Raw genomic sequence first — 127,023 nt, forward strand, 5'->3', positions numbered from 1 at the left:
CAGACCAAGGGGGGCTAATTCAAGAGAAAACCAAACTTTCTCAGAGCAACGATCTGCATTTGTGGAAGCAGAAGCCACAGTCAGTAGACATCAAACCGTCCATATCCCAACAGGAAGTACAGTTTTATTTGCAGATTTATATTTCCACATCCATATTTTGGCAATATATCCCCTCGTGTCAAAACTGATGTGCAGACCCCTTCGGGAATGGGGTGTATTCAACCCTCAATGAGCCCTACTTACATAAGTTACCTGCTTAAACAAACGGACTCTGGAGGAGAAATTGCAAACTCAACGCAGTGCCCAAGTAAATGTTTGCATGTGGTTCAGAGCCAAAGATTTTGAGCCACAAAACCAGTCCACACATCGCTCCACTGGGCTTGACACAGAGCCTGTGTTCAGTTTTAAATGCATACTGAACCATTCATCTATTCTTTCCCCACAGGTTTTATTATGGGGTATTGTGCAAAAAGCATATCAGGCAACAGTTTAGCCCCTTTTCTCCTGAATATAGTTTTGTAGATAAATCCAACAATACAGAGTGTTATTTTCCTGTTAAAGTTCAACAGGACAGCAAAACAAAAGCTCTGTAAGAGGAAGCGCTATTTAAATATATATATGAAGCAGCAACTTCTGCTAATGCCTTGTAGGGCAGAAAACTGTTTTGGTGCAGGGGGAAGAGTTAGTGAGAAACACAGAACACTCTTTGTACCTGTGGTAACTGCATAAACTGTGTGCTTCACTGAGGGGTTTCACAAACTTTTGACTAAACAAACAAATCACAAAGCTCTACCATGAATCTCTAGGATGGGGTCACACTTTTCCAGGTCTTACTTCACGTGCAAAGCCTAATATCCATATTATTCAAATTATTCTTACTTAATAACTCAAAGAAATGTAGACTTTCTAGGGTAACATGAAAAGTTGTGAAAGACTAACAAGTGTGCCCATATCTAAAAACTGATATTACTCCTAAGAGATTCAAGCACTTACAAGAAGGTGGTGTGGACATGCTGTGAGCAGGCAGTGGTTTGTATGGTTTTGTTACTGGACCTATGCCATATTCACCTGTAAGCCAGCTTGATGTTTCTTTCAATGGGTTGTTCTATATCTGAGAATATGCCGAAAGGGAAAAGAGAAATATTTTAAAATGTTCCATTCAATCATCTATTTTTGCATTCAGATTTGATATGATATTAAGTCACAGGTCCTAAAAAGGGCTACATTTAAACAAAGCTCTTCAAGATAACTTTCTCACCAATTTGCTCTTGACAACTGGAGGCCATGTTGGCCAAAATCTTTAAATAGCTATGCACAAAAAGGAAGTATAGATTTTGTTATACTGCTGTGAGGACATAGACCAACAAATGACAGGCAAGCCATTTACCTCCATACTGTGTGGAGCCTTCATACAAGCAGTCCCTGTGCCCCTTGTGTAGTGACATGGAGAGAGAAAGTGTGTAGACCTTTTTAGGCAGATCCTGTATTGGGTCTCTTGACCTGGTGTATGTCCTCTGTCAAGAGAGGCTTTGTTGCACTCAGACAGCTCATATACACACACCTCCATAATAGTATCTGTGTCTGTGATTTTCCGTTTGGAAAATGTTGAGCTTTTAACCTCACATTCAGGCTCTGCTCGACACACAGAGGGAGAGGGAGAGGGAGAGGGAGAGTAATGATCATAAGCCTAATGATACAGTGGTCCACTGTGGCTGCACTGGGATTGCCAAGCTTCACACACACACACACACACACACACACACACACACACACACACACACACACACACACACACACACACACACACACACACTTTTGCTGATCTTGAGGTCTCCCTCTGACATACTAACACCTGAGCATTGTACACTGACTGTACAGTAAGTGTCACATCTCAGGATGTTTGTCAGAACAGGGCATTAATGTCTCAACAACTATGAACTCATTGCAAGATCCTGCCTTCAGAAACGTGTCTTATGTATTTTGTTGACTGTCAGTTGTGTTGTCCTTAGCACCTGACTGCAGGTTCCTCCTTGGTCTTTGACCTGCTAGTTTAGCAGCAGCGTAATCTTAGCAGCAGCTGTCCTCCACACTGACAGCACAGACGTGCCGCACTCTTTCAGCCAGACAGTCTAATCTCCTCACTTTCTCTGTAAGAGGATGGCCTTCTTACAACCATAGGTGTGATGATCAATTGTTTGTTCAAGGTATACTTCAAAACATCCCTTCACCAACTCTCACTCTAATTTTTTCCAGTCATATGCTCACCAAAACATTTAATTTTTTTATTTTAAAAAGACATCTGCATAAACACTCTCATGCTTGCACAGGGTTAGACTTGTTTAAGAAAGCGATATTTTAGTGGAAATGTGTGGTGGTGGTGAGCATACGACCAGATAAAGGACATTTCAATTGAACTGCAGAGACAGTTTTAAAAAGATCTTTCGAAATAGTTTAGCTGTTGTTTGTCTTGGCCCTCTCATACTTAAATTCCTCCGGGCTTTTCTTGTCCCATACAGTAGAGGCATGCAAGAATAATTCAAAGACACACAACCGTGTGTAATTGATATTTAAATGATCATCTTTGGGTCAAGTATGCCCTTAACAATGGTCCTTCCTTAAACAACAAAACGTGTTATGCAGTTAAGACTAGCACTAGAATATCTGGCTGTGAGTGACTACGTTGTGCTGTGAGGTTTCTGAACTATGCCTATACCGCAGCCATTATCACATCCACTTTAACAAGAAGACTCACACCACAGAGGCATCAGAAAACCTCGCTCTCTCTGGGCTGCAAACACAGGGATCACTGCAGAGCTGAAGCTATGTTGTGGGGCGTCTTTAGGTGGAGGTGGGGCCGAGCAATGACTGTGTTCAGTGTTTGCTGCTGGACGGGTGACAGTTGGGGTCGGAGGTTTACTTTCCCTCAGCTCCGTCACTCTCCCCGGACTGGCTTTCGAAAGGCTCAAAGAAGAGGTTTGATGAGGAGGACTCGGAAGCACCGAGGCATCTGGCAGCAGCGGAGGCCCTTCCCTCCACATCCTGAGGGCCAGCAGAGCTGCTCTGTGGCGACTAGAGGAGGAAAACAAGGTGCACACTGTGATCTAAACACAGGCCGAGGGGGGGCGGTTTAGGTTACCCCTTCGCTAGGTGTGTTGCCACAGAGCAGCTCACTGTGAAGAGCAGCAAGGTGGAGGAGGGGAGATGTGGTGCAATTGTAAGTTTATACATAACAAAGGGTTTTAATCAATAAAATAGGAACATGTGTTAGTGAAATCCCCAAACTGTCCTAATAAATATTTGTTCTGATGGTTGTACTGAAAGTGGGTTCTAGATGCTCTCACACTAACATCAGAGCTCAGGGAATTTGTCAGGGCCCACATTAGCTCACACTGACTTCATTACTCGTAGGATTCTTCTGGCCTCAGTGTTCATTAAGATAAATGTGCTTTACATTATAGTTAAGCAAAGTCTCGCTGGCAGAACAAAAGTCATCGTCTGTATGACCCTTTTCTTAATGGCGGTGATTAGTGAAAACTAGAACATGTCTCTGGAGAGGAGGTGTCAGTTAGTAATCATTGACACAACTCATTTTCAAAGAACAAAGGGATTTCTCTGAATGGGTAAGATGCTGTTAATTGTTGCCAGACTACATAGCTTGTAAAACATTGCTCTTACACACTAGCTCCAGACAATATGAAGTGACAAGATGTTTCCCCATGTTGTTCCGTAGGGCCCTATTTGAACAAACAATATTGGCAAAGTTTGGAATAGACATTTTGGGAAATACGCTTATTGGCTTTCTTGCAAATAGTTAAAATATCTGTACAGTAATTATGAAGCTGTTTTCTAGCTAAGCTAAACAAATGGGCTGTTGGCAATGGCTTTATATTTTCATATCCTTTCAAATAATTTGAGGAACCAAAGCATATCAATACAAAAGAAAACAGGCACTCAAATAAACACAGAGTATAAATGCTTCATGTAGTTATAGCCAAACACCACCTCAATCTCAAGGTTGAAAGGAATTCCACCATTATCACCATGTGTTCAAAGGCACTCCACTTACAATATTTTATGGATATTTTCTAGCGCTAAGCGCATTACGTCATACACACACTACAACTTCTAACTAAACAGGAGAGGGCTCGTCCGGGATTTGAACCCGGGACCGCTCGCACCCTAAGCGAGAATCATACCCCTAGACCACAGGCCCACATATTATAGATATGCTGTACAGTCAGATATTTTCTTTTGGCAGTTGTGAGCAGTCGCGAGGTGGTTTCCAAAGTGAAAAAGAATGCTCATACCCAGACTGTTATCCGGATCTACTCCAAAATGTATTGGATTCTTTTTTGGCCCATGCTTTACCTTTCCACCAAGTTTCATGAAAACCTACCCAGTATTTTTCCCGTAATTATTCTGTTAGACAGACAAACAAACCAGCGAAACCAAACCTAAACATAAAACTGTTGGCTGAGATAATTAGTGCTGAATAAGCTGAGCTAAACTAAAATGAGAATATATGCTACAAATGATGTAATGATTCACTGTGAGTTGTTTAGTTAGAAATACAGATTAGAATACAAAAGTTTAGTTTTCTCCATTTTCTCCATTTACTTAAAGATCCTCAGAATGAAAATTTGTTTTAGCAATGGCAAAGGAAGCCATTTGAATTTAGAAAAATAGTTCAGCATTAGTAGGTAGGTGTAGCCTCCACTGATGGCCTTTAAGCAATTTCCATTAGTAGAACAGCTGACCAGACATTTCCCTGTTGGCTTGGATTTTCATCCAAAATCTCTAATAAATAGAGAGGATTACAGGTGCAATCGTTTGGACAGTGAGTGGTGAGGTATTAGCGACCGGGATAAGCTGGATTTAAAATGAAATAACCGGGCAGGCCTACTGTAACACAGTTGTATCTACTGAGAGCAGAGGGGAGCAGAGATACTGGAGAGGACAGCAAGGATTCATGCCTTGCCATCAAAACAGAGGCCATGGAAATTACATTGAAGGGTTTTCCTATGAAGGTGGTAAATATTCCTTGGAGGAATAATAACCTCAGTACTGTGAATACAGAGCCTCCCCTGTCCGAACAAGGAGAAACTATCATTGGAATATATCTGTTAGTGTTGGGTAAGTCAAACACCATACACTGAATTTAATGTGACTTGAAATGTCTTTTTTTGCATACTCATTAACATTTAAATAAAAAACATTGCAAGCACCCTAGATGAATGTCTATGAAGCTGATATGTGAAGTAATGACACACTTCTTGAAATATATCCTCTTAGTTTCAAATTGTTCTGGCTTCCATAGCTCTGTACAAGAAAAACCCCAAAATAGTTGTGTCCTTTTAACCCCTCAGGACAAACACTAGCAAGAAAGAGTAACACAAGTGTCCAAACAAAAACAACTGTTGTTCCTCATGTTTCCAAGAGTCCCGCTGTCACAGACAGTCTGGCACTGTCCACGTCCACTAATGCAGGCCAGGGATTTTGTGTTATTTAGACTGAGCTATAAAAAGAAATACAATTATCTTTGGTTCTTGCCACTTTTACTAAAATACAGAATAGTCATGCTTTCTGGATCTCTGTTCTCCTCTCTACTGCATTGTGTACTGCTCTATTGAGTTATATAATGCCACGCTGTACTGCATTGCCCTCCACTAAGTTAGACTTTTTGGACTGTACTTCAGAATCATCTTTAATGGTCAGGTATGTGTATATGCAAGAACTTTTTTTATTCAACGTACTTTCACAGAAATAGACATAAAGCTAGGTCAAGGAGAACAAAGCTGGGCACTTTCTTATACTATTCACTGTTATCTACTCTAGACTCCATTGTTACCATACTCTCCAGCATTATGCTAGTCCATAATATACAGTACCATAACATACAATAATACTATAATATTACATTACATTACATTGCATTTAGCTGACGCTTTTATCCAAAGCGACTTACAATAAGTACATTCGACCAGGAAGACACAACCTTGAAGAAAACAGAATCATATAAGTACATCAGGTTTCATAGAGCCAAACATTTCAAGTGCTACTCAACTGGCTTTAGATAAGCCAGTCCTTTATTAGTATATAAGTGCTTTGTTAATAGTTCTATCGCTCGAAGTGGAAGATGTGCAAGCTATCTGCTGTCCTGATGTCAATGGGGAGCTCATTCCACCATCTTGGAGCCAGGATAGCAAACCCACGTGTTTTTGCTGATGGGAACTTGGGTCCCCCTCGCAGCGAGGGCGCAGCGAGTCGTTTGGCTGATGCAGAGCGTAGTGCACGCGCTGGGGTGTACGGTTTAACCATGTCCTGGATGTACGAAGGGCCAGATCCATTCGCAGCATGGTACGCAAGTACCAGTGTCTTGAAGTGGATTCTAGCAGTTACCGGAAGCCAGTGAAGGGAGCGGAGGAGCGGAGTGGTGTGGGAAAATTTAGGAAGGTTGAAGACCAGACGAGCCGCTGCATTCTGGATGAGCTGCAGAGGTCGGATGGCACATGCAGGTAGACCAGCCAGGAGGGAGTTGCAGTAGTCTAGGCGTGAAATAATATAAAACAACACACTATACAACACTTTAACATAATATACTCTACCACATTGCATGATTAAATTGAATTGTATTATTGTGTCGTGCATATAACTAGGTTGTGCTGATCCTGACACCCAGCCCATGCCTGCCTGAATTGCCAGAATGGGAGCAAATCTTTGATGCATCAAACATCGTGTAGCTCTTTTCTGTATGCTGTCTACAATTTTACTTTCTTTCAAGCACCATATCACTGCAGCATTGGTTACTCACTACACCCTAAGGCACTGTACACCCTCTACTTTGTTCTACTTTACCTAAGTATACAATGAAATGATGTGGTCTTTTACTAAACTACACTATACTATAATGTACTGCACACTACTATTCTATCCTATACTACACTGTAACATACTATACTATACAATACTATACTATACTTTATAAGAATAAACTATAAAGGACTGCACTATACCACAATATACTATACTATAATGTACCATACTATACTATACAGGACTATACTATATAGGACTATACTATTCTATACTATAAAATAAAAAATTTCTATCATAAACTAGTATCTCATGATCTTTAAAAAAAATGTTTACTATTCCAAGTACTAAAATGTACTATACTATACTAGACAGTTTAGTGATGTTTGTACACTCCAATACATTTCACAAATATATTACTTTAAAGTAGTATTATAGTAACTGTACCAAACAATATGTGTGCCAAAATATTCACTGACATGCTGTTTGTTTGTCTGTCTGTAGGATGGCTGTCCTGGTTTGGAAACAGTTTAGTGATGTTTGTCCTGTACAGGCAGCGGGCCTCACTACAGTCCACCGACTTCCTCACCTTAAATCTTGCCATCTCTGATGCCAGCATCTCCATATTCGGCTACTCCAGAGGGATCCTGCAAATATTCAATGTATTTAGGGACGATGGGTATTTGATCACCTGGATCTGGACGTGCCAGGTAAAAGCAACACCAACACAACACTTAATTTAAACGGGTTACATTGAAAATAATCACTTCATATTTATATGCTATAAATATCTTCCACCAAATCTTTAATCATAATGCAATTTGCAGCATTAACACCAATCAGAAACCTTTATTTGAAATGACTTGAAAGTAATGACTATGCAGAGTTCTAAAAAACAAATGCATCTGCTTTCTTGGGCAAATCCCAATTAATAAAGTTCATTAAAATAATCAGTGCTAGTCTTACAGTAAAGTGAGTATGCATGTGAGAGTATGTGTGTTTGTGTGTCTGTGAGTGCAAAGGATTATGCTAGTAGCCATGTGGGCTGGAGGTTAAATCTGTAATAAGATTACCGCTACAGGGGCCTTTAAATGGGGAAACTCTTCAAGCAGCATGGCACCTGTCAACAACCAAACAGGAAATAAATAAGAGACATGATTGCTGGGTTAAATTAAATGTTCTTACATTGCTGGATTTTGACATATCATTTGTATTAAATTAATGAAAGAGTTGTCCTCAAATTCTAAGAATTTCTATGTTCCTTCCACCCCCAGCCTCAGCTTGAAATTAAATAGTTGTCATACTTTAGCCTGGAATTCATTCCAGGGTATTTTTCTTGCTCAACGCTGGCTGTGGAAACGTTGATATCCGTGAGTGAACGAAAACAAGCTGCTGAAACCAAAACACTTTGAGTCCCAGGAGTGTAAACCCCCGAAATCTGATAGAGAGACATATTTTTTAATTGTGGTCTGCTGCTCTTATGAGCTTCAGTAGAGCCATTGAGATGATCTCATCTCTCAGGCATCCAATATCAGGTTTTCAGGTGGAAAATAAATATTGGCATAGCAGCGGCAGTACGCCCCTCTTATTTCACCTACCCCTGGGAGAGGTGGGCTAAGAGAGAGCGAGAGTCAGAAGTAAATAGGTAAGAGGGGACAGAAATAGAGGAGGGTAGGAACAGAAAAGTGAAGGAGACAGGCATGTGAGAAGCATCAGCAGATTACTACATGGAGCATGATGGGACATGAACGGTTGCAAGCTAGGCCAGATCCCTATGGGACAGAACATTATTGAATATGATAGAGCCTTATAGGATGCTTTGAAGTTTGAAGGGAAAGGATTGTCGAAAATAATTTACAAGGTGAAAAATACTTTGAATTTAAGTCATTACTTTTCTTATGTTTGTTTCAAATTAACATATTTTCTCATGAGCCAGGGCAGAAACACTATACTGTGAGTTTATCAGAGAAGATCAAATCACATAAGTTCGAGAAGCCACCGTCCTTATGTCCCATGTCCTTCATTATTGTAAAAATAGGGAAGGTGCTGAATGACAAACATGCCCAGACTAGACGTTGGCAGTCTAGTAATCTGGCGAATGCGAGGGGTGAACAAACGTGATGACTGACAGTAATAGGATTAGCACTAAGGAAGATCAAGAGAGTAATCAGAGACCTTAACAGATCCATGTCACCTGAAAATTGCACAATAGGGAGCCGGTTGTTGCACAGTTGGAGCCAGACTGAAACAAAGTCGCATAATTCCCTTTAAGGAGAGCTGTGATTAAAAGATAATCATCCCTAACAATGGACTGATGCTTAGAAAAGCTTCATTGTTGAATGCATTATTAGGCAGTCATTGAAGTGACGGTCTGCAGCATATTTTTCAAAAGGCAGGAAGTGCCCTTGAGCTGCAGCGTCTCTATCTGATTAAGTCGAAAGCTAAATAAACTCAACAGACAAAGATGTGAAACAATTAGGCATGCAATGGATCCACACCCCGAGGCTTCGAGGAGCAGTCAAAGACATTTCAGAGATGTCATGTCATGATTCACTCCTCGCTGTGTCTCCTCCAGGTAGATGGCTTCTTTACCCTACTCTTCGGCCTTGCAAGCATCAATACCTTGACCGTTATCAGCGTCACCAGATACATCAAGGGATGCCACCCAAACAAAGGTCAGATTTACCCTCCTTGAATTTAAGCGAGAGTATATAAACAAAGCTTAAGGCCGGAGTCTCTGCCCACTTCACATTCCTGCAGTTCTTATCTGACAGAAAAGTGTGTTTTTTGCTGCTAATGAAGCCTCATTACCGACTTCAGCTGTGGAAATTACTACCACTTGTCTCAAGCAATTTCATTTACATTTTGCAAACGTATCATTAAGTTATCTTGAGGTGACATTTTCTATTTTCGGGTGTAACTGATGCTGAAGAATGTCTTAATTATATGGAAATTAGGTTTAGCAACTGCCTCTGTTGTGAGAAAATGAGTTTTTACTGTGTGACTGTGACTGTTCGTAAAACACAACAATATAAAACCTTTGTATATTGGTATCACATTACATGTTTTATATGGTAGAGAACAACTGCATCTTCTTGGTGTAGAGGGGTGTGGCGCAGTGGGTTGAGCCTTGGTGTTGGGACCATGGGGTCACAGGTTCAAACCCCACTGCAGTCAGCATGTCGTTGTGTCCCTGGGCAAGACACTTCACCCCAAATAGCTCCTGTGGGGATTGCCCACAGTATTGAGTATGTAAGTCGCTTTGGATAAAAGCGTCTAACAAGTAACGTAATCTACTGCAAACAGCAACAGATAAGGATAAAAATCTGAAAATCACATAAAAAAACAACCTAATTTTAGGTCGAAATGAAAGGAGACCAGGTAAGGATCTTAGATCTTAGAAACAACATGAGGTAATTCAGCCTAACAAAGATGAGTAACCCATGGCAACAAATCCTAAAGATTATATCCCTGGCCAATCCCTTCAGAAACTGTACTGCACTTCTCATGTGTTATATTGACATTAGATATGGGAACGCTGCACAGAAATGTATTTTCTTTCTTCTCCTGAACACAACGCTTTGTGTACACTTTGTCAACAGAGGTTCTTTTCAGTCGCAGATGTTTGCAAAGGCTGTTAATATAAGAAAAGGCAGCATTGTTCAAAAAATGTCACACTCTTCACATTCATAACAAGTCAAGAATGCTGCATCTTGAAGTGCCTCTCACTCTGTCCTGTTTTCTAACCTTTTCCAACTCCTACAATCTGTTCCATAACGTGGGAATATTATATTGTAATGTTCCTGTTGTATTTTTGGCAGCTTACTGTATCAGCGTGAACACCATTGCTGTATCGCTGATCTGCATTTGGACCGGAGCGATGTTTTGGTCTGCTGCTCCACTGCTAGGCTGGGGCAGCTACACAGGTCTGTTCTCACACACTATCACAATGGAAGAAATGAAAATTCAACTTTTGAAAGCTTGGATGTGACCTTAGTGTCTTGTTCTTCTTAGATCGAGGATACGGTACCTGTGAAGTGGACTGGACCAAAGCCAATTACTCCACCATCCACAAATCCTACATCATCTCCATCCTCATCTTCTGCTTTTTCATCCCTGTGATGATAATGCTCTTCTGCTACACCTCCATTATCAACACAGTGAAAAACACCAACGCCATGACCGCAGATGGTTTCCTTACATCCCGCCAAAGGAAGGTGGAGAGAGATGTCACAAGGGTAAGGGGAACAAAGTTGATATCTGTATTTTATTGGAGGGAATTGATTCGAAAAGTAAAATAAGACTCTTTAAAAGGGCCCTTTCTGTACAGCTCCTCTAAATTACTCATGTTCCTCTCCAGATTTCCATTGTAATCTGCACAGCTTTCATCATGGCCTGGTCCCCATATGCAGTCGTGTCTATGTGGTCAGCCTGGGGCTTCCATGTGCCAAGCACAACCAGCATCATGACACGTCTCTTTGCCAAGTCTGCCAGCTTCTACAACCCGCTCATCTACTTTGGCATGAGCTCCAAGTTTCGCAATGACATCTCTGTGCTGCTGCCCTGCACACGGGAACACAGGGAGGTGGTGCGTCTGCAGCATTTTAAAAACTTCAAACCTAAGGCTGAGGCCCTGCCCCCAGCTTCATTACTTCCTGTCCAGAATCCGGAGGCAAAATACACCACAGCCATTCCTGAAAGTGACTCAGGGGTCAACAGCCCTCCCCACACGCCTCCATTTGTCATCACCAATGACCTGCCCTCACACATCGAAACATCAGAGTACTGGTGTGACAGGCTCTGAAGACATTTCACCAAATGCTTGGGGAGATTAAGAGTACTTTTATATATTTGTTTCTTACCCGTGTTAACAGAATGTACTTGTAATCTGTGTTAATAAATTATTTTCTGAATCTCAAGTGGGATTTCACACTTGTTGAAGCAAGGGTTTTAATTTCCAGCTCTTACAATGGCTTTATTTTGCCAAAGCATCAAGGTAAGATTAAAGACTTATACAATACAACAATAGTAATATTAGCAATAACACAACATACTGCAGATAAAATACAACAAAATGAAGACGGTCCAAATATGTGTGTGTATGTTTTTGACATACTGTCCGGTTGCAGTGCAGCTAAATATACTAAATGTCCATCTCCTTATACGATCTTTTGTTTCTGTTTGAAATGAACATGACATTTCTTTAAGGTTTTCCATTCTGATATTATTATATTTGTCACATTTCCACCTGTTTTACAGTGACCACAGAGTCCTCCCTCTGCCGGTAGCCAGGCCTTCTTGCGATTGTTGTTTTATTCAATCCACATTGGTAACACAGCTATGTATAAATCGGACATAAAACTGATTTACCTGAACGAAGTACTCCACCCCACAAAAAGTGCAGCCAGTAATGTAGTGAAACAGATGTAGGATAACATCTGGAAACATTGAACTGTACTCAATGTTGTAGCTTCAGAATCATTCCCTGATTGATGCCATAGGCTATATACACTTTGTCACCTGTAGAAATGTAATTTAACATTTCCATTCACTGAATCATCATATCAAAGGGATGCAGTGTCTAAAAACAAAAAACCTCAAACTCTACTTTTCTATGGGTGTGGTGAATTTTATAAAAATGTTCTGCCTTCAAGCTTTCAATACCCTGTTTAAACAAAACTGAGTTACCCTGAAATAGCAGCAGTTTTTTTTTCAATCAACATCAACCGGCAATTATCTACTTGAGCCATGAAGATTTAATCTTTAAAAAGTTCCTGAGGTGGTTTCTGTGAATACCATAATCACACGCACAATGAGCTCTTTTACAACAGCTCTTAAGACCTTTAAATCAAAATGCCAATCAGCTTCTGCATAACCATATAATGCATAACTGCTGCAGCCTTAGTGCAAATCTGCATAAAGCAACAGGCTTCCCTGCATAGACCACAGCAGCAGAAAAAAGCCCAAACCCCAGAGTAAAGTGATTTAAAGAGTCTGTTTCTCAAACAGGTGTTAATTAGCTGCTTGCTGGAGGAGGGGTGATGACTCTGATCAGAGTTTACCCCCTGCTTTTACTTTATTTGTTTCTCAGTCAGAAGATTTTTGCAGAACAGTAAATCAAAAGCTCATTCTTCCCCCCTTGCATAAGAGTCACTATGCAGCTTACAGCCGAATTAAGCAAATGATTTCCTTGGGCATGCTAAAACTTTGTATTTAGCCGTAGATTCTCCTGTTTAAACACCATGTCAACCGAACAAAAGGATGCTGGCACCGCTGTGCCGCGGAGTGCCAAGTCTCTGCATCCTCTCCTGATGGCCCCGGGACACTGATCTACTTCTGCCTGGGCGAAGAGCTGGGTGCCTGAAGTGGGACGGGCAAAGAGGGGAAGCTCTGGCCCCGTCCCGTCCTCCACTTTTAATGAGCTCTCCGATCATGCAGGAGTAAAAGTCCAGGTGGAACAGTTCAGCGCTCGCTCACACGCCTGCTGGTCCTAATTTGCTTTTTCAATGAACGCGTAAAAGGAAAAGTGCGCAGGGAATTACTTTACGCCTTCAGGATTATTTTATCTTCCCAGGTAAGTTAACGTTTATTGCTTTATGGAGATGAGGACTTTTAACAGAAAGATACAATTATTTTCCATATGAACAGGGGAGTTTGTGTTTGCTGCGTGGCGTGAATTAATTATCCATTTCAAAATGGAATCGCGCGTAATTGATATGCATTGCGTCTAATTAAATCTTATGTTTTGATAATCAAGTCTGTAAGGAATGTTAAACAACACCACACGGATTACTTGCGTATTTAGTTCATACTTTTTTTGAAAAACAATTTATGACTGTTCAGCCGGGCTTGTGGGGTTTGACAGGCTGCCCAAGCGTGCTTAAAGTCAGTGCTTGTTACTCTCTGTTTATTTGTCTTAACTTTTTTTTAGTAAACACCCCTTCCTCTTTACTCAAGTGGGGTTTTTAGCTGAATTAATTCAGCCATTTAATCGTCATTCATACTGTAGCTTATACTATAAAATATGTGTAAAATGATCCAGCTATTATGTATTTACATTTCTATCCGGCTGGATCAAGCCTTTATTTTGAAATGACTCATTTTGCAAGTATTATAATCGACAAACCCCAAGAGTGCGCTCTTCAGATTTTATTTTTATTTCTTGCACATTATGTTTGACATTTCTCTTTGTATTCCTTCTGACATGTCTGATTAAGCACAGGTGGTCTTTATAAAACATATCCAGCAGCAGACAGGCTGTGGCTTGCACTCAAGCCTGTGCCAAGAATTAAAGTAATTCAGCCTGTTCTGTGCTTAATAAACAAATACTGTCCCAGCAGCAGCACAAAAGTCCACAGAGATGACTTTGTAGAGACATGTTGGCTTTCCCCTGTGTTTGATCTCTCATATGGTTAGTTGGCTTGTTGCTACAACACTTGGCACACCTAATATGCTTACAGTACACTTTTGCCACCTGTGAATGCTGGGATTTAACACTCCCTGGCACTAGGTGTGTGTAAATACTGTCTCATGCCATCACTCAGAAACACTGTGAAACCAAGTTGTTGGCGGGTCATGATACTCAAATAAGCCCCAGTCCCCTTGTTGCCTTCAGACTGGCCAACACATGCTGGGAGTGCTGCTAAAACAGGAACAGATTTAAATACAGTCCATGTGTTTGGCATGGAGCTGTGTGGCCCTAAAGTTCACTATAAAGGTGCATTATCAGGGGTTATCAAAAACACTTTTAAGACATGTGTGTGGTCTGCCCAAGCTTTGAGAACCCATTGTGAGCTGGCGTTTTTAATGGCTACCGTACATCCTGTTTGCATTAAAGCCATTGTATACCTGTTATACAGCTGCCAGGTGTGATTTTCATCCTGCATCATTATTTGCCCGCAGGAGCTGAAAATGCAATTTTCACTGCAACGGCTTGGCCTTGTAATCTGCATGTAATCCACATTGTAGAATGTTATTTTGCAGTGAATTGCGCTTTAATTCCTCAAAATATGTGACCCGTCTGAGCTCCTGGGTTTGAAAGGGACTGAGGCCCCTAGACAGAAGCTTTCATCTCTTGCAGTGGCTTGGAAAATTACTTTGCTTACTTTTTGGATGGCTTCTCATAGTTTGTTTGATTTGTGTCCCCGCCTAGCACAAAGGAGATCTGCAGTAGATCTGTTTGGTGAAAGGCCAGCAGAAGCTGTGCTCAACCAACGCCTTATCTGAAGTTCAGGACAGGTGTATGGAAGCTATACAACCCGACACAATATGTAACCCACCCTGTTAGTGATTTATGGGGGTGGTAAGCGGTGGTCTGAAAGCCCTCACATGCAGTCTCCAAAGCTTTCTGAGCATGTGATAAGTTATCCCAGATCTCGTCCTTTATTAGTTGTTTATATCCTTTAGTTGAACTTGTGTTAGTGCGTGTGTGTGTGTGTGTGTGTGTGTGTGTGTGTGTGTGTGTGTGTGTGTGTGTGTGTGTGTGTGTGTGTGTGTGTGAGTGTGTGTGTGTGTGTGTGTGTGTGTGTGTGTGTGTGTGTGTGTGTGTGTGTGTGTGTGTGTGTGTGTGTGTGTGTGTGTGTGTGTGTGTGCGTGCGTGCGTGTGTGTGTGCGTGTGTGCGTGGGTGTGTGTGTGTGTGTGTGTGTGTGTGTGTGTGTGTGTGTGTGTGTGTGTGTGTGTGTGTGTGTGTGTGTGTGTGTGTGTGTGTGTGTGTGTGTGTGTGTGTGTGTGTGGATATAATTTGCCCCACGTTTCACTGTTTGGAGAAGGAGGCATTTAGAGGCTCACACTGAGAACACACATTAAGAGGTCTCAAATCATTGTAATTTTTTCATTTTGTCCTACAATGATGTCATCAAAGGACTTTTCAAAGGAACAAGTCACTGAACAGAAGTCTTCTTTAGGAGCAGCTCTACATTGGGGAAGAGGTGTTGACGGTCTAGGTTTCGGCGCAGGTGTATGACAGACCAGTTTTGTATTTTTCATTTTCCAGTGAAGCGCGCTGACTCACCTCTAACATGCTGCAGGTCTGTCTCCTTAACTGTAGATGAAGCATATCTGTCCCAGCTTGTTCCCGGCCTCAGCTATCTTTCCCCGCAAGGACAAATTGTAGTCCTGACTGTGCAGCAAGGTTCCATCTGCCTGTCAAAGCACAACACTATGGAAAAATCATGTCAGTGCTCATGAATGTCAGATAAAAATGTAGAGCTGCATTAGGGAAATTCCTATCACTGCCAACCGCAGCTGGATTCATTTTAACTTAACATGATTATGTTATGTTACCTCATTACACTGCTCACTCATGTTGACTTCAAACCAATGAAATGAAAATCCAGCACTAAATGCGTTTGGGCGACAGTTGGTGATTCACGCTCGAGTTTTGAATGTATTTTTGAGTATTTATGGAAATGCACTTATTCACTTTCTTGCAGAGAGTAAGATAAAGAGATTAATATTAAGCTGAGTTACAGCTACAGTTACAATAGTAAAAGCAGCCAACAGCTAACCTGGCTGCGTCTAAAGGTTATAAATCATAAAGGTTAATACATTTAAAAGAAACGTGTTTTAATTAGTATACAAAGTGTAAACTCAACATGTTGTAGTATGAGGGTTACATCGCAGAATTTCTTGGCTAGAAATTGTGAATTCCTAAGGTCCTGTAGTTTGCAGTAAGTCAAAGGTAAACTCGTCCCTCTCATCTTTATCTCTTTATCCTTGGCCTATGTTAAAATAAAACCGGTCTACATTTGTTGGCACATGGCTAATTAACATGCAGAATGATGTCACTTGACCTGCCTAATGCTTTTTATGGCAAAAGCATGAACCAAACTCTGCCTCTGATTGGCTACTACTTCTTGGTTTAGTTATTTGTGTTAGTTACATTTGGGTATGAGGACTAAGATTAGTTAGGATTAGAGTCAAAATATCAGAATGCCAATTTAAAGCAGAGGTGTGGAATTACCTATGCCATATGTCAAAACATTTGCTAGCAAGATCCGATATGGTGGTTAGCCATGCGGTAATGTTTGTTGCTGTGGGACTTAGTGTTTCCGGAGAACATAGACGTAGGTCATGACTCAGGCCAGGCCAAGTGACAGCTCAGCACTTTAAATGTACTATTATACATCTCAGAACTATTAAAATTAGATATAACGTTTTTTTTGTTAGAATAAGAGAAGCAGTTCCCAGTCTTGCTAGCTAGGCTAATTGGTTGCTTGCTTTAGCTTTATTTTTAGCATTCAGACAGTGTTTTGCAGAATTGAATATTGAACAATTATAAAATGTTTCTGTCAAAGCCTACTTTGTGCTCTAATGAGTGATTGACTGATATTATTTGATGAATTACGGGAATACTATGTACAACTCTGAACTCGAGTAGATACAATCATCATGGATACAAAAAATCAATAAAGCCAATGACTTTTTGCCTTAAAAAAAATAAAAATCGTACTTATCTAGGCATAACTTTGCTAGAGTGACATGTGAATCTTAACACTGCATTTTACGCAGTAATACTTTGTTTTGCTAACAGTTTGAACTGCATCACACCTGACCCTGCTTCAGAGGTCGCTGTATGATTACATGTTCACCACTTGATCAGATTTAACCTGCCGGTGTGTGGCGGCAGTCACAGACGGGACGCTGCCCTCATGGGAAGTTCAGCATTCCTCTTGTACCACCGAGCGTCAGTCATCACTTCCCCAAGGGGAGCTCCATCCCATCACTGTGGTGCGGAGCATGAACTGGCGTTCTAATGATAGTTAATCTGCCAGCCAGTGTAAGGCTTTCTCTGACCCTCTGTCTTTGTTCAGACTATCTGTTGTGTCACTATTATTACTACAACATTCCAACTCCTGTTTTTGCCTTCTAATTTCATCATACCTTTTGATTTGGAATGACAGACCTTTTCTGTGTCTGCTCTAAACATACTGTAGTTCAGACTGGGACCCAGCTTCATGTGGTTGTTAGAGCCAAACAAAGAAGCCATCTGATTGAACACAGCTCTCCATTCCTTATACATTAAATTGTGTCTGTGTGTGCTCTCTAATTGAGTCTGACTCCATAGATAGAGATCTTGCTTTCTGCTTTGTCTCAGCCCAGATGTTCGCTGTGAAGCTTCTGACTGGCAAATGCTTTCAGCCTTTTGTAACCCAGATAATTAGAACAAGAGGTTTTGCTGAAATATAATCCATATTTGATTTATTTGAGTTACAATAAATGTTTTCAAAATTCTTTACGGATGCTGGATGACTCATTCAGCTCTGTGTGTAGTTACAGTCTGAAGTCTGTCTGCTATATATCAACACATCTCTGGAAAGTATACCACAGTGGCACAAGTTGACTCTGTCTAGTTTCCAGCTGACACTACAACGCTTTCACATTCAGACATGTTGAGCAAAGTTACTTTTAGTGAGAAAGCAGGAAATGAGTTTGAGGGGTGAACAGTGAAATTCTGCTGCTTCTCCTCTCTCTCCAAGGTTGGGAGGTTAGAAGAGGACATCTGGTAGACCTGCTGAACCGGCACACCACCCATCATGATCAGAGCATCCCTCACTGCCATCTGCCTGGGTGAGAAACCTGGCTCTCTCTCTGCAGGAGTACAGCTGGTTTTGAATGTATCATCCTCCATTATAATGTTTAATATTTCCCAAAAAACTCCCTTATCTTTCCGCACATTCACATCATCAAACAGCACCACCCTCTGAGAGGTCTTGTGTGTACAGTAAACACACAGATAATTATGATACTTTGTCTGCTATTATGTGAAACTCCCTCTGCCTCACCCGCAGCGCTCCTGCTGTCCTGTGCTTGCTGGGCCAAGCCTAAAGGATCAAAGAACAAGAAGCCAAAGCAAGGTAGACATGATCAACAAGTATTCCTGTAATCTCCGTCATTCCCAGTGTTATTGTCTCCACTGCTGTCTCTTTATATTCGCTTAAAAAGTAGTATATCATTACAATTCTCTCTAATATATCAAGTGATGTTTTCAAATGTGCTTGTTTTTCTCCCAACTAATTCTTCAAATAACAACTTCAATGTATTATAGACATATCCCATAATTCAAATAAATTATGAACAAAGTGTTACAAATTTAAATCTCCAAATGTCTGACTTAAAAATCTCAGAGAATATTCTATTTTTCTTGTTGATTAACCGCTCTACACTTTTCCTAAACTTACAAATCAACTAAATTTATTATCCTGAATATTACTTTCCTCACTATTTGTTTCCTACAATGGCCCAATAGACCTTCATATGGTTCATATTTTAGCTTGAAGAATTATTTGATTACCAACACAGTGTCAGATATGTTTCCGGCAATTCAATAATCAATGAATTGACCAATTATTTTAGATCTAATTACATTTTGGTCAAAACAATCGTATATATGTTACCTCAACAATTATGACCCATCTTATAGTTTGTCCTCAACCATCTTCTTCTTCTTCCTCCACAGTTGTTCCAGACATAGAGTGCGATGTCAGAGCGGGAAAGATCAATCTCCCAGAGTTCATAGCCAAATGTCCTGCTCACTGTAAGGAGACAAAGCAGCAAGTCTATGGGACCGGCGTGTTCGCCTCCATCTCCAGCATCTGCAATGCAGCCATCCACAGGTTAGAAGCAGATTTATAATAGTGAAGCAATAAAGATACCTTTATGTTTAACTATCTGATAGCTAGTTGTGTGTCTACAGTGGCGTCATCACTAACACAGGAGGGAAGGTGATAGTGAGGAAGATGGCCGGGCAGAACCTCTACAAAGGCAGCAACTCCAATGGGGTTCGCTCTCTGTCTCTACCTAAGTGGAGGGAGTCGTTCGTGGTCTCAGGTATTATTGGCGAAGCAAACAATGTCAAACACATTTCTTTTTCACTCAAACCCACAGCTGATTTGATTGTGTTTCAGTGGGGAAACCCAAGAAAGGAGTGATCTACCCATCTACTCTGGACTACGTGCCCTCAAGACCGACCTACGTGAAAACAAGTGAGAGAAGGGTTATTTTTACACATGCAACAAGATTCTCTTACAAGAATAGGTGCAAAACATTTAGCTTGTTGTTGAGTGGATTCGTTGTTCGCTGGTGTTTTACAATGACATTTTTAATAGGACAAAGTTAATCTCTTAAGGTAACTTGACAAGATTTCTGTATCGGCAGAGTTTGAAGTATGAGTTGTACTGACCAATAAAATATGAGCAGGCTTTGGTTGCATGCATGTGAACAGTCTGTGTGTAGTCAAAAAGGGCACAATGCATAGGCAGAAATGCAATTTGGAAACCTATCTGTCATGCAATGATTTAGCTTCACGTAATATGTCTAGACATGTTTGTTAAAACTAAGAGAAATATAGATAAAATGTTTGAGGGTTTCTAGATTAGATTTAGATGACATATAACCGCTATGAAGTGTCAAATGACATTTAAAATAGTTCACTTTTCAAACAGTTTTTGCCCAGTTTTGAACACGATTATGTCTTAGATTTCAAATAAGTGCGTTCCGGAGAGCAACGTTTATGACGCAGACATCCCTGCTTTCGAGTCTGACATGTTGAACTTTGCTCTTGTTGAATGACGAGTTGGAGTCCATTGAAACATGTCAAGAATGCTTTACGACAAAGTTGTGACTGACCTCCTCCCTATCCATCCGTCTTGTACATGACCGCCTTCATAATCTATAGTCTCCTTTCAGGTCAAAAGGAGGCCAAATCGCCTGCGGTCACCACAGTGCTTCCTACAACAACAACACCTGAACCCACCACAACTACAACACCTGAACCCACCACCACCACCACTCTGCCTCCCACCACCACCACAACTGTGCCTCCACCACCACCCACTACTTCCAAGCCTCGGGCTGCTGTCCATAAAGTCAGGGATGCAGGTGATTTAACTGCACTTACATCATTGTTTTAACGCTTTTTATTGCATGTACAAAAAGTGAATTCATTCACCTAAATCAATGGATCTATGTATGCTATGTGCAGGATTGTGTATTTACTTGGATGCAGGATGCTGTTAATAATCCAATAATACCGGTCCGCACAGACGATCCACTGCAGTAGCGCCCCGCCTAGCTGACGTCTCCCTAACATTAGCTGCTTGTAGCTAGAAATGCTTGTTTGCAAGAACAAGCTTTCATTTGTGTGAAAGTGAATGATGAAGACAAATGATTGCAGCCGGTAATTACAAGTCACAACTGCAATCATGACAAATTGCAGCTGGTCTGTAAATGTAGCACGCTGCAGCTCTGTTGCTTGACTGACTTCACTGTACACTTGATCATTGGAGCCTTCATCGCTCTTATTATATTAAAACATTATCAGAGAGTAATCACTGCGAGTCATCCGCCCTGTTTTGGATAGAAATGCGGCTAAAGAGAGCAGACAATACTGCAATATCTTAAGGTATGTGTGTAAATTAGATGGGCGGTGTGCCAGACAACCTCCCGATCGTCTCTTTCTCCTTCATTTTCTGTAACATTATCTCTCTGCTCTCCATTATTGGGACCCCATTTGTCTTTGTTCTATCCAGGCAGCAGTCACCCATACCTTGCCTCTGTGGCAACCGCAGGTTCAAGTAAGTGGAGCAAAGCACAGAAGGGTGGCATGAGGTGTTGTAAGGGTTGTTTATTTACACTGGGATGTATGCCGAAACATGTGTTATCTCATGAAGCATGCAGTCATCGGGGAATAGTGTGTATTGGTGTGGGACGATATGCACATTTCAAATATCCAAGCCAACATAGTTGTGATTCACGATAATCATCTAAAAATTGTAGAAAATCTTAAAAGTGCACTTACACTTTAGCTAAATCACCTTTTTTAGTGATCATCTTTTTCAGGGGAAAACTAAATGTCTTATATAAGCTAATAATGAGGATATTAATTATCATCCCGATAATGGAAAATTACCACGATCAACTGAGTGCAACCTTTTTTTATTTTGATCCGCAATTTATCCAATATCGTCCCATCCCTATTGTGTACTAAGGGTATCAGTGGTCTTGCTTTCAAAACAAGTTTGTCATTATCTAAGGCCCAACTTGTGTATTTAAAATTGGAAATCGGTTCAGTTTACTTTCAAGCCATAAAAGTGTAAACAGGCCCGGGTGATAAAGTTATGCTTAATCCTAAACTGTGTTGTATTTACATTACAATTGTGTTGTCTAAATTCGCCCATGCTCATCACTGGGATAGGACAGTCACAGAATGCTCAAGGAAAGATTCCCAGCCAAGGTATGTTGATACTCACTTCTCTTGGAAAGTCCTTTACACCACCTATAATACTTTAACTAAACCGTGGCATTTCTCCAAAGTATTCAGAGGAGCTGCCTATCCCAATAGATTCCCACAACGTACCAGTGCAGGTAAACACAACTTTAATCATCATGATGTGTCTTTTTTCATTCTACCAAGGATTGTCTTCACTCCACTCCTCCAGTGGCTCTTTGCTCTATCTTTTCTTTGTGCTGATATCTGTAAACCCTGCATGGCATCTCTGTTCTGTATGTTAACAGATGCTTTTAAATACTTGTACTAGTCTTTTAACCCTGGGCTGGACCAGATGTTCAGAAGAAGCCCAACTTCCATTCTAATTATATTAAGGTTCATGTAATAACAGCTCTCAAGAGTCTTTATAAGATGCTAAGTAACATTATTATCTTTTGATAATGTTAAAAAGCATTAAAAACGTATTATAACTGTTTATTGTTCAATTATAAATCATTGATAAGCACTTAAAGACTGCTTAAGAACATTAATACAATGAAATACAAGTTTCCTATAATAGTTAATAATAGCAATACAAACATATGTATTACCTTATGTGATTATTACACTTTTACTTGTTTATTTTTTAATTATGCATTTATTAGCAGTTAACCATGCACTTATTCAAGTGTGCTTTTTGCAACTGCCCAACTAAAACACTAGATGTGGTAAGGTAGATAAATGTGAATATAAATATTACATATAAATACAATAGTTTTGCTATGAAGCACGATGTTCGCTATAGTCAATACATGTGTTTGTAATGCTTTGTAATGCATAACAATGTTACAAGGCATAATTACCTTATTACAAGGAACCTTATGTAAAGCATTACCCTGTTCTGTTGTCTTTCAAAGTCGAGATGTTTAACCGTTACCATGTTCAATAGCAATGCGCATAGAAAAGTAAGAATGTGTTTTCATGTTGTCTCGTAACACAGTTGTCTCACCCTCTCGGCCCCAGGTCTGCGCAGACCAGACGCAGGTTCAGCTATCAGGAGACAACCCTCCTCTCCAGTTGGCCCAGGTCTGCCTCTTCATTAACACACACACACACACACACACACACACACACACACACACACACACACACACACACACACACACACACACACACACACACACATTCAAATAAACAAGACATGGTAGGACTGACAGGGAATGTGGGCCAAGGGCAGCACAGGGGACAGATGTCTTTTTGCGAACAAGAATCCAGGAGACGTGGGCCGCTGTAAGTCTGACCCTCATATCCACACCCAAAAGCCCCTGTGATCTTCACCCCAGGGTCAACACTAATCCACTCCATCAGGCATCCCAGCTAACATTCCTTCCCCGATAACTGCTGTTCTCTGTCATCGGGTACATCCTCTTATACGTGTTTTCATTTTCCAAGATGAAAAGAGGCAAATGAAGGCCTGTAAATGCACCCAGCATATATCCTTTCGTTTTTGATATCATGCTGCGAGAAAATGCTTTCACTTGAAGAGAAACAGCTGTGCTGCATTTGTGGATGGAGCCACCCGAACTGAAGCTTTCTTCTGCCCCCCCCTCTCCCTCCTTTATTCTATCTGCCTGTTTTTCATTGCTACAAACAGCTTTTAACAGGGTTCAGCCGGCTCCACCCGAGCGGACTCCAACCATGAGCCAGTCAAACCCCGGTAAGTCTCTCCAGACGCTGAGCGGGAGTTCGTGCAATGCACCATCAGACACACTCACTGATATAGAGAATCAAGAGGTTGGATCAAACAGGGAAACACCTAGAACAACAAAACCTCAGACAAAATATTGCATAAAGCAGCACTAATGTTTTCCCTCTGCGATGCTGTGGCTCAATGGGCGGCCCTTGGACGGATTTATGAGTGGTACTACCAAGGGCAGGTCCTGTGGGCCGCCTTGCAAAGTATCACTGAAAGAGAAAGAGACATGCACAAAACAGGAAGTTACTAAAAATGACCACAAAGAGACACAAGTCAGATGGTATGTCACACAACTCAGAAAAGTTTGAGGTTGTTTTATCACTGTCCTGATTTCATCCTGTGTCGAATCTCCACTGTCCTGAGCAAACGCTTCAATAAAACAACAATGAGAATGGTGATCTGTCCGTACAGTAATAACATCTTATGACAGATCCCATCTGGAATGGTCTTTTCCCTTAGCTTTTTAAAGCCTGCAGAGAGGAAGAGAGAGATGAAAGCAGCAGCATCCAGTGGCCCGGTGCTTCTCCCAGAGAGACACATGAACCCATCCACAGCGCTGCAGGATCTGGATCCTCTCTCCAGCCTGTCAGGAATAGAAAGCTCTAGACGGTCAAACCAGCCTGGGTTTGGCTCCCTGAAGAATGCTCTTCTGTTTTGGCTTCTGTGGAATGCAAAACCATAGATCCCTAAAATTAGATGGAGCCATATCCGTTTAAATTGTGCTTGATTGTATGATATGATTCCTAAAATGCAGTGTGAGCTGTTTTAAGCTGGGCATCATTGTCTGTTTATGCTGAGAGAGAGTGTCTGACCGGTGCACAGAGCAGCTATTCAGATAGGTAGCTTGTGGATAACTAGTGATACTTTATTTAACACCTTAGGGAAATTCTTTAAGATCGAGGTCAGAAGTCAGAGGTAAGGATCAGCTACACAGCGCCCCTGGAGCAGGATTCAGACTCTTTCTCAAGGACACTCCAGCAGGGTGGATGTTTGCCGGCTTTGGAGTTTACGAGTTGAACGGTGTACTCCTGAGTCGATTTGCCAACCGGCTGCCCTAAACAGATGTTTGCATTTATTGCTTAGCATTCAGGATACATTACGACGCAGTTAAGACTCACACTTGTAATGAGATATGCCCACTTGACAGCCAAAATAATTCATGAAAAAACCTCTGTCACACATCTCAAGACTCTGGTTGTTGGTGTTAAAATGCAACACTTTCTATGACCCCGTGTTTATAACATTTTATAAAAATGCACTGTATAATTATAGTAAAAAGCATTAAAAAAGAAAAGAAAATGCTTTATAACAAAATGATTACAAATGATGACACATTTTATTATTACTTATAATGTTAAGTATTACGGCTGTTACCTCATTGTCATTGTTATGCCTCCACACAGCGATGGCCATGGTGGGGGAATTATGTTTTTGGGTTGTCCCTACGTCACATTACAATAATTGCGGCCTTTACATTTTGGCAAAAACAATACAAAAGACAAAGGTGAGAAGTTAAGATCACAGCAACCTCACAAAACACATTTTTGTTTAAATTTCACATACACTAGGACCATTTCACACTAATGTCTAACAAGATAAAACGTTTTGGACAGACATGGTTGTAAAGTGCAACCTCGCTGGTTGTTTGAGGCCTACAGCCTCACAATAGTAATCCTAGTTTTTTCGACACTCGCGACACAGAGGGCCTCATCATATAACTTTGCGTGGGGCCACAAATTGGCCAGGGGCGGCCCTGCCCGATCCTCCTCTGAACTTCTGACCGCAGTGACCACTGAAGTGGCCATGATCAGAAGAGATTTAAACTCAATCCTTTTAAAGCACCTGCTTCATTAGAAAAAACAACACCACTGTCTGCTGTAGAGCGCTCAGCCTTTGACCAGCCACAGATTAGGCTAATCTCTGCGTCCCCTCTATCTACACTGTCCCTAGTTTGACACCAACTTTAGAATAATACTCCCACGCTTCGCTGGGCTCTTTCTAGCTGCTATTGGATGGGAACCTCAGAACCAAGGCCGTGTGTTTGTGTAAGTTACCCATCCACCGCAGGGAGGGGTTTACTGAAGTGTGTGTCATGGCTCGGCCAGTTTAGATAGATGCATGCAGTGTTTTTGTTTTGCTCAGCTGTTAGGGCTTCTAGTGTTCAATCATATTTGATTAATCTCAGGCCATGCAAGAGTCAGGCCAAGTATACTCCCTGATGCTTTTGCCATGTAACAATTGTGTCTGTCGACCAATTGTCATGCCAAAAGCAGCAGGTACAAAACTGAAAAATTAGAAATACATGACGCTTCCTGTGTCTTTCAGGAAGAGTATGTCTTCACTTCCTTTAGCCGCTCAGCCACTGTCTGTCTAAGGGACTAATGTATGATTAGTGCCTGACTCAAGGCTGAACATCTTGTGCTTACCCCACTAATAACGTTCTAGGTTTAGTGGAGGTCACAAGTATCCGTGCTGCTTGTCCTACAGTTTTCTAATCTTCCTCTGCACAGTTTCTCCCAGAAGGGATTGGGCACCTCCCTCCTTTCCTCGTCCTGATTGGTTCCCTGCAGCTCGACGACCAGCAGGTACCAAATACAAAGTAGATCATCCTTCTTTGAACATGTCATTTGTTTATTCTTATACAAATGTAAACGTTTTAATTTTTTAAAACTGAGTAATGGTATGGCTGCAATCTTTAAGATTAATTTAGGTTTTAATGTATTAATCTGGTGCTAACTATGTGGCCTTTGGAAATTGATTGATAAAGCTCCCAATAAAGTCAAGAACAATTTTGGAAGAATTTGTATTGTCTCACAGCCTACTTACTCTATGGTGATCAATACAAATAAACTGGAATCGAGCTACTTTAAAGTCCATTGTATTCAGACAATAGCCAATGGGTACTAATCATTTTGGCCAATGTGTTTAGCCTCTTTTGCTCTCCACATGGACTGTTTCAATGTATGCAACCCAAAGCCTACTAAAATGTTATAGGGTTATACTACTCAGACTACAGAGGGCAACCAGAACGACCAACGCTACCAACATATTGTCCTTTGTACATGCTAGCAACTCTTTCTAAATGCTAACATGTTCACAACATGAATGTATTAAGAAAAAGAGAAGATGTTCTCATTGTAATACATCCATCTTTTACAAGGACATTGCTAACATGTAGGTAAAATGTTAACCATGTTCACCATACCAGTTTACCATGCTAACATTAGCTAAAACGCACTAAATACAATGCAGCAGAGGCTAATTGGTGTATCATTAGTGTTACCATTGTAGTTGCTGATACCAGCACCTTCTCTGCTGTACATTCAGATGTTAGTTATGCAGCTCCAGACTCAGGATACACATGGAGTGAGACGGATACACCTGAGATTACAGGTAAGACCAAGTCTAACATGACGGTTTGATGTGTACTGCCCCCCTTCATAGTGGCAGGCCACTACACCTTGTAACCGTTTATGTTGCATGTGCAAACATGGCATGCTAGTGTGACTGATAGAGGGAGGTATCTGCTGACCATGTATGTGTTGAATTGGCTCCAGCTGTAAGTACATGCAATGTCTCTCTCAGGACATTGTGTTTGCCATCTGCCTGCCATATGAGAGATTCCTGTGAAGTGTGGAAAATAAGATCATAGGGCAGGTTTATTCTTAGTGCATGTGAGAATGAGACGCTGTGAGTGATAATTCTGCACAAAGCCGATGTTTTCAATGGTATGGGATTGGTTGGGGGAAATATGACCAATCTCAACCATGGAAATGTGTGCTTTTCCCTCTGAAGTTTTTTGTGGGAATACTAACGGGTTTCACAACATCCTCCTCTAGCTCGAGATCACAGGCCTGATATCTCAGAATATGAACGCTGGTTTTATAACTTTGGACCGTACCGTAAGTGTTTTTCTATTCTAATTTGGAACTAACAATTCTTTGGGTTCAGGTTTTTACATTGTTATATGTTTGGATGGTGTTTTTCTAAGTCTCTTTCATCATGTTCCATTTTATTTGTCTCAGTACTTCCACATAGGCCTAAGCCATGTGATAAAAACACAAATTCTGGGGATCCATTTTTATCAGTCAGATCTAAATGGTTTTCTCTGCTGTTTATGACTTAAAAACAGGTGAAAAAAAGGTTTTGTCATAATAATCGTTGTAGTTTCCATAATTTATCTTCCATCTCAAAATAAGTAGGGGGTAAAACCAGATGATCTTGATCATTTTTTGTTGTTGTAATACTTATTTTGGCCACAAGGGGCTAAAGTGAGCAATGTGCGTATACGTGTATGAACAATTGTGTGCTAACCTGGCAACACTCCCACCCCCACCTGTTTCACAGATTATATATTTTTTACCCATTCTTAAGTCATAACCACAGGTGAAAATTATTTACATCAGACTTGGAAAATGGATCACCAGATTGTTTTTCTCTCACTTGCTTCTCATTACTTCGATATATTTCTTTGTTGTTCCATTTAGTGTTTATATAAAATGTCTTCTGTTATTGCCTTTTCTACTCATCTAACTGTCACAGGAGCAAGAAAGTGAATTATGTAATGCAAAAACTATTCCTTTAAGTTCTTAGAAAGGTAAGCACATTTGATTTGTTTTTAGTCACACCGTTTTCGTTACTGTTTAGTGTCATATAGACCGTTCGGCCACACGAGGACGACCGAATATGGCACTAAACGACAGCGGAAACGATAACGGGTCCCAAGGTGGAGAGAACGGCATACGCAACGCTCTGGGGGGTCCAACGGCTCCGTGTGTACGCCTTATACGATCATTTTCTGATAATGATGAGGCAATAGCACCGCCTCTCCCCACCTCTGCTGCTCACCCCTGCGTCAAAGTAAACTGCACACTGAATTCAGATTATTTATCTTTCTCTCGATATGGACATAAACGCGAGTGAAGTCTAATCTGACAGGACGGAGACACCTCTCAAACTACCTAGTTATAAATATGTTTATTTTTACTGTCGGCCGGGTCACTCATTACTGGATCAGCTGCTGCATGAGACAGACACTGACGCTGTCCAAAGAGAGGGAGGAAAAAGAGAGGCTCCGTGTATTTTATTATTATATTATATAGATTCGTTATTCATTTGTTTTAAAGCTCAATAAATAACAAAGAAAACCTTTGACCGGCACTTTTATAATTTTGTCGGAAGATTTAAACATTAATACACGTTGACTGGCGAGAAACTCTGCCCGGTTCCCTCGGCCCCCACCGCGGAGAATAAACAGAAGGGCAACCATGACAACCATCCTTCTTTGCTGCTTTTGTGGAGGAAGTTACAGCGCCACGTACAGGCTCCTGCATATGTACTGCAGCTTCTCCAGCGGTTGGCGCTAAACGGAGCTGTCTCGTGTGGACAGACACTATCCGGATGACTATTGCGTGTGGACGTAAGCTTTTTTGCGATTGCGTTTGCATTAATCCTATGCGTTTAGCCGTTTTCGTCCTCGTGTGGCCGGGGCAACACAGTCTTAACACTACAAAACGTGAAACCACTTACAATATGGCACATTCACAAGACACAAGAAAGCATGCAGAAAGCCCTCACTTTCAGATTATAGGCCATGGTTCCATCTGTTTGTTGATACAGCAGAGGTCCCAATCTAAATAAGTAGAAGGGACATGGTTTTGGAAAACTGAGTGGCAACACAATCCAACCAAATGAAACCTGGAGCTGATAGGCGCAGGCTGTAACACTTTGGTGTGTTTACATGTGTTTGTTTCACAGTCTGTCAGCACTAACATAACATGTCTTTACTTTTAGTGCCTCGCACCCCAGAATCAGATGGCAACCGTAGAGTGCCATTGGATACAACCCATACTAGAGGTGAGCATTGGTTAATGTGGCGTCAAAACAGCTGTTTGTATCCAGGAAAAATGGTATAACCCATGTTATATCTATAAAGCAATACTAATTCCTAACTGCTGCTGCTATAGCCTTCTAATAATGAGTAGAGCTTTTTTTTTAAATGCAATATTTTCCATTTCATGGGAAATAAATCAACCTTTTTCTGTAGCTATCATGGTGAGTGTTTTTGTGGTAGAGTGCTAATGCTGAGCTTCTATGATATCATCTGTGCAGTGGAGCCAGTGGATGCCTGGAAGCCTGATGCTAATCCTTATGAATCAGGTGAGATAGCTTGCACTTTTCACCCAAAAGAGTAATCTTGCCAGTAAATACTCAGTTTGGACTGTAAGTACAAACCAAACCGAGGCTATCCAAGGAAATAGAGGTTTCTGCACAGCCTGTAATTGAAAGGTTTTGGATTTGGAGTCAATGGCACGGTTGCGGATAAAACCAGTTCCTGTTTGGCATAACTCTTGCCACCGCAAATACTGGATAACGTTTGGGTTCTCTCAAAAGAGAATGGCTGCAATTTTGCCACATTCAATGAAAATGCAACAAACAAACCTTCATGCTAATTCTGCAAAAGCTTTGTATTATGGTAAATGGTAAATGGACTGTACTTATACAGCGCGTTATCCAGTCTTTAAGGCCGCTCAAAGTGCTTTACATACTACATGTCGTTTACCCATTCACACCCATTCATACAGAGCAGTGTATGTTACTCTAACATTCACACACATTCACACACTGTTGGCCATGCCATCGGGAGCAACTCAGGGTTAAGTATCTTGCCCAAGGATACATCGACATGTTGACTCCATGGGCTGGGATCGAACCCACAACCTTCTGGTTGAAAGACGACCGCACTTCCTCGCAGCCACAGTTGAAAATAACTGGTTTTTTTTACAAAAGAAAATATCAAAAAGTAGATCACTGCTTTTAAAATGTGTGTTTCTTGGATTTGCAGGCTTTAACGTGAGGGAACAGGAACCTGTACCTAGAGCACCTGAGCCTGTGCCTGTGTCACAAGGAGATCCAGGTATGTACCTCAAATTATTATTCTGCCACCAGTGGTCAAAAATGTCACAAGGTGCCTCGAATGTCTGTCACATTGACTGTTTTGCTAGCATTGCTTTAGCGTCCAAAGTATTACCAAACACAATATTGTGTTTATTGTTGTAACCCTGAGATGTGTCCTCTTTTCGTAGGTTGTAAAGTGGACCTGGTCTTCCTGATGGATGGAAGCTGGAGTATTGGGAAGAGGCGCTTTAAGATCCAGAAGGACTTCCTGTCTGAGGTGGCTCAGACCATCAACGTGGGTGTGGCCGGACCCATGATGGGCCTCATCCAATACGGGTAACCTCACTGTTCCTGTTGTGACGCTATCGGCCATTTTTTCGTTAAGAAAACATTATGCTAATGATTTTTCTTTGTCTAAAGGGATGACCCTGTGACAGAGATCAGTCTGAAGTCTTACTCCAACTCCAGAGAGGTGAAGTCTGCTATAGAAAAGATTGGGCAGAAGGGAGGCCTCTCCAATGTAGGTGAGCGACCCGCTGCTGGCTGCCAGATACATTAAATGCCTATAAACTAAAGTGTGAAAGTGAAAAGAGGCTCAATTATCGCATGGTTAACAAGCGAGGTACACTTTCACATGCAAGGATAGAATTAAATCTAAATCTGCTGCAAGAAACTGCTGGGTAAATTATAGTCCTTCTTCCTGTAAGTCGTGTTTTCCCCCCCGCTCTGACAGCAGTTGGTTTTACCAGCCCATAGGGGTCAGCTTTAAGAGGAAACGTGCTGTTTTTCTGCCTGGTCAGTGCGTCAGCATGCATCTAATACCACATGTGTCTTTATGACTTGCTAAATGTTGCATTGACGTACAATAGTGTTGTTTGTGTTTGCCCAAAAGTGCTCTCTAATCATACAACAGTGTGAGTGGTTGTAAAAGCTTCTCCCCAACAGTGCCTCTCCTGTTTTGCCATCGTTTAGACCACCAAGACTAAATGATAGGATATCACTATTTTTGTGACGGTATACCGTTAAAGCTATGCAATTGTACCTAATCTACTTTGTAAAGTCTTTATGTGGCATGCAGCAGATTCTGCCCATATTGGTTAGGAGAGAACTAGATCTTCCAAAAATCTCAGTCCACTAAATCTATATAATAAGCACTTTGAAAGGTCTATATTTATTTTTCAAAATGTGTCAATTTTATTTACTTTCATACTCTGTAATCTATATGTTTTTAGTTTTTGTTACCTCTTTAGCTTGTCTTCTCCCAAATACATTTCTTTATTTTAAACTCTATAGACAGTTTCATGATATAACGTGTCCATGCTGCCCCCTGGTGCACCGACAGGAAAGGCCCTCTCCTACATCAACAAGCACTTCTTCAGTGATGCCAACGGAAACCGTGGAGGGGCTCCTAACGTGGCTGTGGTGCTGGTGGATGGCTGGCCCACAGACAAGGTGGAGGAGGCGTCTCGGCTCGCTCGGGAGTCTGGCATCAACATATTTTTTGTCACCATCGAGGGGGCGGATGATAATGAGAAACAAAACCTGGTTGAGACCAACTTTGTTGACAAGGTGAAGTATTTTCATACAGGTATGTCAGTGCTTTATAGGGGACATATCCTGAAAACTCACTTTTCCAGTGCTTGTACACGTAAAGTTGGTTTTATAGAGTGCCTACCGACCCACAATGTGCGAAAACGAGGGTTTAAACAAGCCAATCAGATTTGGCTCAACTTGTCTATACCCAAACTTGAGAACTACCTTTGTAAAGTTCTGGGATATTTTTGTTTTCGGGACGCAAGCTTAAAGGGACAGGTGCTAAAACAGAGCGTTTCAGACAGAGGATGAATACAGGTATATTCAGACAGCCACTATTAGAAAAATAATGTTTTTTTAAACAGTTAGGAATGTAAACATGTTCTAGTAGAAACCCATAATACAAGTATGAACCTGACAATGACCATAATATGTCCTCTTTAATAACAAAGTGTGGCCTTCATCCAACAGGCTGTGTGTCGGACAAACGGCTTCTACTCCCTGCCTGTGTCCAGCTGGTTTGCTCTGAGGAAGGCCGTGCAGCCCCTGGTGAAGAGAGTGTGTGACACCGACCGCCTGCTGTGCAGTAAAACTTGCCTCAATGCCAATGATATTGCCTTTGTGATCGACGGCTCCAGCAGCGTGGGAACCGGCAACTTCCGCACAGTGCTTCAGTTTGTGGCCAACATCACACGGGAGTTTGAGATCTCTGACACCGACACGCGGGTCGGGGCTGTGCAGTACACGTACGAGCAGAGGCTGGAGTTTGGCTTCGGCCAGTACAACAACAAGGCCGAGCTACTGAACGCCATCAAACGCGTCGACTACTGGAGCGGCGGGACCAGCACCGGCGCTGCCATCACCTTCGCCGCAGATCAGCTTTTCAGCAAATCCAAACCCAACAAACGCAAGATCATGATTGTCATTACAGATGGGCGCTCCTACGATGACGTCAGGGCGCCTTCACTGGCTGTCCATAGCCAAGGTGAGAGGTCAACCAAAATACAATCTGAAAAAGAAGGAGATTTAGGGAAATAAGGTCAGGTCACGAAGTGTTTAGGTCCTTCCATCTATGAAACATTTTTTAAGTGCACTGAACAAAAATGTAAAAGCATGATAAGGCAAGGCAAGGCAAGTTTATTTATATAGCACTTTTCATCACAAGGCAATTCAAAGTGCTTTACAAAAAACGAAAGACATTAAGAAAATGGCATTTAAAATCAGTCATTAAAAAGAAAAGATAATAAAATAAACATTAAAAGAAAAAATACATGGATAAAAGTTACAGTGCAGTTTAAGATGTGAATAGTTCAATTAAAAGCAGCGGCAAAAAGAAAAGTCTTTAGTCTGGATTTAAAAGTAGTCAGAGTTGCAGCGGACCTGCAGTTTTCTGGGAGTTTGTTCCAGATATTTGGAGCATAATAACTGAACACTGCTTTACCATGTTTAGTTCTGACTCTGGGGCAGAAAGCTGACCAGTCCCTGAAGACCTGAGAGATCTGGATGGTTCATAATTTAGCAGTAGGTCAGAAATGTATTTTGGGCCTAAACCAGCTTGGCTTTATAAACCAGCAGCAGTATTTTGAAATCTATTCTTTGACACACAGGAAGCCAGTGTAAAGACTTCAGAACAGGAGTGATGTGATCCACTTTCTTAGTGTTAGTGAGGACTCGAGCAGCAGCGTGCTGAATCAGCTGCAGATTTTTTAGTGAGACCTGTAAAGACACCATTGCAGTAGTCGAGTCTACTGAACATAAAAGCATGGACAAGTTTTTCCAAATCCTGCTGTGACATAAGTCTTTTAATCCTAGATATATTCTTTAGGTGATAGTAGGCTGATTTAGTAACTGTTTTAATGTGACTGTTGAAACTCAGGTCAGAGTCCATGACTACACCTAGATTTCTGGCTTTATCTGTTGTTTTGAACATTGCAGACTGAAGCTCAGCGCTAACTTTTATACGTTCTGCCTTGGCTCCAAAAACCATTACCTCAGTTTTATCTTTGTTTAATTGGAGAAAGTTCTGACACATCCAGTCATTGATTTGTTCAATTGACTTACTCAGTGTTTGAATTGGAGCATAGTCTCCTGGTGAAATTGTTACGTAAATGTGTGTCATCTGCATAGCTATGGTAACTTATTTTGTTGTTTTTCATTATCTGAGCCAGTGGTAGCATGTAGATGTTAAAGAGAAGAGGCCCCAAGATGGAGCCTTGAGGTACCCCACATGTCATATTTGTCAACTCAGATGTGTATTTACCTATAGAAACAACGTTTTTTCTGTCCTTTAAGTAGGATTCAAACCAATTTGGAACTGTTTCCGAAAGTCCCACCCAGTTTTCTAGTCGGTCGAGTAATATGTTGTGGTCAACAGTGTCAAACGCAGCACTGAGATCTAATAATACTAACACTGAAGTTCTGCCACTGTCTCTGTTTAAGTGGATGTCATTGAAGACCTTTACAAGAGCAGTCTCAGTGCTGTGGTTTGGACGAAAGCCTGACTGGAACACATCGAAACAACTATTTAAATGCAAGAAATTACTCAACTGTTGAAAAATAACTTTTTCAATGATTTTACCGAAATGGGAGGTTTGATATGGGCCTGTAATTGTTCATTACTGAGGCATCTAGATTATTCTTTTTTAAGAGCGGTTTAATGACTGCAGTTTTCAGGGCCTGTGGAAAAATACCTGAGTGAAGAGATTTGTTTACTCTATGAAGTAGATCTGAGGCCATGCAAAAGAATTATAAGAATAATTAAATCAGTTTTTTCCCAATTAAAGGGACATTAACCCCAAATACATTTTCCTCAAACTTCTGCTTCTATTTTTATGTCTACATTTGTTTTGCCAAGTTTGTGTTGTCAGGTGGTTGATGGCCATGTGGATATCTGCCTGGATATATTCTCTCAAATACAATGAGGAACTATTGTCTCTCTGTGAACAGGGATACAGTTTGCGGGATACACTTTGGAGGAAATAGGCTTCAACCCAGTATAAACAATATAATTATCCAAAACGTACTTTCCTCTGGTGTGTGTCAGTCCACAGTGAGGTGTCAAACAGTGTGTGTTTGATGTGACAAACACATGTGAGGCCTGTGTGTGTAACCTGCTGTCCCTCCCTGTGATCTATAGGTGTGATTGCATACTCCATCGGCATCGCCTGGGCAGCCCACGATGAGCTGGAGTACATCGCCACAGACCCCGACAAGGAGCACTCCTTCTTCGTGGACGAGTTCGACAACCTCTACAAATTTGTTCCCAAGATCATCAACAACATCTGCCAGGAGTTCAACTCCCAGCCTAGAAACTGAGGATGCACGGGTGGAGGGGAGGAGGAGTACAGACAGACATCTTGATCCTGGGCCGTCTTCACGGAACACTGATAGTAAATGTACTCACTCTGGTGCCCAGATGGCGGTGCTGGATTGGCTGCAGCGCCCCCATATTTAAACAGGGAGGTGATTCGAAATTTAGGCGAGGATTGTGGACAAAATAAATCTCAAAGTGAAATACTATCCGGTCCCAAATATACAGATGGTGCTAATGGTAAAGGGTTTACATTAACAGCGACATCTCATGCACACTGTGGTACCATTTGTTCTCTGTTGGTGTTGTAAAGAGACCAGAGTATTCCTATTCATTTTATCCACAAACTTAAAGAGTCATCCTTTATAAATGGTTTATAAGTTGTAGGGGTTTACCAAGAATGGCACTTGAAGATCGCCGACAAGGCCATTCTAACAAGTTTCATAAATATAGGGCAAGTCGTTTTTCCGTAATCCTACTAACTGTGTTGCTAAGATAAACTGAGCAACACACAAACAACCAAACCCTGACAGAGGTAGTAAATCATTGAATGCTTTATAGATCAATTAGAAGGCACTAATCAGAAACAATTTAGGGTTGTGAAATGTCCCCTTACAGCCACTGGTGTTTATCCTCCTCTGGCACGATTATGTATAGTTCTTGTGTACACCTCTCTAATGCATAGTTACACCTCAGATATACGGTGGCCGACAGGTCCCAACGGCCCAAAACATTTCCATTAGAAGAAACACGCTGCAGTTTCAAAAAACGATGCACTGTTACTGGAAACGTACTAAAATGCATCTTTTATTGTCTTATCTTAACAATGTAATTGCATGATTCCTTCCGATATTATTGCAGATCAGTTGCTAGCTAGCTAACTTAGCTAACCTAGTCATTTCAATAATAGTGGCAAAACACTTACAATTATGAAACAGACTAACTTTGCCAACAGTGACAGTCGGCCAACTTTATAATCCCCGAGCATCAACAAGCGTCACACGCTGTATGCTTCACTTTTTAGTGTCCCTGTTTCCGTTGTGTTTTGCATCGTTTTGCATTTGCAACATTTTGTTAAAGGTCACCTATTATGCGAAATCCACTTGTTCATGTCTTTTATACATACTCTGTATAAAGAGATTCTGAAAGTTTCAGGAAAAAAGATTTGCTCACTTTTTGTTCTGATCCATTGATATTAAAACTGAAAATGAGTTGATCAGATTTTGGCCACTTTATGATGTCATAACGATTTTTGGCTTGTAACCATTAGCCAATCACCAACCAAGGTAACACCCGCCCACCTTATCACCCGAATCTCTTCCTAGAGCACCATTGTGTTTTTTTTTTTAACCAAATATCTCGCAGAGAGGCGTGGGGAGTAGCTCCTTATTTTCATCTAAAGTAACAGACAGAGAATCAGCACTTTTGAAACAGGGCTGAAACAGAGGGTTTTATGGGATGCTACAATGATCTGTTTGGTATTTCAGACAAACACTTTAGAGACATGTTTTGTATATATCTGAGACGTATAATATATAGTTGAAAAACAGTATAATAGGGGACCTTTAATGCAGCACTCTTAGTAAACCCTGCGCATGTTTCGTCAATTTAGTGAATGTTTTTTGAATGCTGCGCACATGTCATATTGTAAAAGATGTTTCTTCCTTTGCATGTGTTTTGGCACATTTGTGTTTTTATATTTGCATCGTTTTTTTAAAGTGCAGTGTGTTTCTCCTTATGCAAGTGTTTGGCGCGTTTGCACCTGTTGGCCACCGTAGGCTACTGCTCTTCTGGAAAAGAGCTGCGGAGCATCAAGCATAACATTCATTTGTTAGCAACCAGTGTTTGTAACTACAAGCATTTTAAAGCATGTAGCATGCTAGGAGAACATACTGTATTTTGGTAACCCAAAATTGAAAGTCCTCCAGTACAACAGCACCTTTATAAGAAGGAGCCTTATTAGAAACTGGTACCACCACAATGATAAACAAACATTACGTTAACTTACTAGGACGTGGTGCTTACAGAGAAATATAGATTTAAAGCTTGCCTAGCACTTCCTCTTATGGCTTAACATTCTTCATAAACTTCATAATATGGTGCTTTTTAAACAATTCTCTGTTAAGAGGATCAACTTTCTTAGAATTTGTGCATTTTAATCTTCCTAATAGGAGAGATTTGATAATGGGGACATTGTTAAAGTTCCTCTCAAAGACTATGGTGCTGATATTGCTGTTGGTATGAGTGTCAGTTGAATTGAGGCTAATGTGAAAGGCAGAAAAATCAACAACACGGAACAAGGACTTGTGTGAGAAGTGAGGAACGAGGAGATTGTATATCTTTGTATAGGTGATCTCTGGAATGACCCATTCGTCTCCTCACTTCTGTTTTTTAACAGTGTGGTAGCTTCTAACTTTGCAGGCATTTCTCCGTTTTGTTGAAAGAGTATTTATGATTTTCTTCCCGTTATGTCCTGTTTGTACATATGCATATTAAAAGCCTTTCTCTAATAATGTTCATAATTGATCAATATTTTTTTGTGCAATTTTTAATAAAATTAATAAAATTAAGAGAATGTAAAGTGTGTTAAACTGTTTTTCATGTTTTTTCTTGGATGTTATTATCAAAATCGCACTTCTTTCGTATTTTTAACTAAATCAGAACACACAAGCAAAGTGATTAACACTTATCGTTATCTCTCATGTCAATGCGAAGATTTGTCCCCAATTCCACTTGGAAATCTTAGGGAAAAAGTCAACCGTTATAACTGAAGCAGTAGCCCTAGAGCAGGGGTGGGGAACCTGCGGCCCGCGAGACAATTTCGGTACGGCCCTCGAGGTAATTTATGTACACACACAAAAAAGAAAGAAATTAAAGAAATCTAGACCGCAACAAAATTAAACAAGCGAGTGCCTGTTTTTCCTGGACAAGGTCAGGGTCCTTGAATACAACACGAGCCTAACGTGTCATCACGTGGTATATGTCTCGTCTGACAGGGGTGTAGTGCTGACGGAGAGCACCAGAACGCGGCTCCGGCACTTCCAAAAATTGCAGTACCCATAAGGAGCCGTACACATGCCGCAATTTTTGCATGGCTGTGTCTTAGTTGTAAGCCCAGTGGCGATCTGTTCATCTGACATACAGTCAATAACTTTGTTGTTATTAGCATCAGGTTAGCTAGCTATGCTAACGAATATAAGAAGCTTTTTCTCCAACCAGTGAGGTAAAGGCACATCTTTATATGATCATTATAGTTATAAAAAAATAAGAGAATAAAGTAAACAGGTATAAAATACTATATGACAGTAAAAAAAGTTGTTATTAATAAACAAGAATACAGTTTGAAAGGAGAGTGATTTGTCAAATATCCATAAAGAAAAATAAATCTGCTTCCAGTTCTGTTTCATATGGGTGTTGAGAGATGTATCCATTGATCTCCTAATTTTGCTCTCAAAGTGCACCAGATTGATGCTTTTAACTTCAACATTTAAAAAATAATCTTCCCGGGGGAGCATGCCCCCGGACCGCCCTAGAGGAGGTTAGGCCCCCCTCACTTAAATCATGTCCACATGGATAGGAAACTAAATACATTTGCACACATCTTGTGTCCACATCTTTCTGTTTTGGTGGTCATGCCACAACCGTGCACGTGCATGCATACGCGAGTTATGGTGAGATATCTGGATTAAGAGGTTGCTTTTTCTTTGCACAGCATGAAAGAAAGGCGAAATGAATGGGCTGTGATTTTAGTTTTTTTAAGCAGAGGTCAGTAATTTGTACGGCCCTCGGAGGATGTTGGAAAAATGTAAATGGACCTTGAGAGGAAAAAGGTTCCCCACCCCTGCCCTAGAGTCACTGAGCTTCTAAGTTTTCTTATGTATCAGTAATCCAGTGTGTGTGTGTGTGTGTGTGTGTGTGTGTGTGTTTGTCCATAGATATACAGCAAGCAGAAGCTGCTAATGACTAATTCTGTGTAAGTTCAATTAGTCAAAATGTAGAAAAAATTAATCAAAAAACAGGATCAAGCTGTATCTCATGGCGAAACACACAGAATCCATTGAGCGTTTGCCAAATGACCAACATCAGAGCCCAGTAAACATTTTACAGCAGGTTTTATTTTGAACATACTTTCATATACAAACCAGTGACTGAGAAAATGGCTCATTTGAAGCTGCACTCTACACGTGCAACATCTTGATTGACTTGTCTTTTTTAAAACCCAGGATAGCTTTGTCCTCCAGTAAACTAGAGACATTTCTTTGTCTTCCCTCAGTGTTGGATGGTGAACTCATTATTTCCAAGTAGTCCCACAGTACTGCACTAATTTCTGCTAAACATTGGACTACTGTAAATATCCGGACATGATACATCACATTGTAGTCGAGCATATCCGCACAATTGGGGAAAACTACATACAGTACAAGCCATTCAATTCACACAAGAGCAAACTGGCCAAAATTAGTTAGTTATTCCTAAAATGGACATCTAGAAGTTTGAATTGTAATTATTTAACCAAGATGGTTTACTTTGGACACATACGCTTGCAATCTTACTTCTGAAGTGTACAGTTACTTGAATCTAACAAACAGGCATTATATTTAATGGTCTGTATCACTTTACCAGCTTTGAAATGCACAAAATTGATTCCCCAACCACACTTATCAAAAAGGAGCACTCAAACTCACGCTGCACAGTAAATTTTAAGACTGAATATATATTTTTGTTTATTATAAGCATTTGTAATTTTACATCCAATGTTAAAATCGACAACATTGTGACCATCCTGCTCTGTTTCTCCGCCGTCCCCTCCCTCTCTGTTCCCCAAAACAAGCTTGTTAAAATAACATTTTTCAAGACCTTTTTAAAGCAAAGGCACATTTGTCAATACGTGTTTTTAAAAAGGAAAAAATAAAGGCAGGCCAGCAAGCAGAGTCAGTCTGGGAAGCAGAGAAGAAGAAGAAGTGAGAGGCTGCCACGACAGCTCCAGTGAGCCTTCAGTACCCCATATTTCTGGAACCACACAACACAAAACCTGACTTGGAGTAAAAGAGCCCGGACCTGGTGTGTGAGAGGGTTGAGGGGTCAGGGGGATTTGGGATGAGCGTGAAGTCACGGGGCAGAAGACCGGCTTGAAACCTAATTTCTCCACTCCTCGCTCTAACACTTGTCCTGAGCCTGCTAGTTACAGAGGTGAGTCTGTCTGAGGAGGGGGGGTGCTGTGGCGGGTCACACCCAGGCCTGCCTGGATGGTAGATGGGGGGGGGTCAAGAGAGCAGATTTCCTCCTGACTGCCCTCCCTGCCGACCCTCGTCATGGAGAGTCACGGTCCGTTTTGAGGCTACATAGTCTGCCAGTGGGACAAGAAACCAGTGGGCTGTGAGAGGTGGGACTGGACCCCTGCCTGAAGGTCCTCCCCCCCCCTGTGTCTCTATTGGCCCCTGATCATGGGAGACTGAGTCCGAGAGCGGGGCTGCAGGGGGACACGCAGCTCCGCGTCATACGAACACTTTGGCGAGAGCGTCGGCCCCGGCGCTGGCGATGTAGCATTTAGTTGGATGGAACGCCACGTCGTGGATCGACTCGTCAAACTTCTTTCTGTGAGCCGTGAACTCCTGGATGCAGGTTTTACTATCCAGGTTCCACAGACGGATAGAGCAGTCATGACCTGCGAAACAACATGACCAGTTATATAAGTAACTATGAGCCTGTTGCTCCTTAAACTTGGAAACAAGACTTGCATTTGTAGTCCGTGCAGTTTGGTGTATGGGAAAACCCTATTTACCTTAAAATGACAATTGAGGGGTTATAGAATAGCTTTAATAGTATAATTGATAAGTTCAATAATGCAAAAGTGGAGCTAAAAATGAGTTAGGAACATTCATTTGTTTTCTCTATGGATGAGTGTTAAACTGATTACAAGAGATCAGACTGTAAAAGTATAGACATTTTTATAAAGGCACACTCCGGATCCACTTTACATTATAGTGACTGAATCATCTCTGTTTATTCAGCAGGTGCGTAAAAAATGACATACAAAGTGTAACATGTATATGTTCTGGTACTTACTGCCTGACATGAGGTACAGTCCGTTGGGGTCTACAGCTAAGCTTGTGACAGCGTCCAGGTGAGCCACCATGGAGTGAATCATTTTCCCGCTGTTGTTGTCAAAGAACTTGATGTGTCTGTCCTCCTCCGCGGTGATGGTGATGGGAAGAGTCGGGTGGCTGAGGACCTTATTGATCCGACAGGGAGTGCCTGGTGGAAACAGATAAGCACGTTAGACGTCACACAGCAGGAGAGGGAACTCAGGGGGGGGGGGGCAGTCCATCTGGATGAGATCAGTAGCTGAAACGGTCTGAAAGCATTATCTCCAAAGGCCATCCGATTTATATCTTTTTGCTGGTCAAATGTACATTATTCATATGACGCATACGCAGCATTGGTGTGTTCAAGTCAACGTTTTGAAGAACATGTATATAGTCAATGTTATCTCATGAAACATTAAAAGTCACAAAGATGTTTGGGTATTCTGTACATTTTCTTTCTTAAAGAAAAGTTATAATGGGCAGGTCAATAATGTTGGGAATCGCAATGCATTTCGAGTAAAGTGAGTAAAACTAGAAATACAATAAACATTGTTATATTATGCACAAATAGATCTTACTGTATTATCTTTTTTGGTCAAAACACAGAAACACATTTTAGGTCAGTAGATGTGTCTGCTTATGATTTCCTTTCCTATAGCTGCCACTAGATGTTGCTCAAGAGCCATATTTTCTGACTCTACTTCCTCTTCATTGCTGAATTCAACACACGGTATATAGTTTATAGTATAGGGTGTTTTTTATTATTATTGTAAGATTAGAAACCAATGTAAAATTGTACTGATCGAGGTCTAAATGCTGCAGCCTTTAACTTGGCAAACCTACCCGGCTCCAAGTTGGACTCGAGACTGAGGACCAGCTGGCGGGTCTCCATGTTGAAGAGTCCGATCTCTCCGTTAGTGAAGGATGAGACCAGGTGGGCCGGGTCACTGCATACCAGGTCTACTGAAGAGGGGATCCCCAGCTCTGGGACACAGAAAGACAGATACATTAATGATGACTATTCAACTTAAGCGAACATTAGGAAAAATAAGGTTATAATACACGTTTGAAGTACTTTTGTCTTCGTTGAATACTGCGAGGGCGGGGGAGGTGGTGTTGGCGTCCCACAGTCTCACAGTCCCATCTGCAGAGCAGGAGAGGAGGCGCTGGTGTGCGCTGCTGTACACCAGACCCCACACAGAGTCGGTGTGTCCGCACAGCGCCCCCCGCAGCATGGAGGGGTCTGAGGCAGAGAGACAGTCAGTGACAGTGATCAGATTGATCAATCCTCTGATTTAAACTAAACACACGGCGCTGTTACCGTAGGAGTCGTAGGGGTCGATGTTGGGGTTGGGGGTGTTCCAGCACTGAATAGTCCCGTCCACCCCTCCGCTGAAACACTGCTCCCCTGTGCTGCTCATCACCACACTCAGCACAGCCCCCCTGTGGTTTTAAATGATAATCAATTAGCAAAACGACTCTTCTAATGCTTTGATGGATAAACGTTTATTTTATATATGCGCACTTGCAGTGTTTTTACCTGTGAGCCCTGAAAGTGTAGATTGGTTCCACATCTAAAGATGCACTCCTGCGGACAAACAATGTGTTCATTAATGGAACAGAAAGAACATGAAAAACAACAATGCCAGCTTTAAAAGAATAATGTTTAACTTTGTTGCAGTAAAATGGATTTTTTTGAAAAGACTAGCTTTACGGCGTATCTTTTATTGAGTTGTGTTCTTAAATTACCCTTACATGTTTTCAAAAATGTTCAAACTCTGGGAAATTCTATTCAAGGTAATGGTCCATTTCAATTGGTCCCCTTACATGACGTCCTATCCCCCCTTTATGCATGCGACAGCAATGTGGTTGTCTTCCAGAAAGTGTCATAAATGTACTTCTTTATCGAATTGAAAACTACACTTTTAAAAAGGTACGATCTTGGTACATTTAAATAATAATAATTATAACTATATACGTATTTATATATAAAGCTAGGAGCCTATTCTAGCAGTCTCTGTCTGCCTAACAGTGTTGGATTTAGACTGATTTCTAACATGAAACTGCTTTATCTAGTATCTTTTACTAGTTTAATGCAAAGTGTCTTTGCTTTGGAGACCTCTGTGGAAATTCGGCTCCCGTCGAAAATCCTCTGAACAATTAAAAAAGAAGAAATCCTATGTGTCCTACAATGATGAGACCCCCTATTGGCAGAAAAAAAACATAGTGTGTGTGTATGTGTTGAAGATCAGATTCAAAATGAAAGTTGGTGAATTATTTCAAGACATTTGCTTGTTCAATTTCCTGCTATCATGCTGTTTCATTGAACTAATACCCCTGAAACAACATCAGACTGTGTGTGGGCAGCAGTGCTGTGACTTCATGTAATGAGTCTTGTGTCAGTTCTTTGTCACATGGGGACCGTTTCCTCCAGCTGAATGGTGTCATAGAGCAGATACAAAGACAAGCTTTCCTCCTTATGGGACTGTAAACCAACAACAGAGTTTCCCTCTAATGATGTTCTCTCTGCTGCTGCAGGTTTAAAGACACTGAATCAAAAGCACTGTTGCTGAGTACGCGTGTCTCTAACTGAGCTGATGAGGAAGGAATGGACAGATACTGTAGATTTAAAGCTGTGTGTTGTCTTTCGAATTCGACACCAACAGCAGGAATCACTAAATTCCTGTGTGCTTACTTTTTGGCAGGAGCGGTCTTTTGAAGGTTCCACATCTTGAGTGTGTGATCCTCGGAGGCGGTGACCAGGACGGGCTCCACCGGGTGAAAGGCCAGAGCGCGAATCCCGTCAAAATGGCTCCGCAGAGTGAATTTGGGGTTCCATGTTTTTCTCATGGCATCTTTATTGTTGCCAATCTGAGAGGGAGAGATCAAATCAGAAACCCAACAACAAATGATATGTGTTTTTATTTATAATGAGAACTCCTAAAATAATCCATAGCTGCACATTGTTGTCAATGTGATATAGCTTTTCAGCCTTTGGCCATATTATATAACACAAAGATTGAACATAACATTTTCTTTACAAATTTAGATGAAAGGAAGGCATTTCCCAAAAAGTAATTTCCTGAAGTCTTATGTAGAAGGTGATCTTTCGATTACAAAGATTTCATAAAAACAGACATTATCATGTGACAGCTTTTATAGCTACACTCAAACTACACTCAATATTCCAAATAAGTGTTTTGCTTAATGTTTTTGTGTATTGAATGTGTAAGCCTTAAAATGGACATTGCACTAATACTTGACTCAGTGTTTCTGCCAGACCAGGGCTGAGAGGGCGTCCACCCCGAGAGCAGGGGGGGGGGTTGACTTGAGCCGTCCCTTATAGATACTGTCTTTTTACGTTAGTGAGCCGGATCATTTGGCTCTCTTAAAGCGCCGGCTGTTTCGGCTCCCAAACGTCTCTTCATGTTACCACAGTTTACCACGGAGCCTCAGTTTCGCCGCTGCGAGGCTCCGGCGCTCGCAGTTCATGCGCGTGCTCCACTAAAACCCCCCCCGCTCATCGCGTCTAAATCGTTGTCCTGCGGCAGGCACCTTCGATGTCGGGGAAACGATCTTCAATACTTCGAAAAGAATCCCACCAGACTCCTTTTCCCCTCCAACAGCGGGATGTCCTTGTCCTTTTTCCTTTTCGTTATTTCAAGCGATAAAAACTCTCGATCTTCTCTCGAATTATTAATATTTGTGGACGCCCTCGGCCCGAGTTCAGGGCGTCCCGAGCTGAATAAGGGCGTCAAATGACGGCAAGACGCCCCCCTGGCGGAAACGCTGACTTGACTTCCCTGCCGCTGTCTATAAAAATAGCAGTTTGACACACAGATGGAACGTTTTCAGCATGTGATGTGACTTGGCACATTTCCCACAGGTCACAGGCAAGAGGTGGGACAGCTGTTTTACAGAAAACATGAACATAAATCGTTTTTCCCCAGATAAATTGTCTATTGGCTCTTAACTCCATTTTGCCTACTCACATCGTACGCCAGACTGTCGGCCTCGTTGGCCACGGTGAGTCCAGCCAGCTCCCCCAGGCCCAGCTCGCTCTCCATGGCTTCGTCTGCGCCCATAATGAAGGACTTCCCTGAGGTGGGCGGGAAGGTCAGCGCCTCAACTGGGGAAAGAACAAACGAATAAATACATAAACCATTGCTGATAAGACTGATGGAGGGGATTTAAGCACATCTTACAAAAACGTAACACTTAAATCACAAAACGTTCTTTCTGGAGTACCTTCATCCGGTCGGTTCCCCTCATGCTCGTTGAACCGGACCGCATTGGGTCGGGATTGGGGGCTGGATGGTGGGGGCTGCATGTGGGACAGGTCCTCTGCATCCCTCAGGTTAGCCAGCATGTCCTGCAGCTTGGACCGGTTTGGTCCTGTTTAACGAAGCAGGTCAACAGTGTTAGCAAACAGACACACAGTGATGGAGAGCGGAGAGAGAGCGGGAAAAAAAGTATGAAAACAATACAATATTTCATTACAAAGCTGTGAGTGCAAGCTGAAAAAGAGAATGAATATGGGAGGAAAGGAAGCACTGCAAGGGAAGAAAACAACTACATAAATTATAGTTTGTAAAAGAAGAGAAAATGAAGGAGTCAGCACCAGAGTTCTTATTAGATGAGTGGAAAAGGTAGAAAAAGTGTTGAGATATGTTGAGATATGTTTATCTTCCATAAGTCTTTCTGGGCCTTTAGAATCAAACCTGAGGCAATGAAATACAGTATATTAAATACAGTATACCAAAAGAACAACTGCTCAAAAAACTCACACTGACAACCTCTTCCACATGAAAGTGATAAAAGTACCAACACAGTGTGAAGATCAAAAATAGACTCCTGCCTACACCAGAGGAGGAGAAAGCCAGGTGTAAAAAGGTGGTGTTGAGATTAAATAGAAAAGTGAGATGAACCGAGGTATTGGATCTCATGATTCAATACCTCGGTTCATAAAAAGAAGAAAAAAACCGAAATGCAAAGCTTGGTGTGAAATCTAAGAGCTCTCTAACTGAATGAGGCTGAAGTGAGGCTTCATTCTGAGCGCAGTAGTATTCAGCGGAGTCACTTCACGGAGAAAACGCTTGTAATTGCCATCAAATTACAACAGCAGAAACATTACTGTAGTATCAACATGGCTGACAGATGAAGATGGTGTATTATTAGGATTTGAGGACATACTGATGTAGGAAACAGATGATTGTGGAGATTAGCTCTAGCCCAGATTAGGGCTGAACGATTAATCGATTTTAAATCGAAATCGCGATTTTAAATTAAAAATCGCAAAACCTGCGATTTTATTTTGTTCTTCTTGTGTGTCAGTCATCCACACCAATCAGAAGTGCTGTGCTCCACATGTACCAGCCATTGTTAACCAATCAGAAGTGGCCCATGATAGAAGGTGATTGATCCAATCACCTGCCAAGTATTTTTGAAAGTGCCTCCCTTTTCCAAATGGCTTCCAATGGATCTTTCCTAGATGGTTTGGTGAAACAAACCGTCTGAGTCAGGTTAGTAATGCTCCATCACATGCGTTTACATCTATTACAGGGTGAATCTTAAACTGAAGCTTGACTTTAAAGCAACCCAACGCAAGTTTCATGTAAGTTTAGTTCTTTCACTCGTAGCTCTGGCGTGCTAGAGACGGGAGCACGTTGATACGACCTTCCTAGCCGGAGATATGGCCGCATGTTACAATAAACTTCCATTGGGTCGCTTAAAAACTAAATCGCAAATCGAATCGCAATATCTGTCAGAAAAATCACAATTAGATTATTTCCCCAAATCGTGCAGCCCTAGCCCAGATAAGACAGGGATGGACATGTCAGCATGACTAACTCACATAAATGTCTGACATTTGACAGCGTGAAGAAGATGATGAATAGAAAACAAAACAATGAAACAGGACAGAAAATCATGCATCAGGCATTACATATAGGGGGTTTGGGTAGGGACATAAAGGGTGACAGATTGTGGACAGAAGACAGAGGGGACATTCAGTTTGAAATGATAGACAAAAGGACAGAGCAATGCTGAGTAGAAGGCATAATAAGGAGCAGCTCAAGAAGGAGATGAGAATAAAGCAGCCAAGATGTTTTTGTTTTTGATTCGAGGCTTTTTTGGCTGAGAGTCTACAGAGAGAGGAGGAGGAGGGAGGCAGCGACGCCCGACAGGACTTACTCTTCACCCCCTTTTTCCCCTTGCGCTCCTTTCTGTACTCCTCCTTGAGTTTGGTTATCATGCCCGGGTCCACGTCCCAGGCCTCAGAAATGGGACCTTGCTCGTCCTTCTCTACACAGGGGGAACAAAACCAGACCGAGAGGCTGTTGAGTTACTGCTCTGGTCGAGGCCCGAGTGGAGGGGCCGGGGGGGCGAGTTGCAGAGACCTTTTCTGTAAGCAGGCCACTACCACCTCAGTTATATCAGACTCATAACTATTTAGTGTAATCTTTTTACTTTTTTCTTTAGTGCTTGGAGGGAAGTGGATGTCATGTTTAGAATTCTTTCATTTGAACATGTCATGATATATCTAAGGAATTGTAGGGGAAACATACAATTATCTGTTATTTTTCTGCTTTAATTCCCCTTTTTTGGTCAAATACCAAAAAACTAAATATAGGGCTGATGGCATTTTCAATCCCAGTTGAAAACTAAACCGTTGGCATCACCCTTTAAAATATCATATCAGTTAAGTCCCAGATTCCCTACTCCTCTCCGTCAAGTCTCCATTGTAATCCCCAACTCCCCCATAGGTCATCACACCCAAATTGAGTAATGATGTCCAATCATAAAATCCTCAGTGTGAAATCTTTGTGAAACCAAATTGTTGTACACAACTGAAATGCTCAAACCTACGTTCAACTACAAAGAAACCTCTCTGCATGACATCAACCCCATTTTCTGGCTTTGGGTCTAAGGACCAATGAGACTCAAAGTGAGTCATGTTGATTTGCTGACAGGGGAGTGGAAGAGACATAGTGGTCACGGGCTGGCTATGGGAACACACAGTGGAAGAGATCACACACTATGGGTTAAACAGAGACACATCAAAACATCATGATTTATGACCACAGCGTGATATGTGAATGACAGGAACTCCATGAACAGTCACCAAACTATAAAAAGAAGATAATTAGCAAGGAATGTATAACTAGGAATAGGAACTATAACTAAACCTGTGATGGTGCTTTTCATAGGATCCCAACTCTCCTCTTTCATTGAAAGACTCCTGACTCACCCCAGTCTGTTCCGTCCCCGTTGCCTCTGGACTCCGGCGAGGTGTCCATCTCGTCAGGACTGGACAGGAAGTCAAAGCCCTTCATAGCCTCCTCTGTGTCAGGGTCCTCGCTCGTGTCCATACTGGCCGGCGTTATTGACGACGTGGGCTTCTTTCTCAGGATCTTGGGAAAATAATAATGCTTACCGTTATTAAAAGCATAGCAACAATTCCTGAGTGCACAAGTTGAGGGCAGACCGTTTCCTTACCGTCCTGGACTCCACATTAGGCCTGTCCCTCCCGTCGCTGTCCTCATCATCATCATCATCGCTGAACTCTGCTGCAGCATTCTCAATGAACTTGAAGGCCTCCAGGACAGCGCTGGTGTCAGAGAGCTCAGCTTTCCTGTGGAGGAACAATAATGCATACAATACAATCAGAATAATATGCTACAGTGATAATAAAAAGTAGTTTCATATGAACTGATTCACCCAATCAGTCCTAAGTGCAACACACATGTAGCAAACATTGGTATGTGGAACTTTATGGCCACTGTGCGACTTTGGGCTGTCCTTAGCAAAACTTCAAAATCAATCAAAAAATGTAGACTTCAAAAACTCATGTTCGATTTGAGGCTTCACAACCTCCAGTGACTCAGCATGATGATCAATGCTTGTTTAAAGTTTCACTACATTTAAGACATGAGCCACTCTATGTTGAATATAATGGACTTGTTGTAGTAGCCGAGTCTATAGATAGCTTTAGGGGAGCGTACTTACCCTCTGCCGCCCTTTGTTGATGCGTCTGTCCCGTTGACTAAAGGCTCAGTACTGGTCCGTTCCCCCGTCCTCCCGCCTCCGTCCCCGGCTAGTCCTAGCAGCGCTCGGACCCGCTGGGACTTCACATCTAAGATGGTGTCTGTGTAGCCCACCTCCTGCAGGTACCTGGAACAAGGTTAATGCACTTGGTTACCAATGCTATAGCCCATATTATTGTGAAATGAATACAAGCATATCTATGTAAAGTGTGGAGTAGAAGAAGTTTGGATGAGAAGATGCAAAAACATTGAAGTTAGTCTTTCATAATGCTGCAATAGCCAATAAATTAACAATTTGATAACAATAATGAATACTTGATTTGCCCCGAAGACAACAACATGGTCGGAGATGAGGAATAGTCGAGTACTTGTGACTGTCTAAAGTGTTATGTTCTCTGGCAGTAGTCTAGCTGATGGTATCAGCTTTTTTGAGGCCAGATGAGCTACTCATCAAGTATTACACTGATGTAATATGCAGAAGCTCTAAATTTGAGCGGGCATCTGACTGAAAGGGAACGGTGTCTCAGCACATAATTGATCTGTCCCTTGACACAGAGTCGAGAAGGAATTTGCTGCATCATCAGCCGGCATGTTAGGGCACATGATGTGTGAGGCTGCCCGATGGTGTCTGGTTTATTTACACACACTGACTGTTGGCTGACATGATAACTAAACTTCCCTTAGCCCGCTGGGAATACCAGAGAAAACAAAACAAAACACAGAGCATGTAATGACAGCTGCAGCCCATGTGGGGGAGCTCATACACATTCTTTTTGGGCCATAGCACTTCTGACCCAGTAGTATAATTAATGAAAGCCTAGTCCAACACAAATGAGAATACTTTTGCAGAGAAATGTATCTTGGGGTCTTGATACAGGTCATTTGCAGAGCAGGGATTACATTTTCTGGGTCGAGGACTGTTTCAGAAAGATCAAAGCATGTGCTCTTACTGTCTGAGGAGCTGACGGCCTTGTTTCCAGGACAGCTGATTGTTGAGCGATCCAGAAGACTCATTCTCGTTGGTTTCATCTGCAGATGAGAAGGACACAAATCAGGGCTCCACAAACAGCACGGCCTTTCACATCATTTCCACTCTGTAAACACGACCAAAACATTCCTGCCTCGCGGCATCCTTGCAACTAGCATGGGTGCTATTAACAAGTCAACAGTGGACTAGAATTAAGTGGAAGAGGATCTCGAGTCATTTTTGATGTGTCTCATGTGAATCAATACAAAAATAATGAAACATTTTCGAAACACTTGGGCAGTATAATGAGTATTTACATTGTTGCCCATTCACCTATTTTGTTCTTTATTGGATTTGGACCATAGTCACCATCAGTCAACATGTGCAAAATAAATAGCTATCCTTAATCCATGTATTTACATCCCAGTTGATAAATATTGCCGAGCTTAAGCTGTGTACACAGCACTGGCAGTAAAGACAGAGAAAAGTCTCATTAGCAACGGCTTTCTCTTACAAGATATTGGATATTTATTGATGCATTCTGACACCTTCAAAATGGCTGTTCCAACTACATCCCATGACATACTGCGAAGAGCAATGATGTGTGTGACCAGAACAACAACACAGTGTTTATGACCGACTACGGCCCTGACTAAGCAACGGTGGGATTCAAAGCTCTCTTTGATATTAAACAACATCAGCACTCTTTCTGCAAGTCTGCTGGGAATTTTGCAATGGGCAGAGAGACGTGTTAATAAGATTTAGAGAGAGAGTGTGTGTGTGTGTGTGTGTGTGTGTGTGTGTGTGTGTGTGTGTGTGTGTGTGTGTGTGTGTGTGTGTGTGTGTGTGTGTGTGTGTGTGTGTGTGTGTGTGTGTGTGTGTGTGTGTGTGTGTGTGTGTGTGTGTCGAGGATGTTGACTTGGCGGGGCAGAAACGAGGGTGACTCAAAAAGTGGGTCATGCCCAATTCAAATCAAGTTTGATTTATATAGCACATGTATAAATGATTTTTGGTCGAGCCAAAGTGCTGTACATATAATAAAATTAGCCTACAGTAGAGACACTTTACAGCAAATACAACAACACAGATTGTTCTGAATATCAGTATGAGAAAAACGACACCCTCTATCCTTAGACAGAGGGTGTCAATTCAGGAGGGCGAGGGCGAGGATCGGGCAGGTGCATCACCAACACCTCCCACCCCTCGTCTCACCCCTCTTCCCTCCCCTCCGCCTAACACCTCTCCCCTTCATCAACACTTCAAGGGCTTGTGTGCTTTGAACAGCCCTCCTCTCATGAATAGAGAAGAGGGGAGAGGAGAGGAAATGTCGCAATTCAACTTAATGATGGCACTTGAACATGCAAGACCAATTCAACTACGATAATATAACAAGGATCAGGTATCGCAGTGACACAGGGACAATACCGAGGCAAAACTGGGTACTGCAAAGGAAAGGGGGAACACTTAAAAGTGAGAGAAGCATTTCAGACATTCTAAGTCCTTTTTTAAAGTATTTCAACCTTGATTCATGTTATCTGCGTGCTTTCTTACTTGCATGAGGTGGTGAGGGTTTAGCTTTTGTTTTGTATACGTTTCTAAGATGATGAACAGGCATTAATATTTAAATTTGACTCAGTTTACAACAATCTCACCACAAGATCAATTTTGTAGCAGTCCAGAAGCCTTTTAATGGCTTTAGGATCAAGTTTCTAATATATCCAAGCACTTAAAGCTATCTAATTTGTGGTAATAATTCTTTCAGAATGCAGTCTTAAGAATTGTTAGGTGTGAAAATTGTCAAAGAAAGTTGGAAAATGCGATTACATTCATTTTGAGTTCCTTCAACAATTCAAAGAGGTTCAGTTTATCGACAATCTTATAATTTGATTAATTGTTACAGCTCTATTTACATTTAAAAAAACAATATATATCTCTCCAGTTATTTTGTATAATCCACATAACATACTGTTTGGTTGGAAAATAAAATGAATAATTGTAGGCAGCAGGATTATGTAAATTAGGAGAAACACTGTTTCTGGATACGTGCCGTTTTGTTTCCTTAAATGCAAATGTTTAATGTTTTGAGCGCCATATATTTGGGTGGATATAGAAATATCCAAAGTAGATATCCTCAAACCGAGGATAACATCCTAAATATTATCATGTCTGGAAATACTAGACAGAGATACCACGAGAGTAAAATAAATGTTTTAGTAGTTTGGGAAAACTAGCACAATATGACAGGTTTATAGTTTGTGTCTTTTTCAATTCTAAGTATGGTTGTTCTTTCATGTGAATAAGGCCCATAGTCTGTAAACATCTAGTCAGTTTGAGCACAACTGGTTTGTATACATTGCCAGATTGCCTCTTTCAGCAGTTCAATATTTGTTCAGAAGTATATCCGTTACAACAACAACGGTACTCTTCATTCAGGAAAGGACACTGAAAGGAACGCCATCAAGGAAAACAAGCTTCAACTGGAACGCAGCATCCACATGCGTACCAGTCCTGTCACCCGAGGTATGTGAACGCAACAATCAAAGTGATTTAGTACGAGGAGGTGGAGTTGGCTGTTTGAGACTTACCCGAGTCGTAGGTCGGAGGCTTCATGTCACCTTGATTTAACTCTGTCCCATATTTTAACTTGTGGTACTTTGCTCTGTAAGGAGAGAAAGAAAAAGAAGGTTGGAGACAGACAAATAAGCAAAGGGGGGCTGATAAAAAAATAAACGGTCTGAAAAGAAGCTATTTAAAAAACTCATTATGCATGGCATCTGCATAATAAGCTTTGAACGTCATCCCAACACCAACTTGCTCTACTTTTCCCAGACACGTTCTCTTATCAGACAGCTTCACAGCAATTTCACAACATTAAAGTGAATATTTTGAAGATAGCAATATGTGTCATTATACATTAAAAATACATGAATACATTATATTAAACAGGGCTGCAACAGACTACTCTTATCTTTTAAAAATGTTACCCATTAGAAAGTAGTGAAACATTTTCATTTCCTGGTCCTCAGTTTACATAGATAGTTTTATATTCAGATAATACCTTACATTTACTATCATGGAAGAGTACGACTATGACAAATATAAAATGTTAACAGTTTTAGCTTTTTTTGTTATGTTGATTAATCTTCTTAATAGTTTCAGCTGTCTTTGTATGCAAAATCACATATACAGTATGATGATCAGGCAATAAACATTTATTATTAGACTCTACACATGTGAAACAAAAACTTTGTTGTCATTTGTTTGGCATCCAAATGAGTAATTTTGACAAATTACTACGGTAATACGAAATATCACCACAATATGATTACCTAGAACGGTTGTTCACAAACATTTCGCCTGCATTTAGAAACGACTATACAATTTGGTTTATTCGGCCTTTGCATTACTGAGATTTCTTCGAGTGCCACACACACCCTCAGGCTCCGTTTACATGGAGACGGTTCGGGTTGTATCTGCTACTTTTTCTATCGTATAGGCGGTTCTTTCACACGAGGCCGTAACGGAACCGCAGAAACGGACCACTCAAACGATAACTGGTCCCAAGGTGGATAGATCTGCGGACAGAACGCTCTGGGGGGGTCAAACGGCTCCGTGTGCACGCCTCTATACGCCATATCCCCGCCTCTCCTGCTCACCCCTGTGTCACCCGCGTCATTGCTGATGTGTTTCGCCAACAACAACAACAACCGAGTGTTTCGAGCTTTGATCGATATGGACGTAAACGCGATTGCAGTCTAATCGGACAGGAGAGAGAGATCAGAGATCAGCTGCTGCTGACGGAGACATGCAGGATAGGGGGAGGAAAAGAGAGGCTCCGTGTATTATTCTTATATTATTATATAGAGTCGTTATTCATTTGTTTTAAAGCTCAATAAATAACAAAGAAGACTACTGACCAGCACTTTTCTAATTTTGTCCGGAAGATTTAAACTTTAACGGACATGTTGACTGGCGGAAAAAAATTCTAACGGAAACTCTGCCGCACGATTCCCTTGTCCCTTGGAAGAGGCGGGTGTTTTTCATCTGCTGGTGGACTACCGGGGAGATTTACAGCAGGAGCACCTGCTTGGGGAGGGAGAAAAAGAGAAACAGCCAGAGCCCTTCCTCTCCCCACCTCTGCTGCTAAACCCACCGCGGAGAATAAACAGAAGGGCAACCATGGCAACCATGCTCGGTAAATCTTCTTCGCTGCTTTTGGTGTATTTTGTGGCGGAAGTACAGCGCCACTTACAGGCCCGGCATATGTACTACAGCGTCTCCAGCGGGTCGGGTGGTCTCGTGTGAACGGACACGTTTATTGAGCCGATTGCGTGTGGACGGAATACTTTTTTGATATCGAATTCGGTTCATTTTCGTTCCCGTCTAAATGGGGCCTCAGTGTAGAGAGTCAACACTGGGAGAGCTCTCACACCTTTCACTTCACACAGCCCCCGCCTCACCACTCACCCTGAGATCCAGAGGAAGCAACCCCCATCCAAATCAAATTCATTTTAAATTGGGTACATCCCACATTCAGAAAGCTATTTCTGAAATTGCGTTCAGGTACTTTTGTAGACATGACCTGTTGCTAAGCAACCGGGTACAAGTGTTAGTAATTCTGGGTTACATTACTCCTGAGGCTCCAGTATGCGATGATCTCACCGGAGAAAAGTAGATAAATATACACTACAAACAGCCAGAGGACAATTCCATACCTATCAGACCTAATGATGAGTTACTCAAAGAGCACAGGTCGGCAAAATGTAACAAACCGCTGAGCCCTGTCCACCTCAGACGTGTTAATGCTCTCATTACCCTAAAAGTAAACAATCAAATTCAGATACCTGCAGTCAGGCGTTTTCATCTGTTACCCGTCTCAGTTTTCAATTTTGTAACCTTTACTTATCCAGCAAAGAAATTGCAGATTAGTCACTTTCATTTCTGCAATACTCTGCTTTGCATTCATAGAATTCCACACATTCCCAGCTTGAGGTTGTCCAACAAACCTAGACAAATCCTATGTGTTTATCAATAATAATCCCTTATTCTTATACACAGGAAACTGTGGGAACACACAGTTACAGTAAGTAAAGTGTGTCAAAGTTGTATCACGATGTCAGACATGTTATCAACATGTACTGACATGTTGATAACATCGTTCCGTTCTGTTCCAAATAAATGTTTTCAAATTCCATTTAAAATGTATTATCTCAATAAGTGATTGCAACTGTTTCTTAACATGTTCGAGGGTTTTTTCCAGCAGTTACTTTGATTATGTGTTATCATCAATGGGAGTGAAGGCCGAAACTACTAAGTGATGACCCTGCTTGTTATAATCTGGAATCATCCTTTAAGAGGACTATTTCTTTAGTTTGTGTAGAGGTCCACTGCTACAGAGTCTGTGACTGAATGACATACTCGATGGTTCAAAGTCACCAATACATCTCTCGTTCCAGGATGCAGCCATGCGACAAGGAGAAAGGGAAATGCAAAGTGTATCACCACCGTTACCACAGAGAGCTTTTGTGAGGTGGCGACGGGCCAATGCACAGCCGAATGAAAACAATGTAATTCTTCTGGTTTACTAGAGGAACAAAGCTGCGACAGTGACCTCATCTTGGGTGGTAGGAGGATTCCTCGCTCCTATTTTTACCGTCTGGTCCTTATATTTAGGATGCTGAAGCATCATCAGCATCCGACGGCAAACAACGCTTTCATGCCAACACACGCTCTTGTCCAGAGACATCACACCGCCAGGACTCGGGGGGGATTCTCTCCAGCACTCTCACTCCAATACTGTTTCTGCTGACGCCAGCTGAGACATCAGACTGGTACGAGTTGAATGTCAACAGGAGGAAGCTAACTTTCTTAACAAAAAACTTTAACTCATTATCAAAGTGTTGAACTCTGGCGTGCGGTAGCTCTGTGCAGGACAGGTGCAGCAGAATTGTTGACCAGAAGAATTCTCACACAGCCATGTTCTTCTTTTCTATATTTCTCAGAAGCAGGACTTTATTTTTAGAGTGTGAAAAAACATGGAAATACTGCTTTTGTTCACTGCTGTATTTGTGTGTATTGTGGGTGGGCTGAGGCAGCAGTGGGTGGTAAGGAACTCACCTCTCTTGCTTCAGCGCGTACTCCAGCATTTTGATCCTCCTCACAAGGTCTTTCTTCAAGTTCTCCTGACCTTTCCTCTCCCCTTGCAGGAATGCGATTTGGGCCTGAAAACATATAAATAGGAATGTCAGGTCTCATTTTAAAAGTAGTAAAAGATGTACAGCGATTCCTTTTATAAATAGAGTCAATGTTTCCGATGTTCTGGCATCTTAGATATGAGCCAGCTTGCAACAAAGACTTCAAAAACAACCTCCACGAGGCAGCATCTGAGAACAACTACTTCCGTTGAGACTGAAATAGGACGATGTCAAATCAATATGTGTGGCATGATGGGAATTAAAAAGCCAATCTGTACTATTCTATTTTGATCTAACCTACTCACTCTCCCACACACTAAGCGCCCCCCTCCCTCCTCGAATATCCCCTCCTTCTGCACACCACTGTCTCTCTTCAGTAACAGGCAGCAGCTGTCGACGCACTCGGTCTGAGTCAGCATTACATTACATTGCATTGCTGCGTACCACACACAATCACACGTGTGTGTGTGTGCACGCACTTTTGAAATGAGAGTGCTAGTGGCCAGCTCACAGTAAAGCATGCAGGGCATGAGCTGCAGCAATAAATCAAACCGAGCAGATCTCACATTGCGCAAAACTGTATCTTACAGCAGCGCCCGACATTGAACCATTGTAATCACCTAAATATATTTATGTCAAAATTATTCAGTCTTACAAATGTACAAAACATCAAGACAGATACAATTCCTCACTCAAGGGCAACAGCGATACATTACTGAGCTTTCAGCAGGATTACTTTATCTTCGGTTATTATTATAAGTGGAAAACATTTGCCCATCTCACACTTCAGATTCTCCGTGTCACACTTCAGTTCAGAATCTATTTTACTCCTGTACAAAAACATCGACCCAGTACTTGGCCTGAGCTGCAAATGACACAGAAATGACGAAGCTTACTTACAGTTTCATGAGTCATTATCTGAGTAAGAGGACAAAATAGGAAAAAGGTTGTCATTATTTAAGTCATTAATCAAAGTGAACTGTATTAACTTAGGAAGCATCTTCTATGCTTCTTCCGGTATGAACAAATGCAATTACAGTGTAATGCACAGACCACCACCATGGATGCTATTTGTGAAGAAAATAAGTTGATTTGTTTGTTCTTGTTTGTGCATGTGTGTTTATTGTGAGAGCATAGCTGTTCATTGTCTGTCTCCAGAAGTGCAGGCCTTTAAATACGAAAACGTCTATGGAGTGAGCTCATTTTCATGGAAAATAACAAAATAAATGACTAAGATGCTGAAGCTTTTACATTCTTCAACAGTCATTTTCAACATTTAGTCTGAGAAGCAGACAGAAACACACTAAATCTGTTCATGTCCTGTATTTAAGAGGTTACAGCAGGGTGAGCACTGTCAAGCAGCTCTAGATGCTGCTAATAATCTCTAAAGGCTGCGCTGTTCACAGAAAGGAGGATAAGTACGCCATCGTTTCTCCAACACTCTTCTTTAGCGTCCGTCAGTTGTTAAAATGACCAGCAAGACAATGAGCACAAGAGGTATATCTCAGTGCCACCAGGTAGTTATGGGAAGACTATTCTGAAACTTATTTTGGATTACCTAACATTTCAATCAAATCTGAAACCGAGTAAACCATAAGCACAGAAGAGCGGTAAGGATTTAGAAAGCACCAAAAGCCAGACTTCACCTGTCTGAGTTCAAAAGGAGAGTGCTCGGGAAAGATTCAGTTTATAAAACCAGACGTTAGCATCTAACAGAGAATGGATATGGACTTGATTCCCTGCATGTCACTCTACATGCAGAGGATGGTGCGAGTTTGAGTGGGCTGGATCACAGTTTCACACGGATAGCAAGTAGCGCTGCTGCTGCCTGCAGTAATGAGTCATGACAGCACTTCAATCTGCCTCGTATTATTACGAGCATTTCTCTCTATCCACAGTTCAGAAGAATTCATAACAACCTTCCAGCGACAGTCCCTTAAAGGTTGGGGTTCTCAGCTTGACGATGTGTAAACAGCACCAAGTCACATGCTAGCAGTGTACACAGATGCCAACAATTGATCCTCGTGAAAAGGTGTGTCAGCACAGCACATACATCACTCTACTTATTACCTCTACACCGTCTCCAATGTCTCACTCATCCAGTTTTATGTGCATCAGCTGGACCCATACTAATGCATTCAGGATTGACAACAATGTTAACAACGTTTAGTACTCTTCTGTCTTTCCACATCCTAGAGGCAGAATCATCGAGCAATAACCGGGAAGGCATAACAAGAAAGAAAGGTGGCTCATCAACATAGTGCAGAGTAGACAAGTCATAGCGGAGTAAGCCATTCATTTTCATTACCTGATGAGAAATATAGATTTGTAGCTGGATTGAAAAGTAGGTTTTTAAGTAATGCACAACTTGCTTAAGAGACAAGAAACAGAAAAGGGACACAAATAGACATACGAAAAATGTTGCATATGGAAAATGATCCACGTTTGGGTTGTGCTAGACTGTGTGACTCCCAAAATAACTAACTCTAAAGTGGCTCCCAATCCAAATATCCGTGAGGACCACTGGCCCATTGCTTTAGAACTGTGTCACTGGGCTGCAGAACCAACAAATCATTAGGCAAATTGCAAAACTATTTGACATTAAATGTCTCTTGATGTCCAGCTGAACACAGTCAATATGTCTGGCTCAAATGCTCAGCAGAGGCAAAAAAACTATAAATTACCCATAAAAAGGGCCTAGATTTCTCTTTAACGCCCTACATCAAAAATGCCAAGGATGACAAAGTGGAAGAACAGCTTGATAGGCTGTTAATCTGGACGCACATTGACTCCTGGTTCACTGTGATAAAACTGTACATCTGCGTTGATTGATTTAGCGAGCATCTATTCACTTCCGTATCCACATGAAGCGTTGGCCCAGGGACCCCTGGCGTCCTGCGATGCCAGAGACAGAGAAGAGTGCGGCTCTGTGAATCTCTGGCTCGCCATCTCTCCGCCATCAAACATTAACCTTGGGAGGAATGCAATGAGTCGACTCGGGCCATAAAGAGACACAGGAAGCATTTAATTCCAGGCCTCACACTGCCTGCATTATTGGGTCGCTGGATAAGGGCTCCTTAGTCTGTCTGAGTGAGAGACATGGAGAGCGGGGCGTCCCTCCACAGCGCAGGGCTTTTCAGAGACAGGAAAAGGACGCACAAGAGAGAGGCTTAAAGCTAGGGAGGAAAATAAACACCAGTCGCTGGCTAAATACTGGTAAGCTCAGCTAAGAAAGTTGGTCACAATACCTTCTACTTTGGCATGCAGTCAACCTTCTCTTAATTAAATCAGTAAAACAGACAGAAACACATAAAACTGCAAATACAAAATGGATATAAAGGAATATAGTTCAGCTCTTTGCAATTATGGTAGCTATTAAAAAGAAGTAAACATTTGATATCCCTTTTTAACACCATTTAGGTCGGGATAGGTTAGTCAAATGTGGCTGTTGCACCACTATAATTAAAGCTGAAAGGAAAAACGGTTGTATTTCTTAATTTGTACAGGTCTCACAATAGCATGAGATTAACCACCATGATAATAATACATTTAAATTATATTTCTATAGCGCTTTTCTTGAACCCAAAGACGCTTTACATTTGGGAGGGAGGGTAGGCAAACAAAACACAAACAAAACAAAACAGAAAAGCAGTCAGGAGGAAGTTGGTGATGATGGCCGACCTGATGATGGGGGGGAAGGCAGGAAAAGGAGACAGAAGTGCCAGACACTGACATAGCTACAGCTGAGTATCTTGTATTTGTTTATCACCACATTTACAGCAACATTGCCTCTTAAAACAGATCCCTTTAAGTAGGTTAATATCATCACTTACAGTCCACTGGATAAACAAAAAGAGACAGACTGGAGATTAATAAAATCACTGATTTCTGAAATTAAAGAGTTGAGTTTAGACGGATTATCAATGTAACTTCCTGGAGCATTTTCAGTCAATTATAACCCAGGTTTCACATCCAGCTGTCTCTTCACCTTCTCTGCTCAGAGGGTCATTTTAGTCTCTGCAATACAACTGGTAATCTTTGCACATTGTGTCTCTGAGAGCAACTGAAAAAGGCCACCTAATGACTACTGTGTGCAAAAGTACAACAAAAGCATCTAATTAACTGTCAGGTGTGAATATCACACAAACTGCTAAGGGTAATCCACCGTCCTGTTGACACAGAAGCACTGAGCGACATGGTGAAATACTGAAGGCCTGTGATGGTGGCTGGAGCTCACCCCCTTCAAATGCAGACACTGCACATCGATCCAGCGGCTCATGTCCACAGGCACAGATTAAGGATTGCTCTGAGGGGCCAGGGTGAGACAGTGAGCTGCTCAAACTGGGATTTAATAACCTCTGCCCGCCCCTACCACCTGTCCTCTGGACCCTATCCCTTCAAACCTCCTTCAGACTATCGCTCCTGACATTCTACCGTTTCTCACCCATTTCATCAACACTTCTCTAACTTCTGGTCACTTTCCAAACAGTCTCAAGGAGGCAAGAGTAAACCCTCTCCTAAAGAAACCCACTCTCAACCCGTCTGATGTTATAAACTACAGGCCTGTCTCTCTCCTCCCGTTCCTGTCTAAATCACTTGAACGCGCTGTCTTTAAACAACTCTCCTGTTATCTCAATCAGAACAACCTTCTGGATCCGCACCAGTCTGGTTTCAAGGCAGGTCACTCCACAGAAACTGCTCTCATTGCTGTCACGGAAGAACTGCACACTGCCAAAACTGCATCCCTCTCCTCTGTCATCATCCTGTTGGACCTGTCTGCTGCATTCGACACGGTGAATCATCAGATCCTCCTTCGCACTCTCCAAAAACTTGGAGTTTCAGGCTCTGCACTTTCCCTCCTCACCTCATACCTCAAAGACCGTACCTACAGGGTGACTTGGAGAGGGTCTGAGTCCGACCCTTGTCAATTAACTACAGGGGTCCCTCAGGGCTCTGTTCTTGGTCCCCTCCTCTTCTCCCTGTACACAAACTCGCTCGGATCAGTCATTAGCCCGCATGGTTTTTCATACCACTGCTACGCTGACAACACCCAATTAATTCTGTCCTTTCCCCGCTCAGAGACCCAGGTCGTCACACGCATCTCTGCTTGTCTAGCTGACATCTCTCAGTGGATGTCTGCTCATCACCTCAAGCTCAACCTTGACAAGACTGAGCTGCTCTTCCTCCCGGGAAAAGATTGTCCCACTCTTGACCTAACAATCAACATCGGCACCTCAGTTGTTTCCCCGACTCAGACTGCAAGGAATCTGGGTGTGACCCTAGATAACAACCTGTCCTTCACTGCAAACATCGCTGCAACAACCCGTTGCTGCAGATACACGCTTTACAACATCAGGAAGATACGTCCCCAGCTGACACAGAAAGCGACGCAGGTTCTGGTCCAGGCTCTCGTCATCTCACGCCTAGACTACTGCAACTCCCTCCTGGCTGGTCTACCTGCATGTGCCATCCGACCTCTGCAGCTCACCCAGAATGCAGCGGCTCGTCTGGTCTTCAACCTTCCTAAATTCTCCCACACCACTCCGCTCCTCCGCTCCCTTCACTGGCTTCCGGTAACTGCTAGAATCCACTTCAAGACACTGGTACTTGCTTACCATGCTGCGAATGGATCTGGCCCTTCCTACATCCAGGACATGGTTAAACCGTACACCCCAGCGCGTGCACTACGCTCTGCATCAGCCAAACGACTCATTGCGCCCTCGCTGCGAGGGGGACCCAAGTTCCCATCGGCGAAAACACGTGGGTTTGCTGTCCTGGCTCCAAGATGGTGGAATGAGCTCCCCATTGACATCAGGACGGCAGATAGCTTACACATCTTCCGGCGCAAACTGAAAACTCATCTCTTTCGACTCCACTTCGAGCGTTAGAACGATTAACGAAGCACTTTTATACTAATAAAGGACTGGATTACCTAAAGCCAGTGGAGTAGCACTTGAAATGTTTGGCTCTATGAAACCTGATGTACTTATATGATTCTGTTTTCTTCAAGGTTGTGTCTTCCTGGTCGAATGTACTTATTGTAAGTCGCTTTGGATAAAAGCGTCAGCTAAATGCAATGTAATGTAATAAAGATTTTCTGCTCAGTTATCTGGAATGAACCAACTGTGCCATTCATCTCTGTACAAAAGCCAATAAACTAAATAAAATCTTTACACTGCCAGAGATGTCTCTCAGTCAAAAACGACATCTTCTTCCATCCCATCACGAGTTTCCACTTCATTTTACACGTTGACGTCACACAGCTCATGTCAAGCTGACACTGCAGTGCTACTTTACAGAGGGTGCAAACAAAGACAGTATGCTGGGCTCCTTGAGGACAAGGGTGCAACCCTGCATGAATATAACATGAGGCTCTTTGCTAACATGCACACGCTCACAAACTGTATGCAGGCTAAGAGCTACATTTTTCCACATCAGCATTTTCTCTGACTAATAGGTAGTGTAACTAAGGTGTGGTTGTGGCAGAAGTATGTTGAAAACAACATTTACAAAAGCAAAGAAGAAGAAAATAAAGTCTAAAAATCGGTCCTGTTACTAGCCAGCATCAGAAATGATGAGCATTTATATAGTTTATCAATAGAGAGTGAACTTATATTAACAGTATCTAAGAAAACTAGTAAAGTTCCCCATTTCAGAACATCTATTGAGAGAAAAAGCACAGTCACACACAAAGACAGCATTTTCCCAAATAAAAGCAGGGCACATTTGAACAGGTGACATTGTTCTTTATGCCACCTTAACTCCTATGTTGAATGTGGCTTAATCCTGGGTATTTTGAGGTCCCAAGTTTGCATACTATGAGGCAAGGAAAAGGGTCCAGAAAATATGATTGAACCTTTGCCAATACTTCAGTAATGGACATTAAAAAAATAAATAAAAATCCAGTCATTTTTGGGTAGAAATGTACTCGAACATGTAGACATAGATGACACTCACTTTAAAAAGGAGCGAAACACGGTTTGGACCTTCAATAGTGCGAAAACCACAATATCATCAACACATTGAGACTACAGCAATGTGAGCTGGTGAGTACACCAATTTACAACTCTGACAGACTGGCGACCTCAGATTGGCTGTAAAACTGGGGGAGGCAGGCGACTTTGTGGCACAAGCAGGCAGCTGTCCCACGCAAGTAGACAGATGAAGGCTGTAAGTGTGAACGCAGGAAGGAGAGGGGAATTAACAGGCCGCTCTGCAGCATAGAGAAAGGCTCTGGTGGGAGTCCAACAGGGACAGTAGAGCAACGCTCAGAGGACCAGGCTTCGGTTAATAAACAAGAGTCCCTTCAGCCCCAGTCTGTTTCAAATCTCTCACCATTATCTGTACAGTGGGTATTCATATGGACTACACTGACTGTGTTTGTGGTGAAAGTGACTGTGTTCTGTCTCAAACCTATGACTGGTGATGGAGATATGTATCTGTGGTTTACAGCCTGGAGAGAAAAGGATGTGAGCAGTTTTGTAGCATTAGCTTCCATGGTAAAAGAATGTTGTGGCGCTTCCACTCTCTCTGTCACTACATGAGAGCAACAACATTGGGAATACTGTATATATTTTTGGTTAGGACGCATGTTCTGTTTTGTACTTTCCCACTCTGAAGCGCACACTGGGAGGGCAAACTAAAATAACTGCAGCTTGGGGGTGGACATAGTATCAACTGAGGAATGGCGGTGACACCCATATTTGAATTTCTGAATGCCACTGTGCATGCATGTGTATGATTGTGCATTGGTTCAATCTTTTTATCGTCGTGCCATTGAATTAAATATGCCTGAGGGTTTGTCCTTAGTCAAAGTAAACATGAGATCACAGTAATAAGTCATCTGACTGAGGCAGGCTAATTCTAGGCTGCCGTCCTCCAAGACATGAAGACAACTGGAATAACATGAGATACGAAACAATTGTGCTCCTGTTAAAAGCCTTTTCTTTAGACATACAAGAAAACCTCTTTCCCAAGAAAGATAAGTGTCCACATTTCAGTCTACACCCGTCCCGCATAGATGCCACCGAACACCCTGAGTCACCTTCAACCTTCTCCTGGTGTCAGATTATGGCTGCTGACAGATACTTCTGGCAAAGAGATACCGTAGGTAGGAGCAGGGATTTCCCCATAACTGGAGAGCAGATGGAGCGCAGCGAAGCACTGGCTGGCCTGACCAGGGCGTAACTTGACTCAACATCAGTCATCCGGTCTGAAAAAGATCTGTGCTGATCGGTACGGCAGGGGATCCAAATCAATATCACAATATAAACTACAGTTCAAAAGTTATTATTATTATTATATACATTTGAAATAGATTTGAGAATCATTTCATGATTGAAACCTCTATTTAGCTCATGTCTGCACTGTGTCACACAGCGGGGTAGAATACCGTTGTAATAATTGTTTCCCCCAAATAAATACCCTTTGATTTTGTATTTGTTTTCCAGTGCAGAAAAGCGTCAGTGACCCGAGTTCATTATTGAACCACAACGATGCAATAGGACCGTTTTTCTTTGGGCTCTCTGCAGTCTGTGCAGGGGTTAGACCGTACTTGTGACTCCATAGTATGTTTAGCTGATATTTCCAGATCCATTTCCAATAGTGCCAGCTGACCTTTTATTTCTGTAGAAGTTTGATAATAGCATTTAAATCGGAACACATTTTCACGCTAAGCTTAATGTTTATTTTTACAATGACTGGTGATTGTTCAGTTTAATAGAGTTATATGTATCCCTTTTGATAGAGAGTTTGATTTAACCATCATACATTGCTTGCTCTAAATGTACAAAAGATTAATTTATTTGCAAACAAAAAATATCATCTATTTGCAAAGAGTATGGCTGTCCTTGACTTAAAAAATGATTTGTTGACTAACACTCATATGATTTTGTTGATTTGTCTATTAGTATATTTAATTGTAAACCAACAAAGAATCATGTCAAAGCAACACTTTAGACCTTGTGTTCACCAGGGATGTGCTCATAAGTTACTGTCATTCAGCATGAGAAAGCATTAGAAAAAAACACTAATTGACTAAATAAATCTGTAACTTATGAGTAGCCAAGCAGATCAGCTTGATTGAGTCAACCCATTGATTAACAATGACCACTCGACTATAGTCTAATTATAATTGACAGCAGTCTATGCGTTTCCCAGAGAGGGCACAGCAGCATGTACAGTACAGTTTCTGTGCTGCTCCAGCAGAGAGGAGTGGCTCTGACTGAGCATGACCTAACAGGCTGGCTGGACAACATTCCTACAAGCCCTGGGGTTTGCCTTCCTCCCAAACAGCTACGTAAGACACAGCTTCAACTGTCTTCCATTCAATGTCTACGCAACCAAGGAAGAAAATCCTGTGAGGAGGCGATTCACTTGGTTGGGAAGCCGCTCTATGTACGTTCTTAATGGTGTTTGATCTAAAACCATGTACTTTTGATTCTGTGATTAAAACACAAGTGTGCCGACATGACGATGAGCACTAAGAGCAGCATGTTGCAGAGGGAAGTGGACCAAAAGGAACATACGGTACAGTAAATGCTGCATGGCATCTTCCATCAAGTCTCTTCGCCCACTAGAACTGTTCATTATTCATACATGTCTATTTATGTTCATCTAAAAAAAGAATGTATGTCTTTTCTTCCACACTGTGTGGTCTTTTTACTGAAGGTTAATCCAATACCTTCTATGGGTAAAAGTACTGTATATGTTTGCAATATGTACATATCCCTCAAGGACACGGCAAGGTTACATCCCCTGTGGATTTGAACAGCTGTGGCACAGAAACATATGTATATGAGAAACAACAGTAATGGTCACAGCTGACAAAATAGAGAATTCATTATTGAAACCTCTTATACAGATTGGTACTGTGCTACAGTGATTGGAGTACAATTGTGAGCAAGCCACACGTTTGAATGCAGGTCCAATTATGTTCAAAACCTCAAGCAGCCTTATACTCGGGGTTAGTTGCAACAAAAACTCAAATTCAGAGCACTCTATTTTGCCGCCACAAACAAACCACCCAATGAGCCATTTAGCAACCTCACTGTGCTTTGCCGCAGTTGCTGCTGCTCCACTGATAAGCTTGCTTCATGGCAGCAGACAGGAAGCTTATTTCAAGAGCCAGATGAGTCCTACTACACTGAGCAGGGCATACGTCACCAATCTAAAAACAATGCCGTGTCTCCCTCTGGTCTCTTTGTTAGATGAGGTCATTGTGTCCATGTAGCTGCCTGATGCTGGTCACAGAAGGCATGTGTTGCCTCTTGTCTGTGATCCAACAACTATGGCCACATAAGTAGGTCAAATGAAGGGAAGAAAAAAAGCATCTTCGTCCAAACTTTCGGCAGGGAGATTAAGTTAAATACTAGTAATAAGCCACAGCAATTCAACTCAATTGCTGGATAACCAAATGAGGCACATGGTGACCAAAATCATTTCCCTTATTGTAGAGACGATGATGACAGTTTCTAAAGGCCAGTTATGGCAACATTATAGACAATATTCCTGTGTTGCTGCTATAGGCTTAGATTGTCGGGGGACACCTTACTTCTTTCTTCTCTCTGTCTGTACCTGTGTACTCTAATGTTCCGAATAACCCAGCTTCCCCCAAATGTCTTTTTGGTGTCTATCTACGCCGGCATCCTGAGTCGTGGCTGATCCTGAGTCCTGATCTGAGTCCTGGACTTCGAGTCGTGGCTGAACCGGTCACTGTGGTCCTGCCTGACTCATCATACTACTTCCCTGATGGCTCCCACAGGATTGTTGACATCCTCGTGGATTCATCTTCCTATTATACACACATGCATTTCCAAACATTTGGACTACCTATGTTGTAAATGTATTATCTTTTCGATTTACACACGGCATCTATTGCACGTCTGTCCGTCCTGGGAGAGGGATCCCTCCTCTGTTGCTCTCCCTGAGGTTTCTCCCATTTCCCCTTTAAACTGTGGGTTTTTTCCTTTTTTGGAAGTTTTTCCTTGTACGATGTGAGGGTCCAAGGACACTGGACAGAGGGTGTCATATTGTCATACTGATATTGTGTACAAACTGTGAAGTCCACTGAGACAAATGTAACATTTGTGATATTGGGCTATATAAATAAACATTGATTGATGATTGATTCCTGTCAGCCCATTCACCTGCAAAGATATGGCGAGATGTCTGGTACAGTATTTGGTACTGCCAAATAATGCAATAAAAAAATTGGAAAAGTCTACTATAGCTGGAAAACAAAACAAAGATTTCACAGTGGATTTGGGTATTTGCAAGACATTATCTTCTAGTTTAACCAAACATCAACTCAAAATGCTACCTACTTATTAATAGCTGCATAACTGATTTGTGTGACCATCAAGTAAGAGTGAAATATACTTTTGAATAGTGCACCAATTTATAATAGCAATATATAACACTTTGGCCTTTAATCAAAAGACAGAGAGTTGTATTTACTTTCTCTTCAGAAGTGCGAGTATCATGGTAGGTAGATTTTGATAAGATACATAAACAAGGCAAACTAAGTCCATGGTCTTACGTTGTACTGTAAGCTGTCTGTCTGTACTGACAGCTCTTAAGTGATCAAAACACTTAACAAACCTACAATCAATCCCTCCACATTTGTTTTTGTTGGTTTAGATGTAAAATGCAATACAAATCAAGGCGGGGTGCTTTACGATTAGCTATAAGTAGGTAGGTAGCAGTTGCTTGTTTCTATGCAACGTCTTAGCATTACACATTCTCTACTTTGCAAGTAAATGTAGCTCTCAGTCAGTCATTTATTTAAAACTATGCACCTATAACGCTACTCTAATCGCCTGTACTACAATTAGTTAAAGAAGCGAGCAAGTTTAGTAGCTTAAGTCATAGTAAAGAGGTCGCAAACAGTCGTCGTGCAGTCGGGTCGGGGGGGCGCTGCAGCTTCTTTAGCTCCTGAGCTAAAGCTAACAAGCTAGCCTAGTAACCATTACAATCAAACACAGAAACTCTACGCGAGTTACTAGAAGGTAGCAGCGCTGTTACCCGATAATGCCACTAATATATAACCGTGTATACATAAGATGTAGTGGTTTTTACCTGTAATTCGGCGCGCTCCACCTCCCATTGTGCTCTCTCTACTTCGAAACGGGCCCATTCGTGCTGCAGGAAGTGCAGGATCCCCGGGATACTGTACTGCGCCCTGGCCGCCTCCCCAGCGTCGCCATCAGGCAGCGGTCCTTTCCCACCGCCGGCTAAAACAGAGTTGTTATTGTTGTTGAAGAACACGCCGGGCCCCGCCTGTTCGTCCATGGCCGGGCTCGGTGTAAAGGTCTGTCCGTTGTCTCGCTTGTTCGTGGTGCTTGATATCAACGGAAGGGCAAAAACCTGACGACTGCGCTCGGTCTCCTCGGCTCGAGGGAATGAACTCACTTTCTGACAGCTAGCTGTCATTGAATGACGTCAGCAACGACGACCACGCCCACAGCATGTTGGATGGGAGCGCTCGTTTCCCTTACCGAGACTCCCAGATTAATTTAACACATTTTTATCAAAAAGGTAACATGATTCATTGACATTCTGTGACAAATCCTGCTGCGGAATTAATTCAAAAACTGCGTTAAACTATTGGCTAAAATGTGAATTCATGTACAGGCATCATCACAGCGAGGTCAAAGCTACTTTAATCACATTTAAAATAAATACATTTGGAATGTAACATAGGACAATTTCAACAAATCTGCCAAATTATAATGGTAACAGATGCTCGACCATTTAGGTAGCTATTAGCCTACTTATTGACATAAATTGATCAAAGTTATAAGCAATACAACAGTCTTGATGATATGCAGCACATATTAAAGTATGTAGTACTAACTCCCCCCATTAATCAGCAGACCGATTAAGTGTCTCTAAGAATTACAATTTCTGCCCAAAAACTATTCAAAAGTGTGATGCATTTAATATTCAAAGGGCTCTCATAAAATCTGATTCAAATCTCAATGATATGCAGTAAATTCTCAGCTTTGTTTAAAAACATGTAGCATTAATGTTCACAACATAATTTAAGACAAACAAACAAACAAACAGCGGACCCTAAGGTCATATTCTAAAACCACCCCAATTAAACATGCATGATTGGAAAAATAAATACTGCCAAGCTTATGGTGATGAAAAATCACAGCAAAAATGGCACAGTAAACATTATATTTTGGATAGTGATCAAATAATGACCAGACATAAAAGCATTGATCAGGAAAAAAGATGTGAATAAAAAAAAGTAAATTGTGTCCCTTCATAAATGTGCAGTAATGATACATTCAGACAATCAACCTTTCCTGCAGATTTTAAAGTGAGTTTTTTTATAAGTCAACATTCAAATGCTTATTACTGATATTTACACACTTTCCTTCATACCTTTAAGAACAGTTCTCAAACATCAAATCCAAATGAGATGAGGAATAAATAAATACACTTAGGAAACTGCAGTGTATACTCCGTTGACAGACAACAAAACAGACCTACAAAAGACAACATACATTTAGGCTGTGAGAGTGTACAGAGCATTGTAAGTGGGGTTCAGAAGAAGTTGGTCTTGAGTTTGATGGTGGGGGCAGCCTGCACTTGGGGCTGAGCTAGCCTGGCTGCAGCTTTGGCTCTGCTGCTGGCCTGGTTGGCCAGGATAGCCGATTCCAAACGGATTTTAAGCTCAGGTGCGGCACCAATTACTGTCTTGAAGGCAGCGGGATAGAGGGGGCCAATCCGCATTAAGTTCTGAAGGGCAAATTCATGCAGGGCTCTGGAGACTTGAGGCGCTGAGGAAATGGCATTTTCATCCAAAAGGTAGGAGATGAGGGTTGGCACAAGAAGAGCCAGCAACTGCACCCCTGTTAAACACATAATTACAATGACATATTAAAAAAGGTAATTGCTAACATAAAAACTAATAGTAAAAAACAGAAAAGGGCTGGGAGAGTTTAACTGCACTGTTTACAAATTGAAGTGAGGCGAGAAATCCAATTCAACTCTACTAGGCGTAAACCGACCTATGCATTGACGTATTAATTGGAAACTAAAAATGTTACTTTTTGGAAATGAAATGTTCGTTTGAGTAACTTATCAAGCCAATTTACGAACTCTATGGTCAGTTTCACCAGTGTGACGATCAATGCTGAACATCCTTGTTCGTTTTCCTTACAATACAGCAATGATATTATTTCTCGGACAAAAAAAGCCTTCTATAGAGGCAACCAGGTTTTATGGGCAACTGCTATTAAAACAAATGAATACATTGATCAATCAAGTAAGTAATCTGTAGATCTGTATCAATCAACCAATCTGTCATGCAATGCATCTGTGGTTGCAGCTCTAAATACGTGATGCTAATCTAAATCTCCAATAAAAACAGTTTGAACACAAAACATGGAATAAGCTGCAACACACCATAGCTAAATATAACACAAAGGAAATCAATCATCTCTTTATAGACTTCCATGCAGTGCAGTGCAGTTTGCTTTAATATGGAAAAGAGAAAATAGAGATATCATTGAGGAAACAAAAACAAGAATAATATAAAATCTACAGTATAGCATAATGTGGAAATCACTAGACAAATTGACAGCAGGGATTCTAAATTCAGCATTGAATGTTCTATACGTCTCCTCTTTGATAACACACATCACAAGAGAGTGAGCTAAGACCTTCTTTAATGCAGCTTAACACTTTAATGGAACAAACACAGATCTTTAGTGGTCCATTAGGCGGAGGCATACTTACGGTTTTGCTCTTCTCCCATGCCTACGAGATTCTCCAGCACCCTGATGCCCTCCTGCACCGCCTGCAGCTCGGCAGCAGTCCCCGGGCGACTGCGCTCCACCGCCTTCAGCTTTTCCACCATGAGTGGGGCCAGAGCGTGGATGTACGGCGTAGACAGGGCACGGCTAGAGTGCTGAAACACTGACAACAGCAGCTGGTAACACCGTGCCTGAACCTGTGGCAAAAAGAATGATATCCCTCACTTTAACATGGTTAAACACACCAGGGATGCATCTTTTGATCAGGCATTAGATATTATCATATTTGAGCTGGGTTTGTATGGTGCTTACCCAGGGATCACTAGAGTTGAGGGCGTTTCGGAAGCGGTCCATGCAGCCCTTCTGCAGGACCATTACTCCTACAAGTTCATTGCTGGCAGACAGCAGGAAGAGTGTGATCGCTGTTAACATGCTCACCTCATCCATGTCAGGTCTGGACTCCTCTACAGAAATACACAAACAAGCATGAATACTGTCAATGTTTTCCTTACACCTTCTTCAGTAAGTTCAAAATCAAACATCTGTGTTTGTTTGTGTGCGTTTGCTTACCTGGCAGTGAGTTCTCTAGGACAGACGCCAGGCCGCTCCTCACCAGGCCGCTCCACTGTGTCTGCATGCCCTCCACCCGGGCCAGAGGGGAGGTGATGATGGTCTTGATGCCCTGCAGGGCCGCTGTCACAGTCACAGGCACAGAGTTATCAGCGGTCTTAAGTGCCGTTTCTCTCAGCACCCCCGTGATTAGGAAGAGCACCGTGGGGAGGATGGTCATGCTCCCTGTAGAGCAAAAAGAAACGGTGAGCGTTTGACAGTGAACACCACATTGCTAGACTTAAACTATATGCTTAATGTAAGGCACAAGAAACCATTGCATTAACAGCCTTTATCATCAGCATACATAAACCTGAAAAAGGCAGGCTAAGCAGGCTAATCATTCTAAATAAATCATCCATGTTGGAACAGAGATTGCCATCACTGTGTGCTGTGTTGTTGTAGTTTGCTCCGGGCCTCACCGGCAGGAGAGCAGAGCGAGGGCAGTTCTGCCAGGATGGAAACTGTGTTTGCCACCAGGCGGGCACTTTCCTCAGGGAGCCGCTGAGGCCTGAGTGGCACGTGGCTGGGTGATTCCTTCACACGTGCATTAAGCTGCGGCAAGTGGCGAACCAGGATGAAGACGAGCAGCTCCATGGCTGCGAACACCAGAGACTTGCCCGGGACGAGCTCCCCCGTGTCTGCTCCTTCCCCGAGGCTAGGCTGAGAGTCTTTCTCGCCTTCTTCCTCTTTACCTGAGCAAAATCACAGTGACCAAAATAAGTCATACAGCCACATCATTGAAACAACTCGACTTTAAAGCTTAATGGACTTAATAGATGGTGAGGCAATACAGCACGTTGAGTATGGCATTTTCAGAATATAACAGTGTAATGTAATGTAAAATGTGTTAGTGTCTAACCCTTGCCAGCCTTCTGTCGCTGCAGATGGTCCTGTGCGGCCCTGATGGTCTCCTGTACGACAGCAGTGACCTGGAGCTGTACTGCAGGAGGATCCCGAGTCAACAGCAGCCTGTGGAGCACGTTCAGGAGCTCCACTGCCAACAGCTACAACAGAAATAACAATTACAGTAGTTTCTCTGTGAAACACTGAGGATGTGAACATTGATATTCTACTCATTGTTCCTGGTTCATTGCCAAAAGGCCCACAAGCTGTTGAGTAGAAAAGGGGCTTTTTATAAAAGTTGTATACAGCAAAGAGACACATGAACCAATATAAGGGGATGTATTACCACACGTCTTATTTCAAAGGCTCTAACCAATGCAACCGAGAATAAACAACCTGCTTTTTTTGTGAATTTATAAACAATCTGTGTATCCTTTGAAGCCCTCAGCATCTCAATTATGCATTGCGTGGCAGTCAAATGTTTAGAGGAGCATTGGGGTGATCCTTGTCACCTCATAAAGCCAGTAAATATCACGTGACCCTGTGATATTCACCAGATATTTACACTAAGGTGATGATCAGGCACTGGTAAATATATCACTGCTGCAAAGTGTAAATGAAAAAGGCCATGGATAAAATACATTGTTGCTTATTTGCTACTTAAAGTTCATCTGTAATCAACAAAGCCAGCCACTGGAACTTGACAGTTTGATTTCTATTGACATAGGATAGTAATGCTGCTTCTGAATTGCGAGAAAAATTCAAATAATCATATACAAATGCTGTTTACCGAAACACAGAAACACATTTCAAGTTTAAATATTTCTATATATTTTTTTCAAATGTGTATTCACAACTAATTCTAGGAATGTAGGACAAATCTTCCACCAAATATCTCCACTTATATAATAAGATAAGTCTTTCTGCACCACGACTTGTGTCTTTACCTGGTCCTCTGCGATATGGATCTTAGCGCATGGAGATGCTAGCAGAGTGAACAGGGCGTGCAGGCAGGACATCACATTGTGAATGGGCTCCTCGGGCCGGGGGAAGCAAAGAAACTCTATACTGACACCTGAGAGACAGAACACAGAAATGCACTTAGGGAGTGCTCATGCTATTCTCTTTTTCTATCCAATGCTACCTCTTTCACTGTGGGAGGAAGCAAGGTGTGTCCATGGCTGTAAGGTAAACAAAAGCAGTCGCTATGTAAAACTATTTTTTGAAAAAGACATGTAGTGGTAGGGTATTGAGTGTCTGTGAGGAACAAAGCCAAACAGTTTTAAACAACTACATTTGTGATTACAGTATATGCCTCTTCCAACAATTCAGGTTGCAGTTAACATGTATTTCACTTGATCATTTTATCCTCTTAAAAGTCCGTGTGAAACTGTCACAGTTAAGTTATGGACCTTGACCTTTTTCCACCACATTTTAAACAGTTCATAATTGAGTTCAAGTATATCTTTACTGCCAAGTTTGAAAATAAATGTCTTAAGGTTTCCCTGAGACATTACGAGACATATCATGAACATTATATAGCACAAATGACTCGGTCTCTTTACCCAACATCAGATGCATCCTGTCTTTGACCGACTCCTCAAAGCTCTTTGTGGTGGAGGAGGCTGCTTGAGAGATGGCCGGAGCCTTGGAGAGAGCTGAGGGGACGTCTTCTTTCTCTTCAGCAGCCCCGAACTCGGTGCTGCTCAGCCACAGGGCCACGGCATGTAGGACGGGGGCCCACGAACTGCGATAGTGGAGTCTTGCTGTGTCTATAGTCTCTGGAGTGTAAAACGCTCCGCCTGAACACAGACACGCAAAGAAGGGAAAGGACTTGTTTGGAACATATTACTGAAAGGTGATTCTAATTGTGAACAACTAAAAACATCCATTTATATGCTCCTGAATCATATATTTCTGTTTACAGTTGAACACCTCAAATTTGCATTATGTTTTACTCATCGGTAAATAAATGACAAATTCTATCTGAAGAACTAGTCCCTCAACACAGTCATAGCAATGTGGTGGAACATCTTAAACTTTCAACGGCTTTTTGACAATAATAGGTTTGTTGATATGTTTTTCAAAAAGTGTCCAAAACACATTTAAGGTTTTTGGAAATGTCAGAAGAATGAAATCACAATTTGAATGGGACCAGAACTCAAACAAAGAACTTGTGCTGTGTGCGTTTAATCGTGCATATGAAGTTATCTGATTAGGATTTATTTAGTGGGTAAGAATTAGTCTTGTACCGTCAGGGGGCAGCTGACTGGAGAACTCCGCAGGCAGGGTGAGCAGAGCGTAGTCTCGCAGCATGGCCAGCCACAGGCGGCTGAGAGACGGCAGCTCGGGCTGCACCAGAGTGATGAGGCTGTCGGGAGGAAGCACATCTGCACCCATATCATCCTCATCATCGTCATCCTCTCCACTTTGGACTGGCTTGGCAGGCTTAGACTCTGCATCTTTCTTGATGTTCATCGCCACCACATACACCTGGGAAAGAAGGTTGGTGTGAATTGTCAGTTACAGTATAGATATAACTTGCATATGGGACTGTGTGGTTGGGGTCTTTAGTCTCACCTCAGCCCAAGCCTTAAGCACGGCCAGTTTCTCCATGGTGGTGGCACTCTCACTGTACAGCTGACTGGATGAGCCTTTCCCAGCCTGCACCTTGTCCAGCGACGACACCAGCAGGTTGTGGACCCGCCGCAGGTCATTGAGGTCACTGACCACGCCACTGCCAATCCACGTGCTACACACCTGTAGTCAAATATAGAGAGGTCAATGTAACAAATGAGTCCTTTAAGGGCTGTTTATTAGAACGGATGTTTCATTACAAACAGAGTGGACTAGGTGCATCTCCACATTTCTGAAATAACCAATTAAGCTTTTAAATGTTTATTAAGAAAGCAGAGGGTCTTACCTGGCATGCCTTAGCTGTTATGTCAGACGGAGTATCAGGGGAAAAGGCAGGTCTTAGGGCAGCTCCGACCTAAATGCATACATGAATACATGTTTACAATTTGTTTCCCTTTGCTGTGTTGCTATTTATTTTTGAATTGTATGTATTTCTGACTCACATTGGCCTGGTATTGTTCCAGGATAACATGGCCTGGGAACTCGGGCTCTGGTACGGAGGCAAACTTTTTAATGATGTCCTCCAGGGCCTGCAGGCCGGCCATCCTCAGCTGGTTGCTGTGGTCTGTGGCCGCCATGAAGGCCATGCGGATGAGGTCCGACAAATGGAGCACCAACTGATCTCCTGGATGGAACAACAAGGATTGTGTGAGGAATAGAAACATATTTCAACACCACATTAATCAATCATTATAATTAACAACAGAATGATCTACCCATTCTGTATTGTTTGTTACATATTCAGCTCAAATTCTCCATTAGTACAAGTGATCTTTTTTCACCATTAAGACGTAGAGCTGAATATAAGCAATGATAGTTTTGAGGTTTATGTTCATTTACATTTTAGCCAGTCATTGTTCCATATGTGCTTTTATGGTCATTTGATGCTGCTACCATGTTTCTGTGTTATAAACTTCTTCCTTTACTGGGAACTTAAGATAACAGACAGAAGCACACAACAAATACACTATTAGAAGTTGACACAAATAATCTGTATATTGAGGTCGAAGCTGAGATTTAATTGAGTTAAAGTGCAACTTTCAAGGGATTCATTTTAAACACTGCGACCCACAATAAAAATGCCTTTTTGTAGCTGCTGGTTCCAAAGCAGCTAAAATCACTAAACTGTGCCATGAAAAACAGCACTATTTCAGATAACCTTATAACCAATGGCTGTTTGGTCCCACTTTTGCTTACTTTTCTGTCTTTGTTCCATCTTTACATAAAATATCTTTATTCAGCAGCTTCCTGAAGGTTGCATAACATATATATATAAACTGAACAACCAAACAAACAGCTGAACCATTGGTTAGTAGAAAATATGTTTTACACAGACCAAAGGAGGCATCAATCAATCAAAAATCCTCAAAGTGATCTGAGCTGTTCTGGCAACATGCTGAATACCTTTGGGGTTCTTGGCTTGTGCAGAGCGGGCAGCAGCCAGGTCAAAGTGCGCTTTGTCATTCTCACACAGCAGGATGATGCGACACAGGCAATCCGCGGCAAATACCCGCGTCACCCAGCGGGGCGCCACAGAGGGCTTGGACTTGTCATCTTCGCCCAGGCCTGTGAACATGCTGTCATCGTCCATCTCGTCCTTTTTCTCTGAGTCCTCCTCATCCTTTTCAACCTCGACAACAACAGGTGCTCCTACGTCTGCAAGAGGGGACGGACATATTCATGAAACAGAGGATACCAGGTCACTTCAATGACAGATAACAAATGCATTGCTATACTATGTTGGTATCAGGAAACATTTAAACTGCTTTTGGGATGTAGAATAAACCTGACGTGGCTTCTGTGTGAAACTTACTTTGTTCTATATTCCATGTTTATTTTCTTTAAAGACACAAAGTGGTAATTTGTCATATTTGTTGTTTTAAACTCTACCTTTACCTGTAGTTGCTGCAAGGACATCTTTGCAGAGTTTCAGCCAATGAGAAAGCTTCTCTACAGCGAGAGACGACAGCATGTGGCCCAGTGTATCATGGATATCAGAACACAGCTTCCTGTCTGTCTCCCGATCCAGCATGCCAAACAGAACGCCCTCCAGACCGGTCTCCGTAATGTTCAGATCTAAACCAGGCGCAAAGCAAACACAAATGTAACCTTTTTCAGTGTGTTTTGCAATGAGGCTCATTGGTATAATAAGGGAGAAGTTTTGACCCAGATGTATACTTATTCCCTGATTAAACATTGGCAATAGTTGAGGAGCACAGATTTGCTCATTTCTTAGGAGCACAGTTAAGAGAGCATCTCAACCTTTTGCCGTATTGAGAATTATACTGTTCCGTTTTGTTTTATTTGTGCAAGCTTAGCAGCCGCAAAAGCTGCACAATCCTTTAACTGCTGGTCAGCTTCCCGATGTGTACTCACGGATTGTATTGTTGTCTCCCCCTCTCTTGGCCAGGCTCATGGCATACTCGCAGACCTCTGCAGCCTCTCTCTGAGCAAGCTGCCTCAGACAGGCCACGGCAGCGCGGCGCAGCAACAGGTGAGGGCTGCACAGGTGCACCTGCAGGGATCCCACAGTACAGTAGGAATGTAAGATCAAGAAATACTAAAACTTCTATCATATAAAAACTCAATATATCTCTTCATGTCTTACACAGAGACAAGGCACCAGGCTGGACAGGTTGACATGGCGTGGAGCAAACATGTGCAGCTGTTGCAAACAAGAGATGGCTGCTGCCTGCACCAGGGAGTCCGAGTGGTCCTGCATTATGGCACAACCAACCAGGCAGGACGAGCGGATGGTGGAGATAGTGGCTCCATTTCCTGGCAAAAACACAGAATAGGAAGAGCAATTTTAGCAGTTAGAATCACAGTATGTGTAATGGCAATTGTAATGTTCCAATGTCCTATATCCGTATGTCTTCTAGTTAGAGGCTTGGAGTGTGATTACGTTGCCACCTGCGGGCCGGGAAAGTGTATATTATATCTACAAAATTGAAAGGTTCAAATGAGAGTTATACAGTACTTACTGCCACAGTAAGTAAGTACTGCAAATCTGCCACAATTACCCTGTAATTCTGGTCCCACGGTGGTGATGAGTGCTCCCAGGCAGCGGCCCAAACACTGGTGCACCTCTATGTGGGACGGGGGCACAGTGAGGAGCAGGGTGAGCACCAGGGACAGCGTGGGCTCCACGTAGCCTCTATACATGGGGCCACTAGAATCCACAATCAGAGCCAGAGAGTGCAGAGCCCATGTCTGTTAACAAGAGAGCAACATAATAAGTGAGCTGTAAAGCACAAATGATAAAAATAACCATTGGTTTGGGGTCAGTTTAGAAAGAAAAGTGGGAAAAAACACACTTTGATCCACACTTTGATCCAGGTATACCAATCTATAATCCAGTCCAGATGGGAAACAAGCAACAGGAAAAAAGGATATTAAGGCAGTAATTCACCGTACCTGGACCTCATGAGAGGACCCATCCTGGGCCAGAGCCAATAGGATGCTGACACTGGTCTTTAAGTGCTGGCCTGAGCCAATTCCTCCAACATATCGATGCAGACAGCCAAGAGCCAGTGAATGGCCCGTCCTTGATACTACATCACGGGCAGACTTCAGTCTGGGAATAGAGGAAGAGGAGAGATATGCATCACAAGATTAAAGCCAAGGATGGAGAGGAAAGACAGATTCAGTCCAAGATAGATAATGAGGACAATTGAAGACTGAAATTGACCTACAATAAAATGTGAAACAAACTTCTCTGTAACTCATTATAATGGTGGGGTGCTCTCCTTTTATTTTAACACGGGAAATAACGGAATAAAGAGAGAAAATAGAGGCAAAATACAGATATGAAATGCTTACTTATCAAAGCTGGTCTGTGCCATTCTGGCGATGAAGGTTGCCTCTCCCACAACCTGAGCCATCCTGCCCAGGGCCTCTCCAGCAGCACAGCGCAGGATGGGGTTGGGATTGTCCAACGCTCCCATCACCAGAGCCAGGGCCGACTTACGCACCTCCTCAGGACCCAGAGTACTCTTGTTCTCAGCCAAACCCTTCAGTCAGGAAAGAGATTATTTCTCATTACCTAAATAATCAAACGTGATATTCCTGTCTAAAGCGGATATGAAACAGGTATTCTCACCTTAAGGGCACTAAGCACTGCAGTAAAGATGTTTAGTTGGACTGCCTGCTGTCGAACTCCTTTAGCCTGCTTTATGCACTCTGCAAAGTGGTCCAGCATCTGCAGCCTGAATCATAGCGGGTGTGAAACAACAGTGAGAATTATTGTGTATCAATCAAAAAGAGAAACGATGCAAAGATATTGCAAATATGTCCAAATCTCCACAGCAACAACATAATTTCTCACCTGTGTTTGAAGGAGACGTGGGGAAAAACAACACCGAAAAGAGCCACTGAGGCATCGATGACGGACACACCCAAAGGGAGAGGGCCCGGGATGGCCTCGCCTACAGGAACACGCAGGTAGATCGAGGAGGGGTCGTGCTCCAGAGCTCCACTGCCAGATGCACTGTTGGGCTGCAGCTGTATGATGATCACACCAGATAATAATGGATCATTTTGAGTAAAGATATTTATTATTTAAACCAAGTTACAATGACACTTATTTTTAGAATATGTATTATATTTGGGATTTTGTTCATGTCATTGTTGATTTGACTAACCTGATCCTCTATGCACTTGTGGTCCGTCTCCTGTAGCCAGGAACCCATGAGCACACTGTCGTCATAGTGACAGAGAGAGCGCAGCAGGGAGGTGGTTGTGTTGGCCGAGTTGTCAGTCAAAGTGAACTCTGCCACCAGCTCCCTCAGCAGGGCGTTGAAGCTGCCTACAAAAGAAAAACAATATTTTTAAAAACACCACCAAAAATGCTATTGGGGGGAAATAAAATGCAGAAATGACCGAGTTACCTTCATAGGTCTTAGGGGGCAATAGAGCCAGGATGTCGTACAAGCGGAGCCTCACCATCGCTGCGCTTGCTTTCAGGTGAGCACCATGGACCTTAATGATGGCAGGGACACTGAAAAAACATTAAAATGTTTAGAAATATAACCTTGAATTAATTAAATAAATGCAGGAGTAGTTAACACAATGAATGGACTGTGTCACACTCACTGAGACATCATGGTCATGGCACATTCAATGGGAGTCATCAGTCTACGGATCACATCTTCTGTCAGCAGCTCGGGACAGTGGGCCACAAAGCTCCGCATGGCTACAGAGGGGAGGAACAGGCGTGTTGCTCAATTGTGTCAGCTAACAATACAAAGCATTGTCTCCGGGGGGGGGGGTGGTATGTGTGCGTTTCTTTACCACACAGTGCTCCAGCTCGGCCCTCCAGGGTGACCTGCCAGGTGAAGGCGTCTCCTCTGGCCTTTTCCGCTTCCAGCTCCTTCTGCGAGCGAGGAAACACGTTCCTCCACAGCAGCAGCATCTTGGGAAGGTGATAGCGCACGAGGGAGGGACCTGGGCACAAACACAATGTGGTTTTCAGATTGAGAGGGAGGGACACAGTATTGTTGACAAATCAAAGGTAACAGACATTGGAGGTGTGTCACGGGGGCTCACCGAGAGTCATGAGGGCCCCCAGCAGCAGCCATCCTGCCTGTGTGCGCTGCAGGGATAGACGACTGTTCTGAGCAGCTGTCCTCAGGAGGTCTTCAGCTATACTCACCACCAACTACAAGACAAGAACACAGATTCATTGAGGGTGCCATATTGTAGAAAGTGAGGTTTCCATGTATTTTTTTAAATAATATATCAGGTAGGTTCTTTATAAAAAAAACTGTGGTAGTATCAAAATGCCTTATTCATGGAGAAATGCCATGGAATGGAATATCTCGATTTAAGAAACGTTGCCTTTTAAACAAGCTGTCATGACATCTTTGAGGTTGTAACTATAGAGTCACCTGTAGAAGTGCCACTTATTCTGTGTAGTTGACATAAAAAGTGACCCCTGGTTACGGTATTATTATGAAGAAGGCGACAGCGCAAGGAAGGAAGACCGAAAACTCACATCAGATGGGTGTTTGGAAAGCTTAAAGAGACAGGCGCCAGGCAGAAAATAGGAGGAAAATTATATGTTTTTCAACTTTAAAGCATGTAAATATGTCCTAGTATAACCCCAAAATACCAGTATAAACCTGAAAAAGATATATACCCCTTTAAATCTATATAGGCCAACCAAAATGGCCGGTAAGATTACATTCTGAGGCCACACACCTTGCCCTTAGAGTGGGGGATACCGAGCGGACACTGGTGCACGCCTCCCAGCAGAGCAGCCATCGCAAAGCTGTATCCGCTCACAGCCTCCGGGGAACTCTTCAGGCTGTTGATTCTCTCCGCACAGCGGTCCAGCAGCGGGGTCAGCTGATACGGCAGCGCCACGGCAACACAGCGCAAACACCAGGCAGCGGCCAAACGAGCCGCCATGCTTGGGTGCAGCAGCACTGAGGTGACGGTTTCAAGGAGTCCTGGGGAAGAGGACATGGAGTTGTAAACAAATCAATCGAAATCTGAATGGAGCTTATTATGTATTTGATTCACTTTAAGAGCTATATGCAACAATTGCATTTGATGTATTTTCAGTCATGGATGTAGATTAACAGTTTTAGCAGCTTTATTCTGTTTTAGGGAAGGTGAAAATGTTAAAACCCATAAACAAAGTTACAGAAGAGGCTGGCCAATGACAAATTTGACTCCAGCTAGGAGTATTATCAACTATATATTCCCAGCTTGTGAGGAACTTGAAGAGACATTGAATGAAATGGTGTGTGTCTCACCTATAGAAGGTTCCTGTATGAGCGGGGAAGCCGTGGCACTCAGGCTCTGCACCAGGCTGCCCAGCTCTTTGAGGGCACACACCATGACATGCTGGCTGGCAGAGACGTCAGCAGCCCCGGCCTTGTTCTCTCCACTGATGTCATTCACAACCGCCTCTGGAAAAACACGAGGCAGGGAAAGAGAAACGAAAAAGAATTGCTTTTCTTTACAAAATGCAATAATTATCAAGTTGAACAATTTCAAAGTTCCTTAGAAAATATGATTAATGTTACAAATTAAGAATGTGTGCAGCACTGCTGGATAAGGTGACCTTCACTGGATTGTAACTTCCATTTTGTCAGATTTACACATTTTAGAAGTTATTTATAATCATCTTATATGCAACAAAAAATCATGTTTAGTAATAACATAATTCACTGGCCACATTAGCCTATGTACTGCTTTCACACATTATGAATCTGAATATATTTTCCCACAAAATACTGAGAAGCACGCTGCTACATGTCACACACACAGAGCTCTGAGTATTTTCAAAACGGTACAAACAGGACACACTGGCTATAGCTGTATTAATGGATGAAGTGACAAAGGAAAAACAGTAAATCTAAATTCAGGTAAATCATGGATTAGAATTTTTGAATGTCATTTATCAAGAACTTGAAATCCTCAGAGCTCTACTGTATATAGGCAACAGTCAAGAGGGATCAGACAGAAAAGGAATTACATAGCTTTAGAAAGAGGAAGGCTGCTTCTTGAACTGTGCTAGTCATGTTATTTCAAACAGTTTAGGAAACCAGGAACTAAGTATAGAATAAAGAGGGGAACATGTCTCCACTCCAGGAAATATTTTTCAAGATACTTTTCACATAGATATTTCAAAATACAATATCAAGAAGTCTCACAGATCCAGATGGTTGGAAAAGCAGCAAAGATATAAGAGCCCAGGACCAATTTTCAAGAGAAACTGACATTCAACATAGTTATCATCAGCAATCAATCAATATGAACAAGAGTGTACATTTCTGATAGTTGACATCAGTTTAAAGGTTGCAAAGCAAATCAGAGTAAGAATCATCCTTTTTGAATGAGATAAAGGTGATTGAAAAAATGATTAATGTGTTGCTATATCCCAACAAAATAAAAAGTTGAGGCACTGAGATCAATAAAACGTAATGATGGAAAAACATGCAAATATGAAGTCTTGTTGCTGGGGACGGGTGGCTTGTTTCTACACTGTGTCTGTGAATTTAGTGGCACATGCAGTTTTTTCTGCTGGTGTAAGCCAGATGTCTACACTCAGAAAGAGTTATGTCATGCTCCTAAGGGATTGCAATACAATAACAGAATGGCAAACAGCCCGCAGAGGGTATGTAATAATGCAAGCATGAGTAACTCAAATGCTGAGCTGGCAGCGTTTGATGTTACTGACATTATAATACTGCTTGTAGTTAAAAAGAAAAAGTAAAGAAAGAGGAGAGTGATCCCAAAGAGCAAAAGCAGAAAGAAAAGTAGATATGCAAGCCATCTCCACACACAACAAGAAGGAAAAGAAAAACACCACCTCTGTAGACAACACAAGCGCAAACCATGCAAGAGATGAGAAACTAAATGAATTAAAAGTGATAATAATGGATGAGTACTTACTCTGTAATGCTCTGAACCGTGATATTTCCCCCCCATCCTCCTTACCCACAGCCCTCATTTGCTTGCTGATGGCTTGGCAGATTTCTTTGCCGGCTGCAATTTGTGCTTTCTCTCCGAGTAACCCCCCCAGGGTGGCGCGCAGCATGAAGGAAACACAGCGGCGTGAGTACACAGCCTCAACGTGTGTCTGCGTGGCCCGCGGATGGGACACTAGGTCCAACACGTGGGACAGGAACGTGGCGAAGTTGCGCTCCAGCCACTGACCACCCAGTGTAGTCACAAACACGACGTAGGCCTGGAGAGAAATACAGAAAAGGATCACGTGAGAAGTGTATTGATCAGAAATTGCAGGCTCATGTTCTGATGTTTGAGATTTCACCTCACCTGTGTGATGCCCACCCGCACCTCCCTGCTCACAGAGCCTCCCCCCTTCAACATCTCCCCTCCGCTCTTCAGGAAGCCCGATCCACCACGCAGAAAGCCCGTGGCCATGAGCTCCAGCACTTCCTCCAGAGTGGCCCGCTTCACGTTCTGGCGCATCACTGAGGAAGAACATATTGAGCTCATGAAATACACTACATGTGAGCTGGACTTATAACTAGACATAAACCACACAAATCAGCCCTTTAACCTACCTGATGCATGTTTGGGCAACAGGGCGGTGGCCATGACTGTCCCCAGCAGTTTGGCCACTTCTACCCGTACACCATAGTTGGATCCTTCCAATGCTTTGTAACACAAAGTGGCCACGTTCTCCAGTTCTGTGGTCCACATGAATACTGCCTCGTTCTGCAGCTCCAATAGGCACTGATCAGAGAAGAAGAATAAAGATGGGGTCCTGTTATTAACCTCTACGTCATGCATGTGCAGTAACAATCTCAATATAGACATATGGATGATGCATACAAACAATTCCGATGCTTATACATATCTTTGCAATATATTAGCCACTAGTTGGAAAGTAACTACGTTTATTTGGTCAAGTCCTTACCGAAGTATTATTTTGAGGTATAATATTTGTATATAATACTTGAGTATTTGTATTTTGTAAAAAGAGAGAAATATTGTACTATTTACTTAATGACTTATAAGTTATATAATTAATAAAAAATACAAATATACTCATAAATGATTATGTAACATTATAGGTTAAGGGGAACTTTACTATATAAAGTCATTAGAAATAGCCCCACATTTACCCGCTGCAACATTAAGTGAGTGACACATCAATGCATCAGTTATACAAAATATGATTCTGAAATAGACCATTGTGCAAATTAAAGTACTTTTACTATTTGTAAATCAAATAAAAAGTAGCAAAAAAGATCAGTATAAGTGTTGTATTGCTACAACTACTTTAGTAAGATATGTGAATGTTTATTCCACAACTGCTAGTAACACAACTTGTACAATGTGCAGTACAACCGTCATGTTTTCTAAACAGGAAATTGTCTTTCGAAATAGGGAGGAGTTTTGCATTTTCACATGAGTTGATTCAACCTAAATGACATAGCAAAAGATGTGTGATTTGAAGCACACAATTTCATTATCTTTCTGAGACTAACCTTTGCAACTGCACAGCGCACGGCCATGGACCTGTCTGTGAGCAGAGAGCGGGCGTTCTTGTAGATATCTCTGTGACATGAAGCTGCAGCTCCTCCCAGACCACAGAGCACCTTCTGCAGGCTGAGAAGGATCTCTCCTCGGCCTTGGGACTACATCAGCAAAACAATTTTGAAAACAGGACAATTCAAATACATTTCACATCTGTTTCTGAAAATACATCATTTTAGTTATCAATTTCTGTTCATATTTTCCAGTTTAAAATTGGACCAAACACATTCTTGCTGAAAGAAAATTGAAAGCTGCATTCCATTGCGAAATATACGTACCTCTGCACTCTTTAATGCCTTCAACATATTATTAATGGTGTCGGGAAATGAGCTTCCGAGCATCCTGCCCATCTTGTCATAAAAAGCTCCAACGCATGCCACTGCAGCACTGCAAAATATGTATACATTTTAAATTATTTGAGAAACAACACAATAATGAAATGAGACCTAATTCTGTTTAAATAAATATGAATAAATGAGTTCACGTTTATAACTTAAATATCCTATTAAAACATTCAAACCGGCTTTTATTCACTCCACAGTGTCAAGGAGGTATGAAGGATTGATAGATAAAAGCCTACAGTAAAACAAACAGTGTTAGATTCCACTAATATCAGGAAGAAAACACAGCATAATATCTGCTAATGTACACTTAATCCCCCCTTTAAACATGAAATGTCATTCTGCAGATTAACATTTGGCTTAACTGCTAATACCCTTGAAGGTGAGCCTACAGTATATAGCCGAAACACTCAAAGCAGTGCTAGCAGCTTGTATCCTAATGCAAATATGTAGAGTGAGTGTATTTAAAAAATATATATTAAAAAAAATGGGATCCTACAGTTTTGTTGGCAAGTACGCAGGTGTGTCATCCTTGCTTTTGATAATCTCATTGCATTTATCCAGAGTCTGGAAAACAGTGAAGGTGTCGCCGATGCTGTAAAGCGTGGCCAGGTTTTTGGCCAGCAGTTTTCTTGTTGGTGGTCCAGGGGCGCTGCTGATCAGTCCTGTCAGCTGTTCCACCAGTTTCTTCTGCTTCTCCTTCACATCCACCTGCCATTTGAATGCAGAACAATGTCACAAACTGCCTCTAATGAAAACCACTAAGAAAAACAAAGCTGAAATCTCAATGGTCACCCTATTTGCTGTCACGAGCACTTTATCCAAGAAGCGGAGCCATTCGAAAATGAAGACAGGCCTCTTTGCTTCAGTGATCTGGGCCAAGGCTTCTTCGTTGAGCAGCAGACTGTGAGCCAGCTCCATGGCGAGGACCTTTCAAAACACTGCTGCACACCGTAGCCTCTGCAATGTTATATACGTGAGTATGCTTTGTCAGTAAACGTTTCTTTTATAATATATGCCATTCCTTCCAATCACCTAAAACGTAAATAAGCACCACCTACGTCACTAAATATCTGTTGACATTTTTGCCATCCTTGCAATGCCTGTATCAGGTGGATGCAAGACACACAAGCAATAATAAAGACATAGCAGCTATCAATGCTTTAGAAGTCGTTAAACACTGTTTGTTTTTACACAGAATGTGTACAAATCTGAACTGTCAAAGCTGTGTATCGTTAACACTTTGCTGCTCAGTTCTGACAGCTGCCTGCCTCCAGCTGTTGATGGCTAGCTGGTTAGCAACCTAAGCTAGCTGGTTACTACGAGGAACAAGCTATACTCTAAGCTACACACACCCACCTAAACTGAGTGTAAGCTATCTTTTATCATCTTTTAAAACATTTAGCATTTCAATAACACTTCCACAACAACACCTTCTCTGAAATATGGTATACATGTTGTTAAATTGTTCATCTCACCTGTTTTCGACAACCTAGCGATGAACGACGACGAGAATCGGCGGTGTCGCGTTAAAATCAGCCCGAAGTGAAACTGAGGAAACGATGTGCACAAAAAAAACTACCGCAACATGAGCAGTACAAAAATATTTCAAAGTATGTATAGGCTTTGTCCAAGTTGTCTACTTGCATTTGAAATTAAAAGAGGTGGTGGAAATATTTGTCAAAACTGCCGGAACTGTAACTCGTTGCCTCACTTGTAGCTACTCGGAATTTGAATTTGAACGAACCAAACATCAGTGAAGAAAATACAAATGCACAACCGGATTATTTTTAAAGTGCTGTAGCTCTAATTAACTACATTTGTTCTCTTTTGCGTGGTCAAAATGTCTGATGAGGAAGAGGACTATATGTCCGATGCATTTCTCAGTAAAATGTAAGCCTTGTGGAGATTTCTAATTAAGCTACTACATTAACGTTTACTGTTACATGATTTACATGATTGCCCTGTGGTATCAGGACTGATACCACTGACTGATTTTCAGAGTTGTGAAAATATAGAAGTGTGAGTTTACAGCCATGCTGACAGTGTTGTATCATCCCAATGACTGTTTCTATGTCCCTCTGTCTTTCAGACCAGATGTGAAGCCAGGTGTCAGCATGGTGAGGCGGTTAAAAGAAGAAATAAAGAAGGAGACAGAGATCAAGGAGACAAACATCAAGAACCGCCAGAAGACCTATAAAGAGCAAGAGAAGGAAAGCAGAGAGGCAGTTTTACAGAACTCAATTTGCAAAGAGAACAAGGGATTTGCAATTCTGCAGAAAATGGGTTACAAAGCTGGTCAAGGCCTAGGGAAGGCAGGCAAGTTTATTCTTTATTAATGTGATTGTATTCTGTTTTGCATTTGTAGTGTGTGTGTATTAATTTACATACATATGTTGCCTCTTCAGGAGCAGGAAGGGTTGATCCAATTCCTTTAAACATCAAAACCGGTAGGCAATACCTTTGTGACACAATTACATTTGGTTTGGTAAAAGTATGTGAAATGCAACTGCTGGCTTACAGTGTTTGATTATGTGTCTTTGAATGCTAAAACAGACAGAGGTGGAATTGGAATGGAAGAGGTGAAGAAAAGAAAAGCTGAGGAGGAACTTCAACATTATCGTCAGAAAACACGAGCCAAACAACACAATGAGACAAAGTCTCTGGAAGACTTTAGGTGAAGTGTGTAGCCCTCCATGAGAGCACTGGCTCTGAATATCTCCCATCTTATCATTCAAATGTTTCAAAATGTGTGTGTGTGACGGTGTGCTTTTTTACATCAGGTCGAGAGTAAGGACAGAGAGAGAGGAGCGGAAGATTGAAGGAGATCTCAGAAAGAGTCAGCGAGCCTGTGAGCAGCTTGACAGTCAGAAGGTTAGAGGAATTAAGTTTAAAATATAAGCTCATCATCACTATAATACAGTGCTAATGCTATTGTTAAAGAACTACATTCTCTTCACTGAGAATAAATACAAATGAGCCATGAGAATGACCATGATTTTTTTTATTTAATCGATGTAGTAACAGCCCTTGTGGTTTTATTTGTGTAAATCTTTTGGCTATATTGTCTTTGCAGGGCATCACTGTCCCAAGGGAAGACTGGTACTGGCCTAAAATAGAAACTAATGACGAGGAGGATGATGTTGAGGAGAAGGAGGAAGAAGAAAAAGAAGAAGATGAAGATGAAGAGGAGATTGTTGAATTAAGCGTCAGTATTGAGTTTACCTTGTTAACAGTGCTGTAATTTTAATACATTAACCCAAATCAATTCTGTTGTCAACTACATTTTTGGTAATAATAGTTCAAAGAGTTGTTGCCAAAAAGCATACATAGGAAATGTATCTCACATTCTGCCAGTGTATAGTACACTATTGTTGTCTTGGCATAAGGTAAATAATTCTGAGTAAAATGAATGTATTTGATATATGTCTCTCTTTGTTACAGTCTTTTGACAAACTGCCCATTTTGACCTCCTATTTGAGAGGAATCCATTTTTACTGCATATGGTGTGGGACCACCTACAATGGTAAGAGTGATGACAACATGGCTGTGGGTTTTTATTCTTGTTGTTATTGCCTTTGCAGATATATATATATTTTTTTTTTCTTACAGATGAAGACGACCTGTGCTCTAACTGTCCCGGGGACACAGAAGCAGACCACGATTAAACTCAAACATATGAACAGTAGTTCCCAGTGAAAAAGCAGTTGAAAATGTTTAACCTGCCAAACATAATGTTAAAAGGGGGTGCAGAGAGCATTTTACGCTGTGAAACAGGCTCGTCACCCCTGGTTCTTAAGCAGTTAAGGAAATAGTCGATTAGCAGTACAGAAATATGTATATATTGTTCCCATTTGAATCTGTTTCCATCTCTGGAAGAACATCACTGTTTATAATCTTTGTACGGCGGTCTTGGTTTTATGAAATCTACATTAAGTCAGTGGGAAATTCAGGATGCCTTTTTTATTTACCTTTTTTAAATGTTTAAGACATGTTTCAGGAGCAATTGAAATCCTATGTTTTCATTAAATGTTTGAAGATGTATACCTTGTCATCTTAATTTGTATTTAAGCAACCTAATAATACAATAATAAATCACATTACTTTAGGTTTAATAGAATATAATTGTGCCTTTGTGTGTGTGACCATTAGTTGTGAGTGTATAGGTCCTATATTTGCTGGGTAAAAACCCTCTTCAACGATTAAAAAAAAAACTACCAACTCCAGCTCCCATGAATCTTAGCACTTGGCTCTTACCTAAACCTTCTTGGGATCTGTAGTTTTTGAATGCTTACAGCGTTTTGTCAATGTAGGCACATATCTTATTAAAGCTACAAACGTTTCAACAACAAAACATAACAAACGTTTAAAAAATCAAGACAAATTATATATAATATCGTAGAAAGCCGAAAAGAAAACATTATGACAGTGGTCTACCTAATTGCTATTAAAACAAAAACATCACGTTCCACTACTTAAACTTTTCCCATAAACCTCCCAGGGTTATTATATAACCTTAAACTGTATAGCATACAACTGTTTCACGGATATAGCTTTCAATTGGTTCCTGTTTGCAGGCTGCCACGATGTGTGACGTTGTCGTTTACCGAGAAAACGAAACTTAATTCGGTCAGGCGGAATCGAGCTACGTAGAACACGGGGCAGTACAGTTGAGATGAAAACTGAAACATTAGCTAATAGCTAATAGCTAATATCGTGAATGTTGCACTTTGAAATGACATTCCGACTGTAGGGATATGCATAATGGACGTAGCTAAGCTAAACGAGTATGCTCAGAGGGAGCGGTTGTCGCTGAGGTATGAGGACGTTGGATCTGTTGGCCCGGATCACATTAAAACGTGAGTTGCATTCATAATGATGATTCGCCATCTTTTAACATGCATGCAGGATTCTAAGTTACTGAGACTTTATTAGCCTGACACACTCCTATCGTATGTGTTGAGAGTATTTTCACATGGTGTTTGTTTGTAGAAGATAAGGAAATTGGTCTAGGCATGGGCGCCTAGTTATAGCAGAAACGGTATAGGCCTACATTGTTATATCAGTTTCAGTTTGTTTATTAGAAGTTCATATTAGTTCGTTGTAGTGTAGGAGTGTCGTTGGTTATAGTTTAGAGTAGGGGAGAACGATTAGCGCAGTAAGGGTTGGCACGGACTGCACAGGGGGCAAATACATATCCTCTGTGGCACAGACAATTATTTATACCAGTATGTCCTTGTTTTTGCATGTTTACAGACGCCCCCATCAATTTGAGGCATTTAGTTTTAAAACATAACGTTAAAAGGCACAAGCTCACTTGCTGGCAGTGATTTCATTCATTTTTGACAAGGGCTTAGTGTGCACGAGTACCTATCCCTACACGTGCAGAGGTGGAAGAAGTACTAAAATATTGTACTTTAAGTAAAAGTAGAAGAACCACAGTGTAGGAATATTCTGTTACAAGTAAACGTCCTGCAATCAAGATAAAAGTACAAAAGTATTAGGATCAAAATATTAATATAAGTACTCATTATGCGGTTTGGCCCATTTCAGAATAATATATACTGTATGATGTGTTTTGATTATAATAATTGATGCATTAAATGGTTTATCAAAGCTGGTAAAGGTGCAGCTAGTTTTAATGACTTTGGATACTGCAGGGCAGCTTGTGAATTTACTCCAGGTGTAGCTAAAGTGTTATTTAAGTGTTGATTATATTTCACATCTTTAATACAAATCTGCGTAAGTAACTACATCTATTAAATAAATGTAGTGGAGTCAAAGTACATAATTTACCTCTGAATTGTAGTGGAGTAAAAGTATCTCAACATTGCACTTAAGGTACTTAGTCTACAGGTTCCACATTTACTGATGCTTATTTTTCATTGTCTTTTTATAATATATCTGTGTATCTTACATACAGGCATATCATTTCTTTAAGGTATTTAACAACATCATTAAAAAAAAATGTACTGTTTCTTTACCAATATGTGTGGTATTTACATCATAAAATTACAATTTTCAAATTGCATTGTAGTTTACAAAATCTTGATGACAGCTACAATTCTTAATCTTTTGATTTGCATTTAAATCATTTTGAGATGCCTTGCTGTTTGAATCATGCAACATATATTAAAGTTATATTTTTATGAACTATTTTCATACAGTCTCTGAGATAAAACGTAGTTTATATTATCGTAAATATTGACTAATTACTTATACTTATATGGGTTTCTCTGTAAACATACAAAATAACACAAATATGTAAAATAAGTGGATCATCATGACATACATATCTTCTGGGTCACATTCACAACCTATAAACTTTGACATCTCATCAGCAACTACCCCCAACAGTGGCAGTTGCATAGTTTACCGATGAGGGCCTAAGAGGTCCAACAATTTACGTTTATAACTTCAACTGTGGAGATGTTAAGTAAATGCAGATTCATGTCTTTGTAACACAACCCCCATCACATCACATTATCATCATCATCTTGCATTTCAACAAAGTTTTACCATTTCTTCTCAGGTTTACAGTCAGAGCAATCGTGAATGGTAATGTGTATCCTGATGGTGTGGGAAATAACAAGAAGGAAGCCAAACAAAACGCAGCTACACATGCCCTGAGGTGCTTGTTGGAGAAACCACCTGACCCTGTAAGATTATTTTACCTCTTTATTGACATACTGCATGTGTGAGTATTTGTATTTCAAAGTATATTAGACCAAATCACTATCTTCATATCTTCTTTATGTATATTTCTTATTTTCTTGACAGACCGAGAAGGTAGCTGAAGCTTCTACTGCACCAGTTCTACAATCAAGTTTCACTCAGCCCAACTATATAAGTTGGCTAAATGAATATGGTCAAAAGAAACGGCGTATTATAAGGGTATCGGAGTCAACAAGACTGGGACAAAATAATGCTGCTCCGTAAGTCTCTTAATTTTCTCAGCTTTCCAGCTATTTTGTCACAGTTTGAAAAAGCAATCAATACGTTCTTTTTCTGATATTAGATGCTGTTGCTTCATCGTTGGTGATAAAGAGTATCCAACTGCCACTGGGAGAACGAAAAAAGAAGCTAAAGAGGAAGCAGCCAAGCTTGCATATCATGAGATATGTTGCAGTAAAACTACGGAGGTAAGTAGTAATACTCACTAGTTTCTCCAGGCTTAATGAAAAGCCTATAACAAATTATGTTGTTTTCAAGTCTAGAGGGGAGAAATATTGTGGTGCATTAAGGCTTAAGCTAAGAGGAAGGAAAGGCATGTTCATTACTTTGTGTTCCTCTGTGTTTTTTAGGCATCTTTGTGCTCAGCTGCGTCTGATGACGGGGCGCTTGCCAGGGTGTCCACGCCACCGAGCCCACTGTAAGGCACCGACTAAGGATTACGCCATATGTTAACATTCCATGTTAAGAATATTTTACTATAATGTCTCACATCTTTATTCTCCAAGGGAGTTCCTTAATCCCAAACATAAAAGTCTGCCCAAGACTTCAACTGACTCAGCTGTTTTCTCAAATTCATCCAATCTTCCTGAGGACAAGGTCTGTTATTTCCTGTGCTATCCTCTTAATGCTTTCATACATTGAAATACAAATGATGTACAATATATACATGCCGTTAATAACTGTGCAATATATACCTGGCTGCTATATCTTCAGAACTGTTACAGGATGTGTATTGTGTCATATTTTAAAATGTTGTATCTTTAATTTTTTTTTTATGCATGCTTCTTAGTTAACATTAAGCTTTCTTTGGCTCTTTCTGCTGTAACAAATGTAAATGTCCCCTCTGCTGGACAAATAAAGGTATTCTGATTCTGATACTTCTTCAGTTGGTACTGCTCAGTCTATTACAAAGGTTGGATTATTAACCTTTAATGTTTTACGTAACTGGTCATGTATTTAATTGCCTTCTGCTATTGGAAAAATAGCAGCAAGTGACTTAATCAATTAGGAGGATGCTTTTTAGGGTTACACATTTTTGGTGTGAGCAAATCAGAATCATAATACCTTTATTAGTCCCACAGAGGGGACATTTACAAGTTAGCAAAACCAAGAGTGTGCCAATAATTGCTGCCATATTAGTGTAGTTCACAGCATTGAAATCTGAGTAGTAAATACAGACTTCTTTAGGACATTAAGTAATGGATTTTGCATATATCCCTTGAGCAAGGCACCGGACAATCCCCCCCACTCCCATTGCTCCCCGGGCGCTGTACAATAGCTGCGCACTGCTCCTAGTACTAGACTCCTGGTACTAGGATGGGTTAAAAGCAGAGAACACATTTCACTGTGTGTGCTGTGCGCTCTGCATGTGTGACCATTAAAGAGGGTTTCATCCCTCCCAATTCCTCTTCTTCTTCTTATATATATATATATATATATACCCTCAAGTATAATTGGCTGTGTTTTATTTCTTTTTGAAAAGATTCAAAGTCCAGACGTGAAGCCAAAAATAAGGTAAAGCATCTTCTCCGGTTCACGCTAAAGCCACAGTACATCATATTTCACCTGATGTTATTTCTGATTGTTCTTTTTTTTGCTAGAATTGCAGCAAATTTCAAAAATTCCCCCAGAAACAGCAAAGATGTAAGAAAATATCAATCGTGCTGGATTTGTTTGTTGTTTTTTGTCTGTCTTTTTAACTGTCCTTATATCATTTATAAAGGATGTGATCAATTTCAATGACAAGAAGACAGGAAGTAGTCCAAGTAAGGAAACTACAAAGCAGTCAGTGAATTCAAGGTATGGAAAAGAAAAAATGTTTCATCCTAATCGTAGCATAGTATCATATTTACACTGCTGTGGCCTTTACCTTCTGTATCTGTATGTATATTTATTTTGTTTTGTCACAATTTTTCCCTCAACAGGTTCACATCTGATTTTGACTCCATTGTGCGCCTCGGCAGCGGAAGCTTCGGTCGTGTTTATAAGGCACAACAAAAACTGCTAAGGAAGGATTATGCTATAAAGATTGTCCCTTGCAAAGAGTAAGTAACGTATGAAAGATGCTTCCTTTTGTTTCCGTTTTAAATGAGCGCTGTGTTCCTTTACATTTTTTTTTTTGCATAATCAAAGGTATGTTTCATTAACTGATCCATGTTCTTGTTCTCATCAGGATCAAAAAAGTTCTAGGAGAAGTGACAGCATTGTCAGACCTCCATCACAGCAACATCGTGCGATACTACACCTGTTGGTTGGAGGATTCAGGATACCAATGGGACAGCAAAGATGACAGTGGCAGTTCCTCACAGTAAGCCACACGCAGTTTATAAATATCTTTACTTAAGTGTTCACTCTGGCAGATTTAGATCTAGGCTTGGTCTTAAACTAAAGTTTAAGTCATTTGTATCATATATAGTTTCAGTCAACAACATTGTATTACGTTTGACTTCAATACTGGTCAATGAATGTTTCCTCTTTTATTTTGTCAGCCATCTTTTAAGGAGTCATGTTTTTTTTTTCTGTGTCAAATTACCTTTTTAGTAATCAGATTATACTAAACTAAATTACATTTTCTGAATCAAAATCTCAAACTTGATAGTGCATGTCAATCGTCACAGTTGGTGTTAGATGACATCGGTGTCCTCTTGTCATCATCTCGTGTTATTCATTAAAATAATTGACAAACACATTTGAGCATAGTTATATTTAAAGAGGCCATATTCTGCTCATTTTCAAATTAGTATTTTGTGTCTCTACTGCGACATGTTTTCATGCTTTAATGTTCAAATAGCTCTTTATTTTTCTCATACTGGTTGTGCTGCTTTTCACCCTCTGTCTGAAACCAGAGCCCAGTCTGCTCTGATTGGTTAGCTGGCCGGATCTGTTGTGATTGGTCAACCGCTTAGAGATGTCACGCCCCTTCGCCTATCAAGCACAATGAAAGACTTGGCCAATAGAAGCGAGTGTTACATTGTGTAGTCACTATGTTACTGAAGTAAACAAAGGGGTACGATGGAGGCGTTTCAGGCAGAGGGGGGGAGTGTGTGGGAGAGAAACTCCCTGTGGAGTTTACTTGCACACATACCTATATAACACACTACAGGAAAAGGGAAAACTCAAAAAAGCTAAAAGGGCCTCTTTAAGAAACCAGTTTTTTCTCTTTTTCTAGGTCAACCGGTAATAAGTTCTTTTATATTCAGATGGAGTTGTGTGACACTACACTCAGAGTGTGGATAGACCAGAAGAATGTTCAGAATGTGAAGAAATCACTGCGAGACTCCAAGAGAAGAGAAGAGGGTCTAAGTATTGCTCAGCAAATAGTCAGCGGAGTCGAGTACATTCACTCCAAGATGCTCATACACAGGGACCTGAAGGTGAGAGAAAGTGAAGAAAAAAAAATTGTTTAGTACACCACGTCGATCATGAAGCTACAGGTTTGTTTTTGTATTTTCCATGGTTAGCCTGCCAACATCATGTTTGGGCAAAATAGAGAAGTGAAGATCGGAGACTTTGGTCTGGTCACGGATGAGAACGACGACGATGCTGACAACCTGAGGGAGAGAATGGTGTACAAAGGAACCCCGGGATACATGGCTCCAGAGCAGGTGAGATGTTCTGTGTTATTAAACATGTATGCAGATTTGAACCACTAATGATGCTGTCGAGCTAACTAACATTATTATTTTGCTCTTATTTATAACAGAAACACAGGCGCACGAGTTATGATCGAAAAGTGGACATATTTGCTTTGGGGTTGATCTTTTTTGAAGTCTTTTGGAAGATCTTACTTGATGAAAGGAAACCGGTGAGTTATTGAGATTCCTAAATGAGTTCCAGTTGATATTAACTGTTTATTATACAAATATTTAGCTAACTGATAGAAAATAGGTGTTATGCAATTGATATTCATATTTCAACAGTCATTGGTAGGGTTAGGATTAGATTTGCTCCATTTTACAATAAAATACCAACAAAATAATATATATGTATTAACATAGAGGAGTCAAATAAAAAATGTGCACATTGTACTACAACTTATACCAACAATAATTATGTACAAATTACAAAACATGCCAAAGTGATGTGAATATTACACAGTTGAATAATGCATGTAAGTTATATAGTCTGTTTTGTACAGTTATATAAGGTATAAATCTATGCTATAATAACAATAACAATGGCTCTGTTGTATTTTCAAGTGTCTTAGTACACTGAACAAAAATATAACACACTTTTGTTTTTGCTCCCATTTTTCATGAGATGAACTCAAAGATCTAAAACATTTTCTATATACACAAAATAACCATTTCTCTCAAATATTGTTCACAAATCTGAAAAAATCTGTGATAGTGAGCACTTCTCCTTTGCCGAGATAATCCATCCCACCTCCAGTGGCGTTTCTATATGTACAAAAGTGGTGGGGCACAAACAACTTAGATGTCTATAACCTTCTGCAGTGAGGTTCATGGCTGGTGAGGCACTGGCACTGACTCTTCAGGTTTACAAATATTATATTTTGACCTAAATCAAAATATAATATTATTTTCAAAAGCCTCTTTAGTCTGATGCTTCAATTAATTTTAAACAGACAGTTCAACAGAAGGATACCCAAAAAATGTAATTTTATCATTTTAATATTTAATTGTTCTCTCTTAGTAAGATCCCATTTTCAATAAAATTGTGGTCTTACCTTGACTTGAAGATGAAGTCCATTTGCCTATCCTTCTGGACAAAAATCTCTATTACTTTTTTGTAAAAGTCCTCCTTATCTTCTTGTAGTTTCAAAAGTCTATCATAAATCTAAATGATGGATTTATGATTAGAAAATTATAAAAGTAGGGTAGACATGTGGATATTATCCGGCTGAACAAAACGTACATTTATCTAACAGCTACGTTTCCCACAGATCTTATTTTGAGCTATTTTCTAAAATCCTATGGAGAAATCTCATTGCTTTTTTGTGGAGGGAAGCCATGCGCAGCTTACTTCCTGGTTTTAGGACGCGTCTCTCTCCTCCTCTTCACCTGCTCTTCACACACCACACTTTTCGCGGCACACGTACTTACAGCCAATCAGCTCTGAATGATGTGAGATGACGTATGGTGGGGATGGCAGCTCTATGCCCCTATGGTCATTATTTTTTGCCACACACATTAAATAGGAAAATACTCTGAGCATGCGCAGTGTAGTTTTTACAGTCACCGTTCACTTAGACAGTGAGAGGGAGGAGCAGGATCGGGTTTTGTCCCACATGGCTCTAAACAAACAGCTCAATAGGCACACACTGTAGACACTAATTAGAAGAACACATACTAAAACAGTAATGTACAGACGAATCAGATGATTAAACATGATCTTAAAATATATTTTAATTTATGTTTTGTATTTTGTTGTAATCATTATTTTAATACTTTCTGCTGACACTAGGTGGGGCTGTGCTGTCTAATCAGCATCTTGATATGCCACACCTGTGAGGTGGGATGGATTATCTCGGCAAAGGAGAAGTGCTCACTATCACAGATTTTTTCAAATTTGTGAACAATATTTGAGAGAAATGGTTATTTTGTGTTTATAGAAAATGTTTTAGATCTTTGAGTTCATCTCATGAAAAATGGGAGCAAAAACAAAAGTGTTGCGTTTATATATTTGTTCAGTGTAAGTCATGACAGTGAGTCAGCATTCACAAAAGCAGGAACTTGAAGTTGAAACAGCCAAATGGATTTTGGTCACCAGTGCTCTTCTGGCTGTGACATCTCAAGACGCCTTCTGGGAAATGTTGGGCAGCTTATCGATTTCTAACACACTAACAACATGTTCGTTTTTTTCTCCCTTTTTTGTATCACATGAATTTTAGATTTGGGATGATGCCAGAGACCAGACGTTACCTCAAGGGTTTCAACAACATTTTCCACTGGAGGTACACCAGCCTTCTTTGATTTGCTTGACACATAAAACAATTTTTTTGAGTATATGGAGCTTCTTGGGAAATGGCAGCATCCATGTAAATGATGGAGATCACAATCTTTTTTTTTTGCAGAGCAAAATCATCATGTCAATGCTGTGCGAGAAGCCCCAACACCGACCTGAAGCAAGTAAACTAAAGACAGACTTTGAAGAGTGCGCTCGTAGATTGACATGTCTTAAAGATATGTGCCTCAACAGTCAGACTTTTTGATTATTTCAAGAAAATCAATAAACAACAGGCAAAAGCATCAGTCATCACATGCATGGCTATTCAGCATCATATTCCATAACACTGAGAGTTTTCATTTCCTAAAAGGGGTATCTGTTTAAATGACTGATGTTTTCATGAACTAATATGACAAATGTTTCATAATTATGTATCATTGATTGGGAATGGCGCACAGAAATGGGTCATTCTGTGTAAAATCTACCAAAGTACAATACATTTACTTGAGAAAAACAATTAGCTCTGTATTTTAATTGACAAGATTTATTCTGCTCTGTTTTCTAAAACAACAAGTTATCTCAAAATCCTAAGAGAAGCTCTCCTTTTCTTCATGGCTCTTTTTCATGGGAGAAAACATGTCCTGCTTGTTAGGTTTAATACAGTTTATTTTGTGTTTGATATGTTACATATGGAGATACACTTGTCTCTAAGTAATATAGAAGATATTGTTGTAAAAATGTTGTAGAGTTTCTCCAGGATCAGTTGAACTAAGTCTTGCTTCACAGATATAAGAGGATGCATCTGAAAAACATTTGGGTTGACTGGGAGGGGAATTAGTAGATGGCAGTCAAGCAGTTGCCCCTTTGTTAATCTCAAGTCTTCTATAGGTTTCTCAGTGCTGGAATAAATTTACCAGGCATGTTTGCTTCCATGAAATCGGACTATCAAGTTAACAAGAGCTTCTCTTAGGATTTAAAGGCATCTGGTTAATTTCGAATAATGAAGCAGAGTTGTTTTTTCAAAACTGCTGAACTTTTCATGGAATTCTGATAAAATCATATTAATATTTTTCTCCAGTGAGTGCTTTATGACTTATCAGACAAAGGTTTTGTTTAAATTTTAAATTTTGCTCAAACATTAAATATGTATGCCCCAGATTTGTTAAAAGCAGGCGGGAAGTCGAAGTTCAGTTCAGACTGGCAAACAAAGAGATGTATTTTTAGGGCTGCCCTGTGCACTTATACTGTAAAGGTACAGATAAATACTAGAGGCACTACACACATCCGCATTTCCCTCACCGGTAATGTAATACCGGTGAAGGACAGGCCTGCTACTTTGTAAAAGAAAATATACCCCCATAGAGACAACCCATCGTGGCCATTTGCAGACATGGTTGTGCTGTGGAGGGGATTTTGATGCGCGTCTATTTGCACTTTACGGCTTCTACAGAACGGCTTATCCAACGGACCTCGCGCGCTGCACTCCACTCCCTCTGGTCCACAGAAATACATGGCAACCATGAAGTGGATCGGTCCTCACATATATACACCGAGGCGTCTGTCATTATCGTAGCATATTATGCCATTTGAGACAAAAAAAAGCATTGTTTGTCAAATATGTTTTTTGGCCCCTGGGTCTTCAGTCATATTCCTACCAAGAACCACATCTTAGACAGGTGGACATATTTGGTCTTAAATACCTTCAATTAAACCTTGGCATAACTCGTAAAACCTTAAATGTGGTAGAGGCATAAAAAAGACTATACACACTGGATCAAAATGATGAAAGTGAACAAGCAGATGTCATACATTTCATTACAGGCCCTTGAAATTGGAAAAAAGCCAAATATGTGGATTTGGGTCCCCAGGCAGTATGCACCCCCAAAGTATATATATATGGACATCTCTATATTTCCTGCTAAAAACAAAGTGTTGGATTAATGTTGTGACACATTTCAAGGGCTCTAACATCAGAATGTTGAGATGTGGCAAGATTGGTAATGTGGATTCATTGCTAGAACCTTGAAAATGTGTGTGAAAAGGGGTCTTTATGTGGGTATTTTGTGCGTTAAGTAACAATTGTCTACCATGTAGTCTACATGTTAAAATTGAGCAAACGGAGGCTTTAAGCACAATCAACTACCTGGCATACCATCGAGGTCCCGGTGAACTTTTTTCAGTGCTAAGTAACTGTATTGAGTTGTTGTGTTGAAATGTTTACATGCTACATGTTACATGCTCCATGGAAGTAGCTTTTGAGCACTTCCTTTATGCAAATATGTGTATTGAGATACATTTTGAGAGTATGTCTTTACTTGTAGGTAGGATTAATCTCACCCTCACTTGCAAAATGCAGGTATATACATGGGTACTCGGTTTATAGATGCCGCATCTTGTTAAATTTAAACGTGAAGACAACATGTAAGGAACTTGAAACTTTACACACAGAATGCGCACTTATAGACCTTTTTTTACACACATTTTCAGGGTTGCAGGAATGATTCCACATCACCATTTAGGCCCCGTCCACACGGAGACGAAAACGAACTGAGGTCGATATCAAAAAAGTGTCCGTCCACACGAGACTGCTGGAGACGCTGTAGTACATATGCCGGGCCTGTAAGTGGCGCTGTACTTCCGCCACAAAATACACCAAAAGCAGCAAATAAGACCCCTCCTGCATGGTTGCCTGGTTGCCCTTCTGGTTATTCTCCGCGGTGGATTTAGCAGCTAGGAGAACTGCATTTTAGCAACATGTAGTTCATGTAGTTCTCCATGTCCACTTGTTGCTGATGGTTGTGGACCTTCCCACTTTGGGATGCGTTATCGTTTGAGGGCTACATTTCCGCGGTTCCGTTACGGCCTCGTGTGCACGAACCGTCCATACGATAAAGAACTATAGCGGATAACACCCGTTTCGTCTCCGTGTGGACAGGGCCTTAGGCTGCTCAAAAAGGCAACAGATTACAATTTTGACATGTCAAATTGCAACAAGTCAGATTATGTTTATGTTAGAGCCCCTGCAATTTGGTATAACATCAATCAATTACTGTAATGCATGAAAATGTCCATATGTGTAAATTTAGGAGGACTGCCTGTGGCCCCAAAAGCACCAATTATGCACTTTTTTTTATTTCAAGGGCCAGTAATACAAATATGACATCTGCTTGTGCCTTTTAACCATTTGTATTTTGTGGTTAACATTTTATCTGTGTTTCTACCAAATTTTAAGGCTCTAGGAGTTGTATTTATTAAGATTCTGAACGCTGAAAAGGGCTTCTTTTCTGACACATTTTTAGTGGGTGGAAATTACAAAATTCCCGGTGGAAATCTATTCTGCAAAAATATAAAACAACATTTATTTTTTGGTTTTAATCATCATATATTTATATATATATATATATATTTATATTTATATATATATATATAAATAAATATATATATATATATATATATATATAATGTTTCGACCAAATATATGATATAAATAAGAACCTCCGTCTGATTTGACATACGGCAATTTTAACTTTTAACAAATAATTAATTCATGGTCAAGTTATCAACTCATTGAAACAATGTATTCCACGCTGCATGTCTGGGTTCAAGTTGTCAAATTAAACCCTTTGCTTTTAATGACTTGTCTGAATAAAATGTTGGCAACAAGGGTCTGATGGTCATCAGTCCTCTGTAAAGTGTTGCACAATCTCTGCTGCATGACGTGGATTCCTCTGCTTATGATATGCTTTGTTTACATTAAAATGAGTCTGTACCGGTATTTGATCACCTCTGAATAAGGGAATGTGCCCTTGTTCCAGAAAAATTCAAACATTTGATGATAACGACTTTAAAATGCTGAATCTTCAACATAACCATGTTTAAGTACTTAGTTATAGCATTTCTGACATAAAGGAATTACACTCAATATGTAAGTATTTTTCTTTCTAAATCAACTTTTTTTAATTATCAGTTCGAATAAACATGTAAAGGTTAAGATAATAGGAGGTATAACTGGTCAACCACTGCCAGGTGTAATCCAGCTTTGTGGTAGGTATTAGCAGAGAGGGAAAGTGCTGTGCAGAAATGAGCAGAAAGCTCTCTTTACCCATGATATGTCTTAAGGAGACACTTGTGTGTCTCAGTTTTGTCACTTAAATGTCCATCCCGTATGATTGGCCAAAGTTGTCCTGTGACTACTTCAAGTGTGTCAGACAAGCAGAATTCCTACTGTCTTCAACCAAAGCCAAATTGGGTGTGCCCTCTGTGGCTGCGGCTACATGGCTATTGCTATGACTGTAATATTAGTGGTGATTGTGACTGCTAAAAAAGAAAGGCATTCCAATCACAATAAGATGGTAATATCGACCAACTCATCATTGTAATATCAGGAGTGTCATTTGCAGGTAGGTGTGTTAGTTTGACTTTGTCACAACCTGCTAACAAAGACAGAGCCAAACACTTCAGTTCTTACCTCTGTTTTCACATTTTAGATCAGATTACATTATATTCCTTAATTGTCACTACACAGAGTACAGCGATCCTGTATGTATTGTTGTTAAATATTTTTACATTAGTAATACAATGCACTAACTTTAATAATACTTATTTCTTTATATAAATGTATATTCAAGAATGGAACAAAACAACAATTTAGCCCAATTTACCCTGTTGGATCAATAACGTTTTCTGATTGTGACTGTCTAGCTTACTTGATAGCATTAATATCAAATTCATCTGGCTGATATGTGACACGTGACAAGTGTCACAAAACATTTACTGGAAACTACCCAAACCTGCTTAACCTGTGCCTAACCTAACAGCCAGGTAGCACCAGCCCGTCCCTGGGTAAGCATGCACATTTTTGTCTGACTATGGCAACAGTGTATCTCTGATTAAACATGGTGTGACCATAGACCGAAAATAAACACTATACCTTGAAAGAGGTGTCCCTTGTCAAAAGTGTTGCCCACACCCTGAGACACTGTGTGCGCACTCCACTGGACAGATGAACTACATTGTACATTCTGCAAAAAACTACAACAACTTTTGTCAAACGACACAATTCTGAATTTTTACCAGCAGTAGTGTGTACATGTTGAACTTTGGTCTCTTTCTTAAACCATTTGAATGTACATATTATAGTAATATAATAAATCCTGGAATAATATAATATTCCAGTGTGTAAAAAAAAAGTTTAAATAGATGCAGTTAAGTATTAAATAAAATAAGGCATCTAAACATTGCCTAAAACGATAACATTCAAAGGGTAGGTGTACCAAAATCATGGACTATATACTTTATTTAAAATGAAACAATGTTGCTATTTGTTGTTTGTCATCACCAGTAATGAATCTGTGCGAACGGAATTCATTGTTCAAACACGAGTCAAGCCACGTAAGTTTACGTAAATGACGTTTAAAACGAGGAAATCGAAACTTACTTGTATCAAGAGTCAGTTGAACCGTAAAAGAGCACATATATAGCCTACGCAGGACTGCAGGAGGGACAAGGCTGGAATGGGACATAAACAAGTATTGTTGGATTGAACACAGTTTTATGTAATTAAGATCACATTTCGACGGTTAAATCATTCAAGATGGAAAGAGAGAATTATGTCGCAAGGCTCAACGAGTACGCACACAAAAAAAAATTTACTCCGGAATACAGGGAGTCTCCATCTGATGGCCCAGACCACTGCAAAACGTAAGTCATTTAACATTTGTTACCGGTGGGTTATGCAAATCGGTATAGCTACAGTACATTACATTGCCGCAGTGGGAGTGGTTCTATATCAACGTTATTGAGCTACTCATGGGAAATCAGATATGTACTTCCTTATTATTAAATAATCGTAAAGTAATATACGTTGTTTTTTCTTTAACGAGCTCCTTAAGGGGTACATGTTTTTTTCCATGGCCCCAGTGCTTCTACAAAAACATAGCCCATAAAATACTAAAAATAGTCTAGGAACAACTATAGTTGTTTTAATTATTTAAATTATTCTTATGGTGACTTACTTACTGTTTCCCTGAAGTAAGTTTTCTCTCTGTTAATTAGTTCCATGCAAATTCAATTGACATTATTTTCAGGAAGTGACATAATAGATTTGAATGGAAGTCAAGTAGGTTGAGCATAAACTTTCACTTTTTTTCCTCTATGTTTCATGATGTTGATCCGTTTGGCTAAATAACAGAATATAGGTTGTCTTACCAAACTGGGTTAGGTCCAATTGGGCTATAGGTCCCATTTATTCTGATCCAGACCTGCTAAAACCTGTATTCTGCAAAATCTTTAGCACCTACTACTTGGGGGAGTAGAGGCTTAATAATAGTGTGCAGATGTAACTTAATTCACCCCAACAACATTATTTCAAGTCTGCCTGAATAACAGAAACATGACAATTGCTCTACAGATTCACCCTGAGGGTAGTCATGAATGGTAAAGACTATCCTGAAGGTGTGGGGAAGACGAAAAAGGAAGCCAAGCAAGATGCTGCTAAAAATGCCCTGAGAGACTTGTCAGAGGGCGCACATCAGGTATGAGTTGCGACAGTAATATGTGTTGTCCTCTATTTTTAACAACCCCCTATTATTAAAGGTAGTCACTTACTCAGCAAGGCACAGTCCTCTGGGTGAATATCTCAATATGTATTTTTTTATTGTCAAGACTGCAGATGATAATTACAACCCTACATCAGCTCAACAAAAAAAGGAACTAAACCAAAAGGATTCTGATATCTGGTGAGTAAATCGCAAAGCCAGTGCAATGTTTTATTTTCATGTCTTCATCTGTTAAATATCTCTTGTTTATTACAGTAATAAGACAAGAAGCCTCAGTGTCAACTCTCAGGACAACAGCTCTGAACATAATTTCATTGGATTAATTAACCACTACTGTCAGACAAAAAAACGCTGCCATTCATTCGTTGAAGTGAAGAGAGACGGTCCAGCTCATATTCCTCAGTGAGTATGAACCAGAACCACTGTTACCTGAATAGACACTACAGACACTCTATGGTAACTCTTAAAGGTCACCTATTATGCAAAATCTACTTTTTCATGTCTTTTATACATAAACAAAGATTTTGGCCACTTTATGATGTCATAACGATGTTTTGGCTTGTGTAACCATTAGCCAATAACCAACCAAGGTAACACCCGCCACCTTATCACCCGAATCTCCTCATAGAGCACCATTGTGGTTTTTTTTAACCAAATATCTCTCAGAGGGGCGTGGGGAGTGGCTCCTTATTTTCATCTAAAGTAACAGACAGAGAATCAGCCCTTCTGAAACAGGGCTGAAACAGAGGGGTTTATGGGATGCTACAATGGGTGATCTGTTTGGTATTTCAGCCAAACATTTCAGAGACATGTTTTGTATCTATCTGAGACCTATAATATATTGATGAAAAACAGTATAATAGGGGACCTTTAATTGACGTTTAGTCTTAAAGGTCTCCTATCATGCAAAAATACATTTGTTATGTCTTTTATACATAAATATGTGTCCCTGGTGTGTCAGGGAACTCACAAAGTGTCAGAAAAATAAAACCCTCTCTCTTTTCCTCCGTACCCAAATCTCTAAAAACGGGGGTACAACGGAACTGATCCAGATTTGCTGCCGATATGACGTAATATCGGAAATGTGGGCTATCAGAAACAATGCGCTACGTGTTTTGGAAGTAATATGGTCTTTGTTTACATTAGCAAGCATCGCTAACACTCAGAGCTAGCCTATACATGTGTAAAAAAGCAGGAAATAAAAAAAGGAACTCAAAAAGCATTTGAGCTCCATACTGTTTCAGAAATAATCCTTGAAGTGGTTTGGAACATGATATGGCGTTTAATCACGGCAGCATTTAGTTGAGTATATCCAGGCAGAGAGGACACCTCACTGCTTGCCTTGCCGTGCTCAAAATGGGGCGGAGCCAGCAGCTACTGACCCAGAATCAGCAATTCTCTAACAGGGCTGAAACAGAGGGATATGAGGGATGTCTAAAATGCATGATCCGTTTGGTATTTTGATCAAAATACATCATAGACATGTTTTTTATATATTTGTATATATCTGAGACCCATAATATATGCCTAAAAATAGTATGATAAGAGATATTTAAACAACATTAACATTTTAACATTCTGATCTAAACTATTTCCATCTTTTAAAAAAAACACAGATTCTTCTACAGATTAATAATAGACAACAAGGAGTACCCTGTGGCTGAGGGTAGAAGTGCCAAAGAAGCCCGACAAAATGCAGCTCGACTTACCTGGTCTGCTCTTAAAGAACAGACAGATTGGGACAGCAAGGTATTTTATATTTATGTACTTCACCATGAAATATACACTGAATTGCCAGTTTATTAGGTTCACACAGATACAATGAATGAATCCTAACACAGTTATAGTAAGGTACACCTACTAAACTGGCACTCAAGGGTAGTTTATATTTACTGGTGCTTTAGTCAGCCGCTGTACAGCTTTTATTTTTAAAAAACCTTTGCATAAAACAATCAAGCAAGACATTTTTTTTTCTGCTAGAGGAATTACATTTTATTTTATTTTTTCAAGGCAATGGCCTTTTTCCCCCAAGATGATGTTTAACACACCTTTTCCTTGCATTTCAGGTGTCTGTCAGATCAACACTGTCGGAGGATGGTGCACCGCCATCATCATCATCATCAACTCCACTGTAAGGCACTTTGACTTCTCAGCAGGGAGAGACAAAGTGGGGCCTTTGTCCTGCAATGTCTGAAAAATATTTAAGTTTGGAATAGTTTAACTTTTTGCGGCGAAACACAGCTAGAAAGTACCTGCAGCGCATCCTCTGATGTGTCGTTCTAAATTACTAAGAATGTATTCTCGCCTGAATCACGTGAATTGGAAATAAACAAAGAAAAAATGGAGGATACATGTTGGAATTTGGTGGTATTGTGTGATTAGAGCGGAACATGATATAACAGAGAAAAAGCTGTACTCATGTCTATCCTTGTATTCCCCTAGGCAGTCCCATGAGGCATCATCACAAAGCACGTCAGCGAGTACAAGTTGCTCAATCAAATTCACAGATACATCCAACCCTTCCAGAGCCCAGGTATGTTTTCTCAGAATTGTAAAAGCAAATCAGACAGTTGGGAAAATCACATTAAATAATTTGATGTGATCTTTCAACAGGGCTTCAAATATATCATCTTATAGAACATGCTACATTCTAACAATTACCTGCTTTTTTTGTGTAGATGCCCTTAGGGTCTGAAAATGGTGCACCATCCAGGTTGTCGACTTCACTGTAAGGCACTTATTTAGCCTATTATTGAATCACTATTGAGTGTATAGCTTATTGCTTAAAAAAGTTGTACCAATACCTCTCATTATGTTCCTCTAGGAAGTCTCTTGAATCATCACAAAGCATGTCCTCGGGTACGAGTGGCTCTGAAATATTCACAGATTCATCAAACTCTTCCAATGATCAGGTATTATTAGCTATATTCTAAATACTCTATATGTGGAGAGGGCAACAGAATATTTGTGTGATTATTAAAGAGAATACAACGTCATAATCAAAGCACAGTTCAAAATGTTGAATCTATGTCTTTATCTTATCCTTTAAGCATGCTGTCAAAAAGAAGACATCCACCCCTTCAAGGTATATTCTGTCAAAATAAATCTCTCTGCCAATTATTGATCTACCATCAAGAACCCTTTTTTCCTAAATAATAGTGATGATCTCGACAGGTTTACTTCAGACTTTGATCCCATTGAGTATCTTGGCTTTGGAGGCTACGGTTCGGTTTACAAAGCAAGGCGTAAACTAGAGGAGAAGTATTATGCTGTAAAGATTGTAAGCAGTGACGAGTAAGTATGCAGTAAGTTTCAACTTTGCATTATTATTATTATTATGTAAATATTTTGTTTACTGATTCCATGGTTGTTCTCCTTTGGATCAGGAAAGCTTTTCGAGAGGTGGGGACATTATCAGACCTCCTCCACCATAATGTCATCAGATACTTCAATTGTTGGATCGAGGATACAAGATACCAAGACGACATTTCAGCTGGAAGCTCAGCTGGTGGTTACAGCGGTGCCCAGTAATGTCCACGTCCTAACCTTAAACAGGCGATATATATATATATATATATATATATAGCATTTAAAACATATATTTCATTCAGAGTCAGGGCCAGGAATACCTGAACACAGCTCTCGACATGGGGATGGTTGAGCTGACGGCTAGCTGCTAATGGTGCTAACATTATTAGCAGTACAAACTACGGCAAAGGTGCTGACAGAGCTAACGGTACCATTAAGGCCCTGACACACCAGGCCGAAATCGGCCGTTTTCATTAGTCGGACGACGAAGCGTGCCCTGTCGCCCAAACTCAATTTGGTGTGTCCCGCACCGTCGGCCGTGACACGCGTTATTTGGCCTTTCATGGCCGACGCACGGCCGATTCAACATGTTGAATCCCCATGGTTGAATCGGCCGTGCGTCGGCCACAGGCAGTTGGAAAGAGAAATCACTCTGATTGGCTGTTCAGCTAGCGAATCAGTGCATGAGAAGCGAAACGGTTGCTTGAGAATGTCTTCAACAAGCAACACTCCAATGGCTTAGCTCCAGTGCCGCACAAAACATGTTTTCGATGGACGAGAGTGAAAATTGAACGTACACGCTATTTGTTGTTTGTTTATATCACGTAGTCTGTTCTTCTTCTCTGTCTTCCGGTTGTTGCCTCTTTTGAATGATGAATACACACTACCCGCCGCCTGCTGGAAAGGAGAGTTATTGCCACTCACGCATGCGCAATTCGTACGTGCTCGGCTGAAGTCTATTACCTCATTCACACCAACGGTGTTTCAGGGCCGGTTCGGAGCTGGAGCTTGAAAAGCACCGGCTTTTCCTGTTCACACCGCAGCGGAGCTGCCTCTTAGCTCCGGAATCCGGTTCATTTCGAGCACCAAAAAATTGTCCGGCCAGAGCAAAAGCACCACATACGTCACGCTTACGTCGAGGCGGGGGCAGGGGCGGGATCAACTCCTGAACAACAACAAAAAGCCGCGTTTTATCCAGTTTGTACACAACGATGGAGAAACTTCAGAAGCAGCAGTGGTCCACTGAAGAGACCAGCTACCTACTGGGAATCTGGTCTTCCGAAGAGGTACAGAGGAAGCTGGAGCACAATCGGCCATTGTTGTAGTTGTCGGTGTCAGCTGTGAGGGGTTTCCGCGCGCTTTGACTTTATGAAGCAGGCACGCAAACGGTTACGTCATGACCCAATGACGCAGCACCAGTTGGACTCTGGGCAGTGTGAAAAGAGCCGAAGCTAAACCGAAGAACCGGTTCTGAACCTGAAAAGCTCTAGCACGGAGCTTGAACCGGAGTTGCGTTGGTGTGAATGAGGTATTTGCGGTGTGTTCCAGTGCGACACATGGCCAAGACGCAGGAGAACACGCCGATGCAACAGTTTGTGTCGGCGTCGGCATCGGCGAGTTCTCTGGTGACTGCTTGGTGTGTCAGGGCCTTAAGAGGGAAACTGGAGGATGGGTGTAACACTTCCATGTTAGGACTGTATGGTTGGGAGTGGGACGCCTTTATCAGAGGATACATAAGTCCATAGATAACAGGTACTAACAGGCACTCGTAGCTATCCAAGCAATAAACCAAAGAACAGAGAAGCTCGGATTACAACACACAGAGAAGAGACCTTACATTGCTCATTACTATATCTTATCATTTCAAATAGTATTTTACTGCTATATTCAATATTCTGAATTTTGTATAGGCCTATATAACATTCAACTCTACCTTTTAAGTCAGAGGAGAGTATTTTTATAAAAAAAATTCTTCTGTCTTTCTAGGTCTACAGATGATCCATCTGTAAAGTTCCTTTATATTCAGATGGAGTTATGCAAACGAAAACACTTAAGGAATGGATTGATGAGAAGAACACTCAGTCTCCGCGAGACACAAAGAGAAGACAAGAAAGTCTAAGCATTGCTCAGCAAATAGTCAGTGGAGTTGAATATATTCACTCAAGGGGGCACATCCACAGAGACCTAAAGGTGAGACCAGACTGCAGTGTAACAGAATAATTGGTAGAATAACAAGCCATTATTAGGTGACCAAAATGTCAGAATAAACCAGGCCCTAAAGCATATGCTGCTGTAAATGGGGTCATAATTTACTAAATGAACATCATTCTGTGTTGAAGAAGACTTCAAACTAGCAATCTAATCCATAAAGTCATCAGAAATATATTTACTGAGGTAGTACATCAATGCGAAGCAGGCCCATTTTTCTATGAACTTCTATACAATCAGACCTCTCTCGGAAACCAGTGATCCTTGTGCAGTCCAGTCATAAAGATACTAGGGTACTAGGTTTGCCTCTCAACAACAATAACACCATGATTATTTTAAAACTGTTAGGCAAGATCCTCCCCCGAAATGCTCGAAGCACAAGACATTATTTTTGCTAGAAGCTTCAGTTCACCTAATATTACATGTGAATAGTCATTTAAATTAGAATGAGAATAAAAGTAATACAATCTTTTACTCTCTGCTTTGATAAGGGAAAGATCTATCAGACAGCAAAATGCAACAAGAATTATAAAGAATGTTGAGGGGATCATTCATGATTAGCAGAAGCCTAAAGATATCTTATCAAATTGAACCCTCTTCTGAATGTGACCCACATGTGGTTAAAGATATAATGCTGGTTTAGCCCTTAAGTACTGTTTTTCAAGCTTCTAATTTTCTTCCTCATGTGTTCATTTGTTTCAATTGTTTTTATTTCTGTGAAGCCTGACAACATCCTGTTTGGACTGGATGATAAAGAAGTGAAGATTGGTGACTTTGGTCTGGTCACCAGAGATGATGACGCTTTGATGGACAGAACAGAGAACATAGGAACCGAATCTTACATGGCCCCTGAACAAGTGAGATGATCTATTCTGGCAACAACTCTTAATTCTTCTATATTCATTTTAACAAATATTTCCTTCGACTGGTTTTAATTAGGTGGACTAATTATGTTCAACTATACCTTTAGTAACTATTACTATATATGCCTAGCACAATAGAGCGGTGCAGGAAAGACTACTAAAACCTGCAAATTAGTTATTTGAACATGTCAAAGATTCCTGAAATCAGGTCTGTGGTTAACACAAACTGAAAATATGTTTACGTTTTGTTCTACGACAGAAAATACATCAGTAATTTCCCCACTGGTGAAGGTTGAAAGCTTGTATGTGTCATAGAGATGGTGGTTGCTAAAAAGTGACTACATAAACTACTAGACTTTATCACGCCGACATGAGTCCTCCTTCAGCTAAGCGGAGGTGACACTAAGCAAAAATCACATTGCTTTTGTTGAGGAAGCCCTTGCGATGCTCACATTTGGATGGGCCTATGAAAATACAACATCACTGCACCACTCTATGCTCTATTGTTTATTTAGCCCAGTCAAACCTTTTCTTACTGTTGGCAGTGAGAGCTGTACAATGAAAAATCAGAATCAGAATACCTTTATTCATCCCACAGAGGGGAAATGTACATTTGTTACAGCAGGTAAAGAGCCAAAGGTAGCTGAATATGAATAAAGAAGTCATTCATAAAAATATGAAAGATAAAGTAGAAATTACACATCTTACTAAATATGAATCCAGTACCAGTGACAGTTTTGAGATAGCAGCCAGTTGATAGTATTAAAGGTGAAAGTAAAATATGTAAGAACTTTATTGCCAATACAACAAACTGTGAATTAAGTGTGTCGACAAACATAGCCATGAAACCGAACTTGAAGCCAAAACTTAATTTACTTCACTAGCATGACTTGCTAATCTTTCCCTATGAGTTATATTAGTATAACATCAGGCAATTCTGTGTTTTTATTATTTCACAAAAGGTGGGGAAGACATATGATCGAAAAGTGGACATATTTGCTCTGGGGTTGATATACTTGGAACTCCTGTGGAAAGTATCTTCTGGCCATGAAAGAGGAGAGGTGAAGTATACAAACAAAGACTTGCCGCAAGAATGTTACCATAATTTGTCAGCTTTTCTCTTCTTGTATTTATATGCAACATTCAACTCAATTGTTGAATTATTTGTTTGATTCTGGCTAACTAATATGTTCTTTCATCCTTTTATCACTGCATGAATACCAGGTTTTCACAAATGCAAGAAAACAGATTCTCCCGACAGACTTTTCACGGGCCTTCCAAGAAGAGGTATTACAATGTTCTTATTATCAATTCTTATCTGCAGTAAATTAGTTCCCACATGAGGCAGTACTTTTTTAGACAGGTTTGCCCCGTTACAACAGCTGTCCATCTCTATAGCTGGGGGAGTTAAACAGAACTGCTGCTGTTTATACTAATAACAAGCAGAACAAATAAAAGTATTTGACAAGATATCAATCTCAGTTTTTTTGTTTGAAATGTTGTAGCATGGCAACACAATAGTGTTTGTGCACAGATCTCAGTTAAAGGTGTTGTTTTTTGCAGAACCTAATCATCAAGAAAATGCTGCATGAGAAGCCAGAGGTGCGACCTAAAGCAAGTGATCTGAAGGCACAGCTGGACAAGTTGGCTCAGACAGAAAATGAGCCTCAGAAAAGGGCAACTGTGTGATTATCACAATGAATTGTGACAAGTCTTATGAGGGTAATGAGATCTGTCTGTCATCTGATGAACACATTTGATATACTGTTTAGGTGATGTTATTAATATTTATTGACGAATGGTTAATGTACTGCACTTAAACAGTGATTTATCTGAACTTCAACTTAGCACTGTCCTCTCTGCACTTACAGGAGTTCAAATCATTTACCATGCAAATTAAAAATGATGGGTCTAATAATCAAAGATTGGAATGGGAAATCCAATGTTATCATCATTTTAGTAACTCACATATTTCACATCTGTCCAGCTGTTTTAAATAATCATGTGCTGGTTATTTCTGTGTCAACAGTTGACATTGTTTTCAATGCTAGGATGGTCAAATGTATGTATTACATCTTTTGTTTTGTACTAAGTATGTTAAGTTTGAGAATAAAATAATGGTAAAAAATATGGGTGACAAATATCATACATGAGTTAGCCAAAACAAACAGCAGCTTTTTTGTATTACTATATCTTGTAATCTTTCACGAAAGATTTCCCTTTTTTTAAATGAGATTTGACATGTATTTAGTTTTAACAAATAATCATGTCCTGGCTATTACTTATTATTACTTTGGCAGTATGCATCCCAAAAGTATATACATATCAGCGACGTGCAGTCAGGGGAGGCAGAGCCTCACCTGTCATACTCCAATGTAACGGAAAAACAACTAAAGAAAAACTAAATAGTAATAATAATAAAATGTCTCCACTGATCTGTGTTGTAACTTGTAAATGTGATTTCTGTATGATTCCAATCGCTTTTTATAGTCAAAATCAGCAAATTTGCAGAGCTCCTCCGCTCCAACTACGGGTAGCGATGAGAAGTGAGGCAGGGACGAGCTCTGCCTCACGTAAACCCACAGTAACTGGCTGGAGCGCGGGCACTAATTTAACGCGGGCACTTATTTTGTGAGCGCGCTCAAGCCAGTTACTGTGTGGTGAGGTGAGGCACAGATTAGCTCTGCCTCACCTCAGAATGCGTCACCCCACAGAAACTGGCTGGAAAGCAGGCCCTAAGCGCATGCCTGCACCATCTCACTGTATGTCACCAATGTAATGTTTGTAGATCCCTTTATTACATTTATCCTCGCCATCCATAGTCTCTCAATAACTTATTTCACGTGTATATGATATTTAGGCTCGCTGGTCTCATCATACAACGGCAATGAAAAAAGCACCAGGGGAGGCAGCCATAACCTCTGCCGCACTGAAGGGGGCGCAAGTGAGCCCACAGGTTCTTGTTGCTACTGTTATTCTACGTAGAGACGGGGTAGACCCATAAGAGGCTTCTCAATACTCAAATTTCCCCTCCTCGACTCCCCTCCTCAATACTTAGACCCGCCCACAGGAGATGCGAGTGGAGGACCGAGGAGGGGAACCGAGGAGAGAGGAGGGGAAGCAGCAGGCGTTTAAAGAAATGAGAACTCCTCTCCTCTGAGCGGTCATATTAAAGCGACGTCCGTTCATTATTACGTGACAACAGCTGCATCAGCTGTCGAGTGTTTTGTCATAGCGCTGTATCTCTGTTAGATCAGCTGAACATTGTTCCCCCACATATTTACTTTGAATTCATTGAGAGTGCGGTATAATGAGACAATAACAGGCTACAGATGCGGACACACACACAAATATATTTATATAAATATATACAATTTAAAGTATGAGAGCACTCTCATAATAACGTAACACAATCAGATACTGGATATACCCCCCCCCCCCCCCCCAGGGGCGGATCTAGACAAATATTCATGGGGTGGCAAGAGGGTGGCAGGAGATTTTGAGGGGTGGCATCCCCTGACAGAAGTATATGCTGATTTAAATCGCAATCATATCAATCAATTAGGGGTGTAACGGTACCCGTACTGAAATTATTCGGTACGGGCCCTTCGGTTCGGTACCGAACGATAGCGTTAAACGTAAACAATTGAGAACATGAACAACTTTCTGGAAGTAATCTCAGGTATATATCATAGAGCGAGCAAGTCATTTCATTGGACGAGAGGCATACTATGAGAGCTGTTCACAGGGATGCGTTCAAATGTAGTCAGTAATTTGAGGAACTGTGGAAATGGCGAACGCAGATCAAGTTGAGCTGAAAATCCTCCAGCATCATTGTAGTCTCCGGTTTTGGAACATTTTGGTTTCGCAGTTACGTACAAGGATGACGGACAAAGACAGGTGGACTGAACCAAAGCTGTTTGTCGGCATTGTTCAACTAACATTGGTTACGCGGCTGGCAATACATCACACTCATTTGAAAAGGCATCACCGAATGTGAATATCACCGGTACCAAAAGAAAAAAGACTGAAGTGCAAACCCAACTCCCGCTAGCATGTAAGCCTCCACCACTCGCAGAAAGTTCAGACCGAGCCAAAGCTATTACAAACACCAAATATCCTTATGTTGCCATGTTAGCAAAGCGCTACCTGGCTGTATCTGCTGCCACTGTCCCTAGAGAGGGTGTTCTCCATAGCAGGAGACATGGTTAGTGCCAGCAGATCTGCCATTTCAGCAAGCAATGTGGACAAGTTCATCTTTCTTTAAACAACATGAAAATACAATGACAAGCAAGTCCTAATGTCAAGCTGGCTGTTTAGGTACTAGTACAGTTCAAATACAGATTATTTCAGTTCATCGAAATGCTGCACCTTAATGTTTATTTTACTATATTTTGTATTTATTTGAATACATTAGTCACAGTTTAATAATAATTTAAAACAAATATTTAATGTTTTGTGATAATTGTTTCTGCTGTACCGAAAACGTAACGAACCGAACCGAACCGTGACCTAAAAACGAGCTACGTACTGAACCGAAATGTTTGTGAACCATTACACCCCTACAATCAATGTTAACTTGGAAAGCCGCAATATTAATATTTTAACTCAATCACATAGGTGATATTATTGTGGCACATCAGTAAAGCCTTACAAGGTGGCAGACGTAATTTAATGAATTTTAACTGAACAATAACTGAATGAGTTTGTCTCACTCTTAGACCAGCAGGGGTACCAAATCTACATTAATTAACTGTCTCATTGATGTTTGTCTGAATGAATATGATACTATTAACAATCATATTATTCCTGTCAGCTGTCAATCACTGTTAATAAATAATAATAGATTTAATTTGTTAGCGTTTTTACAGGTGCTCAAAGACGCTTTACAGATATAGTGAAGAACTGTTATGATTCACATATTCATTTATTATTGAATAAACTATATATTTTGGAGGAGTTAATGATGAATCAAGATGCTTGCTCGCCCTCCTTCAAATTTGAAAACAAGTAATTATATCATTATTGATATACAGTTACAACCTTGACTTTACATCAGAAAGAACAAACATTAAAGAAGTGACTAACTGCATCAGTTAGGGTTAAAAAACGTGTATTCAGCTAAAACATCGCTGCAGTTATTATCCAGTGGAAGGTCCTTACCTACTGGCCTAGTTAAATCAAAGTGGTTACTTTCTGTTGGCTGGGCAGTGTAGTTTTACACACCGTCTTATTTTACTTTCTCAGGACTTAAAACAGTTTTTTGGGGGCAGACCCCTCAAAGAAAAAAATATATACACGCATACAAGGTCATCATCTTAACAGTTTGTTATTCTCATCGAGTCATCCGTGAGCAGAGCATCAAGTTGGCATGTCTATTACAGCTGAATGCGGCGATTACTATTTTTTTCAGCAAAACGCCTCACAAACGTATTAAGATCAACAGCTGTAGTGCGTTTTGATTCAATGCTGAGTACAGCCAAACTTGACATTCTCTTCTCTGTCATTGTAGACCGCAAATACCTCATTCCTTCAGTGCTTGGGTCCGAAAGGCTTCTCGTTTTGCGCCGTCCCCCCGTTCAAGTGAATTCGCCACCAATCATATTTCCACTCTCGCGCCAGGACCGGGGGAGGGGTTACATGACGTGCATCTTGTGCTGCATTCACTTGCACTCGGACATTAGAGACTTTCTCTCATAAATGTCCGATGAGCCACAACTTTACTTTCAAAACAAAGATGCCAACTGGGGTGGCAGCTGGGGTGGCAAGGCTATTGTTTAGGGTGGCAGTTGCCACCCCATGCCACCCCGGTAGATCCGCCCCTGCCCCCCCCTACAAGTATTAACTTGTAATAATAATAAGCCACTTACAATTTTCCGTGAGATCAGGGAGCAGATATAAGATGGAAGTTTCCCTAACATACAAAGCCATGTTAGGGAAACTTCCATCTTATATCTGCTCCCTGATCTCACGGAGAATTGAAAGTGGCTACTGCCTGAGATCGAATGCTGTGGTTTTATTAAATGTGCCAACTGCTAGGACTGTCTTAGGGAAGACAGCTTTTAGATGCGCAGCTCCTCTGTCTTGTCTCTGTCCTCTGTCTGCAAATTAAATGGAAACTGAGCAATCTGGTGCCACTAAATGTTTTTAAAGCTCGGTTGGATGCTAGTCAATCGGAAGCTATTGGTAACTGTTTATGTGGATAATTATGTAAATGATGCTGTATGATGTCCTTTTGTTGTTCTATTTATGTTGTTATGTTTCATGTGGAACTACTTGAGCAGGTCTGCCTTGAAAAAGAGATCAATGATCTCAATGGGATTTATCTGTCTAAATAAAGATTTGAAATTAAATTAAAAGTAAGCAGAGGACACCAAACCAACTGAGACCCGTCTGTCCGCCGCATCTACGCACTGTACAACACACACCTACATACTGTACCACACACACACATACACAATGCCTACAACACACACTTACAGCTCCTAAAGCATAATCAGGCTACAGCCGTTGTGTATTTTATTATGTGAAGCACTAAATGGTCTTAGAAAAATATCGACTCTTTGTACTACAGCAAATAAAGAGAGTAATGTAGGCCTGTTATACTGAGTGATATTGTACACTGCTCTGCTTTCTGCATGGACCTCACCGCTGTTCTCACTGTAAACATCGCAACGTGATGAAAGCAGTTTCTAAAATAATATCCAGGGGATGCATGCAGAGCTGTCATTGGCTGAGATAAGTCCGGCCGTGCGTCACGCCTCCACCGTTCCCAGAAATGCATCCGCGGAGGAGCCGTGGAGGAACCATCAGTGTATCCTCGGTTATAGCTCCTCCAGAGAGCCTCCTCGACGCTCGATCCTCGGTGTGCATTTAGAGAAATGAGACGTCCTTCAAAATGGCGCGCTGAAATTCATTTCCGGTTCACTACCGGAGGACCGAGGAGTCGAAGAGGGGACATTTGAGTATTGAGAAGCCTCTATAGACTGTATATATAAATGGACGTAGGGTCCGTGACGTCACCCATAGGATTCTGCAGAGTTGCCGTGAAGCCCTTAGTAGGCGGAGTCGGCCACTAACGGCTCGACAGTGACGCCAGAGTTCAACTCCCGCCTTCTCCAAATAAGGGCAAAGAGGCGGAGCCGAGGCGGGACCTGCTGCCACCGAGCTGGAAGTGCCAGAGCTAGCTGAAGCTAACATCCTCCCCATCTGCACGCTGCCGTCGCATTTTACGTTTCTAAGGTAAGCGGACATGAAACTATTCAGCAAAACTATAAATAATAATCTAAGTTATTGAGCTTTTAGCATAATACTTCAGAATCTTAAAACCCCTTAACGTGTGTATGCAATTGTGCTAAATTCAACTCTGGAATCAAGCAAATATTAATATGTTTGCATGATATTAGTTATTTATATTTTGATATCACTTAACTATACGTTTAATACATTTAAGTCAAGCTAAGGTACATGTGATGGTAGCTAGTTAGTGCTCTTACCTGTGAGGCCTCCTCCAAACAGCATAATAACCAGACTATCATTAAAACTATGTACCAGTTATAGATCCTTGACTTTAGACAAACAATTCAAAAGACAAAATGTATTTAAAGACCAATCTTTATTTGAATGTGCCTCTTAACCTGAGATATTAGTTACACAGTGATAGTATTGACAATCTAAAAAAACTGAGCAACTCAACAGTCAACTTTATGTTTCTTATTGTCTAAAGCATTTATTATTTTCATTTCCCCCATCTCATATTCAGTGTGGATGGATTGAGACAGCATGGTGTCCAGAGAGCTGCAGAGACTTCAGGGAGAAACCTCCGTGTGATGGTCCTGTCTGTTGGTTTGGAGAGGACTGAGGGTCTTTCCTCTGCGAGGAGGACCAGGGCTGATGAAGGAGCCCATGCTGGGCAAAGCTGATACCAACTGCACAGGCCTAGTCGGTCACTTTATTTGACTAAATGTGTTTAATACATTTAATAGGTTTACACCTTCTGACCATATGTGCTTTTTATTTAAAACATTTGATTAACTTTTGGTTCACATTTCAATAAATTGTATTTGTACTCCTTTTGTCCATTATTCTTACTGAAAATGTTAGATTACACATTCACATCTGACTGAAGATTGGCCCCATTTATTTGTGACGTTGCAAAACAAGGTACATGTTGTGAAGCTCATAAAGTGAGGCAAATAGAAATAATCAGCTGATGGAGTGTAGATGTGGAAATAGCTGCATTCGATCAGCTGACTGTTTTTACAATAAAAGTAGTTTCTTAGTGAATGTCCTGTACTGGTCTTAAAATCTCATAACATCAGCTTTTAATGTTCCTCTTGGATGTTCTTCTGACCCTCAGAGAAGGAGAAAATGTCTTTCAGGCATGTCCTTTCCTAACAAAAATGACAGGAAACATAAAACATTATTGCAGAACAAGTGTGTTATTTATGAAAGCGGTGTGTTTGTGTGTTTAGGGGCTGTAGATATAATTATTTTGTAATTGTAATGGTTTTTTTAATTTCAACAATGAGCTACAAAGACAATCAGATTATGAATGAACAGTATGAAGTTCATCAACATTGAAATATATGTTATTATCAAAATAATATTGAACTGTTATCAAAACGTAGTGCAACTGTAGAAGCTTGCTCTGTTGTCTCACTGAAAGAATCACTTTTACCACGTTTTTTACAGACAATATTGAGAGATAAATAGTAGCAGTTCTCACTATGTGTTAAATATCTTTGCCTTCAATACATTAAATTAGAAAGCTGACAGTCATATTGCTTGTTATCATCTAAATGTAACTTTTTGCATGGAAAAACCCCTCAACTTAACTGATGTGTAGGTGATCTAGTATTTAGTATTGTTTAATGGAATGTATATCAGTGTATTCAAGTCAATACTTCATTCATTTAAACCAATATCTTTCTTGATTCTTTGTACAGTATGAAAAAAGAGTCTTTGTACCTGTGCTGAAGTTCACTGCTGTGAGGAGTCCAGTTCTGTCTCTCACTCTCTGGTCCAGCCTGTCGGTATCACCTGGACACCTTAAACAAACATATATATATATGTAAAGTACCATGTGTACAAACAATATAACTGATTCTCTTCTTTTGAACATGTTGGATTGTGTATTGTCCGAGTCAGGGGCCTTTTTATTTTACTGTAACTTTGGAAGTTGTGTTACCAATGCTTACTGTTTATTTGATACCCATTTGGTAATACAATTAATAAAAACAACAAGGTTTGGGTTCGTTCTTCAGATGACTGTGACGTTAATGTGTAAGCTCAATAATGAACTCCAGCTCAACCAACCATATTGTAATATCTAAGTAATCATCTTGAAATATGACATTAATAATTGTAATATACACACATCTTATTGTGAGGTTGATTTCACATACACTACTTCGACATTAGCTTGTCTACATACTTGAGCGTAGCCAATTTAAATTAACCTTAGATGCATACAGTTCTACCTACATAATAAAATATCTCTAAGTTACAAGGATGTAACCTTATTTTATCAACCTCAAACAGAAGCCGTTTGTTCAACAGTATTATCCCACTTAACACTTGTCTATTTCGTTGTAACCTTTATATATACAGTCTATGATTTTAACTTGGAGGCTACGATTACCAATCGTTAGCACCGATGTAGCTACCACTAGCTTACATGCTAACCCAAGCCTTACCATTCATTACGTAGCTGATTAAAAATCATTAACACATAAATAAAGCACTAGAATTTCACTTACCGCAAAACCGCATTCATGCACCGTCTGTTTTAACCGCAGAGCGAGTCACAATAGTCCGATATATAAGCATGAAGAACAAACAACCACGGCCGGCTACAAGTTGTGTTTCCTGGATGAGCTGAGCAGGCAGAGTCCCTGTAGCTAGCTTCACGGAGCAGCTAGCAGAGAGACAAGAAGCTAACAGCGGCAGGCACTTGACAGAGCCGTCACTCAATGTGACCACGCCCTAATTTATGCACAAACTTTAAGACCTAATATAAATAAAAGGGTCGCGTTAGAAAACAATTCACTCACAGATCCATAATCATGAAGGTGGAATCTAACTATATCTATAATAAAATGTATGGAGCCAGGGGTAGAAACATTTTTTTTTCTGCCGTAAAGTTGGGCATTTTAACATGGGGGTCTATGGAAATTGCTCCTTTCTGCATCCATCGCCTATCGGCCAATATATGAACTGCAGTGTGTGGCACTTCCATATTGGCTTCCCGGCTCTACCCCACAGTTTGCCGCTTGGGTAGACCATGGCGGTAGACGCGACGCAAACAACAAATAGACTTTTGAAACTAGAGGAAGATAAGGAGGACTTCTTTTTTTTGTCCAGAAGGAAAGCATGGACTTCATCTTCAAGTCAAGGTAAGACCCCAATTGTAATGAAAATGGGATCTTACTAAGAAAGAACAATCCAATATTTAGATTTTGGGTATCCTTTTGTTGAACGGTCTGTTTAAAATGAATCGAAGCATCAGACTAAAAAAGCTTTTGAAAATAACCGAATATGTCGATTATGGTCAAAATATGATATTTGTAAATCTGACTTTGAAAGAGTCAGTGCCTCACCAGCCATGAACCTCACCGCACGTCACTGATACACAGTGGCGTTTCTAGGTGTACAAAACTGGGGGGGCAGAAAGAGGTCGGGGGAGAGAGAGAGAGAGAGAGGGGGGGGGACAGAGAGAGGGGGGGGACAGAGAGAGGGAGGAGAGAGAGAGGGGGGACAGAGAGAGGGGGGGGAGGAGAGAGAGAGGGGGAGTGTCAAATTACATACTGAAGACCACAGGAGCAACTGTGAGCGCATACATTTACGTACACAGCGTGGGGATGTCATAGTAATGCACCTTCATACATGGAGTAAAGGTCACCATCACAAAGTAATTCTTAACAATAACAACAACCGTAATGCTTTAGCATTAAAACACCATAGACTGTAAATATAAGGAAAACACAGACACTCATCATCGAGGTCACAATATCAATCGATCCAGCAGAGGCAAAACACAGAAGATCAACAAAATATATGACATAAATGAACTTACCAAAGCTGAAGGCTCACTTGAAAAGAAAAGCGGCACGGCGGTCCTTCCTCTGACAGAATGTGTCTATCACTTTGGGGATGAAGTCCTGTAGTTGCTGGATCAACTGGCTTTCAATTGAAAGCATGGCCAATGCGTTAAGTCGCGGCTGTCCCATGGTGTTGCGAGTGAACATCTTTATCCTTTTGAGGGTGGAAAAGTTCCTCTCTGACTCGGATGTCGTCATCGGAGTTGTCACTATTATTTTGACCAAAATAACAGTCTCAGCAAACGTTTCCTCCAAGTTGTTCTCGTGAATGGATTTCAACAGAGACAGGGCAGTGTTTCCAGTGTGAAGCTCACTGTGGCGGTAGAGCGTGGTCAGCTCAGACTTCAACTTCTCCTTGTTTCCCAACGCAGGCCACAGTTTCACGGCCAGTCAAGCTCAGGTGTAGGAAATGACAGGACATGCTGTGGGAAGAATGAGCTGTCAACAAGCTTTGCAGCGATCAAATGGTCACTCTGTGAGAACCTCTGTTCCACCTGTGAGATGACTGTGTCACAAGCCTCCTTCATCACCGGCGCTGTGCTGCTGACTCGTCGGCCTGGCTCGTCTGTTCCATCATGAGCAGTGGCGGCCAATGCATCAGTTTTCTGCCTCATTTTCTGAACATTTTCCTTGAAACGGCAGAGCGCGCTGTTGATCCCAGGTGCATCGATGCTTCGTTTTTGCAGAGTGTTGTATAGAACATCCACTTCTGGCATAAGCAACGAAAAAAACTCCAGGAGCTGCATAAATGCTCGGTCCCGCAGTTTCTTTGACAGGCCGTATGCCTCACTTATGGTGACCGCATCCCATCCTGGTTGTGCGCGTATATGCTTCATACACTGAAGTAGTGCATCTCGGGTCTCCCAAACCGCGTTCACAGTTCTGCTTTTAAAGTTCCATCTCACAGCCGGTGGCCGTGGGATGCGTCTCTGTGTTGCCTCTGCAAGAGCTGCAACACGTTTTGGAGCACCGGAGAAAAAAGTGGAAAAAGCAGTTAGATCTGCAAAAAACACCTTCAGGATGCTCATCCTTGCTGAACACAGTTGCTGCAGGGTCAGGTTCAGTTGGTGGGCGTAGCAGTGAACAAACTGAGCGTTTGGGTACGTCTCCTTCATCACCGTCTGTACCCCGCGCACGTTACCGCTCATGACGGCCGCCCCGTCATAGGTCTGAGCGATTAGCTTTTCTTTCAGCTTCAGGGGTTCCAGAACAGCCTTGATGCTGTTAGAGAGACCTACACCAGTTTTGTCCTTTACTTCCACAAACTCCAAAAAACTCTCTGTAACTGTGAGGTCAGGCATAATGTATCTCAGCACAATCACCATTTGCGATTTACAGGAGACATCGGTTGTCTCGTCGGCCTGAACGGCAACAAATGATATGTTGTCCACTTGCTTGGCTATTTCCTCCCTGTACACATCATACATGCAGTCCAAGAGTTCATTCTGTATGGTGCTTGATGTCCCTTTGAAAACAAGCTGAGCTTCGTAGTGCCGTTGAAGCCTGGAATCGCCCTCACACATTGTCTCGAAAATTGACCTGAATATCCCTGGATTCAGAGAGTCCGCCGACTCGTTGTGGCCCCGCAGTGCTGTCTCACATTTCCCACACAGTTTAATACAGGTGATGATCCGACCAAGCACGTACCTGTTTTCTTCCACCTTCCTATTATGAGAATCAATGCCGCGTCTGTAGGCGCTGTCAATCTGAGCTGCAACATTCACCCTTCCAAGTAATCCCAATTTTACGGCATTTTCCAAATGACTGTTGCTGCTCTCATGCTTCATTGTCCTCTCCGAAAGATGCTTTAAGTCCTTGTAACCTGTCCTCGACCAAGTACCTTGATCTTCACCAAAAAGCAGGCAAGGAAAGCAAAAGAGGGAATTCTTCTGGATGCTCGCCGTTAGCCATTTCTTTTTAGCAAACCACTCAGCGTTAAACCCACGTTTAACTTTGCCCGCAGTCTGGACCATTTGGAAATCCGGTGGATGGTGGGCACCGAGGCGCTTTACCTCCAGTTTCTCTCCGAGACTAAGTGTCTCAAATGTGTGCTCCAGTAAATGGTCAACTTCATTCATTTTCTTTCAGTGTTTTACTTCTTTTAATCGCTGGTGATGTTAGCTATATGCTGCTCTCTCGTCTCCTCTTCAAACTACACGTGACGTTTCGCAGCACTGCACACGTGAGTACTTACAGCCAATCAATTCTGAATTATGTGAGATGACGTATGGTGGGGATGGGAGCACTATGCCCCTACGGTCATTATTTTTTTGCCACACACATTAAATAGAAAAATACTCTGAGCATGCGCAGTGTAGTTTTTACAATCACCGTTCACTTAGACTGTGAGAGGGAGGGGCAGGATCGGGTTTTGTACCACATGGCTCTAAACAGCTCAAAACGGCACTCTACACACTAATTAGAAGAACACAGACTAAAACAGAAATGTACAGACGAATCAGATTATTAAACATGACCTTAAAATATATTTTACATGTTTTTTTATTTATGTTTTAGTATTTTTTTGTAATCATTATTTGTAATACTTTCTTCTGACACTAGGTGGGGCTGTGCCCCACCTGCCCCTAATGACCCGCCGCCACTGCTGATACATATAGACATCTCTATATTTCTCTCCTGGATGAGCTGGATGCAATCCTACCTGGAGGGGAGAGAACAGATGGTGGAGGTAAACGGTAAACGGTACTCTGTCGTCCCCCCCCCTCCAGTGAGCTGTGGTGTTCCACAAGGAAGCATATTAGGTCCGTTACTGTTCCTAATTTATGTAAATGACATGTCATCAGCATGTGACTGCAACTTGTTCCTGTTCGCGGACGACTCAGCCCTGCTGGTCTCTGACAGGAACAGGTTGCAGGTTGAAAAAACCCTCAGCTCCGAGCTCGGCAGAATCTGCACCTGGCTCGCCGATAATAAATCATCATTACACCTGGGTAAAACAGAGTCCATTCTCTTCGGTTCGAAACATAATCTCAGCAAATCCGACGACTTCTCAGTTGCAGTGGGCGACATTATTGTCACAAGTAAGAAGGAAATTACATACCTAGGATCTATTCTTGAGGCAAACCTCTCCTGTGACAAAATGGCATCCAATGTAATAAAAAAAGTCAATCAAAGAACTAGATTCCTATACCGGATCTCCTCTCTGGTAAACAAAAACACCCTGAAAACTCTGGCAGGAGCACTCATTCAAGGGTACTATGACTATGCTTGCACGTCATGGTACCATAGCACCTCCAAGGCGCTAAAAATAAAACTTCAAACATCGCAAAATAAACTGGTCAGACTACTGCTTGACCTTTCATCTAGAACTCACCTCACCTCTGCCCACTTTGACAACCTAGGATGGCTTAGAGTAGACGACAGAGTACAGCTACTTGCAATGGGCCTGGTCTACAAGATCCACTACACCTCTATGGTACCCATGTACATGTCAAAATTCTTCCCAAAGGCCAAGGAATACCATGATCATAACACCAGAGGGAGCTCCACAAATCATGTGAAACCCAGATTTGGCACAAAAAAGGGGGAATACACGTTTCGCAATTATGCCACATCAAGGTGGAACGCTCTTCCCACAACTGTAAAGGAAAGTAAAACTATACTTACCTTCAAAACCTCTTAAAGAGCACCTTCGGGGGAGAGCATTGCAAAACTGGCCCCGGTAATGGTACAAATCTCAACCTGTCGTTCAATGGACAGCTTCCCCCCCCCCCCAATCTATGTATATACTCGCATTTTAGACTCTGTTACTAACTGTATATCTGTAGACTTGGTATGTCTTAAATGTCCGGTTAGGATGTATTAGAACGAAATCTAAAATGAAAATTGTAAATAAGCAATCTGTATGTAAAAAACCACCTGTATGTAAATTGTAAATAAGCCATCTGTATGTCAAATATGTCTTATATGTCTTAAATGACGTGATGAATTGGAAATGGGGGACCCTGATGTAAACAAGACGAAAGTCTTTCTCTGGTCTGCATCCCCTTAACAATTGTATGTTTTGAGCTGTACTGTACTGTACCCAATATACAAGCTGTTAATAAACTTTTCAATCAATCAATCAAT

General features: G+C 41.1%; 7 protein-coding genes and 1 non-coding gene across 15 annotated transcripts; 5 read left to right on the plus strand and 3 right to left on the minus strand.

Annotated features, from left to right (window-relative positions):
• Positions 1 to 4,140: 4,140 nt before the first annotated feature.
• Positions 4,141 to 4,213, minus strand: trnap-agg. Its single transcript has one exon. It is a non-coding gene; the product is annotated as a tRNA-Pro (tRNA).
• Positions 4,214 to 4,994: 781 nt separating this feature from the next.
• On the plus strand, positions 4,995 to 11,617 carry opn6a (opsin 6, group member a). Its single transcript, XM_034226530.1, has 6 exons — positions 4,995 to 5,133; positions 7,318 to 7,523; positions 9,389 to 9,488; positions 10,635 to 10,739; positions 10,828 to 11,051; positions 11,174 to 11,617. The coding sequence occupies exons 1-6, from the start codon at positions 4,995 to 4,997 to the stop codon at positions 11,615 to 11,617; spliced, it is 1,218 nt and encodes a 405-aa protein (XP_034082421.1).
• Positions 11,618 to 12,946: 1,329 nt separating this feature from the next.
• vit (vitrin) lies at positions 12,947 to 38,032 on the plus strand. 4 transcript variants are annotated; one of them, XM_034227131.1, is made up of 23 exons: positions 12,948 to 13,387; positions 18,292 to 18,382; positions 18,604 to 18,669; positions 19,272 to 19,428; positions 19,509 to 19,642; positions 19,720 to 19,797; positions 20,501 to 20,692; positions 21,343 to 21,387; positions 22,008 to 22,046; positions 22,127 to 22,177; positions 23,043 to 23,105; positions 23,674 to 23,736; positions 26,286 to 26,360; positions 27,103 to 27,168; positions 27,615 to 27,677; positions 29,569 to 29,631; positions 29,887 to 29,934; positions 30,620 to 30,691; positions 30,861 to 31,008; positions 31,093 to 31,196; positions 32,015 to 32,241; positions 32,677 to 33,190; positions 35,342 to 38,032. In XM_034227131.1, exons 2-23 carry the CDS (start codon positions 18,349 to 18,351, stop codon positions 35,518 to 35,520), a joined length of 2,481 nt encoding a protein of 826 aa, XP_034083022.1. In that variant the 5' UTR covers positions 12,948 to 13,387; positions 18,292 to 18,348; the 3' UTR covers positions 35,521 to 38,032. The 4 variants fall into 4 exon arrangements, with proteins under 4 accessions (XP_034083035.1, XP_034083022.1, XP_034083028.1 ...); XM_034227144.1 differs by lacking the exon at positions 23,674 to 23,736 and having other exon boundaries at positions 12,947 to 13,387; XM_034227137.1 differs by lacking the exon at positions 27,615 to 27,677.
• Positions 38,033 to 39,608: 1,576 nt separating this feature from the next.
• On the minus strand, positions 39,609 to 69,231 carry LOC117553281 (striatin-like). Of its 2 annotated transcripts, XM_034227161.1 has the most exons (17): positions 68,886 to 69,231; positions 56,731 to 56,834; positions 53,199 to 53,272; positions 50,597 to 50,675; positions 49,609 to 49,773; positions 49,099 to 49,234; positions 48,851 to 49,013; positions 47,794 to 47,904; positions 45,850 to 45,996; positions 45,594 to 45,730; positions 44,297 to 44,472; positions 43,142 to 43,189; positions 42,923 to 43,044; positions 42,677 to 42,844; positions 42,445 to 42,585; positions 41,582 to 41,770; positions 39,609 to 41,180 (listed from the first exon to the last, which is right to left on the minus strand). In XM_034227161.1, exons 1-17 carry the CDS (start codon positions 69,096 to 69,098, stop codon positions 41,011 to 41,013), a joined length of 2,343 nt encoding a protein of 780 aa, XP_034083052.1. In that variant the 5' UTR covers positions 69,099 to 69,231; the 3' UTR covers positions 39,609 to 41,010. The 2 variants fall into 2 exon arrangements, with proteins under 2 accessions (XP_034083052.1, XP_034083058.1); XM_034227167.1 differs by lacking the exon at positions 47,794 to 47,904.
• A 215-nt stretch (positions 69,232 to 69,446) lies between these two features.
• On the minus strand, positions 69,447 to 87,657 carry heatr5b (HEAT repeat containing 5B). 4 transcript variants are annotated; one of them, XM_034227194.1, is made up of 36 exons: positions 87,510 to 87,657; positions 86,827 to 86,991; positions 86,531 to 86,742; positions 85,969 to 86,077; positions 85,642 to 85,791; positions 84,712 to 84,883; positions 84,461 to 84,618; positions 84,122 to 84,371; positions 82,432 to 82,587; positions 81,872 to 82,122; positions 81,218 to 81,329; positions 80,963 to 81,115; positions 80,765 to 80,864; positions 80,560 to 80,669; positions 80,314 to 80,477; positions 79,998 to 80,173; positions 79,773 to 79,878; positions 79,493 to 79,683; positions 79,088 to 79,247; positions 78,694 to 78,883; positions 78,279 to 78,448; positions 78,047 to 78,185; positions 77,567 to 77,746; positions 77,075 to 77,326; positions 76,114 to 76,295; positions 75,957 to 76,025; positions 75,614 to 75,793; positions 75,286 to 75,526; positions 74,599 to 74,835; positions 73,981 to 74,108; positions 73,050 to 73,194; positions 72,610 to 72,882; positions 72,149 to 72,373; positions 71,891 to 72,042; positions 71,562 to 71,775; positions 69,447 to 70,672 (listed from the first exon to the last, which is right to left on the minus strand). In XM_034227194.1, exons 2-36 carry the CDS (start codon positions 86,950 to 86,952, stop codon positions 70,365 to 70,367), a joined length of 6,141 nt encoding a protein of 2,046 aa, XP_034083085.1. In that variant the 5' UTR covers positions 86,953 to 86,991; positions 87,510 to 87,657; the 3' UTR covers positions 69,447 to 70,364. The 4 variants fall into 4 exon arrangements, with proteins under 4 accessions (XP_034083085.1, XP_034083078.1, XP_034083072.1 ...); XM_034227187.1 differs by having other exon boundaries at positions 77,561 to 77,746; XM_034227181.1 differs by having other exon boundaries at positions 84,077 to 84,371.
• Positions 87,658 to 87,743: 86 nt separating this feature from the next.
• On the plus strand, positions 87,744 to 90,075 carry gpatch11 (G patch domain containing 11). Its single transcript, XM_034227238.1, has 8 exons — positions 87,744 to 87,924; positions 88,124 to 88,350; positions 88,440 to 88,481; positions 88,588 to 88,708; positions 88,815 to 88,905; positions 89,108 to 89,239; positions 89,476 to 89,557; positions 89,644 to 90,075. The coding sequence occupies exons 1-8, from the start codon at positions 87,875 to 87,877 to the stop codon at positions 89,697 to 89,699; spliced, it is 801 nt and encodes a 266-aa protein (XP_034083129.1). The 5' UTR covers positions 87,744 to 87,874; the 3' UTR covers positions 89,700 to 90,075.
• Positions 90,076 to 90,595: 520 nt separating this feature from the next.
• On the plus strand, positions 90,596 to 102,817 carry LOC117553339 (interferon-induced, double-stranded RNA-activated protein kinase-like). The gene is made up of 16 exons (XM_034227226.1): positions 90,596 to 90,890; positions 92,564 to 92,690; positions 92,812 to 92,966; positions 93,050 to 93,173; positions 93,336 to 93,403; positions 93,492 to 93,582; positions 94,469 to 94,500; positions 94,587 to 94,629; positions 94,709 to 94,785; positions 94,911 to 95,030; positions 95,159 to 95,293; positions 96,155 to 96,359; positions 96,447 to 96,590; positions 96,689 to 96,790; positions 98,840 to 98,902; positions 99,023 to 102,817. The coding sequence occupies exons 1-16, from the start codon at positions 90,796 to 90,798 to the stop codon at positions 99,158 to 99,160; spliced, it is 1,719 nt and encodes a 572-aa protein (XP_034083117.1). The 5' UTR covers positions 90,596 to 90,795; the 3' UTR covers positions 99,161 to 102,817.
• Positions 102,818 to 104,281: 1,464 nt separating this feature from the next.
• LOC117553320 (interferon-induced, double-stranded RNA-activated protein kinase-like) lies at positions 104,282 to 114,267 on the plus strand. Its single transcript, XM_034227204.1, is given in 18 exon segments — positions 104,282 to 104,595; positions 105,305 to 105,428; positions 105,559 to 105,632; positions 105,708 to 105,854; positions 107,069 to 107,201; positions 107,519 to 107,583; positions 107,895 to 107,985; positions 108,131 to 108,180; positions 108,277 to 108,364; positions 108,503 to 108,537; positions 108,627 to 108,746; positions 108,839 to 108,979; positions 110,748 to 110,800; positions 110,803 to 110,951; positions 111,692 to 111,826; positions 112,795 to 112,893; positions 113,057 to 113,119; positions 113,396 to 114,267. Coding segments are annotated over 18 exon segments (1,800 nt in total). The 5' UTR covers positions 104,282 to 104,488; the 3' UTR covers positions 113,522 to 114,267.
• The last annotated feature ends 12,756 nt before the right edge of the window (positions 114,268 to 127,023 follow it).

The sequence above is a fragment of the Gymnodraco acuticeps genome, unplaced genomic scaffold (genome assembly GCF_902827175.1).
Source record: "Gymnodraco acuticeps unplaced genomic scaffold, fGymAcu1.1, whole genome shotgun sequence".
Classification (NCBI taxonomy): Eukaryota; Metazoa; Chordata; class Actinopteri; order Perciformes; family Bathydraconidae; genus Gymnodraco; species Gymnodraco acuticeps.

Excerpts from the sequence above, each read along its gene's own strand:
- opn6a (XM_034226530.1), top strand. The coding sequence starts at position 4,995 with ATGGAAATTACATTGAAGGGTTTTCCTATGAAGGTGGTAAATATTCCT. Across the intron at positions 9,489-10,634 it reads GGGATGCCACCCAAACAAAG|CTTACTGTATCAGCGTGAAC; the intron begins GTCAGATTTACC and ends TATTTTTGGCAG. Across the intron at positions 11,052-11,173 it reads TGGAGAGAGATGTCACAAGG|ATTTCCATTGTAATCTGCAC; the intron begins GTAAGGGGAACA and ends GTTCCTCTCCAG.
- vit (XM_034227131.1), top strand. The coding sequence starts at position 18,349 with ATGATCAGAGCATCCCTCACTGCCATCTGCCTGG. Across the intron at positions 27,678-29,568 it reads TTATAACTTTGGACCGTACC|TGCCTCGCACCCCAGAATCA; the intron begins GTAAGTGTTTTT and ends CTTTACTTTTAG. Across the intron at positions 32,242-32,676 it reads AGACCAACTTTGTTGACAAG|GCTGTGTGTCGGACAAACGG; the intron begins GTGAAGTATTTT and ends TTCATCCAACAG.
- LOC117553281 (XM_034227161.1), bottom strand. The coding sequence starts at position 69,098 with ATGGACGAACAGGCGGGGCCCGGCGTGTTCTTCAACAACAATAACAAC. Across the intron at positions 45,997-47,793 it reads GGGGAAAAAGGGGGTGAAGA|GACCAAACCGGTCCAAGCTG; the intron begins GTAAGTCCTGTC and ends TTCGTTAAACAG. Across the intron at positions 43,190-44,296 it reads AAGACCGCTCCTGCCAAAAA|GAGTGCATCTTTAGATGTGG; the intron begins GTAAGCACACAG and ends GTTTGTCCGCAG.
- heatr5b (XM_034227174.1), bottom strand. The coding sequence starts at position 86,952 with ATGGAGCTGGCTCACAGTCTGCTGCTCAACGAAGAAGCCTTGGCCCAG. Across the intron at positions 86,078-86,530 it reads GCGTACTTGCCAACAAAACT|TGCTGCAGTGGCATGCGTTG; the intron begins GTAGGATCCCAT and ends CATATTTTGCAG. Across the intron at positions 78,884-79,087 it reads GGTCCTCTCATGAGGTCCAG|ACATGGGCTCTGCACTCTCT; the intron begins GTACGGTGAATT and ends TCTTGTTAACAG.
- gpatch11 (XM_034227238.1), top strand. The coding sequence starts at position 87,875 with ATGTCTGATGAGGAAGAGGACTATATGTCCGATGCATTTCTCAGTAAA. Across the intron at positions 87,925-88,123 it reads GATGCATTTCTCAGTAAAAT|ACCAGATGTGAAGCCAGGTG; the intron begins GTAAGCCTTGTG and ends TCTGTCTTTCAG. Across the intron at positions 88,351-88,439 it reads TCAAGGCCTAGGGAAGGCAG|GAGCAGGAAGGGTTGATCCA; the intron begins GCAAGTTTATTC and ends TTGCCTCTTCAG.
- LOC117553339 (XM_034227226.1), top strand. The coding sequence starts at position 90,796 with ATGGACGTAGCTAAGCTAAACGAGTATGCTCAGAGGGAGCGGTTGTCG. Across the intron at positions 93,404-93,491 it reads TCCACGCCACCGAGCCCACT|GGAGTTCCTTAATCCCAAAC; the intron begins GTAAGGCACCGA and ends TTATTCTCCAAG. Across the intron at positions 94,786-94,910 it reads AAGCAGTCAGTGAATTCAAG|GTTCACATCTGATTTTGACT; the intron begins GTATGGAAAAGA and ends TTCCCTCAACAG.